General features: G+C 43.5%; 2 protein-coding genes across 2 annotated transcripts; both read left to right on the top strand.

The window, feature by feature from the left end:
* Nucleotides 1-14,685: 14,685 nt before the first annotated feature.
* LOC136636807 (prolyl endopeptidase FAP-like) lies at nucleotides 14,686-76,677 on the top strand. The gene is made up of 27 exons (XM_066612097.1): nucleotides 14,686-14,890; nucleotides 15,129-15,213; nucleotides 19,552-19,554; nucleotides 21,273-21,365; nucleotides 22,924-23,018; nucleotides 23,135-23,209; nucleotides 24,682-24,734; nucleotides 27,563-27,635; nucleotides 29,898-30,018; nucleotides 32,245-32,399; nucleotides 33,042-33,145; nucleotides 35,359-35,494; nucleotides 38,642-38,686; nucleotides 40,662-40,766; nucleotides 40,868-40,938; nucleotides 42,408-42,461; nucleotides 45,214-45,338; nucleotides 50,601-50,648; nucleotides 55,297-55,395; nucleotides 56,505-56,574; nucleotides 59,490-59,684; nucleotides 64,964-65,018; nucleotides 68,334-68,433; nucleotides 70,988-71,052; nucleotides 74,471-74,543; nucleotides 74,832-74,905; nucleotides 75,750-76,677. Exons 1-27 carry the CDS (start codon nucleotides 14,885-14,887, stop codon nucleotides 75,846-75,848), a joined length of 2,277 nt encoding a protein of 758 aa, XP_066468194.1. The 5' UTR covers nucleotides 14,686-14,884; the 3' UTR covers nucleotides 75,849-76,677.
* An 18,120-nt stretch (nucleotides 76,678-94,797) lies between these two features.
* GCG (glucagon) lies at nucleotides 94,798-112,166 on the top strand. Its single transcript, XM_066634375.1, has 6 exons — nucleotides 94,798-94,898; nucleotides 95,291-95,452; nucleotides 103,301-103,354; nucleotides 107,108-107,245; nucleotides 110,681-110,824; nucleotides 112,142-112,166. Exons 1-6 carry the CDS (start codon nucleotides 94,798-94,800, stop codon nucleotides 112,164-112,166), a joined length of 624 nt encoding a protein of 207 aa, XP_066490472.1.
* The last annotated feature ends 3,678 nt before the right edge of the window (nucleotides 112,167-115,844 follow it).

Raw genomic sequence — 115,844 nt, 5'->3', positions numbered from 1 at the left:
TTTAATATATTCGTTTATGTAAACTTATGTAAATGTATTCAAATTTTAAATGTAAATTAATTCTTTTTTTCCCCGGCCCCCGACACAGTGTCAGAGAGACAATGTGGCCCGCCTGCCAAAAAACTTTGGACACCCCTGGTATGGTTTAAAGTGGGTAAGAAATTTTTCTCCCAGTGCTGGAACTAGGAATCATCCAATGAAACACAGTGGCAGGAGGTGTAGGAAATACCAAAAAAAAGTACTTAACACAATGTGTGATTAAGCAATTGATGCCTGTGCTAAGAGTTTTACATAACCAAAGTAACGCCATCTTAACATCAGCTCTGCTTTGTCCCTGCTTTTGGGCTTTCTAATGTAGGTTAAAAGCTGCAAGCCACCCCTCACCTGGTGTCTGTCCTAGAGATAAAGGGACCACAAGGAGGTAGTCTGCACAAACAGTACTTCAGAGCAAGGGTAACCCGTGTCTGAAGGCCTGTGGTTTCTTTATCTCTCCAGTACAATCCAGCTTACTAAGGTAAAGGGTGGAGGGGGTGGCCATGGGCAGGGGGACTGAGCAGTGAAGGTGAAACGTTACTGGACCCTTGTCTTCATTACTTTGCTAGCCGCGCCTATATGCTAAACTGTATAAAAAACTGGTTGCATCCAGTTTGCTCTCTGCACATGATCTGAGGACATCTCCACCGAGTGTCTTGCTTTGGTACCAGCAATAAACAGCTGTTTTCTGCCATACCTTCCGTTGGAGTGTTAGTTTGGGATAGTTGCACGCCGGGAACGATTCTTACGCTGCCTTAGGGCGGTTAGAGGCAACACTATGGAATTCATATCCAAAAGATGCGATGGCCACTAGCATAATGGCTTTAAAAGGGGATTGGAGAAATTCCTGGAGGACGTGTCTCTCACTGTCGACTAGTCAAAATGGCTGTGTGCTACCTCCAGGTTCTACAGCAGGGTGCCTCTTGAATACCAGTTTCAGTGGCCAAAGAGCATCTTTTGCTCGTAGGCTTTTGACTGGTCACTGGAAAATGGCATGATGGACTAGATTGGCTTTTGGCGTAGTCCAACAGAGTTCTTATGTTCTTAATCCCAGGTGAAACAGGTGAATATGTGCTTGGTAAGGGATCCCTGTAAGTATTTGATTTCAAGAAAATTTCTCACAAATGGCACAGTGGCATTTTACACCCTGGAAAATTTATAAAATGTACAAACATGACAAGGAAGTGTTGGCAATATCATTCATTTTTAAGCAGATGTTTACAACACTTGATGACGTGGAAGGCAGATACAGGCATGTGGTTGTGAAAGTGCTTAATGAACTTTTCCATTTGAATTTAGTACCAGAATGAGTATTCTTAGTTATACTGAGCCCATTGTAGAACCAAAGTTCAAGAGCCAATTCTATAGTAGTTAGAATGATAGATGCAGGAAAATGAAAAATGAGTCACTTTTCCTTTTTCTGGGCCAAGTTAAAATGTTAACTAAAAATGTAAAAATCATGTTAGTTAAAACCACAGTTTTAGTGTGTTCAGCGTTGACTATATTACATAATACACACAATTATCAAAATAGATTGTCTAAAAATTATGAATTTTTATTATTATTAACAGTATTTATATCCTGCTTTTTAAGGAAAAGTTCACAAAGCGGTTTACCAATGAAAATTGTAGCCAAGTACAAATTCTAGATGTGGGAGCAGCCCAAAAATGACTGAATTTATTCTAATTGTATATTACAAAACCGTATGTTTTGTCAGCTCATGGGACTGTGTATGTAAATGTATATATGTAGGATCATCGCAAGATCAATTGTGAACAGAGCTTAAGACAACTGAAAATGCACCATTTGAACTCACAAAGCTGAGTGACATTGAATGATTGTATGGTTTCTCTTAAAAGTCCAAATGCTTCCAACAAGCTGAGTGAAGACCTGCACAAGAACTCTCCTTTCCAAAGGGCCACAGAACAAAACAGGTTTTCGCTGCTCATTTTGCTCAATATGGTGTTAAAGCAAAGGAGGCCTTTCATGCCTCTTAGGCCTTACTGGAAGCAGACACTTCACAAAATCATTCATCAGGTGGAGGAAGGAAAAATACCTCTTATTTTACCAGTTACCCCTGCTAAATGGTAAGAGGCACTTTTTCAAGTGGGTGCTCCTCTTTTATTTAGCAGGGGGAGAGTAACTGGCCCACCTCCCCCCAGCAATGTCTTTTCTAGTGGCTGCCTGCTGGTTTTGCATCTTTTTAGATTGTGAGCCCTTTTGAGACAGGGAGCCATTAGTCATTTGATTTTTTTCTGTAAACTGCTGTTAATACTGTTAATAACAACAGCAACAACAATAATAGCAGCAAATGTTTATAAAAGATTTCCCTTCTGTGTGAGCGGAAACTCAATTTGGGAGATTTTAGACTACCAAATCATAGGAATTTCAAATATTCTGTGATTATTAAGCATGTTCAGTCCTAGCTGCTGTTGAACTTTTGTTCGCTATATTATGCATTCAGGTTTAAATTGGTCCCTGGTTCAAATGTCACCTGAGACACAAACACACTGTGTGGCCCAGTGGCGTAGCTAATGGTCATGTAGCCCAGTTCAAAGCTCAAAATGATGCCCCAGGAGTGTTGTCATGCCCAGACTTTTATAAGTGAAAATGGGAGAAATTATACTTCCCCCAGCAACTCACCACCCACTTGCTCTGCCATCATCCCCTAGTCAGTGGCATAGCAAAGGCATCTGCTACCAGGGCTCAAATAAGATTTTGTAGCCCTCCCCTCCACATCGAAATCAAATTTAATTAATTAAGTAAATAAATAAAAGTGTGACCCATATTGGTTACAGACACTGCTGGGGTGAAGGGAGACAGTTATTCTCCTCCTGCTAAATAAAAGAAGAGCACTATTTGAAAAAGAGCCTCTTTACCCAGTTAGCAGAGGCATTATGATACATGGAAATGAGAGCTGACTCATATTAACACCTTATTAGTTTCCTGCTGTATCATAATGACATCTGAAAGGCTCTCAGAACAATCAGTCTCAGGTCAGTTTTGAGTTAAAGAAATCCACGTTTTGTTCTGTAAGGCTGCTGTATTTTCATTTTCTGGATAATTGGCCATTACTTTTGATAGAATACAGATATTCCAGTGCAGTTTGTTGCACTGCATTCAGCAGTAAGTTACCTTTACAATGATATACAACATGATGGTATTATTTGTACATACCAAGGTTTTCACAATTTTGGCTACTAGTGTCAAGCTCAGCTTGTTGACCCCCTAAAGCAGGGGTGTCCAAACATTTTGGCAGGAGGGCCACATCATCTCTCTAACACTGTGTTGGGGGCTGGAAACAAAGAATTAATTTACATTTAAAATTTAAATAAATTTACATAAATGACTATATTAGAGGTGGAATTTATATGAATGAATGAAGGTCTCATGATAGCTCAAGGCCTGTAAAAGACCTTGCGCAAAGCAAGACTGGCCTTTCCTTTGCTGCTGCTGCTGTTTCCCAGACGTGAAAAAGCAAGCAGCAGAGGGAGCCCTCGGCCTGCAGCTTGCATGAGAGGTTAAACAGTTGACTCTCATGCTGAGATAGTCGTGTCAGGCCAGCATGAGATCTAGCAAGTCTCTGGAGGACCAGAGACTCATTGTAGACTGGGGGTTTCCCGCGGGCTGGATTAGGGTTCCCTGAGGGCCGTAAATGCCCCCCAGGCTGGGATTTGATCACCCCTGCCGTAAAGTTTGTTACCCAGTGCAATTGCTTTCCCCTGCATCCCCTTAGCTATGCCACTGGTGGCTGCAGCAGCCTGTCAGACCTTTGGCATCTATCAGGTCTTAAATTGTTAGCCAGGATGTGGCAGAGGGGCCTTGATGTCTAGGCCTGGTGCAGAATGTAAACAAAGGTAACTGCAGCACTATTTATGGAATTAAATGCACCTGTGTAAGGTGGGAGCCACGTGACTCATAGTGGAGTGGTGCAATGCACCAATCAGACACAAGACTGTCATGAGACTATGAGGTCGCCCTGTTCTGATTGGCTGGCTCTGGTATATAAGGTGCCTGGTGCAGACACCAAGTGTGGGTTGAGAGTGGTGGATGTTCTTGGTCAGGGGTGTCAAATATAAGGCTCGGATGCGGCCCCTGGAAGCTTTTCATCTGGCCCTCAGCTGCTGAGGTGTTACAGCTGAAATGGCAGCCCACATGAAAATTGAGCTTTCCCAAACCTTGAAATATGATCAAGATTTATGTACTTTCTCTTCTGTCATTTGCAGTTAATGAGTTTTTATATGAGAACTGGGTCTGATTTCTGACCATTAGCTGCTTAATGATGTCACTTTCTGCTTAATGACATCACTTCCAGCCCTCAGCTGGAGCCCTGAATGCTAATTTCGGCCCTCTGTATGAAACAAGTTTGACACCCCTGTTCTAGGTGAAGTGCTGCTGGTTTGTTTTCTGACTCAGACTGCTTATCGTGACTGTGCCTTGCTGTATCCCTGACTTCTGGACCATTTGACTGACTGACTGCCTGCTCCTTACCAATACATGCTTCTAAACTCAACAAGCCTGTGTCTGTGTTTGTTTGGGACCAGTTGCTTCCTGTGCTGCCCCACTACGCTCTCGCTCCACTCTGCACTGGGAAGGCCAGGGCCATCCTCCTCTGCCAGCCCGACACAGCCCATGTGCAAGTAAGGAGCGAACTGTACTAGTCTGCTGTGCTGTATTCAGACACAGCGAATTAACTGTACACTGGCCCCTTAAATACAGTCCAGCCTACCCTTCCCTAGGCCTAAGAGAGATAGCAGGGCAGGCCAGTGCATGATGCTCTGCCAGAGAGCTGTATAGCAACCAAACAAATTGTGTGGAACCTGAATCAGTAGTCTGGGTTCAGTGGGCAACACATCTCCCTATTGCTATTGTAAACATTATTAAGATAATATAGTATATGTGAGGCATTTTGGACACCTGAGATCTGCTATACTTATATAAATGCTAAACATGCAGTTCTGAGCATTGGCCAGCTGTTGTCCAACTTCTTTCTTGCTTTGCTATTCATACGTTTTTAGATATGATGATACTGTTGGTTATACAATTCCCCCCCCCCAACGTTTTGGATTCTGCCAGAACACCTTCCCACCCAAAAAAAATTAAAATTAAAAATTAAAAAACAATCAAAAAGCCCCCCCCTCCCAACTCTTATTGAAGTTTTGTAACTTGGTCTTGCCAATTTTGTCATTTGGAAAACATTTGCAGCTGAGCCAAGTGACCACTAGAGCCCACTGTCGGGCTTGTCAAATGCAGTGCAGAGATCTTTTAGGGTTCATAGGGAGAAAATGCAATATCTTGGGGAAGGCAGAGGAATATGTCAAAGAAAGCAGCTGGGTTGGTGCTTTTCCAGATTCTGGTAAGATTCTGCCATATGCCACCTTCTTTGTCATTCCCACATTCACCCCATCTCTTGAGACTAACAGTTCCCTCCTGGTCTTGCTCCCCCTTTCTCAACTCTGTTCTTAGCCTCTTTTATGGGCCCACTGTTTTTATAGGAGGAGTAGATCCCCTTTATTTCAAAACGCTCCAGATTAATCACAGGAAAAACACCCAGCCCTTGAGCCAGCCACAAAAACCAAGTTTTATGAGCTTCTCAGGAATTAGACCTTATAAAAGCTTTCTGTACTGAATATATGAAAACACTTTATATACAGTTAGGTCAGGGGTGTCAAACTTCATACAGCAGCCAAATTGCATTCAGGACATCTGCTAACGGTCAGAAGTGATGTCATTAAGCAGGAAGTGACATCATTAAGCAGGTGATCACCAGAAATAAGCACTTTGTTCTCATCTAGGAACTTATTAGCTACAAATGACTGAAGAGAAAATACTGAAGAGAAAAAATGCAAATCTTGATCATATTTTCAAGATATAGGAGAGCCCAATTATCACATAGGCTGCCCTTTCAGCAGTAACCTCAGCACAGCAATGCCTCACCATACCCGAGAGCAGCTGATGGTGGTGGTGGGAGAGCCCTGTCCCATCAAATCTATGCTATAGAGCAGTGGTTCTCAAACTTTGGGGAAGCTTTACTCCCTCAGTAAGTCTTTGTGGGGGAGGGACTAGGGCACCAACGCAATCCCCAGGGTCGCATTCATTTGGGAGAGGCGAGGGGGGTGTTTGTGACTTACTTTCAGAAGGCAGGGCTGTAGCAGGCTGCAGGAGATGTGGGAAGCCCTGCGCAGCACTCCCCAAGGCTTGGAATGTTCAGAGAAAATGGGCACAAAGCACTTTTGTTTTGCAGGAGGCGCTTTGCACCTGCTTTCAGTGTAAGTTCCAAGCCTCGGGGAGTGCTGTGTAGGGCTGCACAGGGCTCCCCACACCTGCTGCAGCCTGCTGCAGCCTTGCCTTCTGAAATTAAGTCACAAGCCCCCCATCCCCCAAACGGACGCAATCCTGGGGATCAATTCCTGCCTCTCCCCTTCCCCCATCTCTTAAAAGGACAGGGGAACCTTTACATGAACTGGTGGGTCACAACCCACCAGTTTGAGAACCACTGCTCTAGAGGGATTATGTCCACCATCTTATTCCTTCCCCCAAAATGGCCCTAGCTCTGCAGAAAGTATTGCTAGACCTCACCACCAGGGTGGCTTGCCTGTGGCAGAGGTCCTCCTTCTTCCCTGATCCAGTCAGCAGCTTCTCCAACCATAGCAGTCCCTTAGCTGTCAGCAGCTCCAGGGCTGTGCAACTGTACACCAGTCTCCAGCAGCAGCCTTCAGCAGTCTGTGTTCCATTGGTCAGTCTGCCAGTAAGTCAGTCCATTAGCCAGTACATTAGTCATTTAGCCAGTCCAACCATTTAGACAGCCACTCTCCTCCCTCCCTCCCTCAACCACTCTCCAGCCTTCCTCCTTCTACTACATACAAGCTCTCTCTTCTCCACTACTGCTTTTGTACCTGAATGCCCTGTTGCCTTCAAGTGGCTGCATCTGTGCAGCACACTCTCTGCATTCTAAGGTTTTAACACTATACTGTCTGCACAAGGAGCCACTTCTGACACCGTACCCTATCTCCTCGGTGGAAATCCCAACACAAGCCCAACTATCATGTGGGCTGGATATAGAGCTTCCATGGGCTGGCCCACGGGCATTATGTTTGACACCTCTGAGTCAGGTCATTCAGCATATACTAGCAATGACTTGCCAAGGCCTCTCAGAAAGGGGTCCTTCCTGGCAATGCAACTAGCCATCGTTTGAACTGAAGATGTCAGGAACCTGAAAAAATCATGCATGCAGAGCATGTGCCCTGCCTGCTAAGCTACAGCTCCTCACGGTTTGCAAGCATTTTTTTGAAACTCATCACTGATGCTTGTGGTTTAGGAAACTATTCTCAATTTTAGAATCCAGTTATTGGAAAATAAGCTGATAAGGCATCCATCCAGGACCCAACTGGCAATTGCTGTTTTTTTAGAACAATCACTCCTCACCTAGTCAAGAGGATGAAGAAGCAGAAAGTTGAGCCCATAGAGGTGAGCATCTTCTTCAGCATGACACAGTGAACACATCACTGAACCAGCCAGCCCCACATCTAAGGTGCCACCCCCCCCCAATTCAGCAAGACTCCTTTTATAGCTACATGTCAGGCAAACATTCAGTGAGTGATACTTTCCTGACCGCTGTGTTTCTTGCACCTCTTGAATCTCTGTCATTCTGCTCTTAAAGGCACAGAAACTACTTTAAAGGGAAAAAGTGACAATTTTTTGGACCCGCAATGCTCTCAACTAAAATCTTTTGTTGGAAGCTTTTACCTAGTGCTCCCAACCCTCAGTGCCTGCTACAGAAAATAATTGCTTGGGTCGGAGTTCCAAGGTAAAGTACATGTTTGGCAGACATTATAAGGTGTCTGCTTCATCTTCAACATGTGCTAGAGACATAGTCATCATTGACAGTAGTGGGCTAGGTGGTTCGCTTGAGCGTAAACCAGTTTCTGATGTCTCCTTATTTGGTGCTATCCCTTTGGGAAAGAGCAGTTAGAAGGAAAATGAAGAGATGACGGGTGGCCCAGAGGGGCCAGCGTGGCTTGCACTATGTACTCTGGGGGAATTTTGTAGTCTGAAAGTCTCCTCAGGGTATGGGGACATTCATCCCCTTCCTCTAGGGAAAGCCACAGCTGCAACAACAAGTGTACTTGGACCTATGCGTGCTAAATCACTGGTGTAAGTCCAAGTGTAAGGGTAAGTCTTGCCTCACAAACCTTTTAGAATTCTTTGAAAAGGTCAACAGGCATGTGGATGCAGGAGAACCCATGGACATTATATATCTGGACATTCAGAAGGCGTTCGACACGGTCCCTCACCAAAGGCTACTGAAAAAACTCCACAGTCAGAGAATTAGAGGACAGGTCCTCTCCTGGATTGAGAACTGGCTGAAGGCCAGGAAACAGAGAGTGGGTGTCAATGGGCAATTTTCACAACGGAGAGAGGTGAAAAGCGGTGTGCCCCAAGGATTTGTCCTTGGACCGGTGCTTTTCAACCTCTTCATAAATGACCTGGAGACATGGGTGAGCAGTGAGGTGGCAAAGTTTGCAGACAATACCAAACTTTTCCGAGTGGTGAAGACCAAACGTGATTGTGAGGAGCTCAAGAAGGATCTCTCCACCCTGGCAGAATGGGCAGCAAAATGGCAGATGCGTTTCAATGTCAGTAAGTGTAAAGTCATGCACATTGGGGCAAAAAATCAAAACTTTAGATATAGGCTGATGGGTTCTGAGCTGTCTGTGACAGATCAGGAGAGAGATCTAGGGGTGGTGGTGGACAGGTCGATGAAAGTGTTGACCCAATGTGCGGTGACAGTAAAGGAGGCCAATTCTATGCTTGGGATCATTAGAAAAGGTATTGAGAACAAAACAGCTAATATTATAATGCCGTTGTACAAATCAATGGTAAGGCCATGTCTGGAGTATTGAGTCCAGTTCTGGTCGCCACATCTCAAAAAGGACATAGTGGAAATGGAAAAGGTGCAAAAGAGAGCGACTAAAATGATTACTGGGCTGGGGCACCTTCTTTATGAGGAAAGGCTATGGCGTTTGGGCCTCTTCAGCCTAGAAAAGAGACGCCTGAGGGGGGACATGATTGAGAAATACAAAATTATGCAGGGGATGGACAGAGTAGATAGAGAGATGCTCTTTACACTCTCACATAACACCAGAACCAGGGGACATCCACTAAAATTGAGTGTTGGGAGAGTTAGGACAGACAAAAGAAAATATTTCTTACTCAGCGCGTGGTCGGTCTGTGAAACTCCTTGCCGCAGGATATGGTGACGGCATCTGGCCTGGAAGCCTTTAAAAGGGGATTGGACAAGTTTCTGGAGAAAAAGCCATTATGGGTTACAAGCCATGATGAGTATGCGCAACCTCCTGATTTTAGAAATGGGCCATGTCAAATGCAAGGGAGGGCACCAGGATGCAGGTCTCTTGTTATCTGGTGTGCTCCCTGGGGCATTTGGTGGGCCTCTGTGAGATACAGGGAGCTGGACTAGATGGGCCTATGGCCTGATCCAGTGCGGCTGTTCTTATGTTCTTAAGTGGATCCATGTTGGTGGATCTAGCCTGGGAAGGGGAACAGGATACAAGTGCCAGCATTGCCAATCCCATCATCTCCTGGGCCTGATCCACCCCCACCCCCGCTCTGTCATCACCCACCCTGTTACACCCCTCCCCCACCTCCCCCACCCGCACAGAGCTTATCTACTCTGGTGTGCGTCAAGACCTGCAATGGTGTCAGTGCAGGCCTTCCTGCTAGTGCTACTAACCCCAAAGCTTTTGCAATATGCTTTATGGCATGTTTGCGCCAGCAGAACACTCACTCCGCTTGCACGGAGGCACAATAGGATTGTGCCGTATGGCTCAATTAGGGAAGCCTCTTCCAATTTCTGTGCTTTGGCACCTATTCAGTTGAATGGGTGTGATCACTGCAATGACATTTGAATGCTGTGATCCAGTTCCAGTCTGAGGTAATCAGAGGAGAATGCCATGAAATGACTGCTTAGCAGACCTGCCAAGTTAAGGTCAACTTTAGAACTTTCAGTTACTCTTTTTCCAGGATTTCAGTGCACTGAAGAGAACATTGAGGAGTGAGGTATAGAAAGATACAAGAGGTTTGAGAACCAAATAAAATGAATGTTGTTTGCATATGGCTAACAATGCAATTCTATGAATATTTTGTAAGCCCATTCCTCCCAATGTTCAGCAGGCCTTGCTCTTTGCTAAATGATTGTTCCGTAAGGGAGTTTGGTAGCCAGTAGCAAAAAATGATATATTTAAGCTTCTTGCAAAAACCAACCCTTTATACATTCAACTACCTCATGTTACCTTGCAACACTTTCACCCTAACTCCTTGTAGTACCAGCTAGTTGTTTCTTTTTCCACTTGAGGTCACACACGAAATTCCTAAGTTCTTTCCATGCTGTAGTAGGTACAGTGTGTTTGGGGGAACTCTGCCCCTTTAACTCTTCCTGTGTCTGTTGTATCAGGGCTATTGTAAGGGTAGTAGTTTATGTCAACTGCCCTTGTGTTTGTCACTGATGCCAATAATAAAGCTATTGTTTACAGAATCTACAACTTGTACATAACAAAATGTGATGTCTTATCTCTTTTTTATGTTTATTTTATCTCTTTCTTTGTAATTCATTGTAAATTCTATTTTTATCTCAAATTCATGTAAATATTTTTTTATCTTTTATTTCTAACTTGCTCTGAGTTTTAATGAAAAGCAGATTCAAAACTTCAAAAAAAAAAAAAGACAAAAATTGGTTCACTCATCGGATAAAGTGTCATTTCATCCCTTGTAGAATTTCTTCTCATGATTCAGAATAGGGGTGTCAAACTCGTTTCATACAGAGAGCCAAATAGCATTCATTATGCCTTCTCAGAGCCGGAGGTGATGTCATTAGGCAAGATGTGATGTCATTAAACTGCTCATAACTAAGATGCCAGATGAAAGGGAGGGCAGGATGCAGGTTCTCTTGTTATCTGGGGTGCTCCCTGGGGCATTTGGTGCGCCGCTGTGAGATATAGGAAGCTGGACTAGATGGGCCTATGGCCTGATCCAGTGGGGCTGTTCTTAAGTTCTTAAAAATATGCACCACTTTTTCCCACTTAGGAACTCATTAGTTGCAAATGACAGAAGAGAAAATACACAAATCTTGATAATCTTTCAAGATATGGGGGAGCCCAATTTTCATGTGGGCTGCCCTTTCAGCAGTAGCACCTCAGCACTGCTCAGCAGCTGAGAGCCTAAGGGCCAGATAAAAAGCTTCCGCGGGCTGCATTTGGCCCCCGGGCCTTATGTTTGACACCCCTGATTTAGAACCTTAGCTAGCCAGGGTTCTAGAATTCAGGGAAAAATTCTTCCAATATACAATGCTTGCCTCTACAGGCAAATGCTGACAATGGGGATGTGTGAGGGGTGTAGCGCAGAGTGCATCATTACACTCTTGTCCCCCTCCCCATGTGTGTGTGTGTCATAGGGTCATGACATATGAGAAAGAGTTTTAAGTTAATTTTTCACGAACCAGACTTGTATTGGCTGAACCATCAGAAGGTATAGAGCATGACTATACCATCTTGTAAATTGACAAGATAACTAAGGAGCCATTTTGCAACATATATACCACTGCCTTAAATGTATAGCTTACACAATATAATAAAGTGCATATATTCGACACACATGCTGGGTGGCCAGTACAAAAAAGACCCTCTAATATGCAACCACCAAAACAGCTGCAGCATTCTTTAGTGAAACATGATTACTGTATTTAGGATTCTATCAGAGGGATTGTGTGGGTGGGTTGAGATCAGGTGGGTCCACCTCTGAGCAATTAAAAAGTTTGAGGTCAGGATATTTAAAGGAGCATCTTCTCCCACATGAGCTTGCCCACCCATTGCTATCATTAACAAACTCCTTCCCCACACCCAGTTGCCTCTAGAGGTCCAATTTCTTGGGATCTAGGATAGAGCCTTCTTAGGGCCAATCATATGTAATCTCAGCGCCAGCACTGAGCTCCAGCACTGGCCCTGGGTGTCGTAACGTGCCATAAGACACATCTGTGGCACCTGGAGACAAAGGGCCGTCAGTTCTGGGCCAATGCCAGTCAGCACTGAGCCTCAGCACTGCATGGAGGGCTGGCTGGTGCTCCTGCAGCTCCAGGCAGCAGTGAGTATTTTTGGGGTGGGGGAGGCAGGGAGTGGGCAGAACAGGGCGGTGCAGGGGAGGAGGCTGCGACCAGCAGGACCTGAGTCTTTATCCAGGGGTGGGGAAGGGGATGAAAGTCCCCTTCCCCCAAGGAGACTTCTGTTGGCCTCAGCTGCACTGCTGGATGCAGCAGCAGCCATTTTGGCACTGCTAGAATGGGCTGCCCATCATGGTACCCAGATTTCACAACTCTTATGAAACCTTCTTGAGCTCATCAGTCAAGTTACACATGGCCTGCTACCCTTTCTCTGTGTGCAAATTCAAACTTTCTGGAGGAAAGGGCTATTAACTGTCTCTCTTCCCTTCCTCCAAACTCTAGCTGGTGTTAAAGGGAAATTTCATACTATTAATTAAAAACCATCCCTCTTCTTTTGTCTAGGCTCGACCACCCACTTCCTAAGTCAAACTAAACCATAGTAACGGACTTCTTCAAAATAACCGAGTCTGCAAAATTTGTCACATTATATTGTAAGGGAAAATGTGGGGAAAAATACATTTCATTGGCAGAAACGGTCACTACTGACATGGATGAAAGAGAAAGACCACTCTGCCAACTCCGTCAAGCCCCCTTTTGTGAGGTGTGACTGTCCAGAAAGTCCTCACATGATCCGCTTACTAAGCTTTAAACACATGAGCATGAAATAACTGCAGAGTTTTTCTCAGTTCATCCTTGCTTGTTCATTTCCTTGCCCTTCCTCCATTGTCTCCTATGTGTCTCTTTTCAAATAGTGACTCCCTTTGGTGGCAGTGAACTGTCTCATTCCTTTGCAGTGGAAACCTTTTGAGAAGTTGTTGCTTAAGAGTGGTTTATAAATATTCCAAATTAAATTAGGATCCACTAGCAACATATTTGGAAAAAAATGACCTTTCTTATGCTAAATATATTACCAAAGCTACAAAGAATCTTGCGCTAACATTTTTAGACTAGACATTTTTAGACTAATGTGATAACAATTTTAGACTAACAACATTTTTGTAGCAGTGGCTTTTCTGGTCTACAGTCCAATCCACCAGATGCACCAAGTGTAACCCTCTGTAGGCAGGGAGTACAATGCCTGCAACCAGTGAAATGGACTGTAAATCAGAACAAAAGCTTATTCTCTATCAGGGGTTTTCAGCCTTTCTTTTCCAAGCAGCTACCACTTTTGTGAGTACCATCCCTGCCGCAGCTGTGGATACGAGTGCGTGGCTTCCACCAGTTGTTGCTTCACTCTGCCCCCTTCTTTCCCAAACTGCCATGTCTGAAAGGGATAAGCGACCTTGATAGCAACATCTGACCTACTGGTTGATTACTGCTACACACATCTCTACTTCCAGCAGGCCAGGCCAGGTAATGCTATGTGGTCATCATGGCAGTGGGGCCTGCCACACCGTGAAATATCACACACTGTGAAAAACACAGTCCCACAGTGTGTTACAGCCCAATTGTAACCAAATTTCTGTGCTGCGGTGCAGTGGGCCCATTGCAGCCTCCACCGCACCCAGTATGGGAATTGTGGCTGCTGGAGTTCTCTTTAAGTTAACGGGACCATCTTCCCTTTACCTTGGGTAAAGGTACATTGGCTTTCCCCAGTGGTCTCAATGGGACTACTTGGCTCTGCATCAGCTCTATAGCTGGCACAAATCTAGGTTGCCCTGTTGTTGGGCTTTCAGGCCTGGGAGGGAGGGAGGATAGGGTTTGGTGGAGGTCTCCTCCACTATCCCTGCCCCTCTTCTGGCCTGAGCTGCCCTTCTTCTCACCCTCGCCCAGCCAGAATAACTCCTTCCCTGTCCCTGTTCTGTCCTCCCCTACACTGCCCAGTGCAGAGCCTACCTACTCTGGTGGACACTGGCCCAACTAGTGGTGGAAGGCCAGCGCAGGCCTTTCCAACAGGAGGATGGGCCTCCACACTGGTGCAGCATACCTGATGGCACATTTGCGACATTCTTCTGCCAGTGGAGGTCACCATAGGATTCAAAGTGCCTCAATAACTTTTATTGTTTTTGCTACCTGCTAGAAAACATTGCTATCTCCCTTTTCTTTTGAAAATACTCATACATAATGCGACAGTGTGGATCACTGAGATTTATCGATGCATGCACTGAGCTGGATCCAGGCAAAGGCCCTCTTCCTTTGATGGATGGAATTTCCTCTGTCAGAAACACTCATTCCTGAGGAAGGAAGCATCCTCCACAGAGGAAGATTTTTCCCCTGCAGGAACAGAAACTTTGAATCCAGCCGAATGCATATATCAACAGATTATCTTAATTCTAGGTCAGTTATTCAAGTTCATATGTTGCCAAAACACCCTGTAAACACTTTTCAGCATAAAACAGCACGCATGCAATTTGCTGTTGAGTCATAAAACCCACAAACTTTGCATGTGAGCAGATTTTGGTTATGACTTCCATGGTCAGGGAATAATAGAGGCATAACCCTTTGCAGCCACCCACAGTTCATTTTGGGGCTGAGAACTCCCTCACAAATCTGTTTCCATTTTATGGAAGACCTTTGAAATTTGGCATGGTTCACTAAGAAAAAAAACAACTTACAAAAATAAAGTCTGTCTGGGATTTGGCCATTTGAGAAAGCTAAAACTGCTTTTCCAAGCTGCTTTCAGAAATCCAGTGAGTGACATCCAGAAGAGCGACAAAGAACTTTTAGAACACCACCAGGAGAATGAAGGTCTGTAAAAGCAAATCTGAATTTCTGCTTTTAAAATTACTGAATATGTCGCCCTTTTGGAAGCATGCTCATCACAGGAAAAAGGAAGATAAACTATTCTAAGTATACCTCAAAGAAGCTTCTGCTGTTGGCATACTAAACTCAGATTCTTGCTGAAACATGATAGTATAGCCAATGGGAGGAGGGAAAGTTTTGGGCTTTGGAAAAATTTGATTTGAAAGTGGTTTCTATCCTGCAGATCCATACGAAAATCCTCATTGGAGTGCTATTGTGCCTTTTGGTGGCTCTGTTGCCGATGTGCATTGTCTTAATTCCTTCTAAAGGTAAGTTCTTACATCAGCGAACACAAAAGATGGAATCAGGGCGAAACTTATGCAAATGACATTCTTGTCGGTGCGATTTAACTCAGAGCAAGATTGCATCTGGCATATATATTTAAAGCCACAGCTTGGAAGCTCAGTGTGATTTTAAAAGTTTGTTTGTGGTCTTGCTAGCATAAGTGTGGGCTTGATGAAGTTTAAAAGTGTTGGGCTGACACTGTCCCTCCCCTGGAAAGATAAAAATGCCTGCACGTGTCGATGCAAGGCATTCTTTCAAGTGAAAAGCACATTGGCATTAACTTTGCTGGGCTTCACAGGTAATGTCCTTTGACAAAGCTCCAAATAGTGCCTTGAAGAGCCACCTACCTGTTTGCAAGCAAGGCTCTGAAATCAGTGACCTTCATGGTTTGTTACTTGCTGCTCTTGGTAAAGTAGATCTGTTGATGTTAGTTGTCCTGGGTCGATACAGTATTCAAGCACTTGTAACTGATATAATTTCCTGGAGTTATCGGACAGCTTCCTACATATACATATGAAGCTGCTTGCTAATTAGTAAGACTCTTGGTTTGTCTGGTTCAGTATTGTCTAGTCTGATTCGGAGGTCAGTAGAGGTTATTCCCAGACTTGCTACCTGAATGCTTTTATCCGACGATTGAGTTTTACTAGGTTTAGATTTTGTTTTCCAATGTTTGGCATACATGTCAATCTAACTTTCAATAATGTCAGTAAAAGAGGATTACTAAAATAATCTTGTTGGATGTTTTAACAACAGAGGAAGCTTCCACAATAAGTCAGACAATTAGCCTGAACTCTTGACACTGACTGGTTCTCCAGGGTTTTAGACAGGAATTTTTCTCTGCCCTGTCTGGGGAGTGAACTTCTATATGTGAAGCATGTGCTCTACCACAGATCAAGAATCTCTTTTTCAAGACAATTAGTAGACACAGCATTGGGTTGGGTATCAAAAGACCTGGGCAGAGGTTTCTTAGTGTAATCTTAATAGTAAACTACAAAGAAGTAGCTTAGTATAATCTTCTCATTCCTGGGAGGCAGCTCCACTTCCAGGGGGGTTTGAAATGCCATGGACAAGGCTAAAGAGGCAATGGACTGACAGCTTTGATTTCAACAAAAGTCAATAGAAAGAGTCAGGGTTTTGCCTTCCTTCCTGTAGGGCTAATTTCATCCTTATACCCTGTTGTGGTACTCCTGAGACATAGGAGTCCGAGGCCCTTTTCCTAATGAGCATCCCTGAATATGGTCAATGGGGGTGGGTACAGAAAGCCACAGTTCATTGCATCCCCCAGGTCATTGCTAGGGCAGCGTTGCTAATCCTTCCAAGGCTGCCCGCTCACTCTCTCCCAACTAAATAGGGATATAGGTTGCCTGCCTTCCACTACTCCCCTAGTTGATTCCCACATCATCACTTCAGCTTTCTTTGAAGCCCCTAGGGTACCTATTTTCTCCCTTTCCCTCTGCCTCCCACTTGGTCCTTTCCAAAGCTCTTCTCCCGTTTCTGGTCTATCCAGCCTTCTTTCCCTTATCTTGTTCCTTCTTCCTGCCCTTCTAGGTGCTTCTAGCTTACTCATCTCTTCTCCCTCTTTTCTCCTTGCTGTTCTGTTTTGCCTGTCTTCACCTTTCCTTCTCTATCTCTATTTCTCTCTCCTCCACCTGGGCCATCATGGGGCTGCTTTAAGGCATTCATCATTTGTGAACAGTCTAGTGCTGCCCATTTCTATCAGCAAAAATTCTTATGAGCATTCCATGGTATCACATCTGTAGCTTTGTTGTAATGTGGTAAGGGAATCTGAGATGGCAGTGGTTGTAGTGAAACTATAGTAGCAGTCAACATGTACTAGAAGTTTCACTACAACTGCTGCCATCTCAGAATCCCTTACCACATTACAACAGAAGTTAAATTGTGACTGTCATTTGTGTTTAAGAGAAAAGTTTAATTTGTAATTTCTGATACAAAAGTTAGATAAAGAAGTGGCAAAAGTATACTGTGGTCGTTTCAACCATCATTTTATGTAATTTGGAATGATATGGAGTAACATACCTCATGGAAAGCAGCTTTTTAATTTAATCCACATTCTGTTGAACTGTTGAATTAGTATAAAACATTCAAAGTAATTTTCCCTGTGGTATTGGTAACTTATTTCTCATTGTTTTATAAAAATATAGGATTAACAGAGGATTATTTGCATGGCAACTAAAGGACTTATAAGAATCCCATCATCTTGTGCTGAGACATGAAAATGACAGCCTTTTTTTAAAAAAAAAAAATGGAGTGTATTGTAAGCTTTTATTCCAAGTTTTGAGACTCTCTGTTCGAAACTGTCATAGCCGTCACAAGAAAAAAAAATTAGCTTTTTCATGAGGCTTTGTTTTCAAATCTTAATGCCAACTCAGTATTTGCTTTGATGGTGATACTTCGTTGCCTAGATTGCCTTTCAGTTTTATTTATCTTGACAGCTTTCTTCTGCATTAGTGCTGGTGAGGCACAGTGTCAACAGTAAACCTGACATGTGTGTTCTAGAGTAACTAATAGTTACTTAGCCGAAAAAGCAAGCATTATCATTAAAAACATGGAGCTGTTAAAGTAAACATCATGAAAGTCGGAATATGAGACCTTGATAAGGACAGATGAGGCAGTTATAGAGGAGCAAGTACCATCAAACCAAATGATCAGATAAGAGTCATAGACCGGAGTTCTAACCCTTCCCTGACTAATTGGCAGTAGATTCAGGATAGACAGAAGGAAGTACAATTTCAAGTAATGAACAGCCCAGTCCTAACCAACTTTTCAGTGCTGATGCAGCTACAATGCAACTTTGAGGTAAGGAAACAAACGTTCCCTTACTTTGATGAGGTCTCCATGATTGCCCTCCACCACTGCAGGTTGCAGTGTGCATCCCATTGGCACAGCTCACAGTGCAAGAAAGTTAGAATTGGGCTGAATTCATGGAATTTGCTTCTTCAAATTGTGGATGTCCACTGGCTTTGAAAGTCCCTTTAAGTGTCTTTGAAAGGGAATTAGACAGCTCCATGGAGAAGGTTTATCAACAGCTATTGAACCTAATAATGAAACCTCCCAGTTTAGAGACATTTTGCCTCTGAATGCCAGTCGCTGGTGGTGTTGGGGGGCAGTTAGGGGTTGCTACTGCCCTCCTGCCCTGCTTGTAGATTCCACAGAAGTATCTGCCCAGCCATTGTCTGAATAAGATGCTGGACTACATGGCTCTTTGGGCTGACGCCATGAAGCTTGTAGACTTCAGATCTGGGCTTTAGCTTGAAAATCTTAGTTTCCCCTATCTAGCAAGGGCAACTACAAAAGGCACATGAAAGGGTGTTATGCATCAGGCAGATCTGGTTCTTGTCAGTGTGATCCAAGATCACAGAGTGCACTGACAAGAACCAGAGTGTAACCAGAACAGGCCTTATGGCTAATCAAGTCCTATCTGTCCTCCTCACTTGAGCAAGAAGCATTGTAAAGGAATCTCATCCTAAAGGAATTATAAAGGCTTGCAATCTCGTACTGCAGCACCTCAAAATGACCTGTAAGGATGCCTTGCTCTGCCTTAGACAGATGGGAGCAAGGGACTTTTGGTGACAGGTGTGTTGGCAGGGAAGAGGGTCCAGGCTCACTGTACCTGAGTGGTCTGAGCTGTTATATCTGGAGGCGGAGTTGGATATCACAGCAACCTGCAGGTTATTCCTCCTTGGATAACGCCTTGAGGACCTCCAGCTTCTGATGCTAGCTCCTGCACCTAGGGCTCTCTGCCTGAGATGTTGAAAGGTTGGGTCAGGAGGGAGCTCTCACAACAGCTGCTCTCAGACCTGATAAAGCAGACCATTTTTGTTCCAGAGGTGCACATATACATGCACAACTGTATCTCACAGCCTGCGGAAACCTACTGGACATTTTTGTCTTCTGGAACACGAGGTTTAATGGCAGTCAGAAATGCAATCCCTTTAAATAGAAATCATGAAATTTTGTATATAATACAAATTCAGACTAAAAAGGGAAAAAAGAAAATTGTGATGCAAAAGTAGAAAAGAAAAATAGAAAAAGGGACACACCACATGTCTGAGGAGTAAGGAAAAAAGAGGTGTAAAGAGGCAAAATAGAACAAATAGAAGGTCTATCAAAAGCAACACCTTCTTGTCTAACATTCTCATTAGGTGCCACCAATTTAATCTTTGACTATGAGAATAATTTCATAACACAAGGGGTGAGTAGAAGGAGTTCACATGATTTATTGTAAATCTTACATTTGTAGGGGTTAGCAAAACAAAAAACAAAAACCCTACATTAATCATGATTCTGGGGAAAAACATGAGTTGGTGACTTTAAGGCTCTGAAGGAAGGGCTGATTCACAAGTCTCTGTGACGTGCTTCTTTCAAGTGAATTGTGCTCATTTCCTTATTTATTGTGTCAGCACATGATGTGAGTGTTGATATCTAGCTAAGGAAACCAGCACAAGGCAAACTTTAAAAAGTTATTTTCTCAGGAATCCTTATGTTATTGGTAGATAACTATCAACCAGACCGGCTGGCGGATGTTAAAGTCTGGGTTGATGTTGAAATACCCACATTTCTCATAAACTCTCTTAGATTCTTGCTTGACTGACTGAGGCTTTTCTGGGATTATTCTCTGATGAATCAGCAAAAAAAAGCCTCAAGCTTGTGTTTTAATAGATTCTTGTCTTCACATAATGTGAAACTGGCAAAAACAAAGCTTAGTTATGCGTCTTTTTATCATTCAAATTTAAAAGTGTACAAAAGTTCTAATGAGTAAATGAAGACAGATCTACAACAGGGCATCTCTGGCAAAACTAGCAAGTGGGGTAATGATTAGAACGTCTGCATAAATTGTATGTTTCAGCAACTTTCTAATTCTTTGTATATATGTTGCAAAACTGTACTCCTAATGGAAAAACACCAGAATGAAAAAAGATGTAGTGACATGGTATTTTCAGAGCCAATAGAGCCTAATAACTTCATATATTACGGTGAGTGAATATCAGAAAGTCAGTGAACGTTGAGCTTAACATATCCTTGTCAAAAAGCCCAGAACACATTCGTAAACATCTGCAAATGGATCTCTATTTCCCCACTTTGGGGGTATGCTGTACCAGGGATTGCTGACGGTTTCATTTCAGATACTGTCAACATACACTGTTTTTGGACATCTCACAAAACTAGTTTTGAATTGTCAGCATTCACATGTGGGCTTTTACATTCACCATAACATGCATATTCTAAAAAAAAAAAAAATACAGGCTTGCCCCCTGCAGATAGCTGAAACTGTGGATATTGGCAAACACCTGTCCCCGCAGTCCAGGGGCCACCCCCTCAGAGGTGAGGGAAGGTCTGCTCTCCTTGCCTCTGGAGAGGCTTCTGAGCTTCTGAACCTCTGCAGGGCTCAGACTGAGCTCGGCAATAGAAATAATGTGACTTCCGGTTTCATGGAGAAACTGAAAGTGACGTTTTTAATGCCTTATAAGGGGGCATTAAAAATTGCCCTGGACTCAATCCATGGATAACTGAATCCAGTTATATGGGATCCATGGATACGAGGACCCCCTGTACCTTGTATATGTGGATAAGGAAAATGGAGTCAAAAGATACAGAACTTTAAAATTCTTATATTTCAAGGTTCCCTATTGAGAATGCCTGCATTTGGCATGGATGGAAGATAATGATAGATTGCTAGTCCATTCATTACTTAGCTAGTGAAACAGGCATCATGTGGTAGTTCCCAGTCATCTACCAAAATGAAAGTGAGCATCATGATGCTCAGAAAAATCACTTTCCCCACTGGGATTCAGTGGTCTTTGGATGGGTCCTGGGCATGTGATGTTAGTATAGATCTCTTAGCTTGTCTTCTTGTGGTTTTGTTAGGTATAAGCTCTGGGGCATGCCACAAGTTGGATGATGGCCTCTGAAAATTTCATGTTACTGGCCAGTTCCAAGAGAGAAGAGAAAGCTAATCTAGTAATGTTCTGGGCTTGCTCTGTGCACTATTATTAATGCTCTTATCTCTGTCTTATTTCTAAAGAAAACAAAGAAGATTATCCTAGGCCGTTAAATTTAGAAGAGTATCTAAATGGAGATTATCATTATAAATCATACTCACCTTATTGGATTTCAGGTAAGATGTTTTTTGTGTTTTCCATGTGTACCTAAAATGTACAATAAGGGAGTGGGGTAACTTGCAATTTGTTAAGCCAGTCATTATTATAATCAGTTATTGCTGAAATTGTGATATTTAATCATGAGCCAATCATCATCTTTCCTTCTCCTTGTTGGAAGAGCAACAGCCTGTGAGCAGAGCTTGCCTGTATATCAGTGGTTCCCAAATTCAGGGTTGCAACCCAGACAAGAATTACCATGATGTTCTGGAGGGTTGTGGGAATTGCTGATGGCCCAATGCTACAGGGACTATCCACAGGTGGAACTAGTGTTCGGCCAACAGAGACTATCTTCTGGCAGTCATAAAAAGGTCTCTGGCAGCATTCAAAGCCACACACTGCCAGTGCACCAGTGGAGAGGGCGTTGTGGCCCCATGCACAGTGGTGAACCACTTCTAGCCTGCTGACTCATGTAAGCTGGCAAGGGGAGGGCGGAATGGGGTGGAGAGGGCAGAACAAGTCTGGGAAGCGATGGGTTCAGCATTAGTGGCATAGACCATATCCAAACCCCTTCTGGACCCAATGCCATGTCCCTGGTTCATGTGGACCTGCGCCTCTGAAGTTTTCCCCTGGATAGGGGGACAAATGTTCCCTTACCAAGAGAAGATCTATGGGACCTCCTCCCTTATATGATGCAGCACAAGCTGTTTTGGTACTGCTGTGTCAGCAGGGGGATGCATAGGATTGGGCTATGTGCCTATCAATTTTCCCAGTTCCCAGTGCACAGAAACCCATACAAGACATCTTGCAGCCACTTCCATGAATGTCTGGAGCAAAGTTGCAAGCCTGCAAGTGGAGCATCTCCTGTGATCCCAGTACAAATTCTCCCTCCTGCTTTCCCAGTGCCCAGGTGGGGCTCCTGGGTGTGCATGGGAGTGTGGGAGCAGGGGATGATTGCATGCTGGGATCGTAGGGAACGAGGCTCTACTTCGTTTGCAACTTTGTTTTGGAAGAGAAGGAAGAAGACATGAGAAAAGGAAGCTGGGCAAGAGACAAGACAGACCAGAATAGAGAAGCTGAGAGAGAGAACACCAGGATCAAAAGTACCATTAAGGTGCAGAAGTGCCTGTAGAAATTGGCGTAATCTCTTACTACTTGGGTGCTCTGGGCAGTGGAACCTGCAAGAACCTGGGACAGCAGATTGCTGGGCGCCAGGCGAGGAGGAGAGAGAGAAGGAAGGACAAAGGGGCTGTCAGGGGACAAAGTCAGGACGCAGCAGGGAAAAGGAAAGGGGGAAGGGCCATTGAAAAATTTTAATTTAATGGGAAAAATGTCCAGAGACATATTATCGTATAAGCCTGGGAACCAGGGAAGTTTAGTTTCATTGAGCTCACCTACAAAATGAAGCATCATCGTAGCCACTGAAAAATAAAATTTTTTTATTTTATTTAATTAATTACCCAAATTAATTTTTTTTTAAAATTAACACATATCAACTGCATGGGTCACTGGACTGAAAGAAAGCATGTATTTAGATCCATGGTCAAAAACTAAAGTAATGTTTTCCTCCTTCTTAAGGAAATCAGTATCTTCGTCTGTCTCCAGAGAATGATGTAGTTCTCTACAATGTTGAATCCAGGGAGTCATATCGTATCTTGTCTAACAGCACACTTGTAGGTATTCCTGCAATTTTAAAATAATAAAGGGCCACAATATTAAATGGATAGAAACAGAGTTAATCAAAGTGGGGGTTGTGTGCAGGATTCTAACGGATGTCTTACTCTTTCAGAGTCAAGTGAATGCCTCAAACTACGCTTTATCAGATGACCAAAATTTTATGCTCTTAGAAAGCAATTTTTCTAAGGTAAAATGTTTGTTGTGTCTTTGCTTAATTGAGATTAGTGTCTTTGACAAGTGTGTGTGAAGGGTGGGGATGAAAGCCCTCATTGAATTGTGGTGAAAAGGCAGGGTAAGGGAAGGGCGCTTTGCTTCCCTTCCTTCCTCCCCTATGAATCAAAGAGGGGGGATCAGATTCAGAGCCAGACTCTATCTGATTATGATTTTGGCACAAAGGGGAAGTCACTCTTCATAGCCAAAAGGATTCTTATGTATGGAACCAGGGGATTAACTGACCCCTGCTTTCAAAGAAATGTCTCGGAGCCACAAGAGAAGCTAGTATGTGTAAACTCTTGGGGCAGGGAGCAGGGGGAGAGAAGTGGGGGCATCCCCCTCATCTTCTCTTTTTCTTTTCTTTTTTCTTTTTACAAGGGCAGGGTAAAAATGTATTTTAGTTACTTCTCACTCACACCCGATAGTTTGGTCCAGAGGATATCTGCAAGGTCGGCATTCATTCATTCATTCATTCATTCATTCATTCATTCATTCATTCATTCCACCTTTATTGGCATAAACAATCCAGCAGGAAAACAAAATTAAAACATTCAAGGTAACCACCAATCATTGATCAGGCAAAGAAATACAGAGGAATTTACGCCTCGACAGTGCCTTAGCAAGGTCGGCATCTATTTTAGGGGAAAAAAAAACTTCCCGTGGTGACCTCAACATGAATAAGCAACTTGACTTAAGGGTTGGTTCACTCTCATAGTGGCTGTTGCTCTCCATATCAGTACCGGCCACTGCCAAGAATGTGAGGTGCCGATGTGGAGACTATCCTCTTGGTTGGGCAATCCACACAGAGTCGTCCTGAGCGTACATTGTACCTGGTGCTGTACTTCCTTTGTGGAGTTTGGCATTCCGGAAGTTTGGGGGGGGTGACATAATGACATAAGCATGTCATCCCCAGCCTTCCACCCTGTCGCCTTGCTTTTAATGTGATAGGCCCACCTCTGGATCGCCTCCGTTCAGCTATCTTCAGCCCTCTCTGGGCACAGTCACTTCATATTCTCACCAGTGAGTGGCGAAAACACAATCATCTGCAAGAACGTGAGACAGCTGGGCCGGAGAGGGCCAAAGATAGCCAAACGGAGGCTCGGGAGATGTGGTGTCACTCCTTTCTAAAGCCTGCAGCAGCCACACCACCATAGTGTCACCACTGAATCCACATAGAGAGTGGCAATTATACTTTCCAGCTTACATGTGGAGCTACCACCACTAGGAAGCATTTGTTGAAGCTTCCACATGAGGACTATACTGTGAGAACTGGCCCTGAGACAAGTGCTATGTGGAAATTCATACCACTTTCTTAAGATCTGAGTGCTGTTTGTATTGTCTTCTGTGAAGATGCTGGGGAACCAAGTGCCCTCACAGGGGGAACTCAGAAGATATGTTTCAGAGATAATAATAACCAAATGTTTTCTCTTTAATTTACCATTTTAGCTTTGGAGGCACTCTTATTCGGCATCGTATCACATTTATGATCTTGTAAATGGGTAAGACTGAGTCTTTTATATATACAGTCTTTATCTATACATATACAAAACACATCAAATTTTGTTCAGTGTTTGTGTTCTTTTACTTGTTTGGGCAGTTGCTTAAGGCACCATGTTTCCCTCTGAGGAAAACAGAGCTAGCTTTTCAAATGGTAATGTGGCTTTCAGTCACAAAATCAATTTATTTTTAATAGTATTTATTGTTTTGCTTAGTTGGGATAGTTGTGCACCACTTCTACACAGGAAGTTCTCAAAACTGTTCACTTAGCAAAGGAATGAAGTAAAGTTTCCTGTCCCCAAAGAGGCTCACACTCTAGGAATAGACACAAGGGAGGGAAGTGGAAACAAGGATAAACTGGGGAAGAATATGTGTGGTCTTGATTTCATATTCCAATCCTTAAACACAGTCACAGTGTGATGGGAGGTCAGTCACTTCTCACAGCAACAGGCTTTATGGAGTGGCCTTTTTCATCTGTGTCAGGAGTGACTCTGAGTGCTCCTGCTGCATTTTTTGAACAAGGTAGTCATACCATGGCATTGTGCCGCTATGAAGTCTTCACAACAAGAACAGGCTACATAATAAAGGCGAGTTACAAAGGTAGGCACACATTTAAGCCATAGGTGATTGCCAGGCATAGGACTGTGGTAAGCTTGACTGATATACTTCAGTGTACCCACAGTGTGACTGTTGCTGAAATCCTAAGCACATTTATTAGGGAATAAATCACATTGAATTTTGTGGAACTTACTTCTGGGCAAACATACTTATGGTTGTCTTGTAAGTGAGGGTAAAATAGTGTTAATCATATAGAAACATCACATTCACCCTGTTGAAATCACTTGAGATCACATTCACTATGTCGAGAGCACTGTAAGATAAACATGGTGTGGGACAATATCTTTATTTCTTATGCTTCCGTATTGTTGTCTTAGGATATTTGAAGCAAATTTGTGACAGACATTTAAGCTACGTTTGTATGTACAAGGTTTTTTGGGTGGAAGCCACTAACCTCAATGAGTTGTGCTTCAAGTGCACATGAATTGTTGGCATCCTTCAGTCTTGGAAGACTATGGTATCGCGCTCTGAATGGTGGTTCTGGAACAGAGTGTCCTCTCCAGTGCACGAAGCCTGCACATGAATAGGAGAAGTTGAATCCAGCCTTAGTCATCCATGCTCTAGTCACCCCGAGTTTGGATCATTGTAGTACACATTACATAGGGCTGCTCTTGAGGACAGCCCAGAAATGTTGATTGGTTCAGAATGCAGTGGCCAGAGTTTTATCTGGGGCCAAGGGGTATATCTGGCAAGTCCAACTTCTCTGTTTACCAGTTATCTTCACTGGTTTGTTTCCAGGCTCAGTTCAAAGCATGGAAGCGGCTTTGATCTTTAAAGCCCTTAAAAGTCTAGTAGTAAGATATCTCAAGAACTACCCCCTCCCTTACTCACCTGTCTGAGAACCACTACTGAGGTCACTCTCTATGTTCCTGTGCCATCAGAGGTAGGGTAGGTATGCCCAAGAGACAGGGCCTTTTCTGTTGTGGAATCCAAATTGTAGAATAATTTTCTGAAAGAGATGTGCCTGGCATCATCACTGCCCATCTTTACACGGGCAATGATGACTATTCTGTTGCAGCACATCTTTCAGGATCTGTTGTCTCTCATGAATGTTTTTAATCTGTTGCTGTTTTAAGTGAGGTTGTTCTAACTATTTAACATTTCATGTCTGAACATCGTTTTTGTAAGCCACCTGAATTGTAGTATTATATAAGTCAAAGGTGAACATTTTAGAAGTACGTAAATAAAATATTGTAAGCAATGAGCCACGAGCACATTTCATTTGGAATAGAGCAGTGGTTCCCAAACTGGTGAGTCACAACCTGATTTTTGGTGGGTCCTGTAGCTGCTCAGCAGAGCCTCCAATGAAAACACAGGTGATGGAAGGATCAGATAACTAATTGCCTCAAGCCCCGATGCTTTTCAAAAATTAGATAGCTACCAACAGCCCTGCGAAGAGCTCCTGCAGTTTGCAAGCATGTGTAAATATAGGGAGATAAATTCTGGAGCACCTTTTTCTGGTTATTTTATGTGTAAATAAGTAAAAGTATTATTTATTTCTAGATTTTCTTTTAAAGTCTTATAAACTTAGGTGGGTCCCAATAGAGTGTCATTTTAAAACGTGGGTTCCAGTGCTAAAAAGTTTGGGAACCAGTGGAATAGAACAAATCTGTGGTTTGGGTGCATTTTGTGATCTGTATAGCTGTGTGTCAGAGTGACTATCAGAAATCGGCATATGTTGACACAGGTGAATAGAAATCCTAGACAACTCCCACCAGCTAAACTATGGGATACCTTTTGAGTGTTGGCTCTCATATATTTAGCAAGGTGAGAGACGCTGTCCATATTCACTCCAGCATGGTGTCTTTTCCAATTGTGTCTTTTTAGATTGTGAGCTCCTTTGGGACTGGGAACCCAGTCTTTTCATTTCTTTAGCTACGACAGTCCATCTTTGTGAACTTTTTTTTGTTAAAAAGCAGTATATGAGTATCTTACAACAACAACAACAACAACAACACCAGCAGCATAGTAATACCAGCAATAACAGTAATAATAACAGCTTCCATGATACCTCATTTGTTTGGAGTGGGTCCAAAAGTGGGGCAATATGTCTGGGTGGAGGACATTCACAAGACTGGTGTTTTATTGTTATCTACATTCATAGGCTAATGTCAACATTTCCCAGGTTTTCAATATTCACTGCAATATATATAGGCCAGCTCTATTGCCTTGAAAGCATTCTCATTCCATTTTTTAAAACTTTTGTTCATAGTGAGTTTGTGACAGATCATGAGCTTCCACATGGAATTCAGTATATCACCTGGTCACCCTTTGGACACTCATTGGTCAGTAAGTTGTGAAACGTTAGATTGTTACTTTTCAGTGTCCTGAAGGGGACTTTGTCTTTGTCACTCTCACAGGCCATTTATCTGTGTTTATCTACTGAGCTGAAGGGTATTGAACAATAAAGATGTTCAATCTTTATTTGTAAGTGCACAGATTTCACGTTTCAGGTGCATAGATTTCAGGTCATGTTAGTAATCAGTTATAGTGTGTGCTGAAATGGACTTGTGATATTGTTTGGCCCAAGGTATAACACTTTGGTTTGACCAGAAGTAGGCGAGCAAAGTAAATGCATCAAGGAACCTTTCAACATGTTTCTGAAGACCGGTCTTTTCCAGTCTAACCAGATGTGAAGAGAAACCTTTAACCATTGGATTGAAGAAGTCAAACATTTGCTTATGCTCGTTCAGGGATTTTGTTGATATGGAGGTGGCGTAGGTAGCACTGTCATGCTGCAGCAGGGACATCGAAGGTATGATTGCCTTGGCACAATTGCATCTTGGTCAGGGTGGCCATATACAGTGGAGGAAAGAGTGCCTATACCTTTAACGATTGTGTAGAAGAAGGAAATTTTGGCAGGTGCAGCTCAACATGGAAGGGTTTAAAAAGCTGCACCTACCAAATTCCCTCTTCTATACAATGGTTAAAGGTATGGGCACTCTTTCCTCCATTGTATCTGGTTACCCTGATCTTGGTGGCCCTTTCACCCTTGTAAGGGCGCACTGTTTACACAGATTACATTGGAACTGCATGCATGTGCTATGCATAAGTTCTTATGTGCTTACGCGCTATGCATAAATTCTTCTACTTATGAGTTCATAAATCCTGGACATAGACTTTGTCCTTTCTGTTCCATCACAACTCAGAAATTTCTAAATCTTACCATTGCTTAGGAAGCCTAGGGCAGAGTATATGGAGTCATCCCATTCAATGCAATAAACATGCTTGGGGTAGGGTTTCTGAAGGAACTATATGCACCAGCCCATTCCAAAGATCTTCTTTGGAAACCATTCTTAAAGTGCCAATGCCTCCTAAGCTGTGACAAGAGGAAAAAAGAGATAGGGGTTTTTTTGTTTTTGTTTTTTTTTGTTGTGGCACCCCATCTTTAGAACTCCCCCTGAGATATGCTACTGGGGCCTTCATCGTTAGCTTTTAGGTGCAGGGAAAGTTCACCCAGTTTTCGCAATCTTTTAGTTGTATTAGTTGTGTGGTATTTTAGTCCCTCCCTGTTTAAAACTGTTTTTATCTACTATAGTATTTATCATTATCCTGTTATTATGTATTTGTTATGGATTAATGTAATTTATGTGACCATCTCTCGCTTGTGGGCCTTCCAGAGTCATTCAGTAGGCCACTGTGAAAAACAGGATGCTGGACTAGAAGGCCCTTGGGCTTGAGTCCACGGGTGGTTCTTATGTAATATAATAATGTTGTTTCTGATGGAATTGTGTTCTGCCTTCTGCGACAAGGCTCTCTCTCTCTCTCTCTCTCTCTCTCTCTCTCTCTCTCTCTCTCTCTCTCTCTCTCTCTCGCTCTGTGTGTGTAAAACCAAAGATGAACTTGGGCTTGGACAATGCCAGTGGAATCTTTGACTTCTTTCATTTGGCAGGTCCCCATGCCATATCACAAACTGATTTTCATTCTTTACTGGGCAGGCATGTCCAAGCACATCTTTGGATCTAGGCCTAAACAGACACAGGCAAATACAATCTCATCTTATCTTCACAACAGATCTATGAGGTAGGGTAGACCTAGAGGTATTGACATGCTGAAGCCCATGAGGTAAGCCTCAAGGATGAGCTAGGATTTGAACCTAGACATCTCTGGTCTACACTCAATATCATATTCAGTAGATGTGGTGCTTCTGGTGTACAACATCATTTAGATTCCAAGATTCCTCTGTGTGAGGTGCTCTTATATATGCATAGGAAATTGTTGATTACTTTCCCAGGCTCTAATGTAGGCTCTGCCTCATTATTATTATTAAGAATATTTATATACCACTTTAACAGGAGTAGTTCACAAAGCGGTTTACATAGTAAAATAAAATCATTGCACACTCTGCCAAAGAGTCCACCCCCACCCCCACCCCGTCCAATACCCTCAGGGGAAAAACTGATTCCCATACCCATATGCAAACAGAAGTGCCTTTTGCTTGCATCCAACAATGTCTCTGTCTAATACTGTATTTAGATGTGAATGCACTATGCAATAGCTTTGACTGCATATGGTCAATAGTAAAAGAATTTGGATTTTTCCTCCAGGCTTACGTGTATAACAATAATATCTACTTGAAACATGATCTTGGAAAACCTGCTGTTCAAATAACCACTACTGGAAAATTGAATGAAATATTTAATGGAATTCCTGATTGGGTGTATGAAGGTAAGCTGGTTTTAGAATCAATGTTCTTGCTGCAGAAGGCAAGAGTTGGATAATAAAAAGGTGTCATGATACCAGACAGCAATCCAATTCTAACTAACTCAGTGCTGTGACGCAGTGGCACAAATATTTGTTCTCTTGATCCATAGTAAACCCCAGCAGCTTCCATGGGTCAACTCAGACTTGAGCTAGCTTTATAGCTCTATAGCTGATGGAAGTCTGTGTTGACTAGTGAAGAAGGATCAGGCTCGGGAATGGGGCTAGAATTTGGCAGATACAACTGCCGCTGAACCTGCCCCCTTCCTGGGCCCAATCCATCCTTCTTCCCGCCCCATCTTCTCCCTATTCCACCGCCTCCCTGCTTGTCCCCCAACACCTGTGCTGCCTTTTCTGCTCTGAATGCATCTGGCATCTGTCTTTGTGAGGACCTGGCTGTTTGGTGTTTGCATTAGCCGTGAGGCTGGATGCACTGGTGATGTTGCTTTTGTGACAGCTGTAAACCTACTTATGCTGGCGCAGTACACATTTTGCCAGTGTAAATGGCCAATAGGATTGGACTGTGTAGCATCTTTTTAAAAATATTATTTTGGTGACTTAAAGTTATTTTCTAAAGATGGTTTGTTTCACCTAAGGGTTATATTTTCTTAATCGCTTGGGTCTAGGCTTTTCACATTTTTTTCAAAGCAATATGGTATATAAGAGAAAGATATTTCCCAATCAACCTCTGTCTGATTTGATTCCTATTCATTTTTTGTATACCTTTAGATGCCTTAAGCTAGACAAATATATGAAAGTCGTGATGTCAGTTCATTTTAAAAGTAATGCCAAACTATGGTTTAATGCTAAGTGCATAAGCAGATATGAATCTTGAGCTTTTGCACTTCCTTGTCGTCTTCTCCCTACTTCTTCTTGGACTTGGTTATTGAATACTTCTTACTGGTTAGTGGAAAACCATATGGAATGCCACCTGCTGTCCGTCAGTTCTGAGCATGGTTAGGAGAGAAACCACCTGTTTCTTGCTTGAGCAAGCAGGAAGCAGATCACTGTGGTTCCCATCTATGGCTGGTTGGAGGGAGGCAGAGGCGATGGCAGAAGAAGACTCAACGGGAAAGTCACCCCAAATCCACCATCCTCCTGGATTCCTTGAAATCTATTGCTAATGCAGCCTATATCTGTTGCTTAATGGAAGGGCCAGCCCTGGCTGGGGTTTCAGTTTGATTTTCATTGACTCTTCCAGATTTATTATTTTTCCCTGTAGTTGTTGTACTGATTGCTGCGTTATTGTTTTTTAATTGGTCTTGTATTATGAATGTTTGTATGGATAACATGGGCGCTTTTGGAGTAGAAAGATAAGATTTTAAGGGCACAATCCTGCCCTGCAGATAGGCTGGCACAAGTCCCTTGCACTGGACCATCGTTGTCGCAAAACTGCTGACATCAGTGGGGCTAGGCTGGCGCATGTACTTCCACCAGCCTCCCCAGGCCAACCTGGGCTCCATCGACAGGGTGAGTTGCATTGGCTGAGTTTGGCCAATGCAGGGGTCTGGGGAAGGCAGAGAAGAGACAGGGAGGAGGCAGAAGGGAGGCGTTTCGGGGCAGGGGGAAGGCAGGTGGGTGGGGAGTGGGAGTTGGGACTGGGATCCAGCAGTTATGCTGGATCCTAACCCCATTTCCAGTCAGCCCGAGACAGTCTCAGGTGCTCGGATTTGTGCCACCTCTTGAGATGGTGCTGATCCGAGTAGCCCCACTGGGACTGCTGTGGCTTTACCCAGGGTAAGGGGAAGTGATTCCCCTTGCGCTGGGCTGAGCTGCTTTCAACCCCAATCCTGTCTTGGATGCAGTGCAGGCGCGCCGGCCTGCCTGCTCCAGGGCAGGTTAGGATTGTGCTGCACAAATCCTAAGTACAGTGGTGCCTCGCAAGACGAATGCCTCGCGCAACGAAAAACTAGCAAGACGAAAGCGTTTTGCGATTTTTTTGGTGACTCGCAAGATGAATTTTTCTACGGCCGTGCTTCGCAAGACAAATTTTTTTCCTTTTTTTTGGGGGGGGGGGTTGTTTTAAATCGCACTTCGCAAGACGAAAATTTCGCAAAACGAAACGACTCGCGGCACGAATTAATTTCGTCTTGCGAGGCACCACTGTATTTATTTTTATAAGCTAATCGCAAATCATGTATAATCCTATTCTGCAGTGGGACATGAATGACATCAAACATGATTTCTTTTTAGAGGAAATGCTTGCTGCAAAATATGCCCTGTGGTGGTCTCCAAATGGAAAGAACATCGCTTATATCCAGTTCAATGATACTGGAATACCAGTTATTGAATATTCATTTTATGGGGAGGATCAATATCCTAGAAAAATAAGTGTTCCATATCCAAAGGTATGCTTCGTTGTCATCACTCTTGTTGTTGATGTTGCATCGGATTGGGCTGTAAAGCTCCTCTTGGGAACTATAGAAAAATGGCCCATGGCAGTGCCGCACTTCACTGCTGTCCTATTTTGGCAGAACTGTTGATAATAATAATAATAATAATAATAATAATAAACTTTATTTATATCCCGCCCTTCTCCCTAAAGGGACTTCTCTTATCTCTGTTGATAAGAGAAATGTCATGCTGAAGCTATGTCATTGTTTTTGTTTTTATAACCTGTTCCTATATTGCTTTTAATTGTGTTTATTTTATTGTATTTTTATGTTTTTAATTATTTTACATTATAGTGTAAATTATTGCACATTACATTGTACATTATATTGTACTACTCTACTCTGATATTTGAGATATTGTACAAATCTACTCTGAGATTTGAGAAAAGTGGTATATAAATCTTTAATTAATTAACTGATTAACTATTAATTAATTATTAACTAACTAATTAATTAATAATGAAATATGTACCTGAATTGACTGGGGAAAAATTTCCTGTGAAGAAAAACAATATGATACATAATTTTATTCTTCATCTTAAGCAAAATTCTCCAAAACCAGTTTGATTAACTTGCTGCTATCTTTTTTGTTTGAAGGCAGGGGCTAAAAATCCTACTGTGAGAGTGTTTGTTGCGGACATTACCAACCCTGAATATATTAGCTCTAAAGAAGTTCCTGCTCCAACAGTGATAGCAACAAGGTAGTGTGTCCCAGTGGCGTCACTAGGGGGTGAAGGGAGGTGGGCTGCACCGGATGATGTGCATGGGGGGTGACACCACTACATGCCCAAATTTTTAAAATCTTTGTATTTTTTAATAATGCCATCATGTTATATATCAATTGATGCATAATCACAAGTAGAATGCAATGAAACAAGCCCAGTTGAAATGTATCAATTCTGCCAAAATGTATAGCCACAAAACCTGTAGGGGGCGAGACAATGATACATCATCATGCCCACCGCCCTGGTCGTTGGTCTGCCCACTGCATGGGAGAAGGTCCGTCATAGGGGTGACACGCTGGCCTATGCAAACCCTAGGGATGCCACTGGTGTGTCTGAAATTCTTCTTTTCTTTTTCCTCTTTTTTTTCTCTTTCGAGTAACAGAATATTATTATGAATATTTTGACCTGAGTTTCATTCCCCCCCCCCAAAAAAAAGGTTTTCTCTACTACTGTTAAGAACATAAGAACAGCCCCACTGGATAAGGCCATAGGCCCATCTAGTCCAGCGTCCTGTATCTCTCAGCAGCCCATCAAATGTCCCAAGGAGCACACCTGATAACAAGAGACCTCATCCTGGTGCCCTCCCTTGCATCTGACATAGCCCATTTCTAAAATCAGGAGGTTGCACATACACATCATGGCTTGTAACCCGTAATGGATTTTTCCTCCAGAAACTTGTCCAATCCCCTTTTAAAGGCATCCAGGCCAGATGCTGTCACCACATCCTGTGGCAAGGAGTTCCACAGACCAACCACACGCTGAGTAAAGAAATATTTTCTTTTGTCTGTTCTAACTCTCCCAACACTCAATTTTAGTGGATGTCCCCTGGTTCTGGTGTTATGTGAGAGTGTAAGAAGCATCTCCCTATCCACTCTGTCCATCCCCTGCATAATTTTGTATGTCTCAATCATGTCCCCCCTCAGGCGTCTCTTTTCTAGGCTGAAGAGGCCCAAACGCCATAGCCTTTCCTCATAAGGAAGGTGCCCCAGCCCAGTAATCATCTTAGTTGCTCTCTTTTGCACCTTTTCCATTTCCACTATGTCCTTTTTGAGATGTGGCGACCAGAACTAGGCACAATACTCCAGATGTGGCCTTACCATTGATTTGTACAACGGCATTATAATATTGTGGAAAGCGTTCAGTTTCCTCTCCTGTTGTGAGCAAAGAGTCCATGACTCGCTGCGGTACAGAAGTGTACTCAGGACGCAAGCTCTGTAGACCTGGATCTTGGTATGTTCCGTCAGCTTCTTGTTGGACCAGACTCTCTTTGTGAGTCTGGAAAACGTGGTCATGGACTCTTTGCTCACAACAGGAGAGGAAACTGAACGCTTTCCACATGCGCTGTCTCCGACGCATTCTTGGCATCACCTGGCAGGACAAAGTTCCAAACAACACAGTCCTGGAACGTGCTGGAATCCCTAGCATGTATGCACTGCTGAAACAGAGACGCCTGCGTTGGCTCGGTCATGTCGTGAGAATGGATGATGGCTGGATCCCAAAGGATCTCCTCTATGGAGAACTCGTGCAAGGAAAGTGCCCTACAGGTAGACCACAGCTGCGATACAAGGACATCTGCAAGAGGGATCTGAAGGCCTTATGAGTGGACCTCAACAAGTGGGAAACCCTGGCCTCTGAGTGGCCCGCTTGGAGGCAGGCTGTGCAGCATGGCCTTTCCCAGTTTGAAGAGACACTTTGCCAACAGTCTGAGGCTAAGAGGCAAAGAAGGAAGGCCCATAGCCAGGGAGACAGACCAGGGACAGACTGCACTTGCTCCCGTTGTGGAAGGGATTGTCACTCCCGAATTGGCCTTTTCAGCCACACTAGACAATGTTCCAAAACCACCTTTCAGAGCGCGATACCATAGTCTCTCGAGACTGAAGGTTGCCAACAAAATTATAATATTAGCTGTTTTGTTCTCAATACCTTTTCTAACAATCCCCAGCATAGAATTGGCCTTCTTTACTGCCGCCACACATTGGATTGACACTTTCATCGACTTGTTCACCACCACCCCAAGATCTCTGTCCTGATCCACTCTATGAATCAAATCCACTTTATGAATTTGAAACAAATGACTAGAGTGGCTTTTGACTTTGTGTTGCCTTTCAAACACTAGGATCTGACCTATATAGATGCATTAATGCAATAGTATGCTGCACTGTTCCTTTCCTTTTCTGTCCACTTTTCAGTGATCACTATGTCACTTGGATTACATGGGTAACAGATAATCGGATTTGTGTGCAGTGGCTGAAAAGAATCCAGAACTTCTCTGTCTCAGCAATCTGTGACTACAGTGACCGCTCCAGAGCCTGGTACTGCCCAGAGGTATCTCCTTCGCCAGAGTTATTGTTATATGAATAAGAGTGGTAGGCATAGTTTGAATATGTGAGCATTCACATTAATCCTGCTATTTCTGTTCAAAAAAAAAAAAAATGAAGCAGGGTCTTCCCAATATTATTATACAATTCCCAATGTGCTGTTCTCAAAGAGCTTTGTCTAAATTTAGGTAAACATTAAAAAAGGCATCGTTCTCTCCCCGTCCCCATTTCAGAATCATTGGGGAGGCTGTTTCCTTTTAATTCTTTGCTAGTCTTTACAAAAGATTGCATCCAATCTTCAGCATTTCTTTCAGTAAAAATGTTTCAGATGAATCATATAAAGTTTTTTATACCTAGTCAAACCATTGATCCATCTAGCTCAATGTTGTCTACATTGACTGGCAGTGGCTGTCCAGGATTTCAGGAAGAGATCTATCAGAGTCCTACCTGGAAGCACCAGGGAATGAACCTGGGACCTTCTGCATCCAAAGCATGTGCACTTCAAGTGAGCTATAGCCTTCCTCAGGTTGTAGCAGTGGTGGAGGCCAAGCATCATGCTTCCTTTTCCTTTACCCTGCCTGTAAGGAAGCTGAAGAAAAGCTATTTTATGCTGCTGCTTGACCCATCGTTTTTAGCCTTTCTTATATTCCCGAGGTCTACCTTACTTACATTTCATTTTTTCACCCCCATGTTCTTTGGCTGAGGCCCCACTGATCAGCCTGAGAAGTGGACTTGGCTTTCAAGTTACTATAATGACAACATAAAAGGCCAAGCCAAAAAAATACTGAGGTTGCCTCTCTGATATTTTTCTGGAACTAGACTGATCAGCATTTTGACACTGTCAGGTTCTAAATCTAGTACATTTGGACTCCTCAGTTTGTTAGTGTTTACTGTGTCCTCACCTACCTGTTGCAAAAATCTCTCTCATCCATTTATAAAGTGCTCTTATCGTATAAATCTGCACACCGGTGGTTAGTTAACAGGAGTGTGAACAGATGGTAGAACTCCATTAAGCTGTGTTTGCACAAAAGATCTCTGGGGGAAAATATTTCCATCTCTTACTTTGTTTCCTGATTAAGCCGTACGTTATGCGTAAGAAATGTGGACTACTTCATATACTGGGAGATAATAAAAATATCTTGATCAAATAGTGCCAGAAGATATGCTTCTGCAAACCCAGAGATGTGCCCTGAACTTTATCATTGTACTCAATAGCTACCCAAGGGAGTGCTTCATTAGAAAATCTAACCCTTTGGGTAAAAATAAAGTGCAGGTGTTTGAGTTATCAGCTGCCAATATCATTAATACATCAACCCTGCTTTTCAAACAGGAACAATCCTGTAGAAATCAATTAGCTTACTTATATGACTGTGGGCCCAATCCTATCTGACTTTCCAGCACTGATGTAGCCCTGCCAAGGGAGCAAGTGCTGCATCCTGCTGTGGGGGGAGGGACACGGAAGCCTCCTCAAAGTAAGGGAATGTTTGTTCCCTTACCTTGTGACTGCAGTATGGCTGCATCAGTGCTGGAAAGTTGGATGGGGTTGGCCCTAAGTGTCCAAGCCTATCCTTCCACCCCACCAATGCAGCCATGCCCAAAATGGGTGAGCTTTATCTCGGGAGGGGGGAAATTGGAGTCTTTGGAGGGGAAAGAGGAATTGTTTTCCCTTACCCTTCCTGCTCTGCAATGGGTCTTCTCTAACCAGTGCCAGTCCTGGTATGTATGTTTCCTAATCATTTGTGTGTTCTTATTTTTTCCTGTTACAAAATACAAAGCAGACCAGTTTTCTCAACAGTCATAGATAATACTAATAATCCGTGTCACATTTATATGCCACCATTCCTTCAAGGAGCTTAAGGCAGAGTACATGGTTCTTTCCCCTCCTTTTATTCTCACAACAAACCTTTGAGATAGGTTAGACTAAGAGATACTGACTGCCTCATAGTTTCCCAGCAAGATTCATGGGTGAGTAGGAATTTGTACCCAGTTCTTCCAGCTTTAAGCCCAACATCAAAACGACAGGCGATGTTTGGTTTAGTACAGTACCGAGCCATTTCCAGAGGCAACGGCATAACCCTTGATGTTGACGAGATACAATGTTGTGGATTTTTAAAAATGCAAAATGCTTCTTTCAGAGACCAAATTTATGGAGAACATTTTGCAGGGCTCCAGACTGTGAAAAAAATGTTTTCATCAACAAATATTTAAATAAATCTAGCAGAAAATAAAACATGTTATGTATGTGTATAAAAAGTTCTATGCAGTGTTGTCAACCAGAGCCTGTTAAGTACTGTATTTATTTCTCATTTAGAAATTGGAATGCTAAAAGTCTGAACCTAAAATGAATGTAGAATTTTGGCAGTATATTCGAAACCTTGCAAATGAGTCATAAATCAATGTCTATAAGACTTGTGTAATGGTACTTTGGTACCAGTCTGCACAAGATATTCCATGGAAGTCACTGTAAAGATGGAGATAAAAATTAGAGTGGGGGGACTGTATGTATAGAATGACCCCTTAAAAATGCGGTTTAGGGCTCTGAGGACACTGGTCTCAAGTAGAAAAGTCTCACAAAATGTTCAGTTGCAACGTGGGTGTTCTGTGGTGGCTCCCAGTCACACCCAAGATTCCTCCAGAAGGTATCAGCATGGAGTACAGTAATGGACCTCCCCTCTATGCACCCCGGGGCAAAGGTCCACAATGCCGCCACCCCTGCACCCCCACATACTTACCTGGTGCAACCGAGCCTCATGCGGCGTTAGGGATGACTCAGGAAGCCTTCTGTGGCGTCCCACGAAGTCTTAAGCAGTACTTTCCAGAAACCAGAAGTGTGATTTAAGATTGCATCAGAAACCTCAGAAGGCTTCCCGAGTGGTCTGCAATGCCGCACAGACATGGCGCTTGGAGCATTTGCCCCTCTACCCTCCCTCCAGGCCTGATACTGTTGGAGTGCCTGCAATATGCATGAAATTATCTGTGTAGCAGAAGGAAGGGTGGCCACCTCCACTTCTTGCTGCATGAAATTGTCGCCACCTAGGAAAGTGTCTGAGCTAGTCCTTAGTTTCCATTTTTGACTGAAGGTCTTCTGCTTTCTCATATGAAGAAATCCATTCACTTCTGCCACTGATGCTGTGGCTTCACTTTTGTTTTACAGGATCGTCAGCATATTGAAGAGAGCCGGTCAGGATGGGCTGGCGGAGTAAGATTTTTGTTCTCGTTATACTTTGGTTTGTTACAAGTAATAGTTATCTCCTAATTGATCTAGGCAGGAGACTTTTTTGCTTTTCACAGTTGTCAATCCGTGCACTTACACAGATTTAATTCGAAAACTGTTGTTTACTGGTAACAAGCACAGATGGTATTAAAAATAAATAAAAATGAGGCATCATTTAAGGAAAAAAAACACACTAAGAAAGAATAAAGATGTATTTACATATTACAGTTGTGAACATGTAACAACTTAAACAAGGCAATACACTTCCATGTTTATGTACGTGGCCCCTGAGATCAGTGTTGATTTGTCCTAAGAAGGACCAAGGCCTTGAGTGCTCCATTATTTTGAAGGGAAAGGATATAAATCATGTAAGGAAGGGGGAAAGAAGAAAAGACACTGCATTGGGAGATCTGTGGTTGGTTCTCTCACTGTTTTATTAAGTTTAATAGCAGCTATGAAGGCAAGGATCTGATTGGGACTATGATGCTGGTGAGGGCTGGGACTTGCTTCTTCTCAAATTTCATTCATTCAGCAGGTAACAGTTGCCCTGCACATGCCCAATCTCGCCTGATCTTGGAAGCTAAGCAGAGTCAGGCCTGGTTAGTACTTGGATGGGAGACCACTTGGGAATAGCAGGTGCTGTAGGCTTATACCATAGTCTTTCGAGACTGAAGGTTGCCAACCAACCATTCATTCAAATCCTGTCATTTGGCCTTTGACAAAGCTCCGAAGGTGTGTTACGGAACTCCCCCATATTTGCATTGGCACTCTAGAAAAATATCTTTTGACGCAGGGTTAATGCTAGTAGAGCATGAAGCCCAGGCATGGTGTAAAAGTTATTTTTCTAATTTCTCCTTCTTTTCCCCCTGCTCATGAAAAGTCACAAGGGGGATGGAATTTTCTAAAGGTGAAGCCTCATATGGACCCAAAAACCGCAAGTGTTGTTACGCTGTCATTAAATGTAAAATAAATCTGTACTTTAAATAAAAGTACAACGCAATCTGAGCCCAGGATGCCCCTGCAACCAACATGTGACACAATATCACCACATCCTCATCTTAGCTGGTTGCAAAAATTACCCCCTTATTAGACTCTTCAGCTAATATGTGTAGCAACTTCTACAGGTTTTTCTCACATTTCCTTTCAGAAACTGAACTGTGCATTGTTTGAGACACATTGGACTTGCACTTCTTATTCAATCCTTTTCTCCACCCATTAATGAACTTTGGCTATCATCAGGAGAGGACGGCTGGCTGTTCCAGTTTGTAGCATAGAATCAAAGTGTGATTAGGGGCGCAATACTAACTTGCTGTGGAGCAGGCAGGCCGGTGGGCCTGCGCTGCATCGGCACAAGTTTGGGGCCAGAATCGGCGCAACCCGAGGCAAGGAGAAAACTCTCCCCTTACCCCCTGTTGCACTGCACTTGCCCCAATGGGTCTACTTGCATCTGAGCCACCTCAGGAAATGGCGCAAATCTGAGTAAACCGGAGCAGCAAGAGGCTTCTCCAAGCTGCTCAGGAATAGGATCCGGATAACTGCTGGATCCTGGCCCCGCCTTCCACACCTCCCCCGCTTGCACACCCATCCCTGAGAACACCTGCTGCCTGCCCTCCTCCTGCCCTGAAACACCTTCTTCCTGCCCTCCCCACACCTCCCCCCCGACTCCTGCATTGGTCAAGCTCAGCTGCCGCAAACTTACCCTGCTGGGCCTGGATCCAGCGCAGGGATGCGAGTGCAACTCCTTGTGCTGGCCTCCCCAAGTCTAAAGTCGGTGCAAACGTGCTTCACGGCACATTTGCAACACCCCCTGGTCAGCACAAGTGACTTGTGCCAACCAAACCTAGCACTTAGGATTGCACTGCACATCAGATGGCATGCCTATCCTGTATGTTGTTGTTTTTTTTAAATATCCAAATATCTCTGCTTCATCTACCTTTTCTGTTTGTTTTTTGGTGTGCAGTTCTTTGTTTCAGCACCATATTTTACTTCAGATGCCACTTCATACTACAAAATTTTTAGTGACAAGAATGGTTACAAGCATATTCATTACATCAAAGATTCAGTGGTATGTCAAGTAATACATTAAATTAAAATTCACATATATGCATGTTTTAGAGCATGTCCCTAAAATAAAACCTCTGACATTGCCTTTAAATGTTTTCACAGGAGAAAGCAGTGCAAATCACGAGTGGAAAGTGGGAAGCAACATACATTTACAAAGTCACAGATAATGCAATGTAAGCATTCTCTAACACGTGATGTTTGGGTTTATTTTGCTTGTAAAATGGCTTTCCAGTTTGATTTAGAGTATAACTCCATTTTCAAAGGTCAGGAATCTGAGGGCCTTTCCCTATGGCAACATGAAATGGATTTTGCTTAACAATGTCTGGAAAGGCTTTGACATTGGATTGAACCTGCATGTTAAGGACAGATGGGTCACTATTTATGTAGAGGGGCACATTTCTAGAAGTGCCTAACAATTCAGCCCTGCAGATACGTAATTTATACATTGTGCTAATTTTTAATGCGTGTAATATCTATTCTTGTATGCCAATGTCTAACTTTCCAGGCCTTATTCATCTGCTGTGGCTGCAAGCACAGCAGAACCTATTTCCAAAAGAGCTATCAAACTGATCAGCTATTTCATGATGAATGGAAATGGAGGAAAGGGAACTAAGCTATTATTATTATTATTATTTATATAACCCCAGCAATATACAGGCACTTTACACAGAATGAGAGAACGAGACTCTGCTTTAAAGGGCTTACAACCTAGAAATGCAGAGGAAGGGAGAGGAGTGGAGACAAGGTAAACGGGGAAGCATAAATCCACCCTCCCCACCCTGCTTTTTCCACCGAAACAGCAAATTATCACTATTACTGATTTCTACAGCCAGACACCAAGTGTAGCCGGAAGCTACCTTGGTGGGAGGAACTGCAAGTACCCAATGTGCTCCCAGTTCTTAATCTAGCCAGGGATCTATGTACAGAGGACCACCTTCAGAGATGTATGGAGACATCTGACTTTAAAAAAACTGACAATCTCTTAGTCTAGCATTTTGAATAAATAGGAATTCAGTGATGCAAACCCATAATTTAGTCATGGAGCCACCCAGTAATTTGCCTATAAACATTGTGAAGGTGACTTCCATGGTTATAGTATAGCCCAAATATCCAATTTTTTTCATGCTGGATACATAAATCCAGAGAGTTTGTAAAGCTTTCTGTACACCTTTCTGAAAGGCTGATTGGAGAGAGGAGGAGGAGGTGGGATTCATCCCATCATTGAATTCATCCCTCCCTGACAGGACCTGGTGGGGGGTGTGCTCACCTTCTCTGTCGCTGCTCCTCTAAGGGTGCAATCCTAACCCCTTATGTCCGTACTTTCCAGCACTGGCATAGAGATGCCAATGGGACGTGTGCTGCATCTTGCAGTTGGTTGTCGCTCACGGAGGCCTCCTCAAAGTCAGGGAGTGCTTGTTCCCTTACCTCAGAGCTGCATTGCCCTTAAGTCAGGGCTGGAAAGCACTGACATAAGGGGTTAGGATTGCACTCTAAATCTCTGGGATTTCTAGATACTCCAGCATGATCAATTTGTTTTTCTCCAGCAACCTAGCAAAGTTGAATGCTTAATGCTAATTAATATGTTATGATTTTCTCACTCTGCTGAAGCATAATTTCTCTGATAACATCAATTGCCTCCCAGATACTATGCGAGCAACGAATTTGAAGGATATCCAGGAAGAAGAAATATTTACAAGTAAGCTACCATTTGGTAAAATTGTTTGCTTTCTGTTTTTCTGAGGCATTCCTGATAATTGAGAGGCATCAAGGTAGATTGATTCCATCAGTAATTGTGAAACGCTCATCAAGTATATCATGGAAACAATGTAGACAACAAAGAGCCCAATCTTGTAGAAGGTGTGCGGGCTTACTGCCAGCATGCGCTGTTGCAAACATGCTGTAAGGCACCACTGTGACTGTTAGCACTGGCCCAGAGTGAGTCTGCTCTCGGCCAGTTCTGGTCAGAGGCCAATGGACTGCCACCCGGTGCTCTGTGAAAAGCGCTGGGCAGCAGAGAGGTGAGTGGGTATGTGGGGGGAGGCATTCTGGGGCAGCGGGAGGCAGGGAAAAGGTGTAACAGGAGAGGGAGCGAGGCATAGAGGACCGGCAGAGCTCTGATCCACCAGATCTAGAGCCTCATGTTGGACCTCACAGCCCAACATGAAGCATCTTAACTCAATGCTCTGGAATGTGTGTTGAGGCTGGGAAGGTATCAGTGGCAGCAGCAGCTTCCTGGCCTTGATCCACCTACCAGGATCCACTTGGACTTGCACCAGCAAAATCACTGGCATAGGACTGAATAGACCCAGCAGGAGAGTAGAGGCTTACACCTGGGAAAGGGAACACACCTTTCTTTATCTGGAGGAAACCTCTGGGACTGCCCCCCATGTAGATGTGCGCTTCAGGAGGTCGGCTGCAACTGCTGGAGAGATAGATATGGTTGGGTTCTTAATGATTTCAAAAATCTTTATACATTTTCATGTGACTACTACCATCATTTTGTATTAGAAGAGGCATTCTCTCCTCTGGGAAAGTGAAGGGGGAATGTCTCTTCTCAGACAGGGTCTGCCATCTTCAGTTTTTCTGAATATGCGTATTAAGCGTTATTAACCATTTTTAAAAATGCGCTTTTAACCATTAACCATTTAAAATGTTTTTAATGCATTTTAAACGTCATTAACCATTTCAAAACATTGGTGATGCCTTCTATTTAAAAAGTTTTTGATTGATCGAAATGATTTAATTAATTACAACCTTAAGATAAATATGTGAACATTACACTCTCGTTGTTGTGATTGCTGCAGAGTAACTGTCATCTCCTTTTCCATATCCATAATCACAAGGCTCATTAGAATGGCATTCTACCCATAAGAATTTGCTTTAAAAAGAGTGCACAGTAAGGCTTTCTAAGCGGCAGTTCCCTCCTCATGGAACTTGCTCCCTTAGGAGTTCTGCTGAGCCTCTTCTAACCTTTTATTTTGATGTTTGTTGAAGATACATTTTTTGGTCATGCTTTTTATGGTTATGTTTAGTTAATTTTTTTTTTTTTTTTGCCTCTCTCTGGGGTGTTTTTATTGTGTAATATTCTTGTTTTATTGCTGTCTGTTTTCACTGTTTAACTGTGAAAACAGATGTTGGGACTCCCTCTAGGAATGAGATGGGTATGATTAAAAAAATTAAAGAAAAGAAAGGGAAAGAAAAGATCCAGCACTCTTCATCAGTAATTGAGAGCACAGAAGGGCAGTGAAGCAGACCAGTCCAGAGTTCTGTGGGTGCTGCAATGTGTCTATTAGACCTCTCAGGGCTGCCTTCAACCGTATGAGCTCATCCAGATGTTACGTTTATCAATTTGGAGGCTTCCACCACCTGAAATTAGGTGGATGTAGAGAGGGCTTTTTCAGACATAGTCCCCTTACTCATCTGGCATTGACAGCAGTGCTGTTTTAAAATCAAGTGAAGATATTTTTGTTTGCCCAGGCATTTAGGAGTGTGATCAAAGCTGTTGTAGTTTTGTTCTGCTCTGCTGAGCTCTTGTCACATCTTTGGACTTAAAGTTTTGTTTCTGCATTTTATTTGTGTTTTATTATATCCTTTGTTCTGTTGTCATTGCTTGCCACTCTAGTAGGTTTTCTGAATGGTAGCTTCTGATGTTTTAAATTAGCAGGCTTCAAACTATGGCCTGTGGACTGGATCTGGTGTTAAGAAAAAGCCTTCCCCATGTGGCATGACACCGTTCTGCAGCTCAGCCTCTTCAATTCCCATCCAATCTCTTCACAAACCTTTGTTGGGCAGCTGCTTCTACCCAGAAATCAGGTCCCAGAGCCTGCTGGGTGATAGGCAGTAAAAGTGGCTGTCCGGTTCAAGATTGTGAGGAGGTTGGATTGAAAGGTAAGGGATTGTGGTGCGAAATTGTAAGCGCTGTGCCACGCGAGAAAGGCTTTTTTAAAAATGCAGCAGTCCTGCAATTTGGAGACTACTGTTTTAGATAAACATATTCACTACCACTGTTGTTTTCAAGCCATGTTCCAAGAAATTCTGGGGCTCCTTAGAAGATTTTGAGGTGTCTCTGTGTGAGACGGACACTAATGTCAGGCTGTCCATGCTACCCTAAAAGGCATAGTGCAAGTGCTGAATTTGTTCCAAAGCGCATTTTTGGGTTCATGCAGAGCAATGATGAGGCAAAACCAGCTTGTTCCACATGAACTGATTGGGCACCCTAAGATATGCTCCAAAGTCTTCTGTAAAACATAGGAGTTGTCTATTCAGGGTTTCCCAAGTATAGAAGTCTATAGGAAAAGTGTTCCCTGAAGACAGAAAGTTAAATACCAGCTCCTGGCAGTGTTGAAGTATAGATAACTCTTCGAGATGCCGTGGGAGTGCATGGAAGCTTCCATGTGTGTAAGGAAATTTGAGAAAGTAATTTTTTTAAATCTTCCTTTTTATTGCAGAATTAATCTTCGAACAAACCCTGTAACTAAGCAGTGCATTACTTGCAATTTGAGAAAAGAAAGATGCCAGCTCTATGGTGCAAGATTCAGTTACAACGCCAACTATTATTCTCTAAATTGTTATGGTATGTCATGCAGACAAATCAGAATCTCAGTTGTGCTTTTCAGATATACAGTAAGCATTCTGTTCCAAAGCACCATAATCACAAATGAAACATTCAGGATTATATCAAAAGAAAATTAATCTGTGTGGAATCCTCTTTTTGTATATGAATCGCATTATCGGGATCAGGCATAAGAATGACTACATTTGTGAATGCAGCTTCCAGAATGGGCTCTGTCTCTGGGTAGAAATGTTTGTACTCTAGAAATGTTTGTAAATTGTAACTATATTCCTTTTTAAAAAATATACAGGCTGAAGGCATGATCTGCAGAACACTGTGTTTCAATCCTAAGGCCCCAATCCTATCCCCCACCAGTTCACACAATGTAGCAGAGCCAATGGAGCATGCATTGCATCTGATGGTAGGGGGGAGCGAAAAGACCAGACAACCAGTGGTAGGCAGCCTAACAGTCAACAGTAGGTTGCCTAACCACCAGTGGATCTCTTCACTTATGCCAGTCATTTAGCTGGCATAAGTCTGAGTGGGGCTTGGGACAGGCTGAGAAAGGGGAAAGAATGCACTGGCATGTTCTGCTGCCACCAAGATCTCCTTTCTCCAATTCCCCCATCCTCCCCTATGATTCACATCCCTGCTGCCACCTTACCTGCTCCAGCACAGCTTATGTGGGTGTTGGTACATGTGCAATCCCCACAGCACATGATAACAGCATACCTTTTGCAGCACCTCACCGGCACTTATAGCAGCGGATCAGGAGATCCACCTCTGTAGGCACCCAATAAGATTGGGCTGCCCCAGTATAATCCTAGGCACAACTACTCAAAAATAAGTCTTATGAAGTTCAATGGGACTTACTCCCAGAAAAGCATGTATAGGATTACAGCCCTAACCAAAAGAGAAAGAAATTACTGAAGCAATAGCTTAGCCATCCATTATATAGTTACTAATCTGCTAAGGTAGGTGTTAGCATGGGGTATTTTAAGTTGATATGAATCACGGAATGCTTGATTTTTATGGCATCAGCAAAGAAGGAAGTGCTATTGAGAAGCCTTGTTTGTCATTTGAGTTTCAGAAATATGTTCAAGAGAAGAAATACATGCATGGAATTGTATTTGAAAGTAGCACAAATATAACCTGAATAACTCGATCTGTACGAGCGCTTGAGGAAATTCTTCAAGGCCTGGCCAATGCAAATACATCCAACAGATGGGAGCATTTCAAGAATGCTGTTTACAACACTGCCTTGTCCATATTCGGCAAGAAGACCAACAAGATGGCATACTGGTTTGAAGCCCACTCTGAGGAGTTACAACCAGTCATTGAGGAAAAGAGGAGAGCTCAAGCAGCATACAAGGCCTGTCCCAGTGAGCGCAACTCTGAGGGTCCTTCCCTCCGAGGGTCCTCCGAGGGTCCTCCGAGGGTCCCGAGGGACTTTGCTGCAGGTCCTCCGAGCTGCTCACAGCAAAGTCCAGCAGACTGCCAGGAGATGTGCTAATGACTACTGGCTCCAACTCTGTTCCCAGATACAGATAGCAGCTGACACAGGCAACATCAGGGGGATGTATGATGGTATCAAGCAGGCCCTAGGTCCAACACAGAAGAGAATTCCCCCTCTGAAGTCTGCCACAGGTGAGGTCATCCAGGACCAGGCGCAGCAGATGGAACGATGGGTGCAGCACTACTCTGAGCTATATTCCAGAGAAAATGTAGTTACCGAAGAAGCGCTGAACAACATTGAGTGCCTGCCTGTGTTGGAGGAGCTAGACAGTGAAGCAACCCTAGAAGAACTTAATGTGGCCCTGGACTCCCTTGCCTCTGGCAAGGCACCTGGGAAAGACAGCATCCCTGCTGAAGTCCTAAAGTGCTGCAAAGAGATCATTGCCACGGAGCTGCATGAAATCCTCTGTCTCTGCTGGAGAGAAGGTGGAGTACCCCAGGACATGAGGGATGCAAACATTGTCACGCTGTACAAGAACAAAAGCGACAGGGGCGACTGCAATAACTACCGTGGCATCTCTCTCCTTAGCGTTGTAGGAAAGGTGTTTGCCCGAGTTGCACTAAAAGAGGCTCCAGGTACCTGCAGAGAGCGTCTATCCAGAATCACAATGCAGATTCCGAGCCAACAGGTCCACCACTGATATAGTATTCTCCCTTAGACAACTGCAGGAGAAATGCAGGGAACAATGACAGCCACTCTTTATAGCCTTCATAGATCTCACAAAGACTTTCGACTTGGTCAGCAGGAATGGCCTCTTCAAGATTCTCCCCAGGATCGGATGTCCACCCAGGCTCCTCAGCATCATCAGGTATTTCCACGAGGACATGTAGGGCACTGTTGTCTTTGATGGCTCTACATCAGACCCCTTTGACATCCGAAGCGGAGTGAAGCAGGGCTGTGTTCTTGTGCCTGGGATATTTGGGATTTTCTCCACTGTCCTGCTGAAGCATGCCTTTGAACTGCAACAGAAGGCATCTATCTCCAGACCAGATCAGACAGAAAGCTTTTCAGCCTCTCCAGACTGAGAGCAAAGTCCAAAGTCCAGCTGAAATGTCTGCGTGACTTTCTCTTTGCCGACAATGCAGCTGTCACTACCCACTCTGCCAAAGATCTTCAGCAGCTCATGAATTGTTTTAGCAAGGCCTGCCAAGACTTTAGACTGACAATCAGCCTTAAGAAAACAAAGGTCATGGTTTAGGATGTGGACTCACCTCCCTGCATTACAATCTCTGCGCATGAACTGGAGGTTGTCCATGACTTTGTGTACCTTGGTTCAACGATCTCCGACACTCTTTCTCTTGATACCGAGCTAAACAAATGCATCGGTAAAGCAGCCACCACATTTTCCAGACTCACAAAGAGAGTATGGTCCAACAAGAAGCTGACGGAACATACCAAGATCCAGGTCTACAGAGCTTGCGTCTTGAGTACACTTCTGTACTGCAGCGAGTCATGGACTCTTCACTCATGACAGGAGAAGAAACTGAACGCTTTTCATGCGCTGCTTCTGACGCATCCTCGGTATTACCTGGCAGGACAAAGTTCCAAACAATACAGTCCTGAAACGAGCTGGAATCCCTAGCATGTATGCAGTGCTGAAACAGAGACGCCTGCGTTGGCTTGGTCATGTCGTGAGAATGGGCGATGGCCGGATCCCAAAGGATCTCCTCTATGGAGAACTCGTGCAAGGAAAGCATCCTACAGATAGACACAGCTGCAATACAAGGATATCTGCAAGAGGGATCTGAAGGCCTTTGGAATGGACCTCAACAGGTGGGAAACCTTGGCCTCTGAGCAGCGTGCTTGGAGGCAGGCAGTGCAGCATGGCCTTTCCCAGTTTGAAGAGAAACTCACCCAACAGACTGAGGCAAAGAGACAAAGGCCCATAGCCAGGGAGACACACCAGGACAGACTACATTTGCTTCCAGTGTGGAAGGGAATGTCACTCCCAAATTGGCCTTTTCAGCCACACTAGATGCTATTCCAGAACCACTTTTCAGAGTGCAATACCATACAATTTTGCATACAGAGTGCAATACCACTGAAGGATGCCGATGATGAACTCTATTTGTACAAAAAGGAAGTGTGCAGACAAGCAATACATCTAGATATGTATAGATCTATGGATTAATACTGAACATTTGAAAATGCTCACAAGACAGTGATAATGCCACTGTTGGAACCCTATAATTCTAATGGATTCTTGCTATTGTAAAAGTATATCTAGTTATTTGCTTTCTCTGTAGTTAATAACGTTTATGATTTGAACTGAATTTTCAAGCATGCCAATAATAGAGTCCGCAGCTAAGCAAAGAAGCAAACTTAACAAGATGATAACATCTTTCAATCATCCTAGTCAAGGATGTGATCACACAGGAAATGTGCTCACCTTGAGAAATGTGTTACGACAACTTCTCTGGTTCCCATTGAGCATGGTTAATTTTGGGCCCAGGTTATGTAACAGTTAGAGCTGGGCATCACCTTGTCTCTGAGCACAAAAAGTTCTCTTACTGAAAGGTTACATTTCTTGGTTTCCTAAGCAGCATGTCTGACATCATCCACGAGGTGCAGACCATTCTATTAGGCTGAGAAACTCTCTGTATTGCCCAAATCTATACTCGACAGTATTCCTATTCATCACACTGTTATTTAACACTATCAATGTCCGTGCTAGGAAGTGAATATGAAGCACAACTACTACACAATAGGTTCCATAATTTATACTTCCCAGTGTAATTTTCTTCTTGCAAAAGCAGCTGCAGGAGACACATAATTGAATTGAGGCCCAATCCTTTTTTCCCTCATATTGATTCCCCAACTTAAATCCCTTCCCCAAGCCCCTTTTACAGCCCAGTCCTAGCCAACTTTCTGGCGCTGATGCAGCCACAAAGTAGCCCTAAGGTAAGGGAACAAGCATCCCTTACTTTGATGAGGCTTCCATGACTGCCCCCACCACCTCAGGATGCAGCATGCTTTGGCACAACTGCTTTGGTGCTGGAGTGTTGGTTAGGATTGGGCTGTCAGCCTATTATCCATGGCTAATTGCAGCTGATGAGGGGATGATTTGGATCAGGGCCATGATAGGGGAGAACAGGTTGGACCTACTTACATTTGTTCAAGGAATCCCTGTACTTGCACTTGGGTGAGCGGGCGGGCAAGTGCATGCTTCTCTCTGAGGTCCCAACAAATGAGTCACTCAAGCAGCTAGCAGAGTATAATCATGGACTTCCTGGGCAGGATGGTATGATGGACTCATGGGTGGGAGAGCATACAAATTTGCTTTGATGATGCCATCAGGTTACCTGATTGGAGGACTAGAACCCACCTGGATCACTCCACCTCACTCCTTGACCTAGATGGACAGACTCAGCTGCCCAGTCACTAAGTGCATACCAATCTTGGTGTGGGGGTGTAGCCACTCCAGACAGAAAAAGGAGCCCAATCCACATGCGCTCTCTCTCTCTCTCTCTCTCTCTCTCTCTCTCTCATAATGGAGTTTCACACAGACATAAAACAAAGGCTCCCTGTGAGATTATGCTTTTAGCTGCTGAAATTATACAGATGCTTTTGGGAAGTTAAAAGCGTCCAAAAATACAAGAAAGATAGCAAAAAAGTGTGTGTGTGTGTGTGTGTGTGTGTGTGTGTGTGTGTGTGTGTGTGTGCAGGGTATTTATCACACCAACCAACCAACCAAGTTCATGTTAGTTTCATTTAGTTGTAAATGATTATACTTTCATTTTTCTTTTTTGTTCCAAATGTCATTGCAGGTCCAGGTATCCCCATCTCTACCATTTACGATAGCAGATATGACATAGGTATGTTGTACTACACATTTTTGTGTACCTTTTTGTTAGCTTATGATTGAAGCCCTGTGCACACTTACCTGGGAATTTACATTCATTGAACTTAACGCCTGAGTAAAAATATATAGGATAAAAAATGTTTGGAATTTCGCCAAGAAATGCTTTGGCTTACATTCTATTGCATAAAGTATACTCTTCCAGCCAATATATTTACATTTTAATAAGCAAATTAAAGCAGTAAGAGCCCAATTCTGAGCTTGACACGCCGGCTTACAACCGGCGTGCACTGTTGCAAACGTGCCGTAAGGCATGTTTGTGAGGCCTAATGCTGGGTGAGTGCCCGTGCTAGCCCAGCACTGGCTGGCTCTGGCCTAGAGCCAGGCGGGCGCCCGGCCTCCACTGCTCAGTGGTTGCATGGACTGCCAAGCCATGGTAAGGAAAGCGGGAGTGGGGGGAGGCTGGGAGGTGGTGTTCTGGGGAGGAGGAAGGCGGGTGGAGGATGGGGAGACGGTGAGGAGAAGGCATGACGGGGAGGCGGGGAGAGGGCGGGGAGCAGGCATGCCAGAGGAGGGAGCGGGGACAGAGGGAGGCAGGTCTGGTGGAGCTCTGCTCCACCGGATCCTGCATGTTCATGTGGGGCTTGGTGCCCTACATGAATGCTTTTAACTTTACCATTACGAGGCTACTTGCCTTACCTCAGGGAAGGGGACAAAAATTCCCTTCTCCCAAAGTGCTGCCTGCGGTAGCCTGAGGTGCACAGGATGCAAAGGCAGCTGTTTTCAGTGCCGCCAAAGCTGTGTGCCACGGGAGCTCAGGATTGGGCTATAAGTAAGCAGTCTGTTGCCAAGGACCTATCTGCCTACCTATCTATCTGTACTTCTATTTCTCTATAATGCAATACAAACATATATTCCTTGCTTGGGGCTTGGCTACCTACATGAACCTTATGATCTTATGTTGAAAAACATTTTTCAAAACCTTTTGATCTTCACTGATGCTCCTCCTCTGAGTCGCCATCACTGTCTGAGCCAGATGGTAACCAGAGAGACCAATTGTCATGCTGTGCATTTGGAATGCCCTCCCCAGAGAAACTTGCCTGACACCCAATCTGATGTCTTTCGATACCTGACAAAGACTTATATCTGCCCAGGCACTAGTCTAACATATCAAATATGCTTTCTTTCTTTCTTTCTTTCTTTCTTTCTTTCTTTCTTTCTTTCTTTCTTTCTTTCTTTCTTTCTTTCTAAATGAGTGATTTTCTCGTAATGATGATGTTGTTGTTTCTGTGTCTTATATTTTAGATTTAGATTTAGAGACCTTTATTGACATTAACTCATGTTCCAACAAATGAGTCAATAAAATAAAATAAAAAATGTAAAGAAAAAGAAATCATGAATTAAAAAATAAAGATAAGGTAAAATAAGATAAAGTTCACACGAATTTTAGGGTTAAAAAGAAGACAAACCATACAAATAAACATTACACCAATCTCTTTCCATTCTTTTCTACGACTGACCAAAGGAAATTAGCAGTGCCCTGCAACACATCTACTGGGCCACACATACTGCAACACATACTACTAAGTATCATCTGCTCTGGGAGCCCATTCTTCTTAGCTAGATTAGGTTCTATATAAATAAAGCGCAAAGCCGAATGAGTTGGACAAGAGAAAAATGTATGGGAGAGTGTCTTGACGTGGAGCAGAGAACAAGGGCAGAGCCAATCAAGAAGAGGGACCTTATGGTACCTTCCTGAGGTTACTGCTGAAGGAGCAACATTAAATCTGGCTTGTGTAATTACACAACATTCCTTAGGATTAATCAAAAGAGTCAGATAAGAAGCCATCTGATTGTGGGCTAACGGAATGTGGAAATTTAAGGGGGAACAAGTTCGTGTGGTCTGGCTAAGAAGGTTTTGAATTTCAATCTCCATAAGCCTCTGTTTAACTTTCAGAAAGAGTTCTATTTCCAAAGACAGGACCAGATGGTCGAAAAGAAGACCCATAGATTCTATTTTCTTCCAGACTCTAGTGAGCCACACAGAAGTATCACGTTCAAAAATCGTAAGGTATAGCAGACTATCCTGGCTAGTGTGAAAAAGGACACGCAGCCAGTACTTAAAGGTTAGCTGCCACGCTCTAGTCTCCAGCAAGGATTGCTCCAGTTCTAAACATGTAGCTGCACAATGAGCACATCTAGGGAGACCCAGTATACCTCTAAAGAACTTAGCTTGAAGACGCTCGAGCAAATGATTAATTGAGCTTAGCCATACTAGAGATTCAGTATTTTACTGATTAAATAAGCCTATACTACTTGATCCTTTTATGCTGTCAGCTTATGCTGAAGGGTGGTTCATAAATTCTATAAATAAATAAATATTAAACAGCTATATATAGTTAGATTACAGTTTGTCCAAATTAACGGCCAGTCTCCATCAGGGAATGCTTCATTTGTCTCTAATGGTTCGTTTCTACTTGTTGTATTTGTTCATCATCCAAATATCCTGAGACAGCCATTTTGAGCATCAGCCTTATATTAGCCATACATGGAAGACCCAAGTGCTGCATTTCTTTTGCTTTAGTTTCTTTCAGCTGTCCATAAGAACAGCCCCACTGGATTAGGCCATAGGCCCATCTAGTCCAGCTTCCTGTATCTCACAGCAGCCCCACCAAATGCCCCAGGGAGCACACCTGATAACAAGAGACCTGCATCCTGGTACCCTCCTTTCCATCTGACCACCCATTTCTAAAATCAGGAGGTTGCACATACACACCATAGCTTGTAACCCGTAATGGATTTTTCCTCCAGAAACTTGTCCAATCCCTTTTTAAAGGCATCCAGGCCAGATGCTGTCACCACATCCTGTGGCAAGGAGTTGCACAGACCAACCACACGCTGAGTAAAGAAATATTTTCTTTTGTCTGTCCTAACTCCCCCAGCACTCAATTTTAGTGGATTTCCCCCTGGTTCTGGTGTTATGTGAGAGTGTAAAGAGCATCTCCCTATCCACTCTGTCCATCCCCTGCATAATTTTGTATGTCTCAATCATGTCCTCCCTCAGGCGTCTCTTTTCTAGGCTGAAAAGGCCCAAATGCTGTAGCCTTTCCTTATAAGGAAGGTGCCCCAGCCCAGCAATCATCACCGCATCTCAAAAAAGAGTGGAAATGGAAATGGAAAAGGTGCAAAAGAGAGCGACTAAGATGAGGCCGCCCATTGCCCGCCCTCTCCCCACTCCGAAATACCCCCCTCCTGCCTCCTCCCTGCCCCCCCAACGCCTACCATTGCCTCTTGTGTCAGCACAGTCGCAACGACACAAGCGGTGGCGAGGAAGCCGCCACAGAGGCTTCTGCTGGCCTCTGCACGTTGGCGTATCTATATGCACCAATGCGGCTTCCTCCCACGGAGACCCTCCATAAGGTGCACCATAAGGTGCAGTTAGGATTGTGCTCTAACTGGGCTTCATTAGTGGATTACTAAATCCATTGACTTTCCACAGAAGTAATCCGTCTGACTTTGTTGGCCCAGTACTGGCCTTCCATCAGCGCAGAGCGTCACAAACGTGCTATAAGGCACACCTGTGACACTCACCGCCACCTCAGTCCTGATGCTGGCTCAGCACTCATGCTTGAGCCAGCACCAGCTGGAAGCCTGTCGCATGCCGCCCAGAGCTTGTCCCTTGCACTGGATGGCGGAGAGATGAGTGGGGGGAGGGGGACTGGCGGAGCTCTGCTCTAGTGGATCCAGAACCCCGCATCGGGCCTTCTGGTCTGACATGGGACTGCTTTACTCTGCATTGGCTAAATAGTTGGCGAAGACTTGAGTAAACCCACTGCTGGGCCTTCTGCCTTATCTGGGGGAAGGGGACAAATGGTCTGCACTTCCTAGAAATGGGGTCAGAATCCAGCATAACCGCTGGATCCTGGCCCGGCCTCCCACTTCCCACTTGCCCGCCCCCAAGAACACCTGCCACCCACCCTCCCCCTGCTCTGAAACACTTCTTCTCCCCTTCCCCATGCCCTCTGCAAGAACCCATGGTGGCTGAGGTCAGGCAACGCAAACATACCCTGCCGTGCCTGGATCCGGTGCAAGGAAGCCAGTGCAACTCCTTGCGCTGGCCTCCCCACCTCTAAAGTCTGCGCAAATGTGCCTTACGGCACATTTGTGAAACCCCCAGGTCAGCACAAGTGACTTGTGCCCTCCTAACCTGGGGGTTAGAACTGTGCTGAAAACCAATTATATTGCCTACACAGAGAAATTTTAATGTAATTATAATTTATAATTATAATGTAAATTTTGAATAAAAACACATAAGACCGCTTTTTGTACTTCTAACTTTGGAAAACACCAAAGTCCATGAAACAATAAAATGATTTTCTCCCACATCTAACTATAACAATAAGAAAAGATTAGATTAAAAAATTGTTTTCCTATATTCCATTCTGACAAAGACAACATTGCTGTTTTTTTGAAAACCATGTGAGAATGTATTGCAGGGATCAGGATTTCATGTATAAACAATGATTTCATAGATTTGATTCACTCTATATTTATGTCTAGCCACATGTCTAGTCACATGTCATTAATTATATGATTAATCTGGAAATGTTTTGATTTAGAGATACTAACAATTATATGATTAACCTGGAAATGTTTTAATATAGAGCTTATAGTCTTGGAGGACAATAAGGAGTTGGAATCTGCTCTGCAAAAAATTAAAATGCCTACAGTAGAAATCGACAAACTTGAAGTGGATGGCATTAGTAAGTACAGTAAACAATATTACCTCTTTCTCTCACTTGATTTTACTGTGGGTGAAAATAGATAAGCTAGGACAGTATGATAGCTGCTGAAGAGCTTACCTGGTGGTAACTGTAACTGCACAAAGAGAGGATCCTCAGCAAGGAGGAAAGGGGAAGGGACATGTTGGTGAAAACTCAATGCCTTTGGCAGAAGTGAGTGATTAATGCAGTGCAGAGAACAGCCCTTGAGTTGAAATCCAGAAACTGGGGTTTCTGTTCAAAGGAAAAAAATTTTTATTTGAAAATATTATATTCCACCTTGCGTATGCCAAAGCAAGTGCCCAAGGCAGCTTACAAAGCTCCATAATATTACAATATATCACAACAATGAAGAGTAAAAACATCAAAACTGAGCATTAAAACATTAATTTTAACAGTAAACCCAAAAACATTAAGACCTAAAACAAAGCCAAACAAAGCAAAAGGTTACAAAAAAAATGTAACTTAATAGACAAATAAAACCCATGGGATTATTGAGAGCAAATCGTAAGAATTCTGCAGTATGCAATGCATCATTCTCTTCTCAAAACTGACCACAGCTTTATTAATGATTGTACGAATATATCCCTTGTAGATAGTGATATAATTGATAGTTATCAGAGGATCCTTGTACTTGCAAAATTTTATCCATTGAAGCTTATCACTGATAGCTTATTTTTACTTCTGTTATCTTAATTCCCTCTTTCCTTCAATTTTAGGTTAGCATTCTCTCACAAAACCACTGGTCTATTTTAAATATATTTTATTAAATTATGATGATGAGTCACATCCTATATATGTCCTTTGAAAAAACACAAGGCAATTCCGTGTGTGTGTGTGCGCGCGCACGCACGCGCGTGTGCACACGTGCATGAGTGCGTGCGTGCGTGCATGCGTGTGTTTGCCAGTCTAAAGTTAACTGTTCCTGAAGGGCTTTAGAAAGATGGGATTGGTCAAAGATCAGTGAAAATCACCGCTCTTGTGCAAATAGAAGCACTTATGTAAGTCAATTATAGTCCTTATAAGGAGGACTAACCTTTGGCTTTAATGACTTATTTAATGACCTTTCTTTCTCTTTCACTCTTTCTTAGCTTTATGGTACAAGATGCTTCTACCTCCGGGCTTTGATAGATCCAAGAAGTATCCACTTCTCATACAGGTGTATGTAAGATTATCTGTTTGTCTAATCCTATATATAGGATTTTTTTCTTTATATAACCGTACTTTGTTAAACAATGTATTTATAAGGTTGTCTCCAGTGAACTGTTGTCCTGTCCAAAAAATACTCCGTTTCCCGATGCCCCCTTTTTGGCTAATTAACACCTCCTTTTCCGAGAACAGCAGCTGCAGTGTGCAAAGGAATGACTACATAACTCCTTATCAGTTTGAGCAATTACCAAATTTATTGCTACAAACACAGACATTCCTTGCACTTCCTCTTGTCCAGAAGCTTTCCTCTCCCCAAAACTCCACTTAGTGGGTAAAGGTCTGAAGCCTCCAGCCCAAGTCCACAGTCCAATCTCCAAAGCACAGTCCAGTCTTCCCAGTCCAATCTTCCCAATAGCAATCAAATGCAGCAGAGACCCTCCTCTGTGTCTTCTCCAGCAGTGTCCTGGCAGACCCCTCTTCTATGCGTCCTCCAGCAGAGTTCTGGCAGCCCCTTCCTCTGTGTCCGTGTGTATGTAGGTTCGTCCATGTGGGTGTCCCTCTGGAGCTACCTTTTATCCTTGTATGTCCTGATATCCAAAATGCAGCTCAGCTGTGAGCTACTTCATTAGTCCATGTCCATTCAAAGTCCCATCAAGGTCAAATGAAGCTCAGGTGTCCATCCAGGTCTCCTTTGGCCTTAATTGATTACAGCCGTGGAGCCAGCCCTGCCCTTCCCAGAGCGGTCAACTAGCTGTCAAAACATGGGATCACTGTCAACTCCACATTATCCACCTGATGATCTTTGATCTTACATTACAACTGTCAAAGCCTCAATGGCTATATTTCACAGTAGCAAAGGTGGTTTAAGCAGAGTTAACAAAATAGGAACACAAGGATGTAGGTCTCTTGTTATCTGGTGTGCTCCCTGGGGCATTTGGTGGGCTGCTGTGAGATACAGGAAGCTGGACTAGATGGGCCTATAGCCTGATCCAGTGGGGCTATACATGTTCTTATGTTCTTATCAGCAAAGTACCCTGCCCCCATCCTCCCCATCCCACCCTTGCCATCACCTTATCTACTCTGGTGTGTCACCTAGGAGCAACTGGGGTATGTGCAGAATATCTGGCTGTTTGTGTTGGAGGCTCTGAAACACATGATGGCGGCATGGTTTTTACACCACTGGAATGGGTCTTATGGCAGTGGATCCCAGGATATGTTGCCCTAGGCCCTCAGTAGGATTGGGCTGCTAGTTGGCACTGGAATAGTTCTATGTAAATTGGAGGTATCATATTCCATTTATGTTCACAATTTGGAGCTTTTGTGGAATCTCAGTTTGGTTCTGAATGCTCCATTGGTGGTGGCTCTGACCAGAAGTGCCTTTCAACAATAACAAAGAGGACTGCAGCTTTTTATTATAAAAAAGGGAACATCCTAAAGTTCCCTTGTTGCAAAAGAATTCTTAAAAGTAATACATTTTGAGCATCCCAAGACTCTTCTCCAGGTCATTCTATGAATGTTGCACAAACACCTTGTCCTCTATTAACCCAGCCTTCCAACTGCTTTTCTCATTAGAAAGTTGAGCGAAAGGAAGAAAACTAGCTGGAAGGCAGTGACTGGTTTCCTAGTATGCCAGAAGCCCTTCAGAACTTTCAGGAAAGTCACTGTGGCCCCAGTGTGGAAATGCTGGAAACAATATTTTGCTCTGATACATGAACTGACCCTATTACAGGCCAGCTCAGGAACATCAACTTTGGATGAGCAGCTTCCACTACCAAGGAATATAGAATTAGAGCTCGCTATGTGCTGTGCTGTGCTGTGCCCCAGGAAATACATGGTGAGGGTGCTGATTGACACTTCTTATCCTTGTCCTCACCAGCATCCTCAGTAGCATCGTCGGGTTCCAAGAACAATAGTGAAAAGGGCACGGGTGACTTTAAAAGCATGGGATAAATTTGCCTTGTGGCAGACTTTCATTGTCCTTTTGAACCAGGTTCCAGGTTCCATCCCTTCCTCAGAATTTACGCCAGTAATTTAGAATCACTGGAGGCAGAGAAGCAAATGTTAGCCCCCCCCCCAACATTTTGCCAACAGCATCACCCTATGGTGGGAAGGGATTGTAGCAGTGACCCCACACATGCTAGTACTTTGGAGAAGTACAACAAGAAGCACTTGTTGTCTTGTGTGCTCCCTGAAGTATTTGGTGGGCCACTGTGAGATACAGGAAGCTGGAGTAGATGGACCTTTGGCCTGATCCAGCAGGGCTCTTCTTATGTTCTTATCCATTCATGACTGATAATAAGATATATGAAATGAAGGGGCATTTCTTGCAGACATGGTCATTCCTAAATTAAGATTCTGTTTTCTCCTGCACAAGAGATAGCCACTCAAACTATAAAATTTTTTCCTAAGTTGAGAGATGTTCTTAGTGTTAACTCTAATTCTTAAGGCATTCATTTGGTTCATAATCAACCTAACCTGTGTTTCCTGCCAAACTAATGCAGGGGTCCCATTATGTTATGGAAATGGCACATGATATATAATATTTGTTCATTTATTTATCCAAGTATTTAAACCCCACCTTTCTATGAAGAGGCCTCCAAGATAGCTTTCAGCATTTTAAAAAGTTCGGTCAAATAATATAATAAAATAAAATAATAAAAACCTCAGGTCTGATCTCTCTAGGAGCCAATGTTATAAGCTCTCTCCCCGGGCACATGATCTTTCCTCCCATCAGGACTCCGGAGCACTAACACACACTGACAAAAATGACCGTAACATGAACAAGCATACTTAGGTGTGAACTTCAGTGCTTCCAGTTTGCACAGGCTCTGTTTTAAAACATTTTGACGACCTCTTGATGTTTAAAGACAAGAATAATTTGTACCCTACAATGTTTTAATCTGAAATTCCATGAATACTTACTGTAGATATGGAGGACCTTGTAGTCAAGATGTGAAACCAAATTTCAGTGTTTCCTGGATAACCTACCTTGCAAGCAAAGAAGGGATTGTGGTGGCTCTTGTGGATGGTCGGGGAACAGCCTTCCAAGGTGATAAGATGTTGTATGCAGTTTATCGAAAGCTTGGGGTTTATGAAGTTGATGATCAAATTTCAGCAGTACGGTAAGTATTAGAGAACAGTTGTCTAATATAAACTGGAAGCCTGCCAGCCCAATCTACCATAACTTCCCATGCAGTGATGCAGTGGTACCAACGTGGCATCTCCTGTATTCCATGGGGGAATTTCAGCATGTTGAGACCTCCTCAGGGTAAGGAACTATTTGTTCTCTTGCCCTGGGTCAATTCGGACTGATGCCAATGATATCACTGGTGCATTGAAGGTGGATAAGGCCCAGGAAGGGGTTTGGGATTTGGAGGGCACCACTGCCGCCAAACCCTCCCCCCTCCCAGATTCCTGCCCCATCTCCTCCTTGTTCTGCCTATCCTCCTCCCATTCCAACCTTCCCTACCTCCCTGGCTCCCTTCCAATCCCTGCTCAACCTTATCTGCAAGAGTGGGCATCTTGGAATCTTCTGCCATCACAACAACCCCAAAAGATTGGGCTCTTTTTCTGACAGAGACCATGAAGCTTCTGATTATGAACAGTGCTGCTACTACAGATAAATATTATGGTTAAATAATTGATATACTCCTGTTTTCCTTCATAAATTCACAAATTTGGAAGTTCTCTTAATATAAAGGCTAGAGCAAAATTAATTTAGTTGTGGAAAAATCACATAGCATGTCTGGCAGTTTTTCTACACATATGGTCACTTATTTGGGGGGGGGCGGTAAGCATCTGGTAAGAGAACACTTGTTCCAGAGTGGTAAGCCTCTGGTGCCTGAATGGTTCTGCTGGGACCTGGGCCAGCAACCCCAGAAGGTGGATCAAGGCCTGGAATATAGGATATAGCTGATACATTCCCCTTCCAACCCTTGTTCCACCCCCTTGCTTCCCCTTCCCACCCTGTTTCGCCCCCCTCCATCTCCATCCTGCCACCCCCATGGTGACATGCCGGTGCAGGGGACTCTGACAGATCCACTGGTGAGCCACCGCTTGCCACTTGTGGCAATGACCGAGCTGCTTCCGACAATGGGTCAGATTTGCAACCACTGTAAAGTAACTTATGCCATTGGAACGCTAGTTCCAAGAGCGTAAGGGCAGCCTCGGACTGGGCTGATAAACATGTGCTGAACTAATTAATGTATGGGCAGGTTTTTATTTTTTATGATGATGACAGGATATCATGACTTGACAGGTAGATTCCGAGTGGAAGAGCCAAAAATAGAATCCATGAACCCTCATCCCCACACCTGTGCTCAATATACCTGATAGCGCTGCATCTGTATACAGGTTCTGTCTTATCTCTTCCATCCTGTTTCTGCTTATTGACTCTCTCATTTCCTCCTTATACCAAGGATACTGTTGCTTTTATCTGCCTTTTTTTTTTAAAAAAAGCAAAGCTGGAAGTAGATTGGGTGCTTTAGCATTTTGACCATCTTACCGCTGTCACTTATTTGCTTTTCTTTTGAACAGGGCAACTATAGCACTGCTTGCATTATAGTAACCATAAAAGTTATAAATTAGGTTTTTATTGCTCCAAAGTGTTCAGAAACAACAGAAAACGTGATTAGGTGGCCATCCATCTGGCAGAGGGCCAAGTCATTCTCCTTTTGTCAGTCCACTGTGAAGGTCTGTGGGGAACAGCTCCAATGTTACTGTGGCTGTTTGGCCCAGTTTGCCTTCTGTGTGGTTACTAGAATTGTTTTGGTTGAGCAACTATGAAACTACAAGCCAAAAGTACTGAAAACTCAGATGGAGAATTCTGTGGCAACAGAAAAGCTGAGTCAATGTCTCTGTTGGCAGTTAGGACCACTTCCCCTCCTGATCTGAAGACATCCACCATGACCCACTTGTTGTAATGAGGCCAGTGATTTCATAAGAATGAATAAGGTTCCTGGTGTCAAAATGGCCCTGTTTATTTTCTTTGCCTTTTGGCCTCCTCAAGTTGTTCGTGTGTTGGAATAATAAACATTTTTTAAAATAAAAATAGTGAAGGAGTTTTAAGCTGGATATGGAAAACTGAAGATGGAAAACAGCCCTTGACCTACTTGTTTTTTGTCTGTCATTTCCTCTTTGGCTTCGTTGCTGCTGTTTAAACGAAGTTACTGTCTGATACGTTGCCCTTAATCTGGTTTAGGGCCCAGTTCCATGGCCCTGTAGTGCCAGCACTGGAGCCCAGCACCAGTACCATATGTCATAAACATGCTGTAAAGCATGTTTATAGCACCCAGGTGAGGAGGCAGCACTGGTGCAGGGCAGTACCAGTTGATGCTGGGCCTCAGCGATGGGAAGACAACTCAGCAGTGCAGTTGGCAGTAAGTCTCACTGCCGGCCAGTGGAGGATCTTTTTGGAAGGGGGGAAGATGGGGGGGGCAGAACTGGGTGGAGGAGGGCAAATGGGGAAGGGACTGGCCTGGGAGGGGGTGGGACCAGCAGAGGCCTCTTCTGCTGGATCCAAAGCTCTGCGTCATACTTGCAAGCCTGACATGCAGCTCTTTGGGTCTGTGCTAGTGAATTAGCTGGCACAGACTCAAGGAAGCCCATTGCAGAGGCTGAGGCTTTCCTCAGGAGAAGGTAACAAAAGTCCCCTTCCCCTGAGGAGACCTGCTGTATCCTGGTGCCCACAGGATACAGAAATCACTATTTTTGTGCCACTTCCTCCAAGTACTTCCTCCAAGTACTAGTACCTCCAAGTACCAGTACAAGTACCAAGTACTTCCTCCAAGTACCAGGAAGCATAGGATTGGGCTGTCTGCTATATACTCATGCATTTTCATAGAAGTATTGGTTGAAGACGTGTCAAACCATTTTCCCTTGCACCTACCTTTTCCACACAAGATTGCTCAGGGTTTGATAGCATGTTGGCAACCTTCAGTCTTGAGAGACTATGGTATCGCGCTCTGAAAGGTGGTTTTGGAACATCATCTAATGTGGCTGAAAAGTCCAATTCGGGAGTGACAATCCCTTCCACAATGGGAGCAGGTGCAGTCTGACCCTGGTCTGTCTCCCTGGCTATGGGCCTTCCTTCTTTGCCTCTTAGCCTCAGACTGCTGGCCAAGTGTCTCTTCAAACTAGGAAAGGCCATGCTGCACAGCCTGCCTCCAAGTGGGCCGCTCAGAGGCCAGGGTTTCCCACTTGTTGAGGTCCACTCCTAAGGCCTTCAGATCCCTCTTGCAGATGTTCTTGTATCGCAGCTGTGGTCTACCTGTAGGGCGCTTTCCTTGCACGAGTTCTCCATAGAGGAGATCCTTTGGGATCCAGCCATCATCCATTCTCACAACATGACCGAGCCAACGCAGGCATCTCTGTTTCAGCAGTGCATACATGCTAGGGATTCCAGCACGTTCCAGGACTGTGTTGTTTGGAACTTTGTCCTGCCAGGTGATGCCGAGAATGTGTCAGAGGCAGCGCATGTGGAAAGTGTTCCATTTCCTCTCCTGTTGTGAGCGAACAACATGCTCTCCTGTTGTTATCAGGGTTTGATACTACCATGTTAAATTAGTGTCACCAGAGCACCTTGTGAAAATACTTCTGTGTTTGAAGTTGAACATGCCAAGTGAACATGAGATCCCACAGACTGAAAAGGGCCAAGATTATATTATAAATATGGCAGGTTATAAAATTGTTAGAATGATCCACAAATATCAGCAGTAGAAAATCTTGCAGACCACCTCATTCAAACTTTAAAAACTTGTTTCTGTTGCACTGTCAAAGCTAATAGTGTAGGCATGATCAGTGCCTGAATGGGAGACCTCTGGGAACACGATGGAAGCCACAGTAAAAGGAAACAGAAGATATAAGTAACATAAAGGATTTCCCCTCTACAATCAGGCTTCACTGCATTGTACCTAAATAATTGCATGTGGTTTTGCTAATCTCAAAATCTAGTTTAAATTGCAGGGTAGTTACTAATGTAATGTGTAGTTAAAGCAGTGTTCATCCTTTGTCATTGTCATCATTCAAAAAAAAAAAAAAACACAACATTTTTAATGACAGCCCAATCCTGAGCTACCCAGGGTGTGGGGCTGTGGCAGTGCCGAAAATGACTGCAGCAGCATCCTGTGCACTCCGCAGTGGTGTAGCTAAGGGAGTGCAGGGGGTAGCAGTTGCACTGGGCATCAAGCTTTAGGGGGCCAACAAGCTGAGCTTGACACTAGTGACCAAAATTGTGAAAATCTTAGTAGGTATGAATAATACCATCATGTTATAAATCATTGGAAAGGTAATTTAATGCAGAATACAATTAAACAAACTGCACTGGAATATCCGTTTGCTATCAAATGTTATAGCCAATTAACCAGAAAATGGAAACACAACTGCCTTGTGGAACAAAAAGTGGATTTGCTTAACTCCAAACTGACCTATGAGATTGTTTGTTCTGAGTGCCAATGAGATGTTAATATGATACAGTGTGGGACTAATAACTTTTTATTTATTTACTTAATTAAATTTGATTTTGTTATGCGGGGGGGGGGGTTACAAAATGTTCTTTGACCCCAGGTTGCAGATAGATGCCTTAGTTATGCCACTGACTGGGGGGAGGTAGCAGAGCAAGTGGGTGGTGAGCTGCTGGGGGGAGGAGGTGGGTTCCTCCCAATTTTCACTTTTTAAAAAGCCTGGTGTGATGTCGCTTCTGGTTGTGACATCACTTCCGGGGAAACATTTTGAGCTTGGCACTGGGCTACACGATCATTAGCTATGCCACTGGCACTCCAAGCAGCTGTGGGCAGCACCTCAGGAGAAGGGGACTTTTGTCCCCTTCCCCTGGGTAAAGAGAGTAGCCCCACAATGGAGCTACTTGATTCACCACCAACAAAAAGGTCGGCGGTGAATCAAGTGCCTCCGTGTTGGGCAGTGAGCCCAATGTGGAGTCTTTGGATCTGGTGGAGTGACGCTCCACCAGTCCTGCCTCACTCGCTTCCCACTCTGTCCCCCAGAATGCCTCCCCTTGCCCTCCCCCCACCTTCCGCCTCCCCAGAATGCCTCCTCCCCGCCCTCCACCTGTCTCCCTTCTCCCCAGAATGCCTCCTTCCCACCTCCCCCCACGCCCCTGCTTACCTCTCTGCTGCTTGGTGGTCAGTGCAACCACCGAGCTGTGGAGGATGGGTGCCCACCCAGGGGTAGCCTGGCGCTGGCCAGCACTGAGCTACCACTGGCGCTTGCCCAGTGGCAGGGTCCGCAAATGTTCCTTACGTATGCGACAGTGTGCACTGGTGGTGAGCCGGCGTGCCGAGCCCAGAACTGGGCTCCAAGACTCCCAAATGTTTGAGAACAAAAAGCTATTGTCATGACATATATTTTTGAACTAATAATATTTTTTTGTATTTGTTTCAAACAGAAAGTTTATAGACATGGGATTTATTGATGAAAAAAGAATAGCCATATGGGGCTGGGTATGTATACTTCAAAAAATTCTTGATTAATCCTTTTTCATTGAGTAGTGCATTCCACCTATCAAGAACTGCTCCTACAAAAGCCTTCATGAATTGCATGAGGGGCTGTGTGTAGGTCACCTTTGTCCTCCACTCCAGCAGGAGAATGTAACATGAAATAGCCAGACTATCACATGCTCATGATGTTTGCATGAATTAACAGGAAGAGTTCCATCAGTGTCTCTAGGGTCAGTCACCACTTCAGCTTCATCAGCACCCTCCTTTTTCCACACTGGGTTTGATTCCCCATTGAGTTTCACAGTGTGTGTGTGGGAGGCCCATATTGAGCCTCCAGCATAGCAAGAGCTTGTGCCCAAAAGCAGTTCCATAAGCAGAGGATGAACACTGGCCCAACTGTGAACAGACAAGAGGAATGCAGTGTATAGCTGAGAGCTTGCAGACTGAACTGGGACCCAAGCCAATCATTAATTGATTTTGTCCAATGATTCTCTGTTTGTAAATGTTGGTTCTCTTTCACAAAGCATTTCAGTCTCACTCGCTTCAACTGACTGTGTTCTTCTGCCAGGAAAAATTCTTTGTCTGGCATGATATTGGTTTTGCTATTTTCTCTCTGTGGCCTATATTCCCATAAGAGTGGCTTGCCCAGAAACACAATATAGGACAGATTTTAAAGTAAAAACATTCAAAACAAAGTACGGTAAGTTCACTAGTATTAGAGGTCAAAAACTAATATTTTTGTACTGCATTTATCTTAAGAAACATTTTATTCTGTACAGCGTTATCCAAACTGTATGGAAGAGAATGTGTTAGGGATTAAAGATTATGATGCTATGGATAAAATATTCCAGTGCAGGGCTTAACGTCCAAGAAAGGGCGGTGTATGAACATGCTGAATTTACTAAGCCCACCATCTCATAAGTTTAATAATCATAAATTTAATCTCATAAATTTAATCTCATAAGATTGTACTAATTATAACATGAAAAACAGTTTTCTACCCCAGAAAGGTATACAAGACTATCTGTCTCTCACAGCTGAGGAGATAGTCCCTCTCTCCTTGAGTTTCTTTGTCATTTTAGATTATAATCAGGTGAGGAGATATTACCTCACAGTTCACAGCTGAGGAGGTATTCCCTACACAGCTGAGGAGATAGTTCCTCTCTCTTTCTTTGTCATCTTAGAATATAATCAGCTGAGGAGATATTCCCTCACAGCTGAGGAGATATTCCCTCTCTTGTGTCTTTGTCATTTTAGATTATAACCCTGTAAAAAGGAATTATTTTAATCTTACATCACTTTGATTCTTACTGATGGGCATTTAAGAAGCAATAATAGTCCTGTGATTCCCCCCCCCCTTAAAGCTATTTGGATATTGCTAGCTGGGACATATTCTTGCATTGTTATGTTTCAATGTTATTTTTGCATTATTATATGATGTTTCCTAGCAAAGGAGGAAATATTTGTCACAACTTCCTACAACTGTCTCTTACAGGGTAAAGTGTTAAAATATCTTAAGGATTCTACCTTTCACTGTTTACCTGCTTCATGTTGGGTGAATGTGATTCTCTTTACTCCTGTTTCATTGCCTTCAGTCCAAAGTCACTAGCTATCGTGTGGAAAAAGTGACCTGGATATTAATTCATTTAAAAAAAAAAAATACTGCAAACACCTCTTAGCTCTGTGACTTTCTTCCCTTTTCAACAATGTTGTAAGAAAGTTTTAATGTTTTGCTCAAGTACAAAAGATTGCATTCTCTAACTTATACTGTTCTCCATAGTACCCCTCCTGGATCTCCTCAGATATCAGTCCCCAAGTCTCTCTCTGAGTTCATAGTTCCAGCTGAATATGAACTCATCCTCCCCTACTGTTTCCCAGCCATTTGGGTTATGTCAAGAAGCAGCAGCAGGTTGAAGAGTCCACAGCTCCACCCCAGAACTCTGATGGCAGGCAGCTGAGCCTTTCAATACAGCAGGGGGAGAAATCCAGGGATGATATAATTCTGTGAAATGATTAGATCTTGTTCCATGCATCAGGTTCAGTGAGTGAAGACACTGCATGCAAATGCTCCAAGTCTTTCTTTAGACATGACACACCAGAAGTCTGTCAATTGCTCTCAGATTTATTTCCTGAGCTTCTCTGAAATGGTACTTGATGAGGTGCCAGAATGAATGTTGTCAGTGGGGTGTGGACCATTATTCACTGGAGCCTCATAGTAGTCATTAACACAGGCCAATCTTACATATATTTCCTGGTAAGTAAGTTCTGCTGAGTTCAAATGGCTTATTTTCAAGTCACTGTGCATAGAATGGCACCTATTTAGCTGGCGTGGATATGAGAAACCCCATAGGGGTGGCTGTGGCTTTACTCAGGGTAAAGGGAAAAATATCCAGACCTCCAGCCTGCTCCTAAGCGGCACTGGATGCAGCACAAGCCTTGTGGACTGGCTGCACCAGCACAGCTTAGGATTGGGCTGTAAGGCTATTCTTTTTTCCTTCAGCTTTTTCCCAGAGTTCCCTTTTTCAGCTAGATAGCAAACATGTAAGATCTCTCTCTCTCTCTCTCTCTCTCTCTCTCTCTCCATCTGTCTGTCTGTCTGTCTGTCTCTCTCCAAGATAGAGTTCCAGTAAATAAAGTATTTATACACTTTATGACCACATGCCTTAACTTGATCTTCTTAACAGAAGTCTCCCAAACACTGTTGTGTCAACCAGCTGTGCGTATGTTTTTCACACCCTTCAAAAGCCAACTTCTTGCTTCAGACATGTTTGAGTGAGAAAATTTAGCACAGCACAGTTGCTCTCTGTGTTGCTTTGTTTCCTGATGCAGGCTGCTGGGAATATTTTGCTTCTGTTATGCTCTGCTTGTATATTTGGAATTAGATGTTGCAAAGATATTGTGGGTCTCCAGTATAATCCAAAGAAAACTAAACCCTATTGCACAACCCCTGGACTTGAGATTGCTCAAGGAAGTTGTGGGGGGGAGAGCACTTTTCACGTTCTGTTTATACTGTGTCTTCTTTCTGATAACATTTTGCTCCTCTCAAGGTAAGCTGCATTTACAACACCTGGGCATGGAAAGCTATGCCTATGAATGACTCGTAAGGAAAGTTACTGTGGAAAGGAAGAGTGGCAGGATCTCCCATTTGCTCCTGTGCCTGGTGGAGAATTATCCAGGCTTATTCAGAAGTCTGGGTTTGCTTTGGGCCACAGACTGCCAAAGCAAATATTCATTTTGGCTTTAGGATTTCACGTCTTGGATTCTTAGAGAGCAAATACTTCACTGCAGGGCGTTAACTTCCCTCTTATTTCTTTCTAGTCTTATGGTGGATATGTCGCCTCACTGGCACTTGGATCTGGGACTGGCGTATTTCAGTGTGGCATAGCAGTGGCTCCTGTCTCTAGCTGGGAGTATTATGGTATGGAAACAACTCATACATCCCAACCCTGAAAAGCAGGCCACAAATACTGGTTTTATTTGTGAACCAGTTTCTTTTAGAAACTGGGTCACTACCAGGAGTTTGACTACTGGCACAATTTGCAAGAGCTACTGACCTCACCTAGAAATACACTTTTCTGGGAATGAACCGCAGTGCACACAAAGGGATTTCTGAGTAGACACACATAAGCTTGTGCTGTTATACAATTAGGCTGCAATCCTAACCACACTTTCCTGAGTTTCCCCATTGAACAAAATAGGACTTACTTCTGAGTAGACCTGGTTAGGCTGGTGCCCTTACAAAACCATAATTCCGTAATCAGAATAATTGTGCAAATGTCCTAAATTATGTAGATATTAATTGACTGGAGGCACCAACTCGGTTCAATATTAGCAAAAATGGACACAGCTTTATCCATGCTAGGTCAGATATCTGATAGAAGAAGTTTGGAACAGTAACAAGGAAGGAAGAATAGGGAAGAGACAAGCAATATGTGCAGGAAACAAGTGAAAGTGAGATTAGAAGAGGCATGGAACAATTTTGGTTTAGGAGCAGGAGTTGGTATGTAATTTATATCCATTCACTTGGTATGTAGAATTAACAAAGATAGTTCATGCTCTCAGTGCTAACACTTAACATCCGTTAAGTGAAAAGAAAGGGAAGAACCTGGATGAAGGAAAAGTTTCTCTAGTATGAATAACTCACAAAGGCTTCATGTACCAAAGATTTAATGTTTTCCCAGCACAGTCTAGGTCCTAGGACACTGCCTTCTTCCCAAGTTTTGAATATGAGGTAACGTTCATGCTAAATGGAAGATTTGTCTAAGAGATTTTCCTTCCCATTACAAAAATATATGTGCTTATTGAATTACATGATCATCTGTGGCACTTTTGAAAGCTAAAACGTTTATTTTGGTGGATATTCATGGTCAATCTACAGCCAGCACAGCATTTATGAGTGGAGCTCCACCAGTCGTTTCCACATAACTGGCCTCAACTTCTGGTGATCTCTTTGCCATATTGGGAGAGGCAGACAAATATTCCCAGAAACACAGAAAGGGTTTATTTGTTTTGAATAACTTTAGGCACAATTCTGCCCCAAGGCAGCACTATTGAGGACCAGGGATAGAAAAAAAATATAAATTATATGCCTTCAGAATAAATTACAGGTGTTTTCATATACCTGAAACAAAATGTTGCTTTTGTGCAACTTTGGGACCTACAGGGTTCAGAAAGGCCATTGACTTTCATTGTAGCTTTCACAGAATGTTGCTTTGACTTACTTTGGAATATTACAGTTGCACAAAAGGGGATCACAGCACAGCCCTTTGCATGTCTATCCAGATATAAATTGCATTGGTCAATAGGGCTTACTTCTTACTCCCAAGAAAGTCTGTAAAAATAGTCTTATTTACTACAAGAAGAACAGGCATAAATTAAGAAAAACACAGATCCAGCAGTTCCCTCAAAAAATTGCCCATCTCTCTTCACCATCTCTCCCCCTCAATGCCATCCTCAAGGGAAGGGAACAAGGGACTTTTCACCCACACCTGGGTAAATCAGGTAGGTGCACATTGTTCACCTTTCCCTTGTGTTCTTCCCTTGGGGATGTGGTTTTGGGCTTGTCTGGTTGCAATCCTGTTTCTCTGAGGTAGATTCACTTTTTCGTAGTCATGTCAACTGTCCAGGCCAAGGGATTTGGCGTGAGGTACCTGGAGAGTTGAATAGCTCACCTTCACCACTCCTCACTATCCTTCAGCACCAGCCTCATGCAATTCTGTCCCAGGTGTTGGTGCTGAGGGATGCCAAACACAGGAACTTCAAGAAAACTGTTTCCTTGCTCCTCTGAGATACACGGACAGCCCAATCCTGAACCGCCTGGAGCACAGACGCCTTGGCATCTACGGCACCCCAGGCAGCTGCAACCATCTCCCCAGGAGAAGGGGACTTTTGTCCTCTTCCCCCAGGTAAAGGAAGTGGCCATGCAATAGTGCTACTTGATTCTGCAGTGGCTCTCGAGCCAGCACAGTATTGGAGAGTCCTGTGTCGGATCACGTGGCCTGACATAGGGCTCAGGATCTGGTGGACCCGAGCTCTGGGTGACTGACGAACAGCAGAATGTGGGCCCAATACTGAGGCTAGTGCTGGTATTGGCCCATGTTAAGGGCTTGCAAATGTGCCTTGTGGCACATTTGCAACAGTGCGCACTGGCACTAAGCCAGCGTGCATGAGTCTGGATCGGGTCCTGAGTCATGTCCAAGATATTTATCCTGAGAGACCTCAACAGCAGGATACCTCTCCTTCACCATCCCTTCAGCATCAGTACCATGACTTTCTGTCCAAGGTGCTGATTTTAAGATGCTTAGGAAAATCATAACTCAGAAGCAGGCCTCACCTCAGCATCAGGTTTAAAAAACAAACAGTTTGTCTGTGTGCATAGTAAGGAGCACATCATTACAAATAAACAAGTACTATTTGCTGTTGTATGGAATTTATGTGTGTCTTGTGTCTACAGTATTTATTGTACATTACAGCATCCATCTACACAGAGAGATTTATGGGTCTTCCAACAGAATCAGACAACCTTGAGCACTACAGAGTAAGAATTCTATAGTTTGTTACCAGTTGAGTCAATCTCAAACATTTCCTCCCCTTTTTGCATTGGCTTGGTGCAACATGAGCCCCCCTTTGCCTGCCTATCTTATTTTTTCCTTGGGACTTCATTTAAATTGAGGGCAATTTGGGAAAAGTAGGTGAAAGAAGACAATGTTCTTTGGCATTGTGCCTGGGCTGTGGGCTCTAAGAGAAGAAGGGACTTAGAATGGTTTCTTGGAGTTTGTAGCTATAGCTTCTTTCTCAACTTGCATTATAATGGCAATAAAAACATCAGCAGTGTCCATCTGCACAGTTATATCCCAGTGTGTTTTTTCACATGAGTTCATCATTAGGCTACTCCCCCACATACCCTTGTAGTGCTGTGTTTCATAAGTACATGGTCTGTTATTCCATCTGATTGCAGCTGACTCACAGCCCAATCCTATCCCCGGTGACTCTGCTAGGTGCATCAGTGCCAAAATGGCTACCACTGCATCCAGCGGCACTGCCAGGGCAGCCAGATGCCTCCTTGGAGGAAGAGGACTGGCTTAAGCCAACTGGCGCTGGGCCGTTGCCAGTGCTTACTCCTTGCAGGGTGTCCTGGACATGCCTTATGGCATATTTGCAACACCCAGCATCTGTACGAGAGCTCAGCACTGGCACTGATCATGTTAAGATTGTACCCTCATTGTGGTTCTAGAAGACTGCCTGACTAACATTGGGGCAGCCATGACCACAAAGAGCAAAAGTGATGCAATTACTGAATAAACTGCTTTCCCAATATTTATTGCTCTGCTGCCACAGTTTGTCCAGAGCAAACATGCTTGTTCCTTATTTTGTAAGAACTTGGTTCTTACAAAAGAACATTAGCTCTTTTGTAAGAACTTGGCAGTTGTACCTTATGAATAATTTCATTGTGGAATACTTCCTCATGCAGCAGTAGCTCAGGACATGTGCACAGGAGCTTCTTTGCCCTTTCACTTCTGCATTTTTTTAATGCTGAAAAACAACTCTTCATGTGACTTTTATACATAGCAGTGTGGGAAAGAGGTGGGGCTTTAATAACACTGGCTGGAAAATGTTTGCAAATCATCAACCTCAGGCAGTGGTCTTTTGCTGTAGATTGCAGCTTCTGAGTTTAGATTGCAGTGACTTAGTTTAAAAATTGTACACAATTAAAATGTTGGGGGAAAATTACACATGACTGAGTGTCCTGTGTGGTTTGGCCCAAAGAAAGCCCTGACGGTCTCTTTGGGGATGGAAGGGCAGGATATAAACGTTTTGTTCAATAAATCAGTAAAGTGAACTCATCAGGCACAAGACTAGGATTCTAACCCCTTCTTCCTATCATGCTAGCTTCTTTTTTATTCAGGCACATTGAAACACGATAACCCCACATCTGAAGTGGTATGTGGTGACAGAACAGAAGTAGAGACGAGTAGAGGACTAAGAGCCTAATCCTGTGCTCGGCAGCACAGCTCTGTGCCGCCGAGCACTGTCACAAACATGCCATAAAGCATGTTTGCTAGCCTCACATCCGGGGTCCTGCCCGTGCTAGTCCAGTGCTGGCCGGTGCTGGGCTAGCGCGGTGCGGTTGCCCAGCATCCACAGCTCGGCGGTCTCCTGGACCGCCGAGCCACAGCACAGTAGGTGGGGGCGGAGGCGGGGAGGAGGTGTTCCAGGGAGGGGCAAGGCCAGCGGGGGGCAGAGAGAGGGTAGGGGGAGGTGTGACAGGGAGAAGTGACACAAGGAGGGGGGCAGGCTGCAGGCGTGCTGAGGCAAAGAGGGAGGCAGGTCCACAGAGCTCCACTTCGCAGGATCCAAGGCGCTCGGGGAGGGCTCCGCGCCCTACATGAGTGCCTGTACCTTACCGCTGATGGTAAAGTTAGTAGCTCCATTGCAGGGTGCAACACTTTCGTCCCCTTCTCCTGAGGCACAGTAGCCCGGGGTGTGCAGGGTCCAGCGGCAGCCGTTCTCAGTGCTGCCGAGTCTGGGCGCCCCGGGTAGCTCAGGATTGGGCTGTAAATGAATACAGCACCTAGGACCCTTGGCTGTTTATGTCATCAGTCCCTCGATTACAACCATCTAGGCCTTTACCTTTCTCTTGCCCTGGTCAGATGGAAGGTGCCCTGTTGGCTGGCACATGCCAGTCCCAGTAGGAGGGCTGGCTAGGATCTATTGTTCTTGAGGAAGCCAGACAAGAAGACAGCAAATCCACCAAACCATCTTTCTGATCTTCCAGGTGGTCCTTCTATAATGGTGTTGAATCCAAAAAGCCTTTTGCAACCTGGTTTGGGAGGCCAAAACATCATAGAAGTCCCTGGCTGGTGGAAAGGTTCCAAAAGAGGGAAAAATCATGGATTTTTCCAGAAACAGTTGTATTATCTGATTCTTCTGATCATGTAAAACAGCTCCCTATGCTAAACCTGTAACATTTATTCACTGTAACATTACATTCATGTGCTGATCTTATTAAAGGAGCTTTGATGAGCTTCCAAAGCATTCTCTCATCCAAACAGCTTAGAGCAGTGCTTCTCACACATTTAGCACCAGGACCCACTTTTTAGAATGAGAAGCAGTCAGGACCCATCAGAAGTGATGTCATGATCAGAAGTGACATCATCAAGTAGGAAAATTTTGAACAATCCTAGGTAGAAATTCCACCCACACTTATCCAGCAGTAAGTCCCATTGACTATCATTGTTAACAGAATATACATAGTAGCATGTTAAAAGCACAGGTCTGTAACATTTCCCCAAATGCAGTCACATACCATGGTAGCATCAAGTCTAATATATTAAATAAAATATTGAAATGAATGGGGACCCACCTGAAATTGGCTCATGACCCACCTAGTGGGTCCCAACCTACAGTTTGAGAAACACTGGCTTAGAGGGCCAGGGCTCCTTAATTTCAGCAACAGACCTGTGTCATGTGCCTTCAGATCAATTTCCTGAGCTGATAACTCTTTTTTCAAGGCAGTAACTAATCTTAAATTTTCCTATAGCAGTGGCAATTCCAAATCACCCACCCAGTGCTGACTCCAGGTTGCTGGGGAAGTTGGAACAAAATCTTGCACAGAGCCCCCACATATTGCCAGCAGTACTGGGGGTTCAGGGGTTGGCCCAAACAGGTGGACTCTTTCATGGGTATGCAACCTCACCCAGTGCCCAACCTGTTCAATCCCTGCACCTTCCTATTGACTTTTTCCCCACAAAGTCTTAACGTACTTACATTTGTATCTAATGTACATTGTAAACAGCCATTTACAAAACAAACTCCATGATTCAGAAATTATTTCCTGAAAGAACTGTTTAGTTCTTAGTAGCAGCAATAATACTGACCCAACTTACAGTTTTTAAAAGTGCCCATTGTTTTAAGTTTGGCAGTCACTGAATTGTTAATTTTTCCTCCCTAAACAGAATTCAACAGTGATGGCAAGGGCAGAGAACTTCCGTAATGTGGATTACCTACTTATCCATGGAACAGCAGATGGTGAGGTTTATGAAAAGCCAGTAGAGATACTCAGACAGAATCACTTCGCTTGGGAAACATTAACTTGTTTCTGTGTCTCTGACTGAGGACAGTACTTTACACGTGTTCCCATTTTCCAGATCAAGCAGTGCTGACTCAGTGTTGATCATGTCTTCTGCTATTCCACTTGTAAACTCATGACAGGATTCAAGCCACCGCAATTGCATGTGTTCTTGTACTTATCTGAAGACACAGTATCACCCACTTGTTTCTCTCACTCACTCACTCTATTCTGTTCCTTTATTCCAGATAATGTACATTTTCAGAACTCTGCACAGATCTCCAAAGCCTTAGTCAATGCACAGGTGGATTTCCAGGCAATGGTAGGTATTATCAAGCTATTTAAGCATAAATGTAGAGCCATCATAACAAAATTATGTGACAGTTGAGGCTTCTGGGGAGGGCAAACATAAACTCAATAGTGGAATGAACACTATAGAATGTCTCAAGTTTTGTTTCTATCCAAAGGTCCTTAGTAGCATGGCTAAGAGAGACTACCCTTGAAACTGAAATTGTATTGAGCATAGTAACTGGGGACAGTTTTGAACTCATACTTTATTGTTTTTCCTCATTCATAAGAAAACTTCAGGAAAGCAAGGTGCTTCTTCAGCTAAAGTATCCCCAGGCCCCTGGAAGTAGTTCCCCTTACCTCTGATGTATGTTGATTGGTTACCCCAGTCAGGCCTGGCCCAAGCTGAGGTGGTGTTCAAAGTGGTGCTCTAATTTTCCCACTGCTGCCTCTTTCCCTGCCCCTTCCTTCTTGCCTGCAAGGCCTTTTCAGCTTCATATGTTCATATATGAAATTATTGGCTTATCTTCTCTTTGGACCTCAGGCTCCTTTGTCATGTCACAAATGTCAGATGCAAGGGAGTGGCACCAGGATGCAGGCCTCCTGTTTTCTTGTGTGTTCCCTGAGGTAACTGGTGCGCCACTGTGAGCTACAGGAAGCTGGACTAGATGGGCCTTTGGCCTGATCCAGAAGGCTCTTCTTATGTTCTCATGTCATTTTTCCACCCTCAAAAGCAGTTTGCTGTGTGGCATGAGGGAGGGGCTGCTGTTTGAGATACACAAGCACAAAGCCTTCATGAGCCCCTGAAACTACTTGTGTGATCCTTGAGATCCTAACTATTAATGATGAGAGTAACTTCTTTTTGTCTTTCCTTCCAGTGGTACACAGATGAGAATCATGCAATTCCAGGCCGTTCCTTAAAACATCTTTACATCCATATGACTCATTTCCTCAAGCAATGTCTTTCCCTGCCTTAAGGAGAATTTTGTTCAGCTGCCTACACATCAGTGGGGAGTGATGCCTGCTTTGCCATAAAGCAACTTAGGCCCAAATCCTAACCAACTTTCCAGCACTGGCATAGCTGTGCCAATGGGATATGTGCTGTATCCTGCAGTCACAGAGGGGGCACTCGTTGAGGCCTTCTCAAAGAAAGGGAACATTTGTTCCCTTACCTCAGAGCTACATTGCCCTTATGTCGGTGCTGGAAAGTGGGTTAGGATTGCACCCTTAGCTGCATAAATTAAATATATTCTGAAGATGGAGTGAGAAAGCGAACATTACAGAAGGTTTTATGTTTACATTTTGTATTGATACTGTGCATTTGCAGATTAGCCTGTGGGATTTTTGATACATTTCTTTGTTAGGATTTGTTTTGATACATTTATTTGTTAGGAAAAATTAACAATAAAACAAAATTGGAATTTTAAAAGGCTACCCATTTTGCTTCTTTTTTTTCTTCCTTCTAATCATGCTGCACCTGTATCACAACTCTTAAGCTGCAATTTTATACACACTTACCTGGCAATAAGCCTCATTGAACATAGTGGGTCTAACCTCTGAACAGACATGTATAGGATTGCACTGTTATTCTACACAAGCTTGGAGTGGTCAGAAGGTATATAAGAAGTAACGCAGAATGGAGAAAATTTCTAAACTACATCACAACTGAAACAATTTTATTTTAAAAATAATTTAAAAATAATTTCTGATACCTCAGGGGCCCTCTGAACTGTAGTTCTGTAAGGAACACTTGGGTTCTCTAACAGAATATTCCCAGCATAGTCACCAACTTTTGGCTGGTATAATAAGACTGATATGTAACAATTTATGTTAAAAGTTTGATATAAGAACCTTTGGGAAAAGCCATGATGGTTTAATTGTCTACTTCAAGAGGTGTCAAACATCAGGCACATGGGCCGAATACAGCCCACAGAAGCTCTGCATCCGGCCTGTGTGATAGCTGGGCTCCCCTAGCATCACCATCAGCTACTCAAAGTGGAGCATTGGCAGAAGTAGAATTGCTGAATGGGCAGCACTGGGAGAGCCAAATTATCACACGGGCTTCCTTTTCAGTAGTGCTGAGCAGCCTGCATGATAATTGGACTCTCCCAGTGCCACCCTTTCAGCAGTGCTGTTTCTGTTAAGGCACGGGGAGGAAGAGATGAAAGGAGGCCTCAGAAGGCAAGGAACAGTATGGGGGAAGAGACAGATCTCTAAAACTAAAAAGCAGAACTGCACAAAAACCTAGTCAAAAGAGGTGTCCAAATTGTCAGCTTGAGTTCTGAGTGTTGCAGAACCACAGCTTACATGTTGGTTCAGGGAGCAGGTGCAGAGAGATGATTCAGCAGAATCAGCAAGCACCTGGGACAGGCACACCCTGGGTGTGCCCAAGCCAAATACTGATTGGCTGAGCTGACTATATGAGTTTAGTCAGAAGGAGCCTCAAGTGCAGCAGTAGGGGAGTTGATGGAGATAACTGTTGCCAGTGACTGAAGAGGCTGGATACTGTATGTATATGATATTACTGACTTATGGACTGAACCTTTGACTGTGTATTATTGGAAACTGATTTGGACTTGTTATATTGGAACTGACTGCTCTCCGTGCTGACTCTTGGACTGTTTAATGACTACTCTGAATGTGGTATCCCTTGCTCAATACAACTGCTGAAAGTACTCTGCTGTAGTTGATGTGTTGTTCTTGCAACCTGCTCATATTGGGACAAGACTGGGAACCTACACCAATCCTCTCATAATTTTATACAAAACCCCCTTAACCTTAACACAAATAATCCTCAGATTTTACTGGAAAGGAGAAACAAGCCATAAACATGAGATCATCTATGGGAGAGATTTTGAAAAAAATTTGCTTGAAATATTTCTGGCTTATTGTTAAGTGGTTAAAAGTCAGAACCCTTGCCAATCACCCAGAAACCTTCTGCCCACCCTGGTATAGTTGGACCCTAGGGACATTCATCCCACCACAAAATGTTATATTATAAACTAATTCTATCAGGAGTAAGTAATAATGGAATAAAAATTCCATTACTTTAGAAAAGGGGGAAAATGGTAAATTTTCCTAAGAAATTGTTCTCAGACAAAAAAGTGTTCTAGATCAGTGGTTCTTCGATGTTTAGCACTGGGACCCACTTTTTCAGAATGAGAATCTGTCCAGACTTACCGGAAGTGATGTCATGACCAGAAGTGACATCATCAAGTAGGAAAATTTTGAACAATCCTAGGCTGTAATCCTGCCCACACTTACCCAGGAGTAAGTCCCATTTACTATCATTGTTAAAAGCATATGCATAGTAACCTGTTAAAAGTACAGAGCTGTAACATTTCCCCAGATGCAGTCACATACCATGGTAGCATTGTCTAATATATTAAATAAAATATTGAAATGAATGGGGACCCACCTGAAATTGGCTCGCGACCTACCTAGTGGGTCCCGACCCATAGTTTGAGAAACACTGTTCTAGATAGTAAAACATTCACAAGTGGGAGTTAACCAACCATGTGGCTATATCCTTTGTTTCAGCAAATCTGATTTTCCTATCATGATAAGATTTTTTTTCAGAGACTATTGCAGTCTAAAACACAGAAATCTTGTCTGATCTCAGCTGCTAAGCAGGGTCAGGCCTGGTTAGTACTTGGATGAGAAACCGCCTGGGAATACTGGGTGCTGTAAGAGACACATCTTTGTGTAAATGCTTCTGCCAAGCTGTTTTTGATGATTAAATTAGACTTTGATATGAAATCTTTAGAAAATATTAAATTCAGCAAAGGGTTTTTTGGAAACACTGCCAATTAAGGGATGTTAATGAGCTTTTTGTTGGTAATGTAATTAGAATTCAGCTGCTCTAATTGTTAAAGGGGAAAAAATTATAGCTATGAGAAAGTTAGCATACCAATAAGCAAATATAGCATGCAGTACAGCTAATTAAAAGGGCAATTATATGGGCTGAGTGAGGAGCCTGCCAGTAATGACGCTCTCATCAGCACAGTCATTCTGCAAAGAGGGGAGGAACTGAGCTGAGCCCAGGTGTATGATCCTTTAAATCAATTGTTCCCAAACTTTTTTGACTGCCAGCTCCCTTGATCAACTGGGTCATTGGCACAACTCCCCAGTAGGGCTACAATCCTATACATTGTATAGGGCAGTGGGTTTTTTGCAAGGATTCTGTGGCTCCCCTGGCTGGTTTCCAAGATTCCCTAGGGAGCCACGACTCACAGTTTAGGAACCACTGCTTTAAACCAATGTAACTATTTCTGCCACTGTTGTGGCAGAGAAATTACTTGAGTCTTCTCTAAGCCTTTTTTGCTTCCCTTGAAATTTCTTATCTTTTAAATTTATCCCACCCTTCTCTAAGGAGCTCAAAGTGGCAGACATTTTCTCCTCTCCATGTTGTCTTCAAAATAATCCTGTGAGATATATCAGAAAGAAGGCCCATGCAGATGTCACTCACATGTAGAGTGAATGAGTGGTCAATGGGAGGCAGGCAGAAAGTCCTGCCAAAATCTATTCCCATGCATTCATCATTTGTGGCTCCCCATCTGAGTGCCAGGGTGGGGAGTGGGGGGGCTAAGAATGGTTGGCAACCTTCAGTCTCGAAAGACTATGGTATAAGCCTACTGCACCTGGTATTCCCAGGCGGTCTCCCATCCAAGTACTCACCAGGCCTGACCCTGCTTAGCTTCCAAGATCAAGAACATAACACATCATGGTTTGTGTGTGTGTGTGGGGGGGGGGCTACACATAAATCATTTCTACACAAGACCAGACAATGTGACTGGTCTGTGTTCACCTACTCAGATTCATAACTAAATGAAAACTTGAACTGAGCTTCCCCAGGCCCTACTTTCATACTCTAACCGCCACCCTACATTCCTGCTTTTTCCATCTGCAATAGAGTCAACATCCTCTTTGGGAGCTCTCCTTATAGAGCTGTAACCTGCCAGATTTCAATCAAGTCTATAGACTTGGGTGTAACCACACATGCTGAAGAAATTGAATTCACATGCTACATGCAGTTGAAGTGCAAAGGGATTGTGTAAAGGAGGCATTCCAGAAGATTGAGTGTCTTTTCAGATTTTGCAGTGGTAGGTAGCAAATTGGTCCTGTTACTTGGAGACCAACTTGCAGAGTGCCTCTAGCAGGACTGACTCAAGCCATATAACTAGAAACAGGACCAGTGCTTCAAGTGTTCAATGCAGCTGGTTGAGATGTGTCTTTTTAAAGCCCTCCCATCAGCAGTGTAGCAATAGGGGGGCAGCGTGGTAAGTATTGCCGTTTCTGCAACCAGCCCCTACCACTCGCTGTCAGAGCCATTCCGGACAGTGACAGAGCTGCCCAAAATGGCTCTGATGGCAAGTGGGAAGGGCCGGTTACATGGCATGTTGCAGCACCTGCATACCTACCACCCTGCTGCTCCCTGTAGCTATGCTACAGCATCCCATCTCCATTACTGGCTTCTGACATTTCATATCTATGCAGAAGTCAGCCAAGGCAGTATTTCTCAACACCAAGCAGCACTGAGAGTTTCCTGCCACGGAAATACTTCCTTCTGTATCTAACGGCTGAGTCAAGCAACTCAGCTGTCTCTGAGTCTGAATTTTAAAAATATTTTCCTTACACCATACCAGAGGGTGGCACTTTTCAAGTGGGCTTCTCTTGAAACGAGTAGGGGTGGGAGCAATTTATAATCATTCCAGCAACACATCTGGCATCTCCCTTGTGTCTTGGGGCTTTGGAAGCACATCAGCTCAGAGACTGGGTTTCCCAGCATTCCCCCTCTCAAAATGCTTGGACTCGCTTCACCTAAAGAATCAACTGACTGTGGACAGGCATACTCAATCAGCCTAGGCATTAGTGATTTTTTTTTAACATCAAGAGAATCACAAATACATCTATATCGCATTTTGATCTTTTTCTAGCGTGGCAGACCATTTGCAATTACAGGGTGCAGCTGTTTAGTGCATTTGGAGGAATTGTTCTAATGGCTTGTAGTCAAAGTGAATTATGATTATGGTGTTGTGTTGCTATTGTTTATTACTTTCCATTAGAAATGTTCTTTTCCTAAACTACAGTCAGAAGTACTTTGTGGACAACAAGCCCTCTGCTTGCGTAAACTGAAGGCAACTGACTTCAAGCGCTTAACTTAAACAAATGATGTCATTTTCCTGCTAGACTAATCAGTTTGTCCTTTGTTCCCTGTTGCTGACAGACCACTTGTAACTATAGATCATGGGTGTCAAACTTTTTTCATCCAATGGGCCAAACAGCATTCATGGCGCACACTGAGGGCCAGAAAACATGTCATTAAGCAAATCATAACCACAAATAAGTACTTTTTATCACTTAGGAATTCATTGGCAGCAAACGACAGAAGAGCAAATATGCAAACCTTGATCATATTTTCAAGATATAGGAGAGCCTAATTATTATGCAGGCAGCCCTTTCAGCAGCACTGCTTCTGCTATGGTATCACCTCATACCTCAGAAGCAAGAACAGCTGATGATGTTTTTGGGAGACACATGAGTAGCTAAGGTGGGGAGTGGGGCATGCTGTGCTCCCAGGTAGCATAGTTTTGGGGGCAGTAATGCTACCCCTGCAGTGATCATCAGTCCCTTGCCCCCTCCAAATGCGAGCTGTGCTCCAGTCAGAGCTGTGCTCTGGTCATGTCCAGAGGGTGTTTTGAGGCCCAGGGAGGCCACACATGCCCCTCTCCCCATCCTCAAAAGGCCTTCTAAGGTCTCCAGAAGGCCTTAAAACATCACTTCCAGTTTTGCCCGAAAAACTGGGAGTGATATTCTAAGACCTTCTGGATGCCTCAGAAACCCTCTGAATGCAACCAGAGCACAGACCTCCAGCCCCATTCAGAGGTGTACAGGTCGGGGTGTGTGTGACCCAGATCAGGGGGCAGCCCTGGAAGGTGTGGCCTGAGGTGGCACTCCTTCCAGCACTCGAGAAAACCGAATTGTCATGCAGGTCATATCTGGTCGCTAGGCCTTATGTTTGACACCCATGCTGTAGACCCTTGAACTGTCTCCTCCAGTTTTAACAGTGTCTGAGATTATTTTCTCAATGATTTGCTTTGCTGTCAGATGCTCTGGCTATTACCTTCATATCTCCTGAATTTAATTCAAGACAAACCCGTATGTCAAGACCTGGTGTACGTATGCTGATAACTGACAATCACTTCTAGACATTACTATAAATGCAAAGTCTCTTTTCTTTTTCTAACTACGTAGAGAGTAGCAACATAAATAGATCCTTCATGGTTTGTCTTGTAGAAATAGGTCTTATGCAGGTGAAAAGATTTACCTTGAACAGCTGTGGGAGACAAACTTAGTATGAAGTGATTTTCCTATCATAGACATGCAGTGGATTGAGAGTCTGTGTGCGAACTGTTAAAGAGGTAGAATTCCTGGCAGAACAAAAAGATGGCAACCATAAACACTCAGTTATACACATTCACCAGTCAATTCCTTCTGTGTTCAGTTGGTGCCAGCCGAGGCTTTCGTCTGTGATCAAACAGCAGCTGTGTGAACCTTGATTTGGATCAGGACCAGGGCATGGGCAAAGAGGTAACGCTTCCTTCCTCATGCCATGGTTCCAATCCTGACTGTGTCCCTCTCAGTTGCTATTTAAGTGATAAAAGTCACACGTATCAACTCTAGTTATAGATCTCACGTAATGTGCAATTTGGCCCTGTGACTTTTCTTGGAGAATTAGGGACTCCGGCCTAAAAAGCAGTTGATTTTTAGACCACTAAGTGCCTGAAGGCCAAAGAGGGAAGCTTGAACTATCACCGCAGCAGAGTTTCTGGACTCTTAGTATGCAGCAATTTTCAACCTTTTTCATCTCATGGCACATTGAGAAGGTACTAAAATTGTAAAAGCACACCATCAGATTTTTGACAGCTGATGAAGTATCAACATTGCTGGCTGGGGGCTCATACACCCCATTGGCCCTACTAATATGGCCCTACCTTCTCCCGATTCCCATGGCAAACCATTCACCACACACCAATATGCTGAAAATAGCTGCTTTTAGAGTATCAAGACCTTGGTGGCCACTGAGCCATTCTCCTCTACCTCACTTCTCTATTATCTCAAACCCACACATGCTTAACTCCTCCTTTTCTCCAGAAACAGAAGATGCTATGAGGATTATGAAGAAGTGAGATGACACCACTACTAGGTCTGAAGGAAGTAATCTTGTCTGGGTGGAAATGAAGCAGAGTGTACTAAACTAATGCAGAAGGAGTGACTCACTTCCCGCCCCCCAACCATTTCCCCTAAGATCCAGTCAGCAGGCAGAAGCAAAAGGACTGAGAACTGCTCTCTATGCTTCTTCCTGCCTCTGCTATTTTTGCACACCCATCTCCTACTCCTAGGCACAACAGACTCCTCATCCAACCCTCGCCTATTTTCACTGGGATCCCTTACCTGGGGCATGACTGCTTCCTATCATCCAGGAGCCAACCTCTCCACTCCTCAAGTTCTTGAACTCTTTTAACATCTTTACTACCGATACCTGCCAGACTCCAAATCGAAAGAGAATTCCTCCCTGGGAACAGCCATCTTGAAAGCCAGTTAATAAGCCAACCATATAAACATACAAGCTTTGGCATGCACTCTGCTGCTTTTATGCTTCATATACAGCTATAAAGACAGAAATTATTTTGGTTTGGTTTTACTTTGTTCTCATCCTTGAGTGTACCAAGATAGCTTATTATACTGAAAAAAAATGAAACAATAAAACAGCAATAGATAAAACACCAATTTTTTGCCAAGGGTGAACAAGTCTGAGAAAATACAGATATTTTTACCTGGCAGCACATGGACCTCCTTGAGGAGATCACCCAAGAAGTTCCTCTCTTCAGTTGCCAACCACCACACTTTGAATACATATCCGTTTACAGCAGAGGTGAAATTCCTTCTTCTACAAAATACGTAGCTAAATGTGCAGCATTTCGTTATTGAAGAGACAGGTTCTAGTCTGCAGAAACTTTTTGTGCCACAATAAATGTGTGAGCACAATTTTAACAGACAGGCCAGTGAACTAAGCCAGCCCAGGAGTGTCACAAATGCACCATAAAGCATGTTCACGCTTCCTTGTGAACAGGCTAGGCCAGTGTGAGGACACGCGCCAGCCTCCCCATGCCAGATCCAGACTGGGGGAGGGTAGGTTCATGGCGGCCAAGGGAGGCCAGCGTGGGGGGTTGGAGGTGGGAGGATGGATTGGAAGTGGGAAGGGGGTGTTCTTGGCAGGGGAAGGCAGAACACTGGGTGGACTGGGCCAGGGAGGGGGATGGGATTGGCACCAGCCCCTCAGGCTGTAATGTAACACTCCCCCAGCCAGCACAGCGTTACATCAGTGATTTCGCTGGCACAGATCCAAGTAGCCCCAAAGGGGTAGTTGGGGCGCAATACGGGGTAAGGGGAAAATTATACCCTTATTCCAAATTGCACTCCAGCCACCTTCTAACCTGCGCTGGATTCAGCACAGGCCACTTGGCCTGCCTGTTCCAGGGTAGGTTAGGATTGGGCTGTATGTGTCTTTAAAGTGCCAGGAGACACTTCGTTGCTTGGGCTGGATGAGGCCTCATGCAAACATAAGGTAAAGAAGGAATTGTGTGCTTGAATTGTCTGTATAAGATTCCATTACTTATAATCCATTTTTGAATACTGAAACAGCCATGCGAAAGAAATTGCACACCATATGCCATCTACTGCCCTGCTGCTGAATTGCAAGTAACTGTGCAGTCACACCGGTTAGGAGAGACACAAATTCACAAACCTGAAGAAATGCATTTCTTTTCTTGTAAACTGGTTTCTGTAATGTATGGGATGCAACGCAAAGAATTTATACAAGTTGAGGAGTTTGTTAAAAGGATGGTTTTGCTAAAAATGAGATTAATGTGAATAATCAATGTCTTCAGTATTCCACCTAGCTGAAATAATTTCAGAATTTGGGTTTAAATTTATACACCTCACAGCCAAAACTTAACTAACAGCCCCCTCCCACTGCCCGATGCAGCTGTGTCAATGGAACATGTGCTTCATTCTTTGGGGGGGGGGGCATCTCCCATCCTCTCCTCAGTTCTGGGAGGTGAAGGCTTACACCAATGAGGCCTCCAGGCAATTTATTTTCTCCCCTTTCCTGGCCTTCATCCACCTATCCAGGTTCATTCAGACTTGTGCCAGCAAAATCACTGGCAAAGGTCTGAGGAAACCTATCAGGATGGCGAAAGCTTATCCCTGGTGCAAGGGCACATATATTCCTTTACCTAGAGAAGACTTCCACGACAGCCCCTTCTGCTTGATGCGCTCTGGTGGTGTGGCTGCATCAGCCGGGGGGGGGGGGTGTATAGGATTGGGTTCCAAGTATATGTGTTTCATTCACATAGATTAACGCACTTTTCAAATGCTGGTTGAACCCTTGACAAAAGCACTAATTTGCCATTTGAAAAGAAACAAAGACCCTCATTATCAAGCCCTGTATTCAAAGAAATGTAGCATCTTTTGAAAGCAATCATTATTTCTCTAGGATTAGCAACAACTGATGCAGCTATAGATCCACTAGTATATGAATTAGAATTTCACTTGTAGAAAACCCATAGGAAAAGATATATATTTTGAAAAAGTCTTTAAGGACCCAAACTTATCCCTCCCCTCCCCTGCTGATACAGCTGTACTACTGGAGTGTATGCTCTATCCTGCAGGGGAGCAGTCCTGGAGGTTTCCTCTGGATAAGTGAACATCTTTTACCCTGAAGGTAAGCCTCCAGTACTGGGACAGGTCTATTCAGACTCGCACCAGTGATTTTGCTGGCACAAGTCCACTTGGACCTGGGAAGGCGGATCGTCTGGAAGGGAGATAGGCTATCAGTGGTTGATACTGCCCCCTTCCAGTCCTCCATCTCTTCCCCTTTCCACCCACTACCTTCCCCATTCCACCCCTCCCTGCCTCCCCCCCCCCCCGACTGCCTTACTGTTACCAGGGGACAAGAGACTCTGCTGGCAGGCCACCATCACTTGCAGAGGGGGCCCAGCTTTTCCCCAAGGGCAGGTTGCATTTGTGTCCACTGTAAAGTGCCTTACATGAGAACATGAGTTCCTGAAATGAGAGGGCAACACTCTGGTATGCCAAGCCACATCAAACTGCAGCTGTTGGATTTTGATATATTGAAACAATTCTACTCCCCAATTCAGTCTCTCTTCATCACATGAAATAACTCACAGAGAGCACAGAAAAACAAAACTGGCTGGCCAAATTCATCAGAGGAGAAATATGCATGTTAAGCAAAGGGGGGGGGGGTTGTCCAGTGATTTTTCATGAGCTATTTCTTATTTTTTTTCCATTAGCAATTTCTGAATGTGATTCTACGGACATCCTGTTTAAAAAAATAAAAATTGAACATTTATTTTTTTAAAACCAGATACAAGGTCACTGAGCTGAGTCACAGGGACCAGGCCATGAACCAATCTCAGGGCCATTTTGATGGCCTTTATCAAGTCTGGTCAGTGTGGCCAGCCCCATCCCAGGGCCTAATGGCGCACAGAGTGGGGTGACACAGTAATGCAGCAATGTGATCCCCCCCGTATGTTATCTCCGAGCCTGCATGCTACACCCCCCCCCTCCTGTAAAGGCTCAATTTCAGAGCCTAATGGGCATTTGGGAGGGTGGGTGGGCCCAATGAGGGAACTGGGAATACAGGGAATGAGCACATAGCGATTGGGAGTTACCTAGAGTGCTGTGGATGGGGGTGCCACCACAACTGCTCGCTACCTGGTAAATCTGTGCCTGGTGCCCCCTCAGTGGTCAAATGCCCAGTCTCATCCTGGATATGCCCTTGAGAGTAGCTCTTCCATTCTAATTCTTCTATCAGCACTGCTCCATCAATGCTGCGTTTTCATGAACCACTAAATCACTGCTGCCCAGTTTTGACTAAGAGAGCACCTCTTGGACCTGTACAACTGTTTGTAAGGACCATTATTAAGCTGATATCATAGCCAGCTCACATAACTACATTTCCAAAAATGGTGGATTCAAGAATCACATTTAACAGCCACCTTTCCGCTGCTGAATTGCAATGATTTCTGCTTCCTGATCTCTTGGTGCATCTTGGTAAAATCATAGCACAACCTTTATATTTCTCTTTGCCATTTGATATGCAAGTACCAGGTGTGTGAGCAGCACGTACAACTGATCACAGGAAAGATGCAAAAATTAAACATTGGACATTACAATGATGTATGAAGAACAGGAAGAGCAAGTCACCTGTGCTTCCTGCCCCCCCCCATCCCACTAAGTAGAATCCAAATCTGCTTGTGTTGCCGTTTTGACATATTTGCCATCAAGCATGGATGGACAGTGAAACGTATTGTGGAAGAAAAGCAGGTGGTGTATATGCGTAAGCATAGTTATCTCCGTGGAAGTCCAGAACAAAATTCATTGCCCTGCACAACAACTATTTACCATCTTGACACATGAATGCTCAGAGCCTGAGCCAAGAAAAAGATTACTCTTTATTGGGCCAATCTAAGGTGTATGCACTGGCTTGAATGGTTCACATCTGCAGTATGATAAACACATTTACACCACAATCTTATGCACTACTCAGAGGCCATTAATGCATTACTCTTATGCATTACACAGAGGGGCTTGCTGCTAGGAAAGAGTGTATAGGATTGCAGCTTTACTGTAACAAATACACTGGGAAAGGTCCTAGGTCATTAATTTTCAAACAATGGGATGCATGCCAAATCTTTTATGTTTGGTGGACCAAACATGGAGGTCTAGTACCAGTGGTCTCTTTTTTGCTTTTTAAGTAAAGAGAAAATGTACACCAAGAGTAAAAGGGAGACTGGTTGAGGGAGAAAGTAGAAGGGGAGATAGAGAGGGAGGGAGTGCAAGGAGGGGAAGAAGAAAGATGGTCATATATGAAATTACAAGTGTGTCCCATGCTGTTACCCCACAAGGGTAAAAGTTCAATTCAAATCTGAAAAGGCTTACAGCCTAATCCTATGAGGACCTTAAACTGCCAGAAATAGCATTTTGACAGCCTAAGGCCCTTTATGGCTGTCACAAAATGCAACATGCGATTTTTGGGCCACCACTGCAAGTAGCTGCAGCGGCACACCATACATGCCCCCCAGTCCTGGTAAGTCAGCACAGGGGTGAGAGGGAGGTGGGGGTGGGAAGGACAGGGCAGGGAGGAATGTGATGGAGAAAAGGGCTGGGAGAATGGCACCCCTGGAAAGGGGGTAGTATTGGCAGCAGAAACAGCACTGATATCCTACACCCTTCTGGGCCTTAATCTGCCTTCCTGGGTCCAATTGGACTTGCGCCAGTTGATGCAGGTCCAAGGAGACCTATGCAGGCAGTGGACACTTACCCTTGGGCAAGGGAGCAAATGTGACCTTACTGGAAGAGACCTCTGGGACTGCCCCCCCTGCAAGATGCAGTGTGCACTCCAGTGGCACAACTACATCAGTGGGGGGGGGGGAATATTAGATGGGATTTGGCTGTTAGATTATTACTCCAGTGTCTTCCATTGAAAATTATGGAAGGTTACACCATGTGCAGGTCAAGAAAATGGGCTTTCAAAATTCAATTTCAATGTACATTTAAATGTTTTTGTCAAAAATCAATGAAGTGAACCTATTTAATGAGAAAGGTTTCAAGATGTGCTTAATTCTGCTACGGAAATAAACAGGATTTTAAAGGGCTTAACTTAAGCTGGATCATACCCTATTTGTGCTATTGCATTTAAATCATATAGCTTGGGTAATTTATTTAAAAAAACACATTTTTGAAAAGAACAATCCGTTGCTCCCTAGATACTAGGCTTCCGCGATGGATAGCTCTCAGATCACTGTGACAGATACTCCTTTTGACAGTGACACCTCATTGCCTTCCTGCCACCATTAGCGCTAATTTCACCACTGATGTCATAAAGTAAACAGACCAAACGTGTGAAATCAGCTGTAAAAAAATGGTCAAATGCAAAGAATGGCAAACAAGCATTTTTTTTAATCAAGTAAGAAAACTGTAAGCAATGATGCACTCTTGTAAGCGCTTATCAGAGCTGAACAGTATAAATGAGGCTGTGCTGGTGACACTACTAGGCAGACACGCTAAGATCCTCAAGGCGTTTCAGAGTCCCAGGAGGAAGAGAAGGTGCTGTCATCTCTGCTTCTCCATATCCCTTCCAGTATCTGAAGGTAAGAGGCAGATCAGCTACCAGTAATTTGTGTTTGGTAACCTTACTTTGGGAGACTACACGTCATGTCAACAGGTAACTTTACAATAGCTTCTCTTAACAAAACAATATATATATTGTTAAATATATATTGAAATATATATATATATTGATATGTATGGAACTAAGAAATATGATACAAAGTTCTTTCAAATCGATTTCACTGAAAGGCGGCTTGTGTGTAAGAGACTGTTGTGATAATTTGTTATCAAGGCTGCAAGAAATGATGATGCACTGCAGAGAGATCACTCATGGCACTTTTGGAAAAAATCATGGTAAAACTTGGTAAAGGTGGAGAGGAAGTGTTTTTGAAATGCTTTGAATGCATTTGCTTTGCATTTTTAAATATTAGTTTAAGAAAAATGCTTGGTTCCTTGTAAATACAGAATTGCTTCCCTCCATTGAAACTGTTTCAATAGCGCTATGCTAAAAAGTCAAACTACATTGTGACTATATAGGCATAAGGGCAGGGGCGACCATGATATCTATTTTTAAGTTCCATTGACTTTCACAAAGTTAAATATGTATGTACTGTGTAGCCTGTTGACATACAAATCCCATGGGATGCAATGGGACTACCTCCTAAAAAGTGCATAGGATTGAATCCCAAATATCTTAACCAAAATCAATAAAACTTCAATGTTCTTAATTTGGGGGGACCCTATCCTCAATTTGTTTCTATAGAATTGCATTGAGATGCTTAACCCCTGATCCATTATTGTTTCGTAGACACGTATCATACTAGGCAGTGTGATATTGATTTGAATCTTATCATTAAAGCAGACGGTCACATGGTAAATATACTCTAGGTTTCAAAGTGAAATAATAATTCCTTTGGACATTAATTTCTTTGCATTATTCTAACTGATATAGATTACATCAGAAAATGTGTTGTACAATAGTAGGGTTAGGATACATTTTGCATTTCTTTTCTTCAATTTTCATTGCACTTTCCAGCTACCTGTTTTATTTAGGATGTTATTTGTAGAATCAGGGCATGTTGTGGATTCTCCATAAACCTGAAATAACTTGTTAATGTTCAAGATACATCACACCAAGTTGTACTTTTCCTTAAGTATATTCAAATGGTAATAAAAAAATTCCAAACAAATACTACAACTCAGAACAAAAGTGGAATTAATGGGCGACTCACTGAACATTCTTTAAAAATGTACATATAAATGATACATGTGTATGCACTCAGTGTTTCCTACTGCAATCTGAACTTTCATAAGTTAAATTTCCATAAGTTTTAAAGCCTAACAATAAGGCACCTAATTTTCTATATGAATATTTGGTATTTCCAGCATTTTTTCTGCACACAGTTATTTGTGAATAAACTAATTGTACTATTTCCAGTCGATAATTTAACTTAAATGAAAGAAATCTCTACTACTATTGTTGCTATTTCCAACAAAGGGTTCAAAGAATGGGCCAACTGCTGATGAGGCTGTTCTATTGCAAAAACTTAGCTGGTTTTGTTCAGTGAGCTCCTTCTATAGAAGGCCACCTTTGAGCCCTAAGTGAGACTCATTAGAAGAAAAGCAGAGAAACAGATGTAATAAATATTATTTATTATTTATTTAGTTGTCCAGTTAACTTGAGGCAGGGTTCCCTTGGCCTGTAACAACATGACTTAGCTTGCTTTAACTCAGGCCTGTTTGAAACCTGGCCCGGGGGCTGACTCCGGGGTTTGGATGAATATGTCCACCTGGTGAGAGGACCTTACCATTTTGCCCAAGTGCCACATGTAGTCCTCCATGATCGGGGTACAGGGATGCTCTGGGCAGTTGTGTCTGCACAGAGCATCCTATCACGCAGCCTTCTGGGATGCCAGGCAGCAGACATGACTGCCCAGAGCGTCCCTGTCCCCCGATCATGGAGGACTACATGTGGCGCCCAGGCAGAATGGAAAGATATGGTCTGAACAGGGACTGCTTTTCTGTTGCGCACAGTGGGGAGTTTGGTTATCTCTGCTTTAAATGAAAAAAGACTACAGGTGGGGCCTTGGTATCCATGGGGGATCCATTCTCAGACCTCCCAGAGAAACCATAAATTAGGGTTAATCAAATCCATGATCATTGGCCCCTGAACCCTGCAGGCTTCAGATAGCCCTCCAGAGGCGACTAGAGCACAGCTCAGGTATGGAGGGCTCAGGTGGAGCCAAGTCTGGCTCAGTGTAGGTCTGGGGGACCCATGTTGAGCCAGATCCATGGATGCACAATCCATGGATACAGAGGCCCAACTTGTATAGCCTAACCCAACAACCACTATCTCTGAGTAGAAACTGGTGTGTGCATCTTTGCAGCTATGTTGCAACTTAGTGCCACGAGGGGAGAAGAACTTCACATGTAATGAGAGGGTCATGAAAATTAATTGCATATGATAACCTAGTCTTTTGAGAAGTCATGAACACAGCTGGGTTCAACAGGCCTTTTTCAGCAATCACAGATTCTTGGATCAAGGCTTTTTCTCAAGATGACACTGTGGCAACTTTTCTTATAGAAAGGGGGAAAGTCCTCAAAATCTTCTATCCTTTGCCTTGGGTTTGGTCCCTGTTGAGTTCAGTAGAATTTCAGAACTTATGTAGAAAAGTGATCCTCTAATGTATGCAAAAATCATGATTTATTTATTAATTTTAAAATCCTGTTTCCTGATTTATTCATTAGTATAGAAAACCACCTGCTTTATTTTTTTCATTTTTTTAGCCCACTTCACTGAATTTCTCCTGAAATGTGCATATTTACAAATGATTAGTACTGGATAAGTCTGGTGTTTCTCTATGTTTTCAAAAAAAAAAAAAAAAAAACTATTAAAATTCCTTGTGTCATGTCAGGTCTGCCCTGCTTTCATTATCTCACCTGAGGGTGGCTGCTGGTGTTGAATTTTCTTTTTTTAAAAACAGGGAGGTGGCCCATTCCAATGTTGTTTTTCCCTACCCCAAAAGCACAACATAGGAAACATTAGGGTTACCCCATGTGATCTTCACAACAACCCAGAGAAGTGGATTGGGCAAGTGGCTTGGGATAAGCCAGTGGAAACTGGTCACTATCCCGTTAGAGGCAGTGGCGAGATCACAGCAGCAGTGACAGCATATCTAGAATTGCACCGGCACTAAGAAAAAGGGGATTTCCCACTTACCTGGAGGTCGGGCTGACCCGCTGAAGCAGTGTTTCTCAAACTGTGGATCGGGACCCACTAGGTGGGTCATGAGCCAATTTCAGGTGGGTCCCCATTCATTTCAATATTTTATTTTTAATATATTAGACTTGATGCTATCATGGGATTTGACTACATTTGGGGAAGTGTTACAAAGCTATATTTTTAACAAGCTACTATGTATATTCTTTTAACAATGATAGTAAATGGGACTTACTCCTGGGTAAGTGTGGGTAGGATTTCCACCTAGGATGGTCAAAAATGTTCCTGCTTGGTGATGTCACTTCCGCTCATGACATCACTTCCGGTGGGTCCTGACAGATTCTCATTCTAAAAAATGGGTCCCAGTGCTAAATGTGTGAGCACCACTGCTCTGAAGGATACCGGGGGCCTGCAGCCCTCTCTGTGGGTCTCCCCATGCCTTAAAACAATTCCTGACACAATTGCAACCCACTTCTGGTTTTGCAACCAAAACCAGAAGTGGGTCGCAATCATGCCAAGGAGCCATGCTGAGGTTTGGGAAGGCCCACATGGGGAACCACAGGCCCCCTGCCATGCTCCAGAATACTGACACAACCCCCAGATAAGTGGGAAACTTCCCTTTTTTTCTTAGTTGTAGTGCAATCCCGGAAGTGCCCCCCCCCCACAACTACTTATGGTGGTCAAACTCTCCTGTAAAGTTTGGGAACCTCCGACCGAGTGCATCCCAAAACCGATCTGGGATGTATTATTTATTTGGGGTGATTTTACCCTGGCTTTCATTCTTATAGGTTGTTTATAAGAAGCACTCTACTATTGGATGAACCAAAAATCCATCTAGCCCAGCATCTTGTTTGCTACAGAGCTCACTTGGTTGCTTCTGGGAAGTCCATAGGCAGGGCATGTAGTCAAATAGACTATGACTATATACTGGTCCTGTGCCACATGTAAAATGCAAATGAAACACCTAACATTTGAAAAGGCTCTGCAAATGAAGAGTTCACAATTTTAAAATGTTACAAAGAAAAACCATGCCTTCTTAAGAAAAAGCACTGGGAGGCAGCATTGCACTGCTGAATGTCATCAAGAAATGAACATGGAGTGAGAACAGTAGATGGATTAGCGAAGGCAATGCAAGTACTAACAGCAGTAGAGTACGTACATTTTCATGAAATGTACAAATGTTTGTTAGACTGAGTTCCATTAAGACCAATGTGTACTGAGTTAGTTATGGTCACACCCCAATCTGTTGCTGTTTGCAGGATGGGCAGCTCAATCCTACCCCCACCCCCTCAGCCAATGTGACGCAATGACAACAACGGAGTGTTGCTGTATTCCATGGTGAAGGGTTGACCAGATGGACTGGGAGCAGAAATAAAAATATTTTTTTACTCTGCCCCCGTATAAGCCAACTGGCTGCCAATGGGTCTCCTTGGACCTATGCCAGTTATTTAGCTGGCATAAGTCTGAGGAGCCTCAGGGGGCATGTTGGGCCTATAAAGAGGGATAGGATCATGGCATGCATGACTGCTGCTGAGATCCACCCCTCCTGAACTTGGTGCCTCCTGCCCAGCCTGCACCCTGCCCTGATCCTCCCCCAAACTGTCCATGATCCACCCCCACCCCATCTTATCCGCTCTGGCACAGCCTGATTGAGCCATTGCCATGCATATGGGACTCTGGCCATTTGTGCCAGTGGCCCAGAAATACATGACAGCAGCAGAAGGGGATTTGAATTCTCTGTAACCCTCCTGGCTCATAATGGGTCTCTTCAGACCTGCAGGAGCAAATTTACAAGGAGAAAGCCGAGGAGAGAAAGAGGGCAGGGTGGCTGCAGGAAAGGGGTGTCTTTGTTGCAAGATCCACCTGTTCCTCAGGCTTCCCGATCCCATTCCTCCACCCTCCTCACCCAGTTTTGCCCCTCCCCTGCTCCTGTTCTGCCCTTCCTCCACCCCTTTTGCCTTTTCCACTGCCTTATCTGCTCTGGCAGGTGGTGAGAGAATTGACAGCATGGGCAGGAAGGTGCTGGCCTTTCCACCAGCACCTCTCCAGCAGTGCGCTGAGTAGTGTGCTGCCAGTGTGCCTTTTATGACTGGCGCTGGTTGCTTTGTGGCCAGTAAGTATAGGATTGGGCCGTCAGTGGAAGTTACTCGAAACAAGCCTAATGCCACCAAATGGAAGCCCCCAGAAGTTGATTCACTCCATGCCAGGGTTGAAATGTTTGAAACCCACTAGCCATGAAGTTCAGTATAGCTTATTAATAGGTAATCTTCTTGCCTGTGCCAGCAGACACTACGATTGTGCAAGTGGTGCAAAGAAATTTGTTATGTGGTTGGCATCTTTCGATTGTTGTGGCCACCTGGAGCACTGACACACAGAGCAGTTTTTAGTAGCCCCTACTGGGAAGTCATAATCTGCCACAGCTTGGTGACAGGTAGGTGTTCCTTTGTGTACTATATAATGGAGCTGAAGGAAATTACACTCACAATTTTTCCTGCATCTCTGTCCCACAGATGATGAAAACGAAAAGCATGTACTTTGTGGCTGGGTTGCTTTTAATGATTGTACAAAGCAGCTGGCAAAGTCCCCTTCAAGAATCACAAGAGAAAACCAGGTAAACAGCAGATACAAAATTTTTAACACTATGCAGTACTAACAAAAATGTGGATTATGCATTTCCTTATAACAGATGCCAATCTGGCATGGAAACCCTATTAATATACTAACGTGATTTTTTTGTTGAACATTCGCATGTCGATGTAACCTACAGCAGCACATCAGGTTGTTACAGTAGCACTTCTGGTTGTGATGGTTGTTGTCTAAACAGAATCTATTTCTCCACTTACCAAGCGTTTATTAGACAACTAATGATCCTTTTATTAGCAGCAATTATTTTTAGATCATATATCTTTCTATCTACTTATTGGAGGAGGTCAATACCAGGTACAGCACCTTTCAAATGTGCAATCTTCAGTGCAATTAATTTGTCACAAACCGCACTTATAGATCATTCAAAGCTTCCCAGGCTGAACCATTAGATGACTCTAGACAGCTGAATGAAGTGAAACGTCACTCACAAGGTACATTCACCAGCGATTACAGCAAGTACTTGGACACGAGACGAGCTCAAGATTTTGTACAGTGGTTAATGAGCACTAAAAGAAGCGGGTAAGCAAAATGGACACCCCACCCCAACCCCACCCTTGTAAGATACCATCTAAACCCAAGGGTAGACATGATAACATTTGTGAAGGCATACCTTTCATCAAGTTAAGGCTGCAATGCTCTGTGCATTTACCTGGGAGTAAGCACTACTGAACCCAGTGGGACTTACTTCTGAGCCAACATGCATAAGATTGCATTGCACAATGAACATGAAAGAGTATGCAGTCTTCCAAGAATTACAACCAATGCTAAGAGCTTAAATATTCATCTTTCCATTCATGTTTCTGTCCATCCATCCATCCATCCATCCATCTATCCAACCATCTGTTCATTGTGGTTTATAGCCTGTCCTATTCTTCAGTTCAGGACTGGTAGCACACTTTATATATTCTATATGTACACATTTCCCCTAGAGGCTCAGGGCTCAATCCTATTCAGTGCATGCCAGTACACACTGTCACAAACATGCTGTAAGGCACGTTTGTGGGCTCTAGCGCCAGTGGAGCGCTGGTGGAGTGCAGGTGCTAGCCCAGTGCTGGTCGGCACTAGACTACTGCCGGTGGAGCATTGGAGCTCTGCTGTTCGGCGGTCACACGGACCGCTGGGCAACAAAGTGGTAGGTGGGGGCATGAGGGGAGGCGGGGAGGAGGCTTCCAGTGCAGGGGGAGGTGGAGGGAGGATGGGGAGAAGGGGGGAGGAGGTGTGTGGAGGGACGGAGTGGAGCGGGAGGGATGTGGAACCACTGGAGCTTCGCTCTACTGGATCCTGAGCCTCCATATTGGGCTATCCTTCCAACACAGAGGCTCTGAATTCTATGCTAACCCTTGGGTTGTCTTAGAATTGAGTAGCCCCATCACAGGGCTATTCACTTTACCCGGAGGAAGGGAATTAAAGTCCCCTTCTCCCGAGGAGTAGTTGGCGGCTGCCCGGGGCATGCTGGATGCAACAGCAGCCATTTTTGGTGCGGCTGCAGCCCTGCATGCCAGGAAGCTCAGGACTGGGCTGTCAGTATCTTTGCCACACACACACCACTACCCCAGTACACCATGACACCACTCTTTCCAGTACTTAAACTATAAATACTAGGTAAAACTTATTACAATGCTTTCCCAACAGAAATTGGCCAAATAAAACTCCACTGGGAAGTTACTCCCCATGAGCCCTATTGAAATGAATGAGAAATGTGCATGAGCAAATAATGTGCTTTTGAGCAACTTCAATTTATTTCAATGGGTCGTTCTCAGAACATCCTGGTGGATTGTATTCCATAGCAACTCTCTAATGCACCATTATTCACAGTTAAGTCCTAACGAGATCAGTAGAAGTGGCGTACTCAGGGGGGCAATGAGGGCAAATGCCCCAGGAACCAGGCTTGAAGGAGCAGGGCTGCAATCCGCTCCCCCTCCCACAACTGATTTTGTTGGCATGATCTGGAACTATGCCGACGGTGGCTGTGCTTCCACAACCACTGTTAGTGCAGTTTCAGAGTGCCGCTTTCCTCTCCTTCCCTTTTAGGAATGGGCCCTCAGAATGGCTGGGTAGCCATCTGGAAGAGGCACTTGCCTCCTCCGATTTCAGAGCTCACTGATTCACTGATTCCTAGTTCACTGGTTCAGTGGAATTTAAAATCACATAGCATTCTGCTAGATTGTGGTGACTATCTTGAACCTCTTTTGGTGTGACCCACATGCCACTTGAGCAGGTGTATTTGCATTTATTTAAAATGGATAAAGGCATAACCCTAAATTTTTAAATAATAAAAAGCAGCACCCAGAATGAGACATAATGACAACTACATCAGTGTAATCATAGAATCACAGAAGGACCTTCAAGGTTGTCTAGTTCAACGTGCTAGAAGCGGCAAGAATCCTCTCTAGAGCATTTCCAAAAGCTGCCTGACAAGCTTCTTCTTAAAGACCTCCAGCAAGGGAGAACCCACCACTTCCTTTGGTAATCTGTTCCATTGTAAAACTGCTCTTTGATATCCAACTAAAATCTCCCCTTCTGCAGCTTAGGCCAATTAGATCTACTTTCTGGGGCAACAAATGTTTGCCTTCTTCCATGTGACAGCCCTTAGATATTTGAAGGGTGTTATGGTATCTCCATTGCCCTTCTTTGAACCTACTCTAATTTGGCTGCATGCTTCTTAAGTTGTTGCATCAGGAACTGAATATAGTATACTAAATGAGGTCTGACCAGAAAGGAGACAGCATAGACCAGTAGAGCCACTGTTTCTTGCAATCTAAAATGGTCCCCAAACTGTGGGTTGTTTTTGGTGGGTCATGAAACTGACAAGCTGGTAGCTGACAAGGAAAATGTATTGAGCCCTTTGGAAAGTGAAACTGAACAGCACATGCACATTTACTCATGAGTAAGTGACCTTGCCATGGTCCACTGCAAAGGGGATTGCACGGTTACCAGAATAGTCCCAGTCTAACTGGACTGGACCCAGTCAGTCTGGACGTGGAGCTCAACAGTGCTCCAGGAGGTGGTCCCCTTCCCCCCACAATGGTAAAAAGAATAAAAACAGAGGCTTGAGTGACTGGTAAAGTGAAAACGTTTTTAGTCTCGTAAAGCTAGTTGGGTCCTGAGAGAATGTTGCTTTGAAAGGGTTGGTCCTGGTGCTAAAACATTTGGGAACCACTGTCGTATCACATTGCTGACTCATGCTCAGCTTCAGATTCACTGCAACATTGAGACTTTTTTTGCGCGTTGTGCTGCCAAGCCAAGAATCACCCATTCTATACCTGTGCCTTTTTTTCTTTTTTCTTTTTTGGCCTAAGTGCAGAACTTGCATTTGTCTCTCTGGAACTTCATTTTGTTGATTTTAGCCCAGTACTCCATTCTATCAAGATCCTCCTGAATGCTTCTGTTGTCTTCTTCCGTGTTAGCTATCCCTTCCAGTTTAGTGTCCTATGCAAATCTGATAACAACTCCTTTCATCCCTTCATCTAAATCACTGAGAAAACAACCAGGCCTAAGTGAGAGCCCTGGAGTACTCCACTAGAAACTGTCCTCCAGGTCAATGAGGAGCCATTAGACATACGAACATAAGAGCCTTGCTGGATCAGGCCAAGGGCCCCTCTGTTCCCGCTTACTATATCTCACAGTGACTCAACAGATGCCTCTGAAAAAAACACAAGGCAATAAGATAACTGTATCCTATTGCCACATACTTGCATCTGGCATTCAAAGATAGGCTATCTCTAGAACCCATAGGCTGCATATAGTCACCATGGCTTGTAACTAAGCAAACCAAGCAGCCCAGCAATGTACAGTGTGTGTGTGTGGGGGGGGGGGGGGAGATGAGGCAGAACTGCTCCACCAGAGTTATTTGAACAGTGCCACCACCGCCACCATGGCTGTGATCAAGCAAATACTTACAACCCAAGTGCTCCAGCAGCTCAGAGTGTGTGGGTTGTGTTTGTGCACTCACAGCTTTGGCAGCAGTGGTGGTGCTTTTTGAAGAACTCCAGCAAGTTGTAGCTGTCTCACCTTCCACCCCCACACTGCATGCTGCTGGAGCAGCCCCATGTAAGGCTGCAAGCCCCAGAATGGGCATGAGGATACAGCAGAGGCATACTTCACCAATCGCTCTCCTTCGTAGGCAAGAACCACCCTCTGTTCTGCCCTCCCCCCACCCAGAAACCCTCCCTCCTCACCTCTGTTTTACTCTCCTGCCACCCTACCACTACCCGGCTCTGCCAGCAGCCGTTGGGCTGCATGCAGCATTGGCAGGGTGGCACAGGCAGCTTGGCCAGCACTGCTTACTCACCAGGTGTCTCAACATGCCTTACAGCATGCTTGCAACATCTTCCACTGGCGCAGGGACTGCCATGCCTGCAGATCCTGGACTTAGGATTGTGCTCTCAGTTTTCTTTCAAAATATATTTTAACACCTTAGGAATGATTTCTGAAACCGTGTTAAAGCCTATAGTCAACAAGATTCAGCAGAATTTGCATAAGGGAATTGCACAATGGATTATTTGCAACGGATGAAATTCAGTGCATAGTTAGCCATTCATATTTACAACTATTCCTTAAATTAAATCAGACAACAGTTTAGGTCTCTCTCTTTTTTTTTTTAATTACTAAATTCTAAAATAATTTTAATCAATGAATGGCAATATAGCCATTGATTTAGATCAGCAGTCGCCAAACACGCAACTGCTGCGCACCAAAAAAGCGGTCCCTGTTTGGACCGGAGCTTAATGTTCCACAGTGTCATTGCATGACTGCCAAGTAGATTGGGGCATAGGAGCACTCTGGGCAGTTGCATCTGTTGCCCATTATCCCAGAAGGCTGTGCAACAGAATGTCTGCCCAGAGCATCTCTATGCCCCATCTACTTGGAGCAGATTGGTAAGCTCTACCCACAGGATGGAAAGCACTTGGGCTGGGGTTTGGATGGCCATGATTTAAAAAGAGAGTCATTTTAAAAAGAATCATTGAAATAGCTTTTCTGAAATAGTTGTTTGAAATAGGTTTCAGCTGTCCAATAAGATCAAATATAGGTTCAACATAATAACTGGCATGTGGTTTAAGAGAAGAGAATTAACAGCACAAAACATAAATTATTCTGAAGTAAAGCAAGGTATGTATAAAATATTCACAGCGCTGTAATACACTGTAGCATGGATGGAGAATACTAGCAGAAGAGAAACAAAATGTCAATTGTGTTCAGCCTGCAGATATGGAAGCCCTTAAAGCCATGAGTGATATACACAATTACCTACATAAAAAAAATCCAGCTTCCACAAGTGGAAGCGCTTCAGTGGATGCACCTGGATTCCTCCCACAAGATTCAATCTTGGGCAAGCTGTAGATGCAAGGAAACCAGTAGCTTTCCTGTGGATTCCACTCTTAGTAATATAAAGCAGAGGATCCAAAACATCGTATCTTCAGGCATTAATTTGTCATCATAAGAACCCATCTTCACCTGCCATGTTCAGTTGCTAGGCACTGCAGACGATTGGGGTAAGTGTTCTAGTGTACCTTCACTGTTCCGGTAGGCACCAGCTAAGATTACTGAATTTCACTGTAGTCCTGCATGAAAGTGTGTGGAGAGACATTCCAAGGGGCAATTGGTAGTCGTGAGCAAGCTGCATTTCAGGGAATTTTGCTTGCCATTACCCCTTCATCTTGTCACTGAGAACCCCTAGGTAAGCTGCCAGGGGCTGCCAGGGTTTCCCAGAATACAGTTTGAAAACCATGGCCGTAAAATTGTTGTACTGCATTGGAAACAAATGCACTGCTTGAAACTCCTAAAAGGAATGCAGAGTCTGTGTGTTTCATTGCCTTCATTTTTCATATTTGTCTCCACTATTTTGCATTGTACCGTATCATACATTGTTTCTGATGCTGACAGTCAAAAGTCATTTGACTTTGCTGTCCCAAACATCAGTATATAGTTAGTCATCAAGTGTCATTATGTTATCATGTGATTTGTGGTTTTGCTTCTTTTTGGTCTTGGGTCAGCTTCCAACAGGTGAAGTCCTTGTCCCATTTGACCTGTGGAATAATGCTCTAATCAGGTGTCACTGGTTAACCAATTGAGAAATCAAGCAGAAAATCACAAAAGCCCCAAGTCATCTTAATGAGCATGATCCTGCCCTTTATGTGCAAGGCAGGCAGGCAGCTGCCCAGGAGAAGGGCCACTTTATTCTGATACTGTCTTTTCAGTTATCTCTGTGTGCAGCCTCCCCTGCCACCATCCTGCAGCCTTCCAGAAGATAAATGAGGCATTCACAGCTCTTCTTTGGTTGTGCATCATTAACTGGGAACTGGGGACCCTTTTGAACAGACCATCGTGCCAAAGTTTAGGCAGTTGGGATGGGACCCTGTGAAACGTACTTCTATTCCAAATAAGCAACTACCTCATGACTGTAGTCATGCTAAATGCTAAATGATGATGTATGGCAGTGGTGCTAAATGATGATGTATGGCAGTGGTGTGGGGTGTCATAGTCTTGTAGTTCTTGATGAGGCATAGCATGACACAGCATGATCTGAGGCTTTGTGGCAGGGAGGCGTATCACAGAAAACATACTGTCCTACCCAAAGTTGGTTCCTGATTTGTGTGGACTCCCTGAGAACCTCTCCAGAATGCCCTTCCATTTGCATTTGGCTAGGACAGGATCATGCCCATTATGACTAAATAACAAAATAAGCAACTAAAAGTCTGACCTTCAATATATTTACTTGGACATAATCGCCTCTGAGTTCAGTAGGCCTTCTAGTTCATATGCTTAGAACTTAAGCCTGAGTTAATGAATAAGGGTCCAATCCTATCCAACTTTCCAGTGCTGATGCAACCACAAAGCAGTAAAGGAACAAACATTCCTAGGAGGAGGCCTCCATGACAGCCCACCACCACCACGGGAAGCAGTGCATGCCCCGTTGGCATGCATCAGCTCTGGAAAGTTGGATAGGATTGTGCCCTAAGTGACCAATGACATGACAATGATATGCCTGAATAATTCTAGAAAAAGGGCTGTGTTAAAGCTAGTTCATGCAACCACACTCTTCATAGCATCCTATTTTTTTCTTCCCCATGTTGCTTTACTCTATGCTGTTAGAAAATGGGTCAACCAAATCGTACAACTGGAAGCTATCCTATCACTGGCCACAATAAACCTTCCAAATGCAGCCTGAAAACTAGTGAGCAAAACATCTGTGACTAGAATTATGATAACAGAATCAAAATAACAAGTTCATCCCAGAGCATAGATCACTACAAAGTGGGAAAGAGGATGACTTGACTTGAGTGGCTATGTGAGTGTGCTTTTAGTCTTTAGCTAATGCTAACTAGTTAGTGGCAAACTGCCACTGCCCTATTTGATTTTTTAACTGAATAGTAAAATCATGAGTAACTCAGTAATTATTTCTGAGCAAATGAACAGACAGATGTGCACCCCATACGATCTGGGTTTGAACCTAGAAACAAATTTATCGTCAATCAGAAAAATGAGTCAACTTTTTAATTTCAATTTTGGGTTCTGGGGAATATGTTGGTTCTGGCATATGCTTTGAATTCATTTCATGGTCTTAAACAACAACAAAAGTATGCATCATTACAGAGAAAAGGAACCAGGAGTATAATATACTGTTGTTTCTCTAGTGGCTCTAATTCAGAAGTCGCATTATAGGATATCAAACAGGACTGAATATATACTGGATATTTATACTGGATGCATTGACAGCAATCAAACAGATTCCAAGTATAAATACAGTTCCTAATAAAAAAACAAAAGATTATATCAGAATGCTGCAAATCTATATACTCTTAACTAGGAATAAGTTCTGTTAAACTCAGTGGGGCTTTCTTCTGAGTAGACATGCAAAGGACTACACTGCCAGTGGTTGTTCTGTTATGGACAGGGATGAAATTATGACTTTCATCCCTCCAGCTTCCTTTCTGCAGCCCTTTGTGATGCTGAACATCTTCTCATGAAGACTGGTGTACACTGACCTCTATGCAGATATCCTCTAAAACAGGTTGGTCTGCAGCATAGGCTGCTGCAGTAGGGAGGCTGGTGAAAATAGCTCTCTCTTTCTGCCAATGGAACTTGAATTTGTGGAACAATAATTTACAGCCCAATCCTACGCTTGTCTACTCAGAAGTAGATTCCATTGAGCTCAATGGGGCTTACTCCCAGGAAAGTGTGGATAGGACCCCAAAGGTCCAGAGTCGTGGAACAAATGCAGAAGTGATTGAATGCATATATGATTCTTGGCCTATAAATTTAAATGTAACAAAAACTCAATCATTTTACTGAACTGATAAGTGGAACTTTTGTCCATTTGTGCCAATGTCATTTCAATAACCTTCCGTCTATGGACCTCTGCCACAGACAACAAGGACTTGAAGAGAGAGAGAAAGAAAACCTCTTGGATCAGCTCTCAAGGTACTTCAACTGAACAGAAATTTTGCAATTCAGAGAATTTAACAAAAATAGATCATCTCAGCTTATTATGAGTTGGTAATATTTTCATAGACAGGAAAGGGCTGACAGCAATTTTACACACATTTATACATTCCTAAGTACACTGACCTATATGCAGACATCCTTGTGTGCAGCGATGTGTCACGTGCAACCTGTTGCATATCAAGACTCTTCCTTGCTGAACAGATGGTGAACACTGTCTGCTATGATCTGGTAGGTGAAAAGGGGTCCCAGAAAAATAATCCTCCCAACAGGTGATTGGTCTTGCCAGAGCTGATGACAGTAAGAATGATGTTTGCATGGAAGCATGTTTACACATACACAAGTATCTTGCTGGCTTGTGGCAACTAAGGGCCCAATCCTATACTAGGCAAGCGATAGCAACCACTGTGCAACTCTGTTGCAAAAGTGCTGTAAGGCACTTCTGAGCCAGTGGTAAGCCCATTGGGCCTGGGCTGAGGCCAGCACCATTTGGCTCTGGGCCTCAGCACTAAGAATATGATGCAGGAGCAACTCTAGCTGTGAGTCTTCCCACTGGCCAGCAGTGAGGCTTTTCAGGGAGGGAGAAGGGCAGGGGAAGGTGGGAAGGGGGCAAAATTGGGTGGGGGGAAGGTGGGCTGGAGAGAAGATTGGGGGTGGGGGCAGCAGACTCTGCCAACGAATCTTGTGCCCCCACCCAGGCCGGAAAGCCCAATACAGGCCTCTTTGGTTTTGCGCCAGCAAAATAACTGGGCAGCTTTGAGGAGACCCAATGGGTTTACAGCACCTTTGAGGTAAGGGAACAGATGTTTCAGAGTCAAGGAGACTCTGGTGCCTGCCTCAGTCCCATAGGATGTGGGCCATTTGGCACTACTGCTCCTCTGGGTTCTGGGGCAGCTTAGGATTGGGTGTAAGTTGCCATAGAAGTTACTTTCAAATACATGAGCTTAGGATAGCCTAAATGAGACTGCTAAAACCAAGTGTAAATGTGGGCAGAAAACCCCAATACTTAATATATGGAAACTTTCTGCAAAATGCATATGCAGTACAGTAGCAGCTCATGCCCTTGACATTGTGGGTATGGCTGTCACTGATGCTGTCTTTATTCATGTTTTCTATAATGTTCTCTCAAAATACAATAAGATACGAGCTGTTTCACAGATTAGCAGGAGGCAAATACTTGATAATTAAAAGGATACCAAGTGGACACATGATATGATATAGGGAATCAGCCAATCAGTTCCCTGATATGTGCATTTGTATACTATAGGCACACACTACATTTTTATATGCAGGTGTAAAATATGTTAAATGTACCCATAAGACGTGTAATGCGCAAGGCCCTCATTAGTTAATAGGTTCGTAGCCTTTGATGTAGACTTACATCAAAAATCCATAACAGAATTAGAAAAAGAAACTGTTTCTAAAGACACTATGCTAAATGGACATTAAATCTCATGCAACTACCAAGGAAAAAAAATAATTAAATATGATATAATTTAAGAAGTACACAAAAAGAAAGACAAAGAGACACTGATAAGGAGAGTGAAGCTGGAACATAGTGTAACAAAATACATATTAGCGATTGTTTCTACTATGATATAGCATGGACCCCAACCCCCCGAAATGGATAGTAATACAGCAACAGTTTGCTATACACAGCAAACCTTAGCATGATTTGAAACATGAAGGGGGGGGGAAATAGCAAGAAGATGTTCTGGGTGAAACTAATATTGACAGCAAAATGGGAATACAGTCATACTAGTTGTGTGCATCTGAGGTGCTTTGAGAAGGAATTAGCAGAAGGATGGTCTCCCCTACCAAGCAGCAGTTGGCAGCTCCTGTGCCAAAGGGCAGCGCAATCCTGAAGCTGGTAGCTTCCCTGGATGCAGAGATGCCAAAACAGCTACCACTGCACCCAGTGGCACCACCAAGGTCACTGGAGGTCTCCTCAGGGGAAGGAGACTTTTGTCCCCTTTCCCTGAGTAAGGGTGCAGGGGCTGTAATGGATCTCGTCCAGTCTGCACTGGCTATTTTGCTGGCACAGACTGGAGGAGCTCCGTGTTGGGCTTTTCAGCCCGACCCGAAGCATAGGATCCAGCGGAGCAAGGCTCTGTCAGTTCTACTCCCTCCCACCCCGGTTCCTCCCCCCCCCCGCTCCAGAACAGCACCCCTACTGCCCAGAAACCCCACACTGCTGCCTGGCAGTACACCTTACCATGGGCACTCCTCCATCGGTCGACTGGCTCTGGGCCCAGCACCGACTGAAGGGTGCCCAGTGCTGGTGCTTCTTGCTCTTCTGGTGCTGTAAACGTGGTTTACAGCGTGATTGCAACACCCAGCGCCAGTGCTGGAGCTAAGCACCAGTGCTGGAAGGGCATAGGATGGGCTCTCAGCTACCTGACTGCTCTTTCACAGCTGGGACTGGATGAACTGAATGTATGGTACCTTTCGTTTTGCTGATGGAACCATTTGGGGAGTTGGTGGGGAAGTGGGGACTTTTAGCAAAGCCATGCCTGAACCCGGGGCCTACACATGACACGTGCAATATGGAAATATCTCCATGTAGCTTATTCCATCACCAGAGTGGTTTGTAGCATCAGTAAACAGATTTGAATTTCTCATCAAATGGAGCAGTTTCACACCAATGCTATGTCTCTTCTGCAGTGGGAACATTGCTGTGGGCAGCTATTTACAGATGCCAAAAACTAGACCCAGGCCAGGGTTGTTAAACAACTGGAACACATGATTGCTATGTGAGACAATTGCCTAAGGACCTATGAACCCTTATCTCATGTATCCACCTGCTGTCCCCAGCTAATGCTGAACACATCTTGATTGGGGCAGGAGGCAGAAAACAGTTGGAATGTCTACCAAAAACCCCAAGCAGAACAACACTAGCACCATTTATGAATGGTATCTTTGAGGTTTCTGCTTTGGAGCCTTAAAAATTTGCCACCCTAGCTCTTATCCCCATACTGAGAGCGGAGAGAGCCTTCCCAGCCAAATGATCTTCAGGCTGATTTCTACACCCAAAGTGCTGACTGGGAGGGTGGGGGGCAGAAATGTCACAGGGATCCAACAGGTTGAAAGGATCCTTTTTGCAGACAAACACATGGCTTAAAAAGAAAACAATCATGTGATGAGGTCATCAGGCAATTCCATTGTTGCATGCCTAATGATTTGAAAATAACCAGAAAGCTGGGAGGAAAGGTGTCCTGATTATGAGGAACTAGCAAAATGCTTCTTACTATGATAGCTAAGGGGTGTGTATGTGTGCATGCACAAAGACAAGGCTTGCGTATTGCAAGGGTCCTGGGGGGGTGCAGTCAGGATCCTTGTCATTGAGTGCAGGGGCCCTACATAAGTACCAGTATACAAGGAGCAAAGTTTGCAGTCACTGCAACACAAGTCAGGAAGTGCTGAACTTTACTTTTTCTTCCGTAAGCATGAAGGATGATCTTTCACTTACATGGGAGAAAATGAGGTGCATGTGCTTGGATGGTCACTGAATCTTCTCTCAGTCCTTAGTGACGCTTGGTGACTCCAGCCTCTGACAGTCACATCCGCTCCTATCTTCTTAGTCCTCCATCCTAGATTCTATTCCTTAGTTACATTTGAGTGTGATGGCATGTTGCTGACTGGTTTTCACAGAGAGGGGTAGATGCTAGAGAAAAAGTAGGAGCATAAAAGGCAAAACAAGACATCTCAGACTGACACCTGTTCTCGTTTTAGCAATGGACTCGCCAGGCATCATGCCGAATACGAGAGACATGCTGACGGCACCTATGCCAGTGATATCAGCTCCTACTTGGAAGGTCAAGCTGCCAAGGAGTTCATTGCTTGGCTTGTGAATGGACGAGGAAGAAGAGAGTAAGAAATCCCATCTGTTGCTACTATCATTAAGCATAGCTTAGATTTTTTCGGGTTATTGCCAATCAAAGCCTAGTGGAACCACAATGTATTTTTCTTTCTTTCTTCACTGTACTGCTTACTTCTCTTTTGTAAGTGAAGATGTTATCATGGGTGTGAGATTATCCAACTGCCAATCAAAGTAAAGCACTTGGAGAATGTATTGTGCTGTTGCATGCTTGAATAGGTCATGTTTCTCCAGAAGGTCAAGTCATACTGAAGGTCAATGTATGTTTGCTTTTTCAATTTTCTCCCTGCCCCATCCTGCCTCCACCATACTTACGTCTACTTCAATCACTGGAGTTTTGTCATTTTCCAATCTCTATCATTTCCAATTTGCAGCACAAAACGTCCTCACTTTCCTCTGGTGTTTCCAGATATCCTGCTTTTCCTTAATGGTTTTCGTTTCCAAAGTTTGTACAAACTCCCTCCTCTTCTAGCCTCTCCTTCTCTGCTCCTCAGCTTCTTCAGGAAGTTGCTGCTAAATTCATCCTCGCACTGTCACATCTTTCCACCCCAGAAAGTTCTCTTTCTGCCTTCCCACTCTCATTCTCTGCAATACGTTGAAATATTTACTCCTCCCCTGCCTCAAAGCATCCCAGAACTTTAGGCTGCCAACACCTCCATCAGTAACCTGTACTCCATCAGTAACCACCTACATCCTGTTCTCACCACACGCACAACTCACACCCTCCCCTTCTTTTTGCTCCTTGGCCTGTTCTACCCACTGCTGACTTGGATTCATCTTTCACAGCAACTGTACATTTGGAACAGCATCTTCCCACTTCATATCTTCCCCTAATAAGCCCACTCCTAGCAGTCTTCAGTTTCCTCCAGGCCCCTGATGGCCTCGCAGTTGAAAGATCACTGCACCTATTCTTATTTGTACCTTTAGACTGTAAGCTCTCTGGAGCAGTGTTCTCAGTCCTTCTTCCTCGGTTCCATGCTCAGAATCTATATTGCCTGCTGTAAAGGGCACTGTGTATGTCATTGGCACTCTATAAAAATTGATTATTATTACCTCAATAATAATAAAATGAGATCTAGAGTCAATGATGTGTGTTGGAATTTAGGAAGGAAGCCAACCAATCAATAAAAGGCATTTCAAAAACACCTGGCTATAATCCTGAATGGAAAGTACCTAAGAATCGTCAGAAGATCTCTGCGGCAAGGGTTGGACAGGGAGGATACCAGCCAGAAGATATCCTTTTACATTTTCATTATGGGCAACAAAGCAATGCTATGGCTGGTACTGAAGATATGATATACTGAAGGAGGCATTTAGCGATCATGCTAGATCATAGATATTGGCTGTAGATCCAAGCAACAGCAGCTGTCAGGTCTGTTGCAACACATTGCCTCATGTCTATTAACCTGGATCTTCCAAACAGGCAAAATGAGGGGCTCTCTAGTTGTTACAAAACAGCACAGCTATAGAGAAGAAGTCTGGTTCTGTGGAAGAGAACATGCACTGCATGCAGGTTTAGTCTTTCCAAGTTATCTCCAGGTAGGATGTGAAGGACCGGTCTTAAACCCTGGTGAGCCACTCCCAATCAGTGCAGAAAATATTGAGCTAAGTGGACCAATGATCTCACTCAGCAGCTTCCTGTTTCTGAAACATGTCATTGAATTCTGATGTCACGGTCATCGTTTAAAAAAATAGTTTGGAAGAGTATAGCTTTGAGTGGAAAAACAACAGGGAGAAAAGGGTGCTTTATCCTTTACTGATCTTTGTGGTGACTTGCAGAGGAGAAATGATAGGTGGGGAAAAGATAAGCGCCAGTTCTCTGCTTATGATACCCCTGAAGCTTTTTAAAAAATTTTTTAATTTTTGGTTTTGTTTTAACTGGCATCTGGTTCCATTACACTGGTTTGCACATAACATGCAGTTAGTCCTGAGAGTTTACAAAGCTGTCAATCTGACACTGTCAGTAGACTTTTGGAAATCTGAGATACATGTTTGATTAGGAACAAATAACGCAACTGGTCTGCTATTCAAATGTGTGTACCTGTTGAAAGGAACCCCTGGGGCCATACTCAAGAACTGGATTTTTCTCCATGTGTTGGTGTTGCTGACAAATAGTCAAAAGGATTCAGGAAAATAATTCAGCAGTGTGTGAAAAAAATCTCAGCATAAACACCAGTGCCATCTGATGCTCCCTACATCAGAAAAAAAATTCTTTTCTTCATCCCTCCAAAAATCCTTCTTAAGAAGTGGCTAATACATGAAAAGAAAATGCTAACATGATGAAAGAAACAGTTGGATCCAATGTGGGAACATTTAAGTACGGTATATTGGTCTAAGTGTGTTTATAGTGAATTTTTATATTGTACTTCCAATAGGAGCACTGGAGCTTATAGTCTTATATATTGCCTCTTTTGTTTTGGTTATTGAACTTGGTTACAATCACAAGCAAGAAAATCAAAACTTGTACGTAGGATATTCTTACTCTGGTGTAATTCTTGTGTCACATGGGGGGCTGGCTCACATGATCCTGCTAAAAATTGTTGTTTTCTTGAACAATCTGAAAAATTTTTGAGTGCATACTTTGTGTAAAAAAGGAATATAATGTGGTATTATGTGGTAAGTGGCTTGGTCTTCTGAGAATATAGCTATCAAAACATACTGAAATGTTGCATCAAGATTTTTAGAGTTCCTTGACAAAGTTCACTTGGTGTTAACAGATCAGCATTGGAGATCTCCATTTCTCACTAGTTAAGTATATAACAGCAGGCTGCAATCCAGAATTCATTTATTCTGGAGCAGTCTGACTGACTCAAATGGGCCAGCAGTGGATTACAGCCACAAAAATTATTTCCAGATTCTACTTAACAGAAATTCAATAGTGGAAGAATTATGGATTCATGCAAGTTAACAGTGACAATGATATTATTTGTTTAATAGCAGAGAAATTAATTACCACTAATGGAATTTGATCATGAATTTCAGGACTTTAGGAGCAGTAGCACATAGTATTTTGTCAGGCAAACTGTTCTAACAGAAGTTTATAGTTCTTGGCACAATCTAGCCCAAATGAAGCAGTTCTAAATCCCTCTGATTAAAATTAGTGGGAGAATAAAAGTACTTAACAATGGCTGTATTGTGCTCAAGTCATTATTAAAAGCCATTTCTGCCCAATGTTGCATATTTGCAACAGGGACCAAATGTGTACACCTGTGGGCCGGGCAAAAATGGGTTACACATTTTGAGGAATGGTTTTGGAGACTGGAAATAGAGTTCCTCCTAAGTGTTATGTAGCTGGAAGGTGGTCCTTAAAAAAGGAATGAAACCCAGGCCAATAAAGTTTTGCTGCAAATTTTTTTAAGCAAAATTAAGTTTTAGACACATGTTTGTTTTTATTGCAAGGTTATTATTTCTCCATTTTCCCCTTCAAGTTTCTCAGAAGGAACTGCTGCAGCTGAAGTCATTGGTAGAAGACATGCAGATGGCACTTTCACCAGTGATTATAACAAGCTGCTGGATGACATGGCTACCCAAGAATTCTTGAAGTGGCTGATTAACTCAAAAGTGACCCAGAGGTGCTTGAATTTTGGCTAATTTAATTCCGTTTTTCTTGGATAGAGGGAAAATGCCACTGATTCCCACTTTCTCACTGTTTGTCTACATTATAAGGACAGAATTAGCTATATGTTTTGACAGACAGATCTTTTTCAGGAAGAACATTTTAGAATAAGAAAAGTATGGCATTTTTTCATAGGCCCATGTGGGCTGTCTCCACATTGTTCCCTAACAGTCGCTTCCAAATCAGCAAACTGCTTTTCATGCATGGTGGGGATGGGGGATGTCTGCCCTTGTGGAAGTTTCTGGCAGAAAACAATATGAATAAACCTTTAAGTGAACTCATAGATATCTTGGATACTTAGGACTCATAACGTCTTGACCTCAGGCAGAAGAAATGGAGGCACCACTGATCGCCGCTCCCCCAACAGCATGCAGCAAAGCTTGTTTTGGCATAGCTACATGCTATGGTGGAAAAGGGAGATAGGACTGGGCTGAAATTGCCTTACACCAGGGGTGCCCAAACCCTGGCCCTGGGGCCACTTGTGGCCCTCAAGGACTCCCAATCCGGCCCTCAGGGAGCCCCCAGTCTCCAATGAGCCTCTAGCCCTCCGGAGACTTGCTGGAGTGGCCCAATACAACTGCTCTCAGTGTCTGTTCAACCTCTCACCTGAGCTGTGGGATGAGGGCTCCCTCCACTGCTTCCTGTTTCGCATCCCTCTGAATGTGATCACATCCCTCTGTGACACAGCAGCGGTAGCAAAGGAAAGGCTGACCTTGCTTTGTGCAAGGCCTTTAATAGGTCTTGAGCTATTGCAAGACCTTGATTCATTCATATGTTCCATCTCTAATATACTCATTTATGTAAATTTATTCAAATTTGAAATGTGAATTAATTCTTTTTTCCCCAGCCCCCGACACAGTATCGGAAAGATGATGTGGCCCTCCTGCCAAAAAGTTTGGACACCCCTGCCTTTCACAAATATCTATGATACAGACATTTCAAATTAAACACATTTACTTGCACCGTAACAAGTTACAATCTGAATTTATTTTCAGATTCAAATTCTCAATAAGAGACACAGAGTGAGGCTAGAATTCCCTATACCTTTATTCAGAACTATGTCACATAATTACAAACAGAACTTACTAATGAGTAAAAGTGTGCAGGATTATAGCCTAAAACCTATACAGAAAAGAGACAACATTGAAAAGACATCTAGCCTTCACTATATATTTTTACTGTGGAAAAAAAAAATATGTATCAATCCACACCAGTCACATCATACTTCTGCATGCTTCACCTGTTCTTAATTTTTTTCTCTTTGTTTTTCCAGGGACCTGTCAGGAGAATACCAATAAGATGCAGAATAAATATGGCATAAATCAAGGTCTCACTACAACATCTACCAGCCAGTGGAGAATTTTGAAACTTATGTTCTGCAACCATCTAGGAACTGTACCTTAATGTGAAGCATCTATAGGAATTGCCAGGGAATGAATTTCACTGTTTTATCCTTCGCAAAAGGATTCTATAGTGAATATGCCTCGTCAGATGGACACTGCTAAAGTAATAGGTTTTCTGGTTCAAAAGTTCTAGGTTTCAGGTACTCTCATTTACTTACAAAACATTTTTAAAGGCCCCCAACAACTGTGTTTACATTTAGCAATGATATTAATTTTTTTATGAAGATAGTGTGTACACAGAAATGATGCAACTATCAAAATAGGAAAACTAACAACCAAAGGCTGGCAGTTAGAATTGTGTGGAAACATCCTTCCTGAAACCTTTGTTATAAAAAGGCTCAGCTTTCCAGATATGAATTGATTGTCTTCAATAAAAAAAAATTTCAAGCTTCTTCGTTTGGTATCTGATTTCTACAGTATGTGTCTTAACACAAAATTCCATAGGAACACAGTATGAGACAAAGAATTGCTTCATTTAGCACTGTTGTTTTCAAGAGAAGTCAGTTTAATGGCTCTGGAAGCTAACCACCTCCTATTTCTTGTCTCTGACATCTGGTAAGCATTTTTGAAACAGCTGTAATATGCTTATTCACAGAAGGTTAAAACTGCTTTTTTGCTTTATATTCGTATGCAATGCAGTTGTGAGGTCTTTATTGGCAAGAATGCAGTTGAAAATGACTCTCTTCCACATTCTAACCCTCATTTAAAATACAAGCCATGCCTCATTATCCACTGGGGTTCCATTCCAGAACCCTCAGTGAATTAAAAAAAAAAAGTTGATACCAAATCAGTGGAAAAATAGCTTTAAAGACCCACTTCCAGGTTTCTTGCTCCTCTATTGTTGCCCCTAAATGCACTGGTATAGACACTATACCACATTCAGCCACTAGATGGGGTGACTAATGTAATCTAGTGGAATGAAATTATAATTATTTAACAGTGTGAAAGTAGGAAATTGGATTTTGGTGGGTTATTTTCCTTGTTACAGGTGGACCTCAGTATCAGTGGTGAGTCAAATCAGTGGATATCAAATCAGTGGATACCGAGGTCCCACCTGTATTTGCACAATCCAAACAAGCAGAAAAGGCACTCTTTAAAGCATCACCCATGATTATGGTCAGTGCTTTTGTAATATTAGCAAGAATTGGTGTAGAACTTAATTATAGTCCACTTTCTCACCTTTCTCATTGCTGCTTCTAGTAGACAGCTTTATTGTGCTGAATAACTTATGCACAGAGAACATAGGTACAAGGTCTTTGTTCCGAAGGTCTTCTATTACAAAAAGCAACATAGCCAGCTGTGATAAGTACACTATAGAAAAAAATGGGAGGAACAGTTGATGGTGCAATGCTCTGTGAAATCATACATCCCACAGACCTTTGCTGAATAATACACACAAGAAGAGCAGGTAACAGGAAGACTTTTCAGAGCACACTCCAGTCAAAGTCCAGAACTTTGGTGCATAATTGCTTTCAGCATATGCTTAACTCTGCCTTTGAAATGAAACTTAAAAGCACTGTTCTTAACTTTGGCTGGACTGAGAGCTGCATTACTACTACAGAACAGTTTCCCCAATAGGTTGCTTCTTCCCCACACCAAGTTGGGAATGACAGTGCTGCAATTATAGATCTCTGTTATGAGTTAACTGTTCCTAACTTGACATCTGGAACAGCTTGCTCAGAAAAAGCACACAGGTCTGAGTCATGTTTCCTTTCCAAAACAAGAAAAATTCAAAATAGATGCACTTCTTCAATATGGAAGTTTTGCAAATATCACCTAAGTAACCATCATGAAAAGAAATCAAGTGACAGAAAAAAACAAAAACAGGACGTATATTATGCACTTGTTCAATTTTCATTAAAAGGGTGAGTGGTGGTGGGGAATGTGGGAACATAATGGAAACCGGAATCAGTATCTATATATTATTCAAATGGTTGCAAACTCTTTTCACTGATCCTGGTCTTAAGTTCTATATATTTCAGGAATTGTACACTAAGGCAGTGGATCCCAAACTGTAAGCTGTGGCTACCTGGGGAGCCGCAGAAACCAGCCAGGGGAGCTGCGGAATCCTTATGAAAAACATGCCTCTCTATACAATGTATAGGGCTGTAGCCCTAATGGGAAGCCTCAGCCAATGGCTCAGTAGGTCAAGGAAGCCACCAGTTGAAAAAGTTTGGGAACCACTACCCTAAAGCATTTACTAATAGCAATGTGACATGAAGGAGGGGGTTTCCCTGCCATGGATATAAACAGATATGATAAGCTTCATCTGCTTAATTTTGGGACAGAAGGCTAGCAGAAGATTGGCAACCCTAATCTTTTAGGACAGCCCAATTGCAAATACACATGGGACACAATTCGAATCCTACAACATGGTTAAAAAAACAGAGAGACAGAGTAAGTGCTGTGAGCATCAAATGCTATGGACCAGACTGAAACAAATGGAGACATAAAGATGACAATCTGCAGGTCAGTATATAGTCTCTGTTATGCCCAGTGGTCTTGGAAAACACATTGAAATGACCGGATTGTTAAACAGATAGTTCCACCATCTAATTCAGAAAGTACATGTGAACCATATTTTAAAATTGCCCCCCATTTCTATTTCTTTATAGATAGAAAAATATGGTGTGTATTCTTTATTTTGCATGTGGCCTTTATTCAGGTCTTAATGAACTAGAACAGAGCAGGGTGAATACATTTTACCATAGGCAGAAAGCAGGATTTAATTAAACCAGGGGTACACCCAGAGCAGTTAAAGAATACCTCATTCCTAATGGGATTTCAGCACTGGATTATGCACTTCTGGCTGCAGTTCTTGGAAATTAAAAACAGTGAGATTGAATTCAACATGAGACCAGGATCCAGTATGCCATGTGTGGATTTGCTTGTCTAAAGAGACATTTTAGCCTCTTCTGCCACCAGCGGCCCCTTGCATTCATTAAAAAGCCTTTGCTGATAAACTTCTAGAGTGGTATCCAGTGCAGTGTGAGAAGCAGTACAGCCAGAGATGGAAATAAGGTCATTTCCCATGAACAGGTAGAAGTGATTCCCTTAAGCACACCAAATTCAGTTAAGCAATTCTTGGGATTATCATAAATCATATTTAGAATATAGGCACTATCCTGCCTCTTTAATTTATATCCAAGTCTTATTTCAGTGGAACTTGAGAATGCTTAGCTATTCTCAAAATCAAGTCCAGGACCTGCTATCCATTACTTGTTCTAAAGGAGTAATACAGCAATCCTGGGGCGAAAAATCTCTCATCAAAAGTGCCTTCAGGATGCAATATCCAAACCATTAAAGGCTGTGGAGGTCAATATTTTGTAACCACTACTGCTTTGCTTAGTAAAATATCTTTGCCTATTGCATCTCATGGTATCTTGTTCATTAACGAAGAATCTGATCTCTCTGCCTGGCAGATTTATATATATGTATTATCCTTCACACCACAGCATTGATTGCACATTTCATTTTGCCCACACACATGTTGGCTGTTATGGCAGACATAATTAAATGGGGCTTGTATTTCGGGTTATTGGGTGTCACTTGAGGGAGTTGAAGTGAGGGATA

This window comes from Tiliqua scincoides, chromosome 1, assembly GCF_035046505.1.
Source record: "Tiliqua scincoides isolate rTilSci1 chromosome 1, rTilSci1.hap2, whole genome shotgun sequence".
Classification (NCBI taxonomy): domain Eukaryota; kingdom Metazoa; phylum Chordata; class Lepidosauria; order Squamata; family Scincidae; genus Tiliqua; species Tiliqua scincoides.
Note: the sequence above shows the minus strand (reverse complement) of the source record. Positions and strands in the feature narration are given on the sequence as shown.

Excerpts from the sequence above, each read along its gene's own strand:
- LOC136636807 (XM_066612097.1), top strand. Across the intron at positions 35,495-38,641 it reads GAGCCTGGTACTGCCCAGAG|GATCGTCAGCATATTGAAGA; the intron begins GTATCTCCTTCG and ends TTTGTTTTACAG. Across the intron at positions 74,906-75,749 it reads AGGTGGATTTCCAGGCAATG|TGGTACACAGATGAGAATCA; the intron begins GTAGGTATTATC and ends CTTTCCTTCCAG.
- GCG (XM_066634375.1), top strand. The coding sequence starts at position 94,798 with ATGATGAAAACGAAAAGCATGTACTTTGTGGCTGGGTTGCTTTTAATG. Across the intron at positions 94,899-95,290 it reads GAATCACAAGAGAAAACCAG|ATCATTCAAAGCTTCCCAGG; the intron begins GTAAACAGCAGA and ends CCGCACTTATAG. Across the intron at positions 103,355-107,107 it reads CTCTTGGATCAGCTCTCAAG|CAATGGACTCGCCAGGCATC; the intron begins GTACTTCAACTG and ends TTCTCGTTTTAG.